Source organism: Equus przewalskii, chromosome 21 (genome assembly GCF_037783145.1).
Source record: "Equus przewalskii isolate Varuska chromosome 21, EquPr2, whole genome shotgun sequence".
NCBI lineage: Eukaryota > Metazoa > Chordata > Mammalia > Perissodactyla > Equidae > Equus > Equus przewalskii.
In genome coordinates this window covers 24,056,740-24,196,277 of record NC_091851.1, presented here as the reverse complement: position 1 = coordinate 24,196,277, position 139,538 = coordinate 24,056,740, and the positions used below count along the sequence as shown (strand labels likewise).

The following is a 139,538-nucleotide window of genomic DNA, read 5'->3' as shown; positions in this document are numbered from 1 at the left end:
CTCTTTTTTTTTCTTTCTTTCCCCCATTTCTTTTTTTTTTTATTGAGTTAATGATAGGTTACAATCTTGTGAAATTTCAGTTGTACATTAGTGTTTTTCATTCGTGTTGTAGGTGCACCACTTCACCCTTTGTGCCCACCCCCCACCCCACCTTTCCCCTGGTAGCCACTAAACTGTTCTTAGTCCACATTTTTAAATTCCTCATATGAGTGGAGTCATACACAGATTATCTTTCTCTTGCTGGCTTATTTCACTTAACATAATGCCCTCAAGGTCCATCCATGTTATTGCAAATGGAATGATTTTGTTCTGTTTTGCAACTGAGTAGTATTCCATTGTATATATGTACCACATCTTCTTTATCCATTCGTCTGCTGATGGGCACTTAGGTTGCTTCCATGTCTTGGCTATTGTAAATAATGCTGCAATGAACATTGGGGTACATAGGACTTTTGGGATTGCTGACTTCAAGCTCTTTGGATAAATACCCAGTAGTGGGATGGCTGGATCATATGGTAGTTCTATTTTTAATTTTTTGAGGAATCTCCATACTGTTTTCCATAGTGGCTGCACTGGTTTGCATTCCCACCAGCAGTGTATGAGGGTTCCTTTTTCTCCACAACCTCTCCAACATTTGTTACTATTAGTTTTAGATATTTTTGTCATTCTAACGGGTGTAAGGTGATATCTTAGTGTAGTTTTGATTTGCATTTCCCTGATGATCAGCAATGATGAGCATCTTTTCATGTGCCTATTGGCCATCAGTATATCTTCTCCGGAGAAATGTCTGTTCATGTGTCCAGCCCATTTTTTGATTGGGTTGTTTGATTTTTTGTTGTTGAGTTGCGAGAGTGCTTTATATATTATGGATATTAAGCCTTTGTCAGATATATGACTTGGAAATATTTTTTCCCAGTTAGTGGGTTGTTTTTTTGTTTCAATCCTGTGTTCATTTGCCTTGAAGAAGCTCTTAGTCTGATGAAGTCTCATTTGTTTATTCTTTCTATTGTTTCCCTTCTTTAAAAAGACATGGCGTCCGAAAAGATCCTTTTAATACTGATGTCAAAGAGTGTACTGCCTACATTTTCTTCCAGAAGCCTTATGGTTTCAGGTCTCACCTTTAGGTCTTTGATCCATTTTGAGTTTATTTTGGTGAATGGTGAAAAAGAATGGTCAATTTTCATTCTTTTCCATGTGGCTTTCCAGTTTTCCCAGCACCAATTGTTGAAAAGACTTTCTTTTCTCCATTGTAGGCCCTCAGCTCCTTTGTCGAAGATAAGCTGTCCATAGATGTGTGGTTTTATTTCTGGGCTTTCAGTTCTGTTCCATTGATCTGTGCACATGTTTTTGTACCAGTACTCTGTTTGGATTTCTTAACCAGACAAGTTGTATAAAACAGGGCTTGTCCATCTTTGCTCTTTCCGTTGGTAGGCATTGCCCAAATCAAACTGCCTGCCATTTGCCAACAACATAGGAAGAATTGTGATTGCGGAAATGTTGGGAAAGACCTAATGGGAAGCCAGTGACAATCCTTCACACTATATAAATTAGGTATTTGAAAAAACTCATTACATCTTTATTATTTTTTCATTTTACCCTCATCTGCAAGAAATTGGAATTTAGTGTTTCAGGAGACATGTAAGTGTCCTGTGAGGAAAAAATAATAAAATTCCATGCCTGTGACTGAATTGATAACAATATTGTGAGACATTGTCTTGAGTGGAACCAGTTGAGAATCTCAGTAATAAATTCCTCATTTTTAAAAGGAATTGTGTAACCACTAGCCCACTAGAGTCAGTTTGAACAGACCCTATGTCTTGTTAACAGAATGATTAAGAATTGTATTTCAGAAAATTTGAAAAGTTACATAGCCAGAGCATGCACAGAAGAAATCTTGACCTGAAATGACCAAGGGACTAAAGATTCTCCTTCCCACGGAACCCAAGGATTGGACATGACTGGAACTTGAAAGTCAGACTCTCATCAGAAGTGAGGGTTCCATTATCCAGGAAGAGCTGGTGTTAAAATGCCTTCCATGCCTTACTATAAATGTTTAGAACCTTACCATAAATGCTTAAAGCCCACCAATCAAAACCTGTCCTGCCAGTGTTTCTGCGTGCCAGCCTGTTCTGCCTAATCTCTTAAATTTCACCAAATCCTGAATCGGGGCGACAGATCTGAGGGCACATGACCCCTGCCTCCTTGCAGATTGATCTCACAAAATAAAGCTGTGTTTCTTTTCCCAAAGGCTGATGCTGTAATAAATTGGCTTGTTATGTACGTTGGGTGGAAAGCCCTTGCTCGGTAATAGTTGTATACCAGGCGGTTGTTAACACCGACCATGCTAGGCAGGGTGCTGTGCGTTCAGCAGGGAAGGAGCATTGCTAAAGAGATTCTAAATGCAAAACCCTTGTTATCCCACCTTTGATTAATTGTCCTTTGCTTGCTCCTGCCTCAGAGTTTTGAGTTTTTTTTGTTCGTTGATTCAGTGAGTTCTTACCTTGCGCAGTGTTGATGGGTCTTTGTTGATGGGTGAAAGTTTTGAAGCTGCCTCTCCTCCTGCTCTTGCCTCCAAACTGTCATAGGGAAAGCTGCATCCTGTTTTTATAGACCAATGTCTCTCAGAAAAGTTGTCAGATACGAAGGGTGATGATCCAAGTGTGCTGATAAGGGTGGCGTCATACAGGCTGACTTCCAAGATCAGCACCTGCTAATGGTTGTGACATTTGACATTTGTCTCAGTGTCCTTCTGAGAGATGTTCAGAGTGCTTGGACCTTTGCTGGAGGGGGCAACCAGGCCAATTATCGGTGCTTTCCTTATTTTAAACCTTCACAGGCCTGTCATTCGTGTTGTAGGTGCACCACTTCACCCTTTGTGCCCATCCCCCACCCCACCTTTCCCCTGGTAGCCACTAATCTGTTCTCTTTGTCCGCATTTTTAAATTCTTCATATGAGTGGAGTCATACAGAGATTATCCTTCTCTAACTGGCTTATTTCACTTAACATAATTCCCTCAAGGTCCATCCATGTTGTTGCAAATAGGATGATTCTGTTCTGTTTTGCAGCTGAGTAGTATCCCATTGTATATATATACCACAACTTCTTTATCCATTCATCTGTTGATGGGCACTTAGGTTGCTTCCATGTCTTGGCTATTGTAAATAATGCTGCAATGAACATTGGGGTGCATAGGACTTTTGGAATTGCTGACTTAAAGCTCTTTGGATAGATACCCAGTAGTGGGATGGCTGGATCATATGGTAATTCTATTTTTAATTTTTTTTTTTTTAAGATTTTATTTTTTCCTTTTTCTCCCCAAAGCCCCCCAGTACATAGTTGTGTATTCTTCGTTGTGGGTTCTTCTAGTTGTGGCATGTGGGACGCTGCCTCAGCGTGGTCTGATGAGCAGTGCCATGTCCGCGCCCAGGATTCGAACTGACGAAACACTGGGCCGCCTGCAGCGGAGCGCGCGAACTTAACCACTCGGCCACGGGGCCAGCCCCTCTATTTTTAATTTTTTGAGGAATCTCCGTACTGTTTTCCATAGTGGCTGCACCGGTTTGCATTCCCACCAGCAGTGTATCAGGGTTCCATTGTCTCCACAACCTCTCCAACATTTGTTACTATTAGATTTAGATATTTTTGTCATTCTAACGGGTGTAAGGTGATATCTTAGTGTAGTTTTGATTTGCATTCCCCTGATGATCAGTGATGATGAGCATCTTTTCATGTGCACAGTCCTGTTACCTTTGAGCCATGTGGGTGCTGGGTGAATGACAGAGCAGAGAGGTCTGTCAGTCAGGCAGGTGCCAATCTAATGAGAGCCCTCTGTGTTGCCAGCATTGTGTCCTGGGCATAGTCGGCACTCAGCACTGAGTGACAAACACTAGGGTGGTGATCTGAAGGAGAGGGCATGTGGTCCCTTTGGACGTGGTGTTTAAGGATGGTCTCCCTGTCAAGCGACATTTTATATCAGATGTGTGTGATATGAAGGATACAAACATGCAAAGATTTGGGACAGAAGTGATGGATGCAAGCGGATTGGAAAGTACACAGTGTCTGACATGGGTGAGAGCATGAATGCTGGCCTGGAGGATTTTAAGTGTCGTTGTTATATAATTTGCTCAGTCCCCTTTTCTTTCCCTTATTGCCCCTGGAATGAAACTTGAATAGTGTCAGTAGCCTGCTGTGGTCCTCATTGTATTCAAGAATTCCAGTCTGTAGGCCATTCTCCTTCTCATCAGTTATTTCATTTAATGGCTCTCAAAATTCTAGAGCATGTTCTCTGGGCCTCAGGTTTTTCCCTTCTTTTAGGAGAACGCCCTGTCATCTGTTAGGTTCCTGACACTCGAAGGTTTGAGATTTTGTATGTCCTGTCATCATCATGCTATGGGTTACCACAGCTTCACAATGCAGGAATCTGAGAGAGGGAGATGATTTTGACTAAGGGGATGGTTAATGCCTGAATTGGGGGAGGGGATTGGGCTGGGCCCCTGCATTCAAACAGGCTCAGCATATTTGCTGCAGGGCCCTCTCCAAGCCCAGGTGGTTTCATACTATGAATCTCAACTATAGTTCCATTTGCCAAAGGTCCCATTATGGGCTTTGCTGAGATGTCAGATGCATAGAACACATGACAGGTGACCTTTTCTCAGAGAGCAGAATCTAGAGTTTTATACATGATGATAAGTAGAAGACAAAACCCAACTGTCTTGGGTCTTATTTTTCTTGGACATTTGAGGGAAATGGAGTAATTTTTCAGGTGAAATTTGTGATGTCCGTTGGTGGGCGTGGCCCTTGATTTCCGTGCCTCTAATGGTTCTCTGGACCCAAAGAATGAACCCAACTCCAGAGGCTGAGAAGGGACACATCCGGATGCAGCCTCTGACGGCCCTCGTGGCCTCCTGGTTCTTTGTCTCTCTCTATCCTTTAACTTTAGGAGGTGGGGCATCTATTGAATTTGGATAATCCAGGATCCACGTGAAGCTGTTTCACACAGGGTGGTTTAGCAGGCTGGGCACAAAGACCTGCTTGTTCCCAAGCCCTAAGTGATTTGACCTGCTGATTCTTGAGACAGAGGGTCCTTTCAAGGCTGGCCAGGGCTTAGCTTGGATCACAATTGCGGGTGATAGCACAGGTACTGTTATTGCACAAAATTAGGGTTCTCTGCCCTATGCGTATAAAAAAAGCCAATTAATTATGACGTCAGCCTTTCAGGAAAGAGATCAGCTTTGTTCTGCGAGATTGATCTCCATGGAGAACAGTGGCCATGTGCCCTCAGATCTGTCTCCATGATTCATGATTTGGGGCAAAATTTATGAGGTTAGGGAGAACAGGCTGGCATGTGGAAATGCAGGTGGGACAAGTTTTGATTGGTGGGCTTCAAACATTTATGGTAAAGTTTTAGATGTTTATGACTAAATGGGTTCTAAACATTTATGATGAGGTGGGGAAGGAATTTTCACACCAGATTTTCCTGAATGAGGGAGGCCTCACTTCTGATAAGAGTCCAACTTTCAAGTTTTGATCCTGTCCCAGTCCTTGGGTTCCACAGGAAGGAGGATCTTTGGTTCTGCAGTCATTTCAGGTCAGGATTTTTTCTTTTGTGCATTCTCTGGCTATGTGACTTTGCATATTTTCTAAAGGCATTTCTTAATCACTCTGTTGATAAGAGAGGAGGTCAGTTGAACTGGTCCTGGAGGGCCCATGGTTACAAATCCTGCCTTTTTGTTCATCCCTCAGTCTTGAGGGACATAGGGCAATGACTGCTCTAGCTTATTCCTGCTGATGAGGGGCATAGGTTGTTCCATCTCACTGAGTCATTCTCTTAGTAATCCAGTGATGCAAGTGAGCTCCCAAAGTTAGGCCTCTATGTGTAAGCAAGTAACCAGGCATTTAATAAGAAGCATTTCTAGAGAAACAAAAAGAAAAACAAAATAAATGGTTGGAGCAAATTATAGATCAATTTCTGAGTCCAGGGGGCAGCCAGTCAAAAAGATTTCTAGATGTCAGAGTTGAAACATCTTTTGCAGTTTGAATGTCTCTGATGATGTGATCAGGTGTTCAGGTGTCTTTCTGAGTGGCTTACACAGCAACAGACATGAATCTCTGTTAAGTTTATATCAAGTTGTCCAGCTTCAGTTTGTGGGGCTTCATGAAAAAGGGCAGTTTCACTTCTCAGTGAGTCAAAATGAAAATGATGGAAAAATGGAAAACTGTAGTTTGGAGATTTATACCCAGATATTTCAGGAGACTAGAAGAATTTAGGATTCAGTCCAGTTTACAGATAGAAACCAGAAACCTCAAAGACAATTAACAGAACTAGAACCTAATACCACTGAATGTAGACTATAGTTTTTATTGAAACATAACTTTTCTCTCTAAAATCACCCTCATTTTTACCTCACTGTTTGGCAGAATAAGTCTAGTTTCAATAAAATTGGTCCAGTTACTTACATAAGCACAGGAAGAATTGATCACATAGGCTTTTTTTTTTTTTTAAGATTAGCACCTGAGCTAATATCTGTTGCCAATCTTCTTTTTTCTTCTCCCCAAAGCCCCCAGTACATAGTTGTATACTCTAGTTGCAGGTCCTTCTGCTTGTCATATAGGCTTTTAAAAATCTGCTTTGCGGGAACTTTTCATATGGAATCTCAGGTTGAACTTTAGAGGCCTCTCAAGGCCAGGAAAACCAAGCCAAGGACTCTGCATCAGGCTCCGTCTGCAAACCTATAGATTTTGGTGAATTCCTCCCTTCTTTTGAGGTTCCCTCAAATATCCTGAGGTTCTTTGCACCTGTCAGGGAAGTGACCTTCTTTACTCGCTTGGTAAGGTTGATGGGGATCCTATAAGCAAGGTACCAGGCCAGTATTTCCAAGCAGCTTTATTCCATAAAATCAAAAGCTGTCTTGTCATATCTGAGTCTGCATGTTTCTCTCAAATATGACATCCCAGTGAAAGCCTTGGTAATATAACCAATGTTTCCAATTGTGTCCTGTTAGAAGGAGAACAGATTATTATTGAACTTATGCAAATAACTGTATCGCCATGAAAACAATACTCACTCACTAAGAGTTTCCAAATTCTGGAGGAATCAGGTAGGGAGGAAAAGATACTTGTTTCAATTCTGCTTACAAAGCTATAATTTACTAAATTGCTGTAAGTCAGAGTTAGCTTAAGAGAAAAGAGAAAAAGCTTTCTTTAAATCTGGAAAAAAAAACATGAAAAAATCAGGAATATCTCAAATGAAAAGTCATAAAGATTATAATCATCCTCATGAGTTCATTTGGTCCTGTGTAATCGACTCTTGATCTGAATCTTCTGTTAGCAGTTTCATGAAGTCACCAATTTCTCTGTCAGACTTCTGTACTTTCTTACCCAGGTCAGTTTTATGATCTGAAGGTTTATCACAAACATGTATTCTGGAGTGTCAGAGTCCTTTCCATGAATCTCTCCGAAGATGAAACATATTTGCAAAAGCATCAGAGTAAAACAGCAACTATCTGCAAATGAGAACAGAGTCAAAAGGGCACTTGACAAAGAAACTTGTCTATTTCTGTGACATACAACACTTCAAGATAATCACTAGAATTATGGCTGACAACCAGGACAGATCAGAATTTTAGGAATGTTATATAATTTTTAAAACACTTACATCAATAAGATTTACCCACTGAAAATCACAGATGATCTATAATCTATCAAACAATGAAACAATGCTTAGTTATCCATTTAATCATGGTGACAAAGATTTTCAGGCCAATGCAGAAAATTAAATAGCTGTAAGAAAAACCTTAGCACTTGTGATTAAAGACTTGATAAAAACAGTACAGGAAATTTATTCTGATAAAACATAAAATCCCTACCCTTTTGGTAGGCTACTCACAAAAACACTTTTCATAATCTCTTTATCAAGAATAGACAAGGGGCTGTCTCTGTGGTCGAGTGGTTAAGTTCGTGCGCTCCGCTGTGGCGGCCCAGGGTTTAGATCCTGGGCGTGGACATGGCACCACTCATCAGGCCACATTGAGGTGGCGTCCCACATCCCACAACTAGGAGGACCTGCAACTAAGATATACAACTATGTATGGGGGGGTTTGGGGAGATAAAGCAGAAAAAAAAAAAGATTGGCAACAGTTGTTAGCCCAGGTGCCAATCTTTAAAAAAAAAAAAAAGGAAGATTGGCAACAGTTGTTAGCCCAGGTGCCAATCTTTAAAAAAAGAAAAAAAAAAAATGAATAGACAAAAAGTTCAAGTAAATTGAAGTCAGAGAGGGAAAACCAAATTCTACTTTTTTACCTGCTTACTTTTGACAGTATAATTCATTTACTTAATTAGATCTAATTAAATCATAGCCAACTTCACCATGCATAAGACTCTTTTTTAGGGTTCCTCTTCCACAAACCTGCTATAGCTCTCCTTTTACATTCAGAATTTGTCCCATGCCTTCTTTTTTCCCTCCTAGTACTTTAGGACAAATTTATCTTTCTTAAAAAAACAAACAAAAATTTTCCCATTCTTCATAACTTCCTTACTGAAAACATACATCTTACTTTCCTTCAATACGAAGATATTTTGCTGATTGATTCTGAGTAGCTTTAATCACATATATTAATTAGAATTTTTAACCCTTACAGACCTTAGTGAAAACTAAAAAGTAAGCAATTATGAACTGTCTTTTACGTTAGCATTCTAAATCCTCTTCATAATATCTAGAAACATGCTGCTTCATAATACAATTGTTAACAAAATACAAGACATGTTTACTAACAGACACAACCACCTTTTAGTTTCTCTGTAATAAGAAGCCAAAAGTGGATAAACTTAGACATGTTTAGTGATAATGTTTCAGCATTTTATCTCCTCTGAAAATAACCCAACAATTCCTGATTTTTTTACCACTTAATTTCACCTATCGAAACTCCAAAGTTTCAAGTTACCTGAAAGAGTTTGGAAGTCATCTGAAATATCCATGCCATAACATATAATTATTTTTTAAAAATTCACCCAACACTTTTATGTTTTTCACATTTAGTTCATTCCTTCCCAATAATTATTTAGATTGCCTATAAAAATTCATGAAGCACTAGGCAAAATTAGCCGTCATTTTGTTGTTATTTTTGCTAACCAGTTTTGTAATAGAGATAATATCAGCTTATTTGACAAATGAACATAGAATAAAGGTTCCATGTCAGCATCATATCCAATGCCAATAACTCTGAGGATGTGTCCATTTTAATCAAACCAATGATCTTAAATGAACTCTCATTTACCAAAGATTAATTTATATCCTATTAACTTGAAAGACATTTGGGTTAGTTGCTACTACATTTAGGAATAATTCATATAAGCACTTTTCCTATGCCAGTTGAATAGAGCTGTTTAGAAATTATATCATCTGGAGGTAAAATATCACACATATATAACGTACATATAGGCACACATACACAGAGACTCCACAGGTATTGTTTTAAAATTACTACCTTGAATCAGGTACAGTAACACAAGACTCCCTAGTTATGAATCCAAATTTTATCCAAAGCCTTTTTTCTAATTGTGGAGAAGACACTAAAGATGCTAGATTTTTGGCAAAGGTGCTCTTATGGCCACTTTTCTTCCCTCTTCCCCTTAACTTTTAGGAATTGATGATGGGCTATGCATTTCCCAGAGTTTACAAGCTCTTTGAGGTAAAAGAAATGGGTGGAATCTGAAATGCCTCTAGAGCTGCATTTCCAGTCTTGGAAGTATTTGAAAGACAAAGGTGGTTGTTTCCAGCTCCTCAAAGAACAGGAAAGATGTTAATCCATCCTTTCTGCTACATTTCTTTCAATTTAGAAGTTTTTCCAATTAAAGGAGCCATCTTCAGACCTATGATGAGTGGGATCTTAATAGTGACTCAAAACAATAAGCATTTATGTCTTAACTACAGACACAAGAGGTGTCCCCAAAAGAGAGTGGAAAAGAAGCAGCCCTCACAAGATCCAGAAAGTTCACTCCCAAAAATAGTCCAAAAAAACAAAGGCTTCCACTGCACAGGTGGTAGTGCACTAACAAGCCTTGAAGATTGAGACTACAAAGGGCTCTGATGGACTGGGACCCCCCCGATGAAAAACTCCCATGAGAGCTGATACAACCAGAAAAAAAGAGTACATCTTGGAACCCCGGTCTACCTGACTGGCCACCAACATGCATTCCAGAATGTGCATCTTCCGTATGGCGGGGACCAAAGAGGTCACAAAGCTAAGCTCTCAAGACGTAAAACAAGACAAAAGGATAAAACCTTTCATCTTCTACACACATTAACAGCTTTAGCTACAACTTGGATCTCTTGGAGCCAGATTAATATGTAGGAGGGAGGTGCCACAGGGTGGGGATTGTGTGTGCTTTACAGAGTACCTTGTTGCATGGACGTTTTCTTGACAGGAGACCTGCTGTCATCTACCCCATTCTGTGACCAACTTATCCTGTCACGGGAGTCTTTGTGAGGTAGCGAGTACCCTAATGGCTCTTAACTGCTTAACCTGTGCCCAACAATTTTGTGGCCTTTTTTGGCTTCCAAGAGGCCCCTTAGCAACGGGTTCCACCTTAAGCACAGACTCCATAGGTGGGCCCTACAGCAAAGTTTATTGAAGGCCCACCCAGGCAACAGGCTTATGGAGATGTTTTGTGTCTTGTCCTAAGGATTCACCTTTTTATGACAAATGACCTAAAAGACAGAGACAAGGAAAAATAGTGACCATCTTTGGGAGGAGAAGGATCAAAAAACCAATGAGTACTCAGTAGCTCGTACTACATACTTGTAGCTAAGATTCACACATTTTGGGAAAATGCAGCCTAAGGGGCTACAGGTGGGGATCAAACTAGTGTCTTCCATTGTTTCAGAATTTGGATACTTCCAGTCAAAAGTATATTTATGCTACAGCTAGAACCAGATCACAAAAATTTTGGCCACCCTTGAAACCAAGAAACTCACAATGAAGGCCAAACCAAAGCTTCCTTCTAATGATCAATGTAATTGCCCTCAGGTTGATGGCACTTTGGTAGAACTCTTAAAGACAAATGGGGGTGCAGCATGCATTTGTGCCCCACCATCTCTGACCAGAAAATGGAATGCAACTGCATTTCTGTCCCACCATAGTTTTGGGACCCCCTCAGTGTGATGATTATCAAGCCAGGTCCTAAGGACACAAAACCAGGTTGGTAAGATTCCACAGTTCTTTGTAAACATTTACAACTTCTGGAAGCTTTAGGTTGAAAGGTGGAGCCCTTGACTCTTAAAAGATTTCTGTGTTTCTTGGTCCAAAAACCAAACCCAAAGTGGCCACTGTAATTTTAAATTACTCCAGGTTATCTTGCCAGCTGTTTATACTTTATCGCCAATTTAGGGGGGCTTTTCCCAAGGTGGCTGCAACAAACAAGGTGATTTCTGAAGACAGCTTGTTATGATCACTGAGAAATTCAGTCTCCAAACAGCCAATTTTAACAAATACAACAGTCAGACATCATGAACAGATACAGAAACCCAATGCTCTGGGACTCCAACCCAGGGTACTCAGGGACCCTATCCCAGAGCTCAGGACTCTAACCCAATCCTTTGGAGTGCCCCAGCAACTGTAACCCTATAATATTATCTCCTTTGAACCCACAATCCTATCCTTGGGGATTTAACCCAGCAAACATCTCACTTCTGGGTCATCTAACCCATGATCCAGACAAGATATTAGACAATTTCAGGCACAAGCAGGTTTTAACGAGGTCACTCACCCAAAAGATGTCTGATCCTGGAACTGTCTTCTTCTCCCAAAGGAAAACAAAAACCTTAGGACCCGGGTGCTGCAGCAGGAAATGGGAATCCGATCAGTCAAGCCTCTAGACGAAATTGTCTAGACGGCTGCTTAGGGTGGATGAAATGTTTTAAAGATTTCAGCTCGCTACCATCTGGCACAACTCTTCAGAGCCTAAAGATTCCAGAAGCTGCAAATGTATACAAACAACTGCAGAATCTCAGCAGGCTTGTTTATTGTCCTGAAGGCTTTGGTTAATAATCATCAGGTTGGAGGTCCCAAAAGATGGTTGGGCAAAAATTTGGTTGCACCCTATTTTGCAGTCAGTGATAGTTGGGCAGAAATGCAGGGTGCATTCCTGTCAGTGGCAAAAGGTCCGACCAAACTGCCATCAGCCTCAGAGGAATTACATTCATTTCAGGGATGCTGAATAAAGAATAAAGCTGATCTCCTTCCCGAAGGGGATGCCGTAATTAATTGACTGTTTATGTGCATCAGGCCAGAGAATCCCAATTTTGTGTGGTAATTATTGGTGACCATGAAGGGACAAGTTCCTATGACTACCTGCCTGAAGCTCTGGAACCCCCAGTGGTGTGGATCTTTTCGTCTACCCTAAGCGGCCACCTAGACGATTTCATCTAGAGGCTTGACTGACCAGATTCCCACTTCCTGCTCCAGGCCCCAGGATGTTTTTTTTTTTTCCTTTGGGAGAAGAAAACAGTTCCAGGATCATATGTCTTTAGGGTGAGTGACCTCGTGAAAACTCGTCTGTGCCTAAAATTGTCTATATCTCGTCTGGATTGTGGGTTAGAGGCCCCAGTGGTGAGACTTTTGCTGGATTGAAGTCCCAAGGCTAGGACTGTGGATTCAAGGGAGGCAACATAAAAGGGTTACAGCCTCTGCGGCACTCCAAAGGATCAGGTAGAGTCCTGAGCTCTGGGGTAGGGTCCCAAAGTGCCCTGGGTTAGAGTCCCAGAATATTGGATTTCTGTGTCCCTTTATGTTTACATATGTCTTACTGTTTTATTTGTCAACATTGGCTGTTTGGGGACTGAGTTTCTCAGTGATCATAATAAACTCTCTTTAGAAATTACCTTGTTTATTGCGGTCACCTTGGGAAAAACCCCCTAAAATGGGGATAATTGTAAACAGCTGGCAAGATAACCCTGGATAATTTAGGCCACTTTGGGTCTCCTTTTTAAGAGCCAGGTAATAGAGGAATTTTTTAAAGAGTCAAACTTGCCACCTTCTGGCACCATTGTCCAAAGCCTAACGGTTCCAGAAGCTGTAACTGTTTACAGAGAATTGCAGAATCTGACCAAGCTTGTTTAGTGTCTTGAGGGCTTGGCTTAATAATCATCAGGTTGGAGATCCCAGAAGATGGTTGGGCCAAAATGCAGTTGCACTCCATTTAGTGGTCAGAGATGGTCAGAGAGAAATTCTTGGTGCACTCCTGTTTGTGGTTAAGGGTCCTACCAAACTGCCATCAGCCTCAGGGGAATCATATTGGTTTTGGAGACGCCTGAAATTTTTGCAATCTGGTTCTAGCTGCAGCATTAATATACTCTTGACTGGTCACGTCGAGATTCTGAAACAATGGGAGACACTAGTGCGATCCCTGCGTGTAGCCCCTTAGGCTACGTTTTCCCCAAATGGGGTGACTTTTAGCTATGAGTATGTCATACAAGCTACTGAGTATTCATTGGCTTGTTGATCCTGCCTCCCAGAGATGGTCACTATTTTCTCTTGCCTCTGTCTTTTGTGTCATTTGTCATAAAAAGGAAAAAGCACAGGGCAAGCTGCAGGAATCATCATAACTCTGTTGTCTGGACGGGCCCTCAGTAAACTTTTCTGTAGGTTAAGAGTGTGCATAAGGTGAAAGCTATTGCTAAGGGGCCTCTTGGAAGCCAAAAAAGGCGCAAAATTGGTGGGCACAGGTTGAGCAGTTGAGAGCCATTAGGGCACTCACCACCTTAAGAAGACTCCCTGTGATAGGATAAGTTGGTTACAGAAAGGGGTAGATGATGACAGGTCTCCTGCCAACCTCAAGAAAATTTGCAATGAGGTACTCAGTAAAGCACACACGATCCCCAACACTGTGGTACCTCTCCGCCTAGGTATGAGTCTGGTTCCAAGAGACCCAAAGCATAGCTGAAGGTCCTAATGTGCATAGAAGATGAATGGGTTTTTTTTTCTTTTGTCTTGTTCTATGTCTTAAGATCCTGGCTTTGTGACCTGTTTGGTCTCTGCCATCTGGAGGATGCACATACTGACATGCATGTTGGTGGGTAGTTGGCCAGGGGTTCCAAGATGTACTGTATTTTCCCAGCTATTTCATCTCTCAGGGAAGTTTGTCATGAGGAGTTCTAGTCCACTGGGGGCCTTTGTCATCTCAGCCTTCATTGCTTGTCAGTGCACTACACCTGTGCAGCAGAAGCCTTTACTTTCTTGGATTATTTTTGAGAGTGAACTGTCTGGATCTTGTGAGAGCTGCTTCTTTTTCACTCTCTTTTGGGGACACTATGGCATCTGTAGTTAAGACATAAATGCTTATTGGTTTGAGTCACTATTAAGGTCCTACTCATCAATGGTCAGAGGGTAGATCCTTAAATTGGAAAAATGTAACTGAAAAGGTGAGTCAACTTATCATTCAGACTGTACTCCAGTTCTTTGGGGACCAGTTCTTCGAAACAACCATCTTTGTCTTGCAAATCCCTGCAGGGCCAGAGTTAGGGCTCTAGAAGGTGGTTCAAAGTTGACTTGTCCTTTTCCAATCCCAAAGCCTCCCCTGTTCCTCTCAAAATGCTCCTGGATATTGGGGTGTTAGAAACCGATAAGGCAAATATGCCCCAGAAACTGCATCTTGGAGAAAACTTAAGTGGTTTCTCTCTGCCTTTGTGATGCATTTGGACAAGTACATCCATCTATAATGTCATTTAAGTTGCAAACTAATTTCTGAGGAATTAGAGTAACTGTCCTTAAAAAAATCCTTACAAGACTAGAAATGCACTTTTAGAGGCAGTTCAGATTCCACCCATTTCCCTTATCTCAAAGAACTTGCAAACTCTCCAGGGAATATCTAGCCCATCACTTATTCCTGGGACTGAGAAAAAAAGAAAAAGAAGGAATGATGTCAGCATCATGGAGTAGTGAACTTGTCCAGGACTCTCTCCCCTGCAACATACAACAAAAAGGGACATCCATACTCCAACAGAGGACACCCTAACACAATACAAAAACCTTGGAGAGACATGCAGCCACACGATGGAGGGTGGAGAGCCTGGAGCTCCCCTCAGAAGAGCTGGAATTGGGTAAGAGAGATCTTTGCTCCCTCCCCTAAAGACTGCGATTGGGACCACAGGAGGATCTGTGAGGGAAGGAGTAGGGGAGGGGATGCTCATTTGCAGGATCACGAAGGACTCCATAGGGCCCTTTCAGCCTACTGGGTAGCCCTCTAATGGGGCAAAACCTTTCACAGGGTGTGACCTCATCAAGACAACACCCCAGGAGACCACATAGAGAGCTGATTGAAAAATTCCAGAGTGCATGCAGGAGAAAGCGCCCCTCTCTCCACCTGCCCTGGTGCCCCTCCACTGCCTGGGACCTCGGCTGAAGGTGGAGGGCTCTCAACCCCCACCAGGTGGCAATAGGCGGTAACTGCAACCAAATAATATCAGAATGAGAAAGACCCAACCTCCCCACATCAGACACTAGATCAAATCTCCAGACCACAGAGAAAACGACAAGTGCTCAGAACTCAGTCCTGAGGACACAGAAATATAAAGCTAAATGACAATGAATTCAAAATAGCTATCATCAAAAAACTCAAAAAGGTAAAAGAGAATGTAGAGAAACAATTCCACGAGTTCAGGAGCTACTTCACAAAAGAGATTGAAACTATAAAGAAGAATCAGTCAGAAATATTAGAGATGGAAAACACAATGGAAGAGATAAAACAAAATATGGATCCCTTGGATGCTCTAATGGACATCATAGAGGAGTGTATCAGCATAATCGAAGATAGACATGCTGAAATGCTGCAGAAAGAGGAGAGAGAACTAAGACTAAAAAGAAATGAAGAAAGTCTCCCAGAAATATCCGACTCAATGAGGAAATGTAACATAAGAATTATAGGAATTCAAGAAGGTGAAGAGAAGGAGAATGGAGGAGAAAGCATGTTCAAAGAAATAATAGCAGAGAACTTCCCAAATATAGGGAAAGAGAGGGAAATATGTGTGGAAGAGGCTTCCAGATCTCCTAGATTTGTCAATGTACAAAGACCTACTGCAAGGCATATAGTAGTAAAACTGGCAAAAATGAATGAGAAAGAAAGAATACGAAGGGCGGCAAGGCAGAAGAAAATAACCTACAGAGGAACCCTTATCAGGTTTTCAGCAGATTTCTCTGCAGAAATGTTACAGGCTAGGAGAGAATGGAATGACATATTCAAATCTTTAAAAGACAAAAATCTTCAGCCAAGAATACTCTATCCAGCAAAAATACCCTTTAGATATGAGGGAGAAATTAAATCTTTCCTAGACAAACAAAAAGCTAAGGGACTTCATAGCCACAGAACCCCTCTACAAGAAATCTTCAAGAAAGCCCTCATATCTGAAAAAAGAAAAAAGGGAGAAAAGGGTCACAAAATGCAGAGTAAGGAGATAAACAGGTAGACAGAATCAGATTAGGATAGCAAATATTCAACTATAGCATCAGTCTAAAGGGAAGGAAAACACCAAAAACAAAGACGATCTTGCTGCTTTAACCACAAACTCACAACAAAGTTGGAATAAGATATGAGAAAAACAACTTAGGAGGGGAGGAGGAAAGGGACTGGATCGGTTTAGACTAAGAAAATAAGAGGCCATCAGAAAATGGACTATCTCAATACGCAAGATTCTGGATACAAATCTCATGGTCACCACTAAACAAAAAAGCAGAACAGAGACATAAATAATAAATAAGGAGGAAAAAAAGAAGAACAACATAAAAAAAACTACATAATTCAATGGGTAGACCAAAATACAGAGGATGAGAAACAAAGGAAATGCAGGAAAACCCAAAAACGATGATAAAATGACAGCATTAACCCCTCATACATCAATAATCACCCTAAATGTAAATGGATTGAATTCTCCAATAAAAAGACACAGTGTGATGAGATAGATTAAAGAACAAGACCCAACAATTTGCTGCCTCCAGGAAATGCATCTCAGCTCCAATGACAAACACAGGCTCAGAGTGAAGGGGTGGAAGATGATACTCCAAGCTAATGGCAAACAAAAGAAAGCAGGTGTTGTAGTACTCACATCAGACAAAGTAGACTTCAAGATAAGGCAGGTAAAGAGAGACAAAGAGGGGCAGTATATAATGATCAAAGGGACACTCCATCAAGAAGACATAATGTTTATAAATATCTAGGCATCCAACACAGAAGCACCAAAGTTCATAAAGCAACTATTAACAAACCTAAAAGAAGATAATAATAACAACACAATAATAGTAGGGGACTTCAACACCCCACTCACATCAATGGATAGATCATCCAGACAGAAAATCAACAAGGAAACAGTGGAATTAAATGAAAAGCTAAATCAGTTGAATTTAATAGACATATAAAGAACATTCCATCTGAAAACAGCAGAATACACATTCTTCTCAAGTGCACATGGAACATTCTCAAGGATAGACCATACGTTGGGAAACAAGGCAAGCCTCTATAAATTTTAAAAAATTGAAATAATAACAAAAATTTTCTCTGATCATAATTCTATAAAGCTAGAAATTAATTACAAGAAAAAAGCTGAGAAAGAGACAAAGATGTGGAGACTAAACAACATGCTATTGAACAAGCAATGGATCATTGAAGAAATTAAAGGAGAAATCAAAAAATATCTGGAGACAAATGAAAATGATAGCATGCCATACCAACTCATATGGAATGCAGCAAAAGCCATATTAAAAGGGAAATTCATCACAATACAGGCTCACCTTAACAAACAAGAAAAATGCCAAATAAGCAATCTCAAATTACACCTAACTGAATCAGAAAAGAAGAACAAACAAAGCCCAAAGTCAGCAGAAGGAGAAAAATAATAAAAATCAGAACAGAAATAAATGCTATTGAAACAAAAAAGGCAGTAGAAAGGATCAATGAAACAAAGAGCTGGTTCTTTGAGAAGATAAAAAAAATTGAGAAACTCCTAGCCAGACTTACAAAGAAAAAAAGAGAGAAAGCTCAGATAAAGAAAATTAGAAATGAAAGAGGAGAAATAACAACACATTTCACATAAATACAACAGATTATAAGAGAATACTATGAAAAACTATATGCCAACAAAATGGATAATCTACAAGAAATGGATAAGTTCTTAGACTCTTAGAACCTCTCAATCCTGAGTCAAGAAGAAACAGACAATCTGAATAGACCAATCACAAGGAAAGAGATTGAAACAATAATCAGAAGCATTGCAAAGAGTAAAACCCCAGGACCGGATGCTTTTCCTGGGGAATTCTACCAAACTTTCAGAGAGGATTTAATACCTGTCCCTCTCAAGCTATTCCAAAAAATTAGGGAAGATGGAACACTTCCTAACACATTCTATGAGGCCAACATCACGCTGATACCAAAGCCTGACAAGGACAGCACAAAAAAGGAAAACTACAGGCCAATATTGCTGATGAACATAGATGCAAAAATCCTCAACAAAATTTTGGCAACTCGAATTCAGGAATACATCGAAAGGATCATACATCATGATCAAGAGGGATTCATACCAAGGACACAGGGATGGTTCAACATCCGCAAATCAATCAACGTGATACATCACATCAACAAATTGAGGAGTAAAAACCACATGATGGGGGCTGGCCTGGTGACGCAGTGGTTAAGTGTGCACGTTCCGCTTTGGCGGCCTGGGGTTCACTGATTCTGATCCGGGGTGCAGACATGGCACCATTTGGCAAGCCATGCTGTGGTAGTAGGCGTCCCACATATAAAATAGAGGAAGATGGGCATGGCTGTTAGCTTAGGGCCAGTGTTCCTCAGCAAAAAGAGGAGAGTTGGCAGCAGATGTTAGCTCAGGGCTAATCTTCCTCAAAAAACAAAATTATTGGCAATGAGTGAACTCAATAGGTGTGAAAAAAATAAAAATGTTGGCTGAACTTTTTAACAATAATTATGTGTTACGGCATTGATATTTAAGATGACTTCCAAAATCTCTCAGGTACCTTGAAACTTTTGAGTTTTGCTAGGTGAAATTAAGTGATAAAAAGTTTGTTGAATATCTGCGTCATTTTCATATAGGAGAAAATACTGAAACATTGCCAAATATGTCTAAGTTTATCCACTTTTGGCTTCTTATTACAGAGAAACTAAAAGATGTTTGCATCTATTAGTAAATGTCTTGTATTTTGTTAACAATTGTACTATGAACCAGCATGTTTCTAGAAATTATGAAAAGCGTTTAGAATGCTAATGTAAAAGACAGTTCATAATTGCTTACGTTTTAGTTTTCACTAAGGTCTGTAAGGGCTAAAAATTCTAATTAATGTATGTGATTAAAGCTACTAAAAATCAATCAGGAAACATCTATGTGTGGAAGGAAAGTAAGAGTATGTTTTCAGTAAAGAAGTTATAAAGAATGGGACAACTTTTGTTTGTTTTGCTAAGAAAGATAAATTTGTCCTAAAGTACTAGGAGGGAAAAAAGAAGGCATGGGACAAATTCTGAATGTGAAAGCGGAATTATAGAAGGTTTGTGGAAGAGAAACCCTGAGAGAAGAGTGTTGTACCTGGTCAAATTGGCTAAGATTGGGTAAGCTGCTGCAAAATTAGTATTTGGTTTTATCTCTCTTAAAAGGATAATTTCCCTGGACTTTTAGTCTGCTCTTGATAATAAGATTATAAAGATTTTTCCTTACCTTTGAGTAAATCTACCTAAAAGATATAAATTTCCTGTTTTTTCAAAATAATTTCCTCTGTTCTAAAAGGCTAAACTCTCTCAATTAAGAGAACTAAGATTTCTTATTTTTATTTTTATTTTTCTTAACTGTTTGCACATCTGTTGTTACTTTTGTTACTGAAAGTTCAGGCTCTGATCCCAATGCCAGTCCAAATAACAAGAACAGAGTCTTGGATTAAAAAGGAAAGACTTTATTTTGCCAGGCAGAGGGAGCAAAGCAAGGGCTAGTGACTCCCAAATTACTTGCTCCCCGTTAAGAAATGAGTAGGGGTTTTTATTTGGGGTTTTAGGTAGGGGAGGGGGGCCATGGACTTCTTGGTCAGAGTTTTCCCATCGGCCTGTGTCTGGGGCTGCTTGGAGACGAAGGATTTCTCAGATGAGTGTCCTTGGCTGTTTATTTCCATAGTGGAGGTAGACCCCGATGTCGGGAAGCCAAGGAGTTCGGCCTGGGAAGCTTCGGTTTCTTGATATTTTTTGGACATTAGTTTCTCTGTAAAAGGATCTCAAGGTTCTGGGATCAGCCGCAACTTTGGTGGAAGCCCAGTTTGAGGCCATCTGGGCTTTAACAATTTGTAACTTCTATTTTGTTGTAAAGCTCAGGGAGTCAGAGGTTAAAGAAACAAATAATTTACATATGAGTGTAAATAAAGACGGGGGAACTGGGAATGCATACTTTTAGTTTTAACCAATATCAGCGCTGATATTAACTAAGAGCTGGTAACACTTTGGTTAAATGGATAACTAAGTGCTGTTTCACAGGGACCCATGGTATTATGTGGGTAAATGTCATTGATAGAAGTGTTGTAAAAATTATGACCTTGCTAAAATTCTGATCTATCCTGGTTGTCAGCCATGATTCTAGTGTTTATCTTGAAGTGTTGTATATCACAGAAATTGCCAAATTTCTTTGTTAAGTACCCTTTTGAGTCTGTTGTCATTTGCAGACAGTTGCTGTTTTACTCTGATGCTTTTGCAAATATGTTTCACCTTCAGAGAGATTCATGGAAAGGGTTCTGACACTTACTCTAGAATACATGTTTGTGATAAACCTCAGATCGTAAAGCGGACCTGGGTAAGAAATTACAGAAGCCTGCGGAGAAACTGTGACTTCATGAAACTGCTGACAGAGACTCAGATCAAGAATCAATCACACAGGGCTGAATGAACTGATGAGGATGATTATAATTTTTAAGGTCACTTATGGGCACCTGCACCGGTCCGGTTGATGAGTTGGTGGTCTCAACCAGCCTGATCTGGAAAAGGCTGATTGTCCTGAAAAACAGCTCAAACATCCATTACCATGGTGACCCAGGTGCCCGGGAGATGTTATCTATAGGGAGTCAGATAGCTTATTGCTAAGGCAGCACAGTTAATAGTGGGCGGGTGAACAAGTAAAACCTATAACTAGTAGTTGAAAAAGAAGCTTAGTCACTAGCTACCTAATCATCAATGTCTAACTGTTTACCCATTTCAGTTAGACACCCATCCATAAAGTAGGAGTAATTTTGTACCTATCAGAGGGTTGCCACGAGGATTAAATGAGATGAACTATGTCAGGTGATTAGCACCATGCTTGGCACAGGTGAGTTTTCCATAATTTACTATCATCACTGTCATCATCATCTACTATTGCATCAGCTATTTTCAGCTTTTTCCCCACCTTTATGTCAGATTTTATACCATTTCCCTAGATTTTACCTAGATTTTGGTGGCTATTTACACCTTGTTTGCAACAAGAAGGTATGATTGTTTGGCATCTTTCTTTACCCCCAAAATGGATCCTTTACACTGCTTTTACCAGAATGAAGGCAGGTATAGAGACATTTTAATGTCTTTCCGAAGTTTTTATTTTCAGTGGGAGGATAGAGCTATCTTGACACTTTTTACTACAACTACACATGTGAATACACCTTGTCACAAAAGCATAAGAGGTTTCAGAAGGCTAAACATTTACTTTAAGACATGTTTGTAGCTGTCTCTGTTTTGGCCCTGTTCCTTTCCACCCAACTGGCCCACAGATGTCAATGTCCAGTGTTAAAGCTGTGGGCTCTGCGTTGTAAGTCAAAGTTGAGTATGTCTATGCCAACAGGAGCTTTTCATTCAGTCTCAGGGCGGCAAGTGGCTGGGGCGCACTTTGTTTTTGCTGCTTTCCCTCTGAGCATTCTGCTACTTTGCCATCCACTGGCTACACATTGCTGATGCTGGAAGTGCAGTGGCTCCATATACAGCTGTAGGTGTCACTCTGGTAGCATATGCCTATGGATTCAGCCAGCTTGGGTTGTACGTGTGGGGGAACTAGCTTTGCCTGAGACGGAAAGAAGGATCATGTCATGGAAACCACACAGAAACTTGAGTCATAAGGCTGCAGCCACAACCACCAAAACCCTACTAATGAGTGCTCAGAAAATGCTCTCCACCCTTACAGCAACCTGTCATCATCGTCATCAGCAGCAGCATCACCATTGTCACCCACATTCCCACTTAGAGATGAAGAAACTGTAGCTCAGAGAGGTTGAGCTACTCCTCTACAGAAGTGGCAGGGCTGTGATTCAAGCCCAGATGTCCCTGAAAACAAAGCCTTGACCTAGGACATGCTGTTTGTCTTCTTGTTCCGCTAGTCCGCAAGATTCTCAGAGGCTGGGGCGTGGCTTATCTTGTACATCTCTGTCTCCACCTAGTGTTGCACAAATGAATAATTGGGCCAACTTCTCTGAGCCTCAGTTTCTCTGTCTGTCAAATAGGCTAACAATTTCATGGGGGTTATGGGAATCAGATAAGACAGTGGCTCTCAGTACGGAAAGAGACAGCCCTACATGAGGCAGGGAAGTCCCTCCATCTTCAGCCCTCCTTTCTCCTGTCTCCATCCTTTTCAGAATGGCATTGGATGGAGATATGGGCTCCCTCAGGTGGTCAGTTTGGACTTTGGATTTTCCCACAAAGCTCTGGGGGTCTGTAGCTTTGTATCTTTGGCTCAATCTCTTTTCTCTTAAAAATTTTTGACATAACTCAGATCCCATAACCCTTGCTTAACTCTCATCAATGATTCACCATTGCACCCAGAATAACACCTTTATTTTTGGCCCTGGCCGTGAGGCCCTGTGGTTTGACTCTGGCCTGCCTCTGACCTCATTCCCTAACATTTCTTGCTAATCTCCTTAGCTGCACTGGCTTTCTTTTAGTTTCGTGGATATACCTAGCTTGCTCCCACCTCAGGACCTTTGGTCTCAGCTCAAATATCATTTCCTCTGAGGGGCCTTCCCTGGCACCTCATCTAAATCAGGCTGCCCCTGCCTTACTCTCTCTCCCAGTATCCCCCTGCAGTTCTCCTTCTTGACCCTCACCGGCATTTGTAGTCGTGCGTCTTTTCGTTCACTAAGTTGTTGAATGTCTTCTCCCTCTCAAGCTTCATGAGAGCAGAAGCATTCTCGCTTTGTTCTGCTCACATGGCACAGAGTAGGTGCTTGAAACGTATTTATTGAATGAGTGAGAATGTCTTTCTCCCTAATGATAAAATTCAACGATGTTCACCATAAAAAGTTTGGAAAAAATATTAAGAAGAAAATAAAAATCATCTATAGCCCTACCACTAAAGACTTCTGACAATCACAGCCAGTACTTTGAGTTAATTTTATATATATATTCAAATCTGGGCTCCTGTTCTGAGTAATTTTGTATCCTGACCTTGTTGAGCATTTTCTTTTGATAGCAAATGCTCTTTAAAAGCATTTTAATACATTTAAAAGCATTGAAAGTGATTTTAATGGCTCTGCAACATTTCTTATTAAGAATTTGTCATTAAAAAAAATCCTCTATTGGGCTTCTGGGTTGTTGCCAAATTTTCAGCATGAAACTGATACTATGGCAACCAGTCTTGCCCTTAAATTTTTCCCCGATTCTCCGAGTGTTTCTTTAGGAAGTCCCCCAAAGGTGGGAATTTATCCTATGCATTTCAAAAAAATATGAATAATTTCAGGATTGCTGATCCGTGTGAAATCTGGTTTGCTCTTGCCAACCTCAAGCATTTGGATTTCTTCTGGGGGAAGGTGAAACCAGTGGAATATCTGATTTATAAATTTACTCTGGAAAGGAAAGAAGTTTGAGTCCACGTGACTCTCAAACTCGGTTCTGTTTGTTTTAAGGCATCACCTAGAAGAGCTCTTTGCTCTAGAAACAGAGAAGGCCTATTTCTCCTTAGAGTATATCTTTACGCAAATGGGAAATCTGAAGTCCTTGGCTCCCGCCTCTCCTCTTGTTTCCAGCAATGGTGTGTCTTCAGATGTGAGCAGGGCCTGGATTAGTGGTGATAAGTTCACCCATCCATCTCTTCACCCCTCACTCGTTCATGTATTCCTCAAGTATTCATTAAGCACTTACCATGTACCAGGCACCAGGAATGCATCAGTGAGCCATGGTCTCTCCCTTCATGACTTGTCAGAGAGACAGACACAGAACAAGCAAACAGACCATTCAATAAGGTAACGACAAGTTGTGCTAAGTGCTTTGAAAGAAATGAAGGTTAGATGGGAGTGGTGGAAGGCCTCTCAGATGTGGTAATTTCTAAGTGGACTTAAAGTATGAGCAGAAACTACTCCATGCAGGAATGATTTGTGCGAGCCTGCGGTAGGGTAGATTGTGGTGTGTTTGAGCAACTCGCGGCCAGTGTGACTGGGAGGGATAGAGAGAGAGGAGACTGGAGGGCCGGCCTGGGGCCAGGTCAGGTAGAGCCTGTGGGCTGGGATGAAGACCATGGATTTTCTTCTGAGTTGGATGAGAAGCCGTTGGAGGGTTTTAACCAGGAAGTGACATGATTCGGTTTATGTTTTGAAAAGCCTATTCTGGCTGCTCTGTAAAGTCCAGACGGGGGGCGGTAGAGGGAAGCAGAGAGACTGTTCCCCGCTTTTAGTTATTATCAGCCCTGATATTGGTTCCCCTACAGTGAGCCCAGTATATATGGGTTAAAACTAAAGGCACACATTCCCAGGTCCCTGGTTCTTTAGTGACACTCATATGTAAATGTTTGTTTCTTTAACCTCTGACTCCCTGAGCTGTAGAGCCAAATAGAAGTTATAAATTGTTAAAGTCCAGATGACCTCACGCTGGGCTCCCACTAAAGTTGTGTCTAATCCCAGGACCTTGAAGTTCTTTTACAGAGAAGCTAATGTCCAGAGAATATCAAGAAACCGAAGCTTCCCCACTCCTTGGCTTCCTGATGCCAGAGTCTACCTTCACACAGCCAAGGACACTCATCTGAGAAATCCTTTGTCTCTGCTGGAAGCAGCCCCAGACACAGGCCAATGGGAAAATGCTGACCAAGAAGACCACGGCCCCCCTCCCCTACTTAAAACTAGGGAGAAGGGAGTTGGGATAATCCATGGGAGAGAGGATGGAGGCCTTGTCCAATGTGGTATTGCTGGTGGATCTGAGAGCGATTTAGAAAGTGGGACAACAGGATCAGACCAGGTATTGGACTAGGCATGGAGGAATCAGAGACCTTAGCTCCAGGATGGTGGTGCCTTGTTGGCGGGGGGAAGAGTGAGAGCCTCCCATCTTCCTTCTAGGCCACTTTCTTTCTTCCAGTGAACTTCCCCCCATTCTTTAGGTTATTATCCCAGCTGTCAAAACACCTCTGTCCTGTGTGCACTTCCCTCAGGGATCTGCTCCTTGACTCTCAATGGCTCATGCACTGGGGCCTCCCCCCTGGGTAACTCAATGTTGTAACTCCCAGGAGCATAGAGGTTCCTCAGAGATGCCCACTTTGGGGGTTATAAGGTGGAACCACAGGGGACAGAGCTCCAGCCTCCAGCCTCATTTTAACCAGAGCAGCTCTCTTGTCATCTGTTTTATGTATCAGGTTTCTTTGAAAGTTTTTGTTTGAAGAAATGGGTCATTAGCCTTGAAAAAGTTGAAAACCACTTCTTAAAAGGTGTGTTTCCTTAAGAAGACCTCAGGAGTGATGCCACTGAGGAAGACTTCAGTTCACCAGAGCGGTTAAGTAGGAGAGGCATTTGGGGCTGTTTGCTCCCCAGCTGGGCTTAGAGGCTAGGGGTGAGGGTAGGGGCAGGGAGAGGCCACGTGGGGTGGAGGGGGGGGGGTGGGCTTGGGAGCTGGCGTCCTGACTTCCAGCCTCAGAAGTGGTGTGGTCTGCCCTGCCTGGCAAATGGGGGAAATCAGGGAAGGATGCCCTATGAGGCGCCACCCCCGTTACCGCGAGGATCTCATGGGATATCGGACGTGAGTGCCTGCAGACTGTACAGAGAGATGCATGTGTTAAAGTCATGGGAGGGGAAGGAGGCTTCCGTGGCTGGTGGGAGAGGCTCTCTCATGCCTGGACAGGTCATTCCTGCCCAGCTTTCTGCAAGGTCCTGAGGAAGTCTCCATTCGATCATTTTGTGATTTACCATGTGCCAGGCAACGTGCTCACATAAAGGTGGGAAAATTCTGGGTGTGGGGTAAGGATTTAACTCTCCTCCGGGAGAGTCCCTCCCAGACTCCACCTTATCTCAGTGTGTCTTACACACACCAAGGGTCGGAGACCTTGCAAGGCCAGAGTGCGGGGCCATCCTGCCCTCTTGCCCAAAGACCTCTTTGGAGGCTGCCTGTTGGGAACTTTCTTCCCTCAAGGCTGGGCATGTGGTCCTTATTTGTGAAACAGGTCGGGGAGGCAAGTAAAGAACTCACAGCACAGTTAGCTCTGAGCTCCAACCTTCTACGGGACAGGGACCCTGCACCAGACCCATGAGGCTCCCTCCATGGTTTGGGCTGCATGGTGGAGAGCTGGCCTCCAGGAGGGCCAGCCCGACAACTTCTCCAGCTTCCAGAGCTGGATGGGGTTACCAGGCTGCCGACCTCACCTTCATTCCCGGGACAGACAATTCTGAGCCTCCATCCTGCCCGTGGTGGGGATTTTATCACCAGCCACAGTCTCCTCAAGTGCCTTTTCCTGGGACAAGACCTCACTTGCTGTGGGCTTTGGCAGGTGCCCAGGTGTGTGTGTGTGTGTGGGGGGGCATCTGCCTGCTTTGTCATCTCCCCATCCCTGGCAACCACGGAGCTGTATACATCTCTGACTGCCAAGCCCTCTGGGGCCCAGCCTTTCTCTGCTCACTGCCCCGCCCCACCTGGGCCTCATGGGACTGGGGTGTTGCTGGGCAGGGGGCTCCTGGCTCTCTGCCTCGATGGCATTGCTCTTGGGCACAGAAAAATCACGCTGCTGCTTGCCACACCTTTAGGGGTCAGGGGAGGTCTGAGGGTGGCTGTCTCACAATCATCCACCAGGACCTGGGTCCCCTCTTGGGGGTCTGGCTGCTCCCTTGGCCCCTTTCCTCTGCATTCAGGTCCTCCCAAATATCTCTGGGGTCCTGAGCTCCCCCTTTCTTAGGGACCCCAAAACTGCTCTTTCCTGCTTCCTTCCTCTTCCTGCCTCTTGACCAGGGAAACTTTCGTAGGTGTGCAGGGTCCCCACGTCCTCCCGGCTCCCCGTCCTCTCGGGGCCTGGGCTTTCATCCGTGCGAGGGGTCCCTGCGTCTTCCCCGCTCCTCGTCCTCACGGGGTCCAGGCTTTCGTCCGTGTGCAGGGTCCCCGCATCCTCCCTGCTCCCCGTCCTCTTGGGACCCGGGCTTTTGAAGCTCAAGCCCTTTCTGCACTTTCTGAGGCGTCTCCTTCCCTGGGACACTCAATACCGAATTCAGAATTCCTCTCTGAGGGGCCGAGGGAGAACAGGGACTCCCGGGGAGAAAACTCTCCCTTTAGACACTCCCAGACGGCCCCGCCACCCCCAGAACCCCCCAGCAGACTCAGAACCAGACTCCCTCTCCAGCAAGAATCATCTTTATCGCAGCTGAGATTTTCCACTGTGGCTGCAGCCATTCCTGGACCCCGAGGGTCTGGAGCGCTTGGGGCTGAGGGGAGGGGCTGGCCCGCGGTGAGAAGCAGCTATTCCTCCGGGACGGTCAGCAGCATGTAATCCTGTGGATAGAAGCGCGCCCCATCCATCCGCGCTCACCAAACCGGCTCTCCCTGAGCTGCCTGGCCACACCTGAGAGGGACCGTGTGTCCTGAGGACACACCTTCCCCGTGGCAAGAAGGAAGGGTGGGGGACCCACTGGACAAGGGAATAGAATGGAGGGGGAGGGGGGCCTCGGGAATGTTTGTGAGGGAAGGAACAGACCAGTCTTTAGGGCCCTCCCCCAAAGCCTGTGTATCAAGGGGCTGCTAATGTTTCTGCCGCATTGGGGTTCCTCCTGCTGGGGTTGCTCCCACCCACGATGCCCCAACCTCTGCCAGACCCAGCTACACCCCTGGAATCCATCTGCTCCTGCACCTGTTTTCCCCACCAAAATGGGACCTCCTGGAGGGTTAGGGACTGGGTCTAACTCATCTCTGTCTCAGCATCACCCAGCACAGGGCCAGGCACAGAGCAGCCAGTGACATATACTGACTGAATGAATGAGTGATAGTGAGTGAGTGATCAGGGCAGGCATGTAAGGATGTGCAGACTGTGCACTGCCCAACTCTAGGAGGTGTCATTCATGTAAACTACAGTATAGTGGTGCACCTGGAGTGGTGTAAGATGTAACCGGCACAGCAGTCAGGCACCTAGAAGTGAGTCAGCCAGTGAGCCGGCGAGCCCACCCACCCTCCCTCCCCTTGCCACTGTAGGTCTAGTTATGAGACACTGCTGGGGCTGGGCCCTGACTTTGCTCTTTTTGGCATTCAGAGCTATGGGGGCCCCTGCCCTCCTGGGCCCTCCTTGCCAGGGTCTGTGGCATCATTTCTGGAGCAGCCCCAGCCCCTGTACCACCCACAGTGGCTCTCCCAGCCCTGACCTGCTGGGGTCACCCTGGGCTGAATCTAGGGGAGGCCTGAGGGTGGGGGTGGGGGAGGAGCACAGGCCAGACCTTCTGCACAGAAACTCCCGGTTCTTGGAAGCAGATTTCTAGTGTCTCCTGAATGTCAGGACTGGGAACTGGGAACTGGGAGTCCTGGGTCCAGGGCTGGGCGTAGGCTGAGGGTCCTGAAGTTCACACTTTGTGTCCGGGGTGACGGGTCACATTCTGTCAAATGCTGGCGTGGGGCTGGTGGAACCAGCGGTCCTAACAGTCCCTTGTGTTGGTGAGGGGAACCCTCACTTCCAGCTCGGGGGGAGAGCTGTTTTTACGTCCATTTTACAGACAGAGACAACAGGCTGAGAGAGGGGCAGTGGCTTGCCCGAGGTCACCCAGCCAGGAGCTTCTGTGTGATGCTCTCTCCCCGCCTCGCCCCTGAAGTCCCTTCTGAGCTGCTGCTTAGGAGTGGGGCTCTTTTAAAGGCAGGGCACGAAGAAATGAAGGGCCTCTCTCAGCTCCGCCCCTTCCCACCGACTCCCCTCCCGTCAGCCTCTTCTCAGGTCCACTCACAGAGGGGAGGGACAGCGCTGGAGGAGGCAGGGCGGCCCCGGGGACAAATGCAGAGCTGGCAGACTCCCCCGGCAGCCCCTCTGTGGTTCCTCTGCGAGTCTTCTCTGCTCTCTGGTCTCTGCTGCATCTTTCCTCCCTGGCTTTACCCAGCCTAGGGCTGGTCCTGGTTCCCACCCTCTGGTGGTTCACAGACAGCAGGCACCAGAGGCAACAGCCCTGTTCTGGGGATTGGGACACCAGAGTTCTAGAGTGTGGGTGGAAGTCAGATGAACCCCAGTTGGAATCCTGGCTCGGCTGCCCTGGGCAAGTTTCTCTGCCTCTCTGAGCCTTAGTTCTCTCTTGTATAAAATGAGAGAAATAATAGTATCCACTTCATGGGGCTAATTGTGAAGATCACCTGTGTAAGGCACCCACGCTCTGGGCGAGCCTCGGCTGTGGCGCCCTGAGGGATTCATGGAGCCCCTCAGAGCCTCAGTTTTCTCATTGTAAAGGGGCATCACGTCCAGGATGGCTGTGAGATAGGGGTGGTAACGGGCTTGCCACGTGGAGGGCCTCCTCTGCCCGAGCCTCAGCCTCTGCCCTGCAGGGTGGGGACAAGGCACCTTGGGCCCCAAGGCCCTCCCAGCTCTGCCCTCCCACGTGTGTCTCAGGAAGCTCCTTTCTCAGCGCTTACCTCGGAGGGCTCCATTCGGGCCTGGTCGAAGGAGATGCCCTTGATGCTGGGCAGCGGGAGGCCTTGCTCTCTGAGCAGCTCTGCGAGAGGGGCAGGTCGGGGAGCTCAGTGTCCGGGTGGGCGGAGGCGTCTGTGGTGCAGGGCAGGGGCAGCGAGGGCCAGGCCAGCTGAGCCCCGGCTGCTTCACTGCCCACATCAGGGAAGGGACCGGGGGTGCCCCCTCCCACCTCCCCTTCCTGGGGGGGCGCTATCTCCATCCCGCATTGGGCAGCCCCACTCCAGACAGCCGGGTCTCTGAACAGCTGCTCTGCCCATTTACTAAGAACCTATCTGAAGGGAATTTCAGTAACCATGGACACATTCTCATGGAGATGCTCTTCCTGGCAGCATTTTAAGGAATGTTCGATTTGTTGAAGGCTTCTTAGGAATCTATTAATGAATTTTATTCTTCTTGTTGAATTGAGGGAAATGACTGAAAACGCTATGCGTTCCTCAAAATACTAAAATGGTGGCAGAAACAGAAAATGTCTCAGCAAAGGATTAGACAGAAGTCAGCATAAACTGAAAATTACCCTTAAAACACTAGAAATTTGGTTATATTCATTAGAAAATATCCATTAAATATATCAAAGAAAAAATATTCATGAACATACTCATTTATCAAATATATGAAAAATAGTCCTTCAAGTAAGTTTTTGGTAAATTGGTAAATGTACTAAACTTGGAAAATTGGTAATTTTGCAAATTAGGTTTCAAAGAGTTAACCGTTTGACCAGTTGATTTTTGGCAAACTGAGTTTCTGAGATTCGACCTTGAGGCCTGGCCTGGGCCCTCCTGCTCCCTCCTCCGCACTGGCCGGCCCTCTCCCCATGCCCGTCATCGCTCTGGGCTCAGGGGGAGGTCTGCCACCCCTGCTGGTCTGATGCGTTGTCCCACCCAGTGAGGTGGGGGTGGACAGAGAAGAGGGACAGGTGTCTCTGGTCCTGTCTGTCCTCTGATCTTCAGAGGCCTCCTCACCAGCCTGCCAGCTCCCAGCCTCGGCACCCCCTCGTCTCACTCCTCTCTCTGTGTTGAACCCAGATGACCCTGCGTGTGGCACAGGCTTTCGTCAGTCTCTCCCCTGCCAATTCTCTCACCCTCAGGCCGCTTCTTGCAGGCAGTCCTCCCGCATTTCCTCAGTGGCTTCGGCCCTGCTCTTTTTCTCCTTGTGGGGGAGCTTTGGACAGGACTCTAGTGTGAACAGCACCGCTGGTGCTGTGCATCCCACTGGCCTGTGTTCACAACCTGCAGGACCATATAGGCTTCCCGGGTCAGGCCTAGCCCCTGGGTCATCTCTTGACCCTCGCCATGGCTCTCTGTGGTCCAGGATCTAAGATGCACTTGTTGTGTGAGCTGCCCATGGGAGGCACTGGCATGGGTGGGGCCCTTTCTCCCTGGTTCTTTGCCCCCTGCCAGGTCACTTTGCATCCTTGCCCACCTGGCCTCTCAATCTGGCTGCCTTGCTGGACCTTCCATCACCACTGTCCCCCACTGCCAACTGGTCCCCCTTCTCGAACACAAATCTGCTCACTTCGTGCCCAGAACCTTCCCTGGTTTCCATGAGCCAAACCCTTCAGCCTGGCCAGCATTTGAATCCCAGCCTGCCCTTCTGGCCTCACTCTGCACTCCTAACGTGAGTCCTTGAGTTGGAGAACAGAGAAAAGCCCCTTTTGAGGAAGCAAGAAACCAGAGTTCTGGACTCAGCTCTGCCAGAGACTTGCTGTGTGACTCTGGGTAAGTCACTTAACTTCTCTGGGCCCATCGGAAAGACAAGGAGGCCGAGCCAGATGATTTCTCAGAGGTGAGTAAGGTCTGAGCTGTTTATCCTACATGTACTTCCTGAGTGTCTGCTGGGTGAAGGGAACATGAGGGAAAACAAAGAGAGAGGTACCCGTCCTCAGGTAGTTCACCTTCTGGTTGGGGAGACAGGTGCTGACCCAGTAATCACGTGGGTGGGTGGGCAGTTGTCACTCAGCCCACCTCAGCGGAGGTGTGAGGCCAGGAGGCGGTGAGTTCTGGGGGAGAGGAGCCTGTCCAGGCTCCTCACTCCCGTGGAGCTCACGTCGACGCCCCTCCAGCTTTCTGGGACCACCTCCCCAAACCCCTGCACCCCCTTGTTTCAGGTCTGCTTCTGAGGGAGCCCAACTAGGACGGTGGTGTCCGGAAAAGTTTGATTTGTTGCTGATGTCTAAAGATGGAGGTGGCGCCTCAAAACGTTCAGCGTCCTGCATCCCTCACAGAGGAAACATAGCTGCCCCGCTGGCGACATCGACTGAGCTGAGTGTGGCACCCACTGCAGGTGGGCGCGCTGGCCAGGCCCCCCCGGGCCGCTTCCTTTGGGCTGTGCCCTGCCCGGTCCTGCAAGCCTGGAGTTGCAGCGGTGGCTCCACCACTCCAGGGGCCCTTCCTGTCCTCACTTTCCACGCTGCTCCCTGCCTCCCCCCAGAAGCCCTGCGTGCCCACTGGCCCCGCCTCCGAGCTCCCATCACCACTAGCTGCCTGGGCGAAGGACAGGAGGGCCCCCGTGGCCCCTTCCCCACCCCCTCACACCTCAGACTTCAGCCTCCACCCTGCCTCCTCCTGCCTTGCCCGTGGGCCATCCCTAACCAACCCCGGGGGACAAGGCAGAAGCCAGCCGTCTGTGCAAAGCCCCGGACATGGACGATGCTGCTCCAAGCTGCACGGAAAGTGGCATGAGGAGAAACAGCTCACCGTTGTGATGGGGCAGAAACGTCCTCTTCAGAAGCTCCAAGACCAAGGCCTCCAGACGTTCTTCCTACAACAATGAAAGAGGAACAGGAAGGTTGCCCCAGCTGGGTTGGCAGATTCTGACCACGGGAATGGGGGGCTCCAGTGTATAGGTACCCACAGGAAGTCAGGAGTGTCCTGGGGACTCCACTTTTAAAGGGCAGTGGAGCTGGATGACCAGTTAGTGAGGGGCCTGGGGAAAGTTGAGGGGCCTGAGAAAGAGCCACCCTCACCCCGGGTCTCTGACTATCTTCATGTCTCTGCAGGGCAGCCCAGAGGGGAAATAGGTGGGCACGAGGAACCTGGGGCCAGAGCCTCACAGCACCAACTTTGGGTCAGTCCAGGGAGGAGCTTCCAATGCTGAGAGTTGCCTGCTAATGGGGCAGGAATCTTCTCATTGCCATAGCAAGCCTCCTGTCACTGAGGGTGTTCAAGAGGTCTTGATCGGGGCTGCTCCAACCCATTTGGACAGACTGGAAAAGGACTCCCTTTCCTCAAGACACTGTTTTCCCATCTGTTTGCAGACTGTCATAAGCACATTCGTATCTGTATTGTCTGTGATGTGGGTGGCTTGTACAGTGCACGACCTCTCCAACCATACACGATAGCCCTGGTCTGGATGACGGCCCTCTGATGAATGTCACAGAAAGGATCCCTGACCTGCGAAGATGATCTTTAGGACCTCTTGACCCTGACATTCTATGCAAGTAAGGCTGGAGCAAGGCCTGAGGTAACAGGGAGGATAATTTTGAAGCGTTTCCCAGTACATGTTCTCATCTGACCCTTTTGTTCTGTGGTTTTTCCATCTTGCAGCCTTCCCCCATTAGGGCTGAGGCATGAGGCTCACAGTCCTGTGGATGTGGAGGATTGTGGGATGTCCCAGGGTGGGGACAAAGGGCAGTTACTTTATGGGGCTCCCTCAGTCAAGCAGGCACAGTGAAAGCTCTTCCGGGGTAGGAGTGAGATCAGCCCCTGGGGAAGAGACCTCGTGCTGGTCTGGTGACTTGTTCACAGGGAGCAGGGAGGGCCAGACCAGTCACACCGCAGCAGAGTCCCCGCACCGCCACACGCGGCGCAGGGGCCACAGGTGGCTCAGGACACCATGCTGGGAAGCTGAGGGGGGAGGAAACCCAGAGTGGGGATGCAGGGCCCTGCAGGGGGTGCACACTGGGCGCTCTCCCGGAAGAGGCCGACGAGGCCCTTTCCAGCCTGCAGAGGGGGAGGCGCCTTCCAAAGCCTGGCATCTTCCTGGACGTCTCTCACTGCTCTGCATGTCTAGGAGATCCTGCCAGCTCCACTTCCAGAACACATCCAATCCTCACGGCCACTCCCCCCGGGGCCACTCCCCCCTTGGCCGCCTGCCACCACCTGTCAAGCCTCATGACCCTCTGCATCACTCTGCCAGCTGCCCAGTGGCTCCCTGCCCCCAACACCGTGCCTCTGGTCCTCTGCTCCTCTGCTCGGAACCCGTCATCACTTCTGTCTCACTCGGAAAAGCCAGCCCCCTCTAGGAGGCTCTGCCTCGGCCCCTCTGCCCCAGCCCCCGGTCCTGAACCTCCTGCGCTCCCCTGCCTTGGGGCCCTGGGTCCCCTCTTCCCCACACCCCACAGCTCCCTCCCGCCCCCTCCAGTCTTTGCTCAATTGCCCTGTTTCTCTGAGGCCTTCCTCCACCTTCCTTTATTAATATTTCCCCCTCCCTCCCTCCCCATCCCCCAGCCCCTCCTCTGCTTTTTCCGTAGCCTTATCCCCTGCCTGCTTACTGTGTGATTAACCTTTCTGTGCTTATGTTTATTATCTGGCCTCACCAAGCTAGACCGTGGGTTCCCTAATGGCAGAGACCTTTGTTTTGTTCACTGACACATCCCAGTACCTAAGACGAGGCTAAGTGAACAAAAGAATGACATGCATGTGTTTAAGTGCTGGGGGCTCGTGGGGGGGCACGGGGCTCCAGGGCAGGATGAGATCCGTGATAGAAAGCGAGGGAGTCTTTCAACCCCTACAGCAATGACCCAGGGCCTGCTGGGGGTCCTTCAGGACCGGGGGGCGAGGCTAACGAAACAGACTCACCTGACCTGCAAGGCCAGCGGGGTGGGGACCCAGGGCGACCGTGCTGCTGCCAGAGAAAAGAGGTCACCCTTTCAGGTCGTGGACGCTGCTTGCGGGGTGCAGTGCTCAGGGGCTGCCAGTCACGACACCCTTCCCTCCCTCCTTCCCTCCCTCCTTCCCTCTCCCCCCTCCTTCCTGTAACCACTCCGTGCAGCTGACAGCAGGCATGGAAACCTGCGCCCCTGAACCACACTCTCTCCCCCCATCTCTTTCTCTGTGAGCCGCCTTGTTTTGCTGAACATCCAAAACCAAAAGAAATCACCTGTTTGGAGTGAACTGGAGTTCTAATTCCTGATTTTTTGAGGAAAACATGGCCTTTGAAAGGAGTTTCTATGAGGAATTGAAATTAGGTCAGAAGAGGAGAGGAATTGGCGTTCCAGCAGAGGGACTCCCTTCGCCCCAGCCCCCTGAGTCCTTGTCCAGCGCGGCACCCCCACTGGTCCTCTCCCCGCCCCAGCTGCTGGTCCACGGGTGCTCAGACCATGAAAGTGTGCTGTTGCCACAGGAGAGGGCACGGTGGGTGCTGGAGCTCCTGGGGGCAGGGGAGGCCGGGGCTGGGCACGAGGGGAGGGGGCGCAGCTTGGGGGTGGAAAGGCCTTCTGCATCGAGTCACTTGGCTGTGGAATCACTGTTGTGGAAGCCAGAGGACCCCTTGGTTTTGAGGGATTTGTCTATGGGCCTCCATGTTTCACGCTGTCACCTTATAGACCAGAAACAGGACCTTCACCTGCAGCCAGAGATGACCGCCTTCTTGGCTGCAGACTCATGCCAACGAAGACCCCAGGATCCTGTTGTGCACACTCGATGCTCTTGGACTCACCTAGTCTAGGACGACCCTCCCGCCTCCTCAACTGAGGCCCCTTCAAGGGGGCCAATTTCAAGGTTCGTGGAATGGGAAATAGGAATCCCAAGGGGCTCCGGACAGAGAAGTTGAGACTTTGGGGGCCTGTATGTCCCCAGAATTCCTCCCAGGTCCAGCCAGGTCACCTCTCTCGGGGAAGAGAGAACACACACCCCTGCAGCCCCTCGTGAGCTTCGTTTCTCTGACTTTTCTCCTGGGTTTGTGGACAAGGGCTTTCGATGCAGCCCAGTGCAGGGGGACGGCTGAAAGCCTTAACAGCCCCCCTGCAGGGCCACTGAGAGAGGGTCTCAGACGCAAAGCCCCCTAGTCGCTGAGGCCACCCTTGGGGAGGGCTGGGGCTGCACCTGGGGGAGCGGGTGTCTGAGTAGACGGTTTGAAGCCTGGCGCGCCTCTTTGGGTGTGGACTGATGGAGTGTTAGCGCGGCGTGGTGGGAGGGTTGCTGCTGCCCTGTGCAGCCCGCCCTCAGTCCGCCTGCCCTGGATGGGCCTCAAGTGGACCCAGGACCCCTGGGAACAAAGGACTGCGAGCTTTACTCACCCAGGAAACGGAGACAGAGGAGGTGTTGCTGGGCCCCCGCAGCACCAATGAGCCCGGCTGGAGGGCCATGGCCGTGTGGCCATCCAGGCAGACAGTGGGAGGGTCAGGGGTGCTGACGGTCAGTCCCACGCTCCCTCTGGACTGGCCAGAAGTCTGCATAGGGTTAAAGCAGAAAAGGTGCAGGCAGGGACAATAGAGGTGTTCCTTAGCCCTCAGCTTGGAGGATTGGGAACAAGACCACCTTAGGAGTCAGGCTGTCTGAGTTTCATTCTAGCTCTGCAGCAACTTGCTGTGTGACCTTGGGAAAGTCACTCACCTTCCCTTGGCTGCACTGAGGTGAGATGACATCCTCCTTCTGGGCATGCATACCAGGTAAGAGCATAGATTTTGGAGCCACAGTTCCAGCTCTGCCACTTGCAAGCTGTGTGGCCTGAGACAAGTTTCCCAATCTCTCTGTGTCTCAATTTTCATCTTGTAAAATAGGGATGATAATCATACCTACCCCATAAGGTTGTTATGGAGACTAAATGAGTTAATTTGTGTAAAGTGCTTAGAACAGAACGCGGCACCTAGTGACGCTGTACGCCTGTTAGCTGTTGTGGTTATGGTTATTATTGTTGTTCGTCCATCAGGGGCCATATTCTAAGAGCCTTTGCAGAAAGGCCATTGAGCATGGATTTCAGAGTCCGGGACCGTGTTCAGATCCTGGTTCTGCCGCATACTGAGCAGTGTGAGTGTGGGCCAGTGGAGTCAGCCTGCGGAGCCTTGGCTTGCTCCTGTGTGAGAAGCGGGGAGCGCCCAGGATTGGATCGACCCAGGGGAGGGGCCTGGCACAGCCACTGCTCGCTGTTATCCACCGTGTGCACATCCGTCTGCCTCGGCAGGCTCGGGGTCTCGTTCAGCCGTGGACAATAACGACAGCCAGCGCTGTGGTCGCCCGGGCGGGGCCGTGGGCTGAGCGCCTTACTCGAATCGCCTCCTTCAACCTCACATCATGCGAAGCACCAGCAGGGATCTTTGGATCCAGCAGGAAACCCTGGCCGACTGAGCATGCGCTGTGGCCCACCCCACCCTGCCCCGCTCCCAGAGTCCCTCCCGAGATCCTGGCCAGGGTGCTGGGGGAGCAGCTGCAACACACCCACCTCGGGCCCGGGCTCCAGCTCTCTCGGTGACAGCAGCTGAATGAGGGCGGCCGCCTGGACAAAGGGCAAAGTGCGTGTTGGCCTTTAGAATCCTGCAGGTCCGTCCTGAGCAGGTCCAGGGGGGCGTCAATGGGTTCAACGAGATGTAATTGTCCCCAGCTGGAGACACCACCTGCACACCTGCCAGTCTCAGTGTGGGAGGACCATTCGCCAGACTTCCCATCATGACCTCTCTGGAAAGTTCTTTTTCTTTGTTTCACTGATTTTCCCCCAACATTTTATTGTGAAAGCTTCCACACTTACAGCAAAGTTGAAAGACTTTTATAGAGAACATTTGTATACTTATCACCTAGATTCTTCTGTTAACCTTTTCCCATCCTTGCTTTATCACATTTCTATCCACCTATCTGTGCTCCATTGATATTTGAAAACCGAAAATCATTATAGAAAGCAAAGCAAAAATATATAAAGCAAAAGTAAATGTAAAAGTCCACCCCAACAGCTCTTCCCCTTTTCCCCTAAATCCTATTCTCAGGGTAACCACAGTTGCCATTTTGGAGCATACTCTGACAGGCTTTTTCTACACACGTATAAACATGGATAGATGGGAACATTCTAAACACACGGTCCCGCACCTTGTTTGCTCCTCTCAACGTCAGCAGGCAGAGAACAACCCCATTCTTTTTAACAGCTGCATAGTATTGTGCATTGTATGAACATAAGCTGACTTATTTTTCCTTATCGATGACACCTAGATTTTTATTTTTCACTCTATAACAAGTGAGGCTGCAAAGACCCCTTGCACGTACATCCTTGCCCACTGCTGTAAGAATCTCCACAGACGTAGAATTGCAGGGTTTACTTCCAGCTGTCTCAGAGCTGCCAACCTGTGTGGGATGGAGGGAAGGGCAGGGGGAGGCAGGAGACCTGGCTCCAGTCCTGATCCCGCCTGCTGGGGGACCTTGGGAAAGTCACTTTCCCTGTCTGGGCCTTGGTTTCCTCATGTAAAAAATGGAACAACTACATTAGATCTCTTCCAGGTATGGATCTTAGGGTTTCACACTTCACCATTTACTGAGCACCACTGTGTGCCCTTCACAGAGTATACCATCCTTAGTCCCTGCCCTTGAAATGGGGGGATGGGGAACACGCAAAGTTAAATAAATAAACACACACAGTATACATACAGGTGTGTGTATGTGTATATATAACTTTACTCACACACATACGCACAGTGTGCTCAGTGTTCAGAAGGAAAAGAACAGAGAGAGAGGGAAGGCGGGGGTTGGGGGAGAGCTTTCTTTAGACATTTAGATGCGGTGGTCAAGGAGGGGCTCTCTCAGGAGGCAACATTTGCACTGAGACCAACAGAGGAGGGACAGCGTTTCAGGCAGAGAGACCTGCATGTGCAAAGGCCCTGTGGTGGGGACCAGCCCCGCCTGTGAGGCTGGCGTGTAGTGGGTGAGGACGTGCGGCTGGAGAGGCGGCCAGGGCCAGATCACACAGGGCCCTGGGAGCTGCAGAGGAGACTGGACTTTGTTCCGAGTGCGGTGAGGAGCTGCTGGGGGCTTCTGAGCAGTGATGGGTCTGGGTCCCTCCCTCATCTGATCCCCTCGTCCACCCTGGGACTTCCTCTTCTTGCAGACCTCAGTGTGTGCCTCCTTGTCACCAGTCAGGCCACCTCCTCAGAGATGTCTTGACTGACTGCAGCGTCCAGGGTAGCCCTCTCATCTCTGCCAGCCACTTACTGATCCATTGCTCTGCTTATTATAAGATGAATTACCTTATTTATCTGACTGTTTTCTTGTTCAGTTTCTATTCCCCCACTAGACTCTGAGCTCTGCAAGGGCAGGGACCCTGTGTGCACAGGGCCTGGCACACAGTGGGCCTTCAGTAAATACTTGCAGCATAAATGAATGCCAGAATGAATGAAGGAAGACAGGAATAACTGAGGAGACTGGGTGTTCAGGGAAGTCCTCCCAGAGAAGGGAACTTCTACACTGGGTTCTGAAGGCTGACTAGGAGTGCTCCAGGGGAGGGGAAGTGACTTACCTAGGCCCACTCAGAAAGCATGTCTGCCAGCTAGGCCTTGGTTTCTTCATGTGGAAAATAGAACAATAATGTTATGTGTCCCCTCCCGGCATCGCTCCCCTTCCTTGAGCACTCACTGTGGAGTCCTGGAGGTCCACGAGGAGCTCCTTGCTGGTGTAGAGGCAGGACAGGATGTCATTGTACGCTTCCAGCCAAAAGGCCAGGTCCGCCATGCTGCCCTGGGCTAATTTTGGGAGGGGCTGGGGGGCCAGGTGGTCAGGCCTTGGAGCTCTCTGGCCTGGGCCGCAGCGGGTCACGAGCTTCAGAGGAATGAAGGAGAAAGGAGAAAGGCAGTGTGGCCAGCCTCCCTGGCCAGCAGCTGCTTACGGCTGGTACCCCGAGGGTCCACTGTGTGCTAGCACAGTGCTGCCCGATTACGTGCACAGTCTCCTGTCGACCTCACAGCAGCACCAGGAGATGGGAACTGTCGCTGAGGCAACTGAAGCCTGAGGGGTGAAGCGACTTACTCAGGACCCTGCCCGTGGCAGAGGTGGAGCTGCTGTGGAATCCAGAGCCCCGTCTTCTTGCTTCTCCCTCCTTTGACCCCATTCCCCTCTCTGCGCCCTTGTTAATTGCGCCTCCTTCCTACCCGCTCAGAGGCTTCCTGTCCACCATTCCATGGGGACGGGAGTCGGGCAGCCAGCCTCGTCCCTTCTCTGGGCCTCGGTTTCCCCATCTGAGGGGTCCCTGCCCTTTTGTTGGAGCCCCATCTTTGCTCACGGGACACACAGCCCTGTGGCCTCTCCTGCTCTCCAGGGCGGAGGCAGGACTCCTCGGCTCAGCAGGAGCTCCCGAGGGCGGGGCCTGCCGGGTCTCCCCTTTCTTCTCCCTCCTTCTCTCTCCCCTAACACCTCCTCTGCCTGCTCCTCCTCCTCCCCTTTTGGCCTCCTATCCCGAGGAGCTCCCCTCTCAGTCCCCTCTCAGTCTCCTCTTTGCCCGTCCTCCCCCAGACCAGTGGATGTCCCGGGAGGGTCTGTCCCGGCAGGGGGCCGGCTCACCTGGACCTGCATCAGGATGGCCTCCTCCGTGAGCTCTGTGGTGGTGACATGGTACTGGAAGTCTTCTGGGCCCGAGATGGTCGGGGCTACAGTGAGGAAATGAAACTGGGGCTCAGCCTTTCTGGGGGGCGGATGGGGAGGCAGCAAAAGCGGGAGAAAGTCGTTCTCCCTCTCTGCTTAGCTTTAAGCTCCTCGTGGGCTGGGCCTGTGCTTCTTGTAATGATGAACATTTATTGATAATAACTTTTTGCCGGGTTCTATGTATTATCACCGCAGCCCACGTGCAGGCCGACGGCGAATCCCATTCTACAGACTGGGAAACCCAGGCCGAGGGGGGCGGAAATGACTCACCAAGGTCAGAGGGCATATGCCCTTTTCTCCCCCACTAGAAGGCAGGCTCCCTGTGGGCAGGCCCTGTCGGTGTTGTTTCCCGTTGGTCTCCCAGAGCCTAGGAGAGTTCCTGGCTCACAGTCGGGGGACAGCAGCTAAGCTCCCTCCTCAGCCAGGAGCTACGTACCCAGAGTTATGCGCAACACGTCCTCCAGCAGCGAGTTGAGCAGGGTCGTGGCCAGGGGGCACACCTGGAGGGAAGGCATGGGGGTCCTCGTTGGGGTCGGGGTGAGGTCGAGGGGCTCTCCCTCAGGATCACACCCCTCTCCCAGGGGGCGGGGGAGCATGAGCTACTCACCATCTTCTGCAGGAAGAAAGGCAGCGTCTTGTCCAGGACGCCAGTTATCACCTTTAGAGCTTCGTTCACCAGGAAGGGGTTCATCCTAGGGCAGGGGAGCCGTGGAGTCTGAGATGCCACCGAAGGGGAGACTGAGGCCAGAGGAGGGGGTCTCGGGCAGGGCTGAGGAAGGCCCAGACAGGCCTGTGTAACTTGGAAGCTCAGAGGGCCTGCTTCCTTCTCACCTGGTGTCTCTCTCTTCTCTCTCCTCACTTTCCTTTTCTGTTTTTCCCTCCTCCTTGCTTTCTCTCTCCCTGACTTTCTCCTACAATTCTTTATTCCTTCTTGATTCTCCATCTCTGCCTCTCTCCCTTTATTTCTCTCTCTGATAAAGATCTCTGGGATTTTCAAGGAAGGAGAGATCACACCTGGCAGTGGAAGTCATGGCAGGCTTCCTGGAGGAGGTAGCTTTTGTGCTGGGTAAATATAAGCATCATAGATAGTGGCCACCTTGTGCAGCAGGTTCTGTGCTAAGTGGGTCACATGGGTTGGCTCATGTCTTCCCCACAACCACCCCATGTTGGCTGGGTTCTGTGAACAATCCCATTTTACTGGTAAGGAAACGGAGGCTCCTAGACGTCAAATAGCTTGGCCAGGGCCCCAGTGTTGGGAAGCAGTCAAACTGAGATTTGACCTGGGTGGACGCATCATGCTCTTGGCCATGACATTCAGCATGGAGGAAGGAGATGCTGGTGCGTGGTGTGTGCAGCTGTGGCCTGAGCCTGTCCCTGATGCCCTTGGTGACTGTAGACAGCGAGGCTGGGAGAGGCAGCCCCAGCCCTGCATCTCAGCGAGGGGCTGAGCAGCCGCTGTGGGGCAGGAAGGCTGGGCACCTTCCTCTGCCCGGTGGGTGCGCAGGAGTGGGCAGGTACTCACTGCTCCAGGACCTCGATGCTCAGGTTCCCTGGTGGGGTGTGGCAGTCGTCGAGGGCCACGCGGGTCTTGTTCCCTGTCTGTTCCAGCCGTACCCCGATGCGAATGTTCTTGATGATGCTGAACCGCAGGATCCTGCAGGGGCAGCGTGTCTAGGCCGCTCCAAGCCACAGCCCAAGGTCGAGGCCAGAAGCCACAGGCTGGTGGCCTGCGGTGGCACAGAGGGCTCAAGTGAGAAACTAGGGGAGTTCATTAAAAGTAGAGTTCACACTGTGGAAAACCTGAAAAATCTGACAGCACCGGGCCAGTGTCCTCGCAGGTGGCCGTCACCTGGCGCTGACGGTGACCTCGAGATGGGCCACAGGCTCCTCAGTTTGCCACCGTCCTCAACAGGCCAGGAGTCAAGTTGTGTTTTTACTGCACACCATTACAAGGGCGATGGTGTGTTTACCATCCAGCAGAGAAATAGTTCTCTGGGCCCACGTCTCTATCCCAGAGACATTTTCCTGCACTCACTTCTCTGTTAAAAAGGGAAGCTAAACGAAGAAAGCCATACTTTACAAGAAAAACAGGAGTGGACACATTCCTAAAGGGCATTTAAGAATATTTCTGTTTCAGGGGCCGGCTCTGTGGCCGAGTGGTTAAGTTCACGCGCTCTGCTGTGGCGGCCCAGGGTTTCAGCGGTTCGGATCCTGGGCGCGGACATGGCAGCACTCGTCAGGCCACGCTGAGGCGGTGTCCCACATGCCACAACTAGAAGGACCCACAACTAAAAATATACAACTATGTACCGAGGGGCTCTGGGGAGAAAAAGGAAAAATAAAATCTTCAAAAAAAAAAAAAAGAATATTCCCGTTTCACATGCAAACACCACCTGAATCGCTCCCTCTGTTGGCTGTCGAGTTTGCAACCCCGGGTCGGTGTCCTCGTGCTTTGTCTAGTGTCCCGTCTGAACTCTCAGACAGGCAGTGAGCTCCTCTCACAGCAGCCGCGTGTACTTGGGGACTCGATCACACCCATTTTATAGATGAGGAAACTGAGGCCCAGGGAAGAGAGGCCCTTGCTCAAGTCGCCTGGATGGTCAGTGGGATTGGAGTCCAGGTGCGCTGCACTCCAAGGTGAGCCTGGACCAGACCCTCCAGAGATATTCCTGTTAACACGTCTGCCTTTTACTCAGATGGGGCACACGTCCCCAACAGGGAGGTCAGGGGGGTTTATCTCAGCCTCTGCCACTGACTCACTGTGTGATCCTGGGCAGGTCCCTCTCTCACTCTGTGCCGCAGTTTTCCTTCCCTGTCAGTAAAATTGGCTTTGAAACATGCCCAAGTAGAAAGGACTTTTGCGACCCGTATGGTGACCTGGGCAGGAGGCTTTGCCAGCCCTGCATGGCTGTTCTTGAGTTACGGCAATGAAGGCTGGGCTGCCTGGCACTGAGGGGGTGGGGAGGAGGTGCCCAGTGTACCCACCTCTGGAGGGACAGGTACAGTTTAGTCTGCAGTGTGACCTGGAACAGGCTGTCGCTTAGGATTTGCAGGGTGACCTCAGGTCCTTTGGCATCTTCTATGATCAACCTGTGAGAGGTACAGGAGGTGCTGGTGTGGCCTGATGAGGCCGCTATGACTCTGTGGAGTGTGTGTGTCTGGGTTAATGAGAATGGAGGTGACCCCAGGATGGGTGGGGGGCAGCGTTGGAACAACGCCTTCCCTGACTCCTGGCCCAGCTGCAGAACGCTGGGCTCCAGTTCCAGCCCCCAAGCCTTGAAGATCTGTGTGGGTCTCCTCCCTTCTCTAGGCCTCCGGGTCACCTTCTACAGAATGGGGAGAAAACACGGGAGGAGCTGTCTAAGGCCATTTAACCAGTCTGAATTCAAGTACAAGTGCTTTGCAAAAGAGAAGCAAGCAGGCGAGAGCCAGAGAAGGCAAGAAGGTTGGTGATCCCATAGTCATCTGCTCAGGGCCGCCTGCCCTGCTGAGCATCCGGAAGGAGGACGTGAGCCTTCTGCTCCCTCTGGGGGCCTCAGGTCCAGTGTCTCCCTGAGCTGGGAGGAGCCCAGAGTTTTCTGTACTTTTGAACGTTAGCTACGAGCTGGTGACTCATCTGGTACCCACCGGAAGGGGCAGCAGACCACCCAGAGCTAGGGGAGAGGCATCGAGAAGATGCTTTCTCACAGTGCTTAGAAGGAAACAAGCCTGCCGACACCTCCACCTTGGACTTCCAGCCTCCGGAACTGCGACACAAGGCGTTTCTGTGGTTTGGGCCGTCAGTTTGTGGCACTTTGTTATGGCAGTTCTAGCAAACCAATGCAGTCAGAAAACCTAGATTTTGATGGAAACCTTCTTAACTTTAAAATGTCGTCAGTTCGTTTAAAACACTGTGCCAGTTTGCAGTGCCAGGTGCAGGCTGAATGTGGTGGCTGGAGGGCTGCCACGCCGAGGGCCTTTTTAGACTCTGCTTTGTTCCTTGGAAGATTCCAAGTGGCTTAGAGAGGCTGAGGACAATGCAAATGCCCTTGCTGAGCACTTTCTGGGCTGTAGAGAACCTCCAGGGACACCCAGGGCTCCCACCCACAGGGGTTCACCTGCCAGGGAACCCCATGGCTCAGGGACACAGCCGGGCCTGGGGGAGGAAAGGCCGGAGGCGGCACCCGCAGCTCACCCGCCCGCCTGGAACAGCTCCTCCAGCAGTGGGAGGCTCTTTCCGGAGAGCAGGTCCCCGACCAGCGACAGGTCAAGCCTGCTGCTCTTCCTGGAGAGGCCTTCTCGCACGAAGGGCAGGTGGTCCAGGATGGGGACGCCTTCGCCTGCGGCCTCCGTCACAGGAATCCTGGTCACGTGGTCCAGGATGCGCTGTTCCGAGAACAGGTCTGAAATATCTGAGGACACAAGCCCCTCCTCAGTGAGGGGCTCGCCCTTCATTCAGTCACTCAATACACACCCAATAGCATTTGAGTGGCTCTGAGTCAGCAATCTACATGGTCATTTAGCAGCAAGTACTTATTACGTGCTTACTCTCTTCCTGGCCCAGGGAACAGGAGCAGTGTGGCTCCGCCCCCATGGAGGGCACTTCTAGAAAGGGAGATGGGCAACAACCGAACACTCAGATAAGCAAAAGCAAACAAGGCAATATTCAAAGTGATAAGGGCTACAAAGAAAGTAAAATGGGGTTGAGTTGGAGCATGACTGGGGGGGGGGGTCTACTTTAGATAGGGTGGTCAGAGAGAGCCTTTCTGAGGAGGAGGCATTTGAGCAGAGACCCGAACAAAGTGAAGGAATCCACTATTACAAGGTCTGGGAGGAGAGGCAGTGGGAACAGCATGTGCAAAATCCCTGAGGTGGTAATGAACCTGGTGAGTTTAGGAAACTGAAAGATCAGTGAGGTTGGGCTGTGGTGAATGGGGTGGGAGGTGGATGGACAACAAGAAACTTGTGGTCAAGAGGGAGAGAGACAAACAGACAGACAGAGGGATAGACAGGAGAAGAACAATACACTTGGATAACGCCATAGATGAGGCTTCACCAAAGGGCTATGGGAGCCTGGAGGAAGGAGACTCCTTCTGGCTGGGGAAGTTGGGAGGGATTCCCACCACAGGGACTGTTAGAGCTTTACCTGAAAGGGTGAGTCAGAATTCACCATGCTGGGAAGGAGGGAGGGAGGGAGAATTGTAGGCGGAAAGGAAGGAGGCTGGGAAGTCCATGGGCGAAGTCAGGGCAGGTGGTGGTGGAAGAGGCTGGAGGTGCAGGGTCTGGAATGCCAGGATGAGGCACTTATGGTAGTGGGGAGCCACAGCAAGTGTTAGAGCAGGGGAAGGGGAGTCAGCACTAGCAAATTCTGCCGCTGGTGAGGGGGAGGCCAGAAGAGGAGCAGTCTTGGGGAGGTGGTGCCGTCTCCCACCCCTGCCCCTCCCTGAGTTCCTGCCTCTCGCATTCCACTCCTTAAATTTTACCTGTCTCCAGCTGATCCTTGCTGACCCGCAGGAAGAGCAGGTGCCGGGCCTGCCCTTGAGCCTGGGGCAGCAGCCCCCAGCATAGCAGTGACCCCCAGAACAGCAGCATCCTCCCTGCCAGGACCTGCAAACACAGAGCTGGGAATCTTGGTGGCCACCTCCGTGTCCCCAGGGGGGACCCACTGCCCAGCATCTCCAGTTCTGCCTCTCCTAGAACCGTCTCCCCAGCCCTCCTTCCCTCTCTTCTCCCCCTGGCTCCAGGTCGCTCATCCTTAAACACAGCCTCCACTTCCCACCACCTCACATGAGTGCTTTCAATTCCCTCTGCCTGGAGTGCCCTCCCCCTTATGTGGGCTGGCTTCAAATCCGGGATCTGCCACTTCCTGACTGCGCGATCCTGAGCAAGTTCCTTGACCTCTCTGTGCCTCAATTTTCTCAGCTTAAAATGGGAGTAAACATAGGTTGTTGTGAGGAATACATTCAACAATAGGCACAAAGCACTTAGCAAGCAGTGTGCCCAACAGCTGCTACTGTGGCTAGTAATGCTGTGAGCTGTTAAAAGATGGAGCACTCCTTTTTAACCGTGGGGGTTTCTGGATCTTGAGGAAGACAGGAGACAGGGGTCCTTGGGGAGGTGCCATAGTATTTCAACCAGTACATTTGTACTGACTCCTACTAGCTGAACTTCAGCCCTGCCCAGCTGGCCAAAAGGGCATAGTTGGGACCCCAGAGCCTGCAAGCAGGGGGCTCTCCGGGTGGGCAAGGGTGTGCCACCAGGACACGTGGCCTCCGGAACTGCAAGGCGGGGACCAGCCGGGATGCAGACCTCTCCAGGCAGACACCAGCATAAGCAGGGCCATCAAGGAGCCACCACGGCACCCCGTCCCCTCAATGCCACATCCATGAAGAAGCCCCCAAGGGCAAATGCTGCCCCTGAGCGAGAAGACCCCTGAGGTGGCTGAGCCCACCCTGGAGGGCCTGAGCCGATCCTGGCATTGCCTCGAATCGGCGACATCTGGTGTTTTGCCGCTTGGTGGCGCAGGAGCTCAGAACAGCGATTCACTAGGTCATAGAAAAAGGAAAGTTTTTGTTTGTTTGCCGATATGAATTTTGGACTGGGAAATCTGGACTCAGGGCCTTAGCGGTTCATATCTTGCTTCCAGGCTATTCTTAAATTCACCCGCTGTTCGTCTCACCAGCGTGTCGTCAGCCCTGGACCAGGGTCTGTTGTCAATCCTTCACCAAAGTCAGGCCTCTCCTCCCTTCCTGCCCTGGGCCCTCACTCTGCCCTCCAGCCCGCTCCATCTCTTGCCTTGAATCATCCACACCAGCCCCACTGCTACTTGAGTCCTCGCTGTGTGAGTCTCAGGCACCACGCTGAGAGCTGTACAAGCTTCGTCACGTCATCGAGTCCTCACAACAACGGTCTGGGATCATTGACAGCAGGCCCGTTTTACGGATGACAAAACTGAAGCTCAGAGAGGAGAAATGAATTGCCCACGGTCACACAGGTAGTAGGTGGCAGAGCCTTGATTGGAACCCAGGTGAGCCTGGTGCTAAGAATCTAGGCACCACTTCACCACGTTATCATGGGTGCTCAAGAGACATTTGGGAGGTGCCCATGTCAGCCTCCTGCTCTCACCTCTCCAAGAATAGGGCTGTCCTGATCGCTCTCTGGCCTCTGTCTCCAGCTTCCCAGAAAGACATGACTTTTATAACCTGAGCTTGAAGCCTGTGTGGGTGGACATGTGGGCAGGAAGCCCAGCCCCGTGGCTGGGGCTTGTGCTCAGGGGAGCTCTTCAGGAGAGGGGAGGTCCTCTTGGCCCTGGGTGGCAAGGAGCTTCTGGCCAAAACTGATCGGGCCCATCACTAAGGCCTGAGGGCTAGGCTCTGGGACCGGGCCAACAGAACCCACAGAGGAAGTGGGTGAGGGCCCTGCGGTTTTGGGGTGGGCCCTTTCCCTTGGGAACAGCAAAGCTGCAGGGCCTGGGGCAGGGCTCCAGCTCTCGGGAGGGGCCTGAGAAGGCTCCTAATACAGGATGTGGCAGTCACAGAACCCAAGGGATAAAGGTGTGTATGGGGGCAGGGGGGAGGTGAGCAGTTGAGGGGGAGAGGCACGGCTGGGAGGGGCCTAGTGACCAGGGACCAGGAAGGTGGTGGAGTCTTGGAGTTCCCCCCCGGGGCTCCTGCCTTAGGGGTGCATGGGTGGCAGTTGTGTTTCAAGGCCCAAATGCAAGGAGGCCAGCACAGAAGACAACCCCTTTCCTTTATGGGACATGGAGACCCAAGGGGGAGTGATGAAGGAGCAGAGTAGAGGGAGGCAGTGTAGGGTAGTGGTTAGGGGCTGCTTGGTAGTCGTGTTGAGTTGTCAGAGCCTCGGTTTCTTCATTTGCGCAGTGGGGGTCCAGGGGCTGTGGGGAAGGATGGGTGAGTGAACTCTCAGCCCGGCACCTGCACAGAGCAGATGCTTGTCTTGGTTTGGGTCCCCAGAAGCAGACCCTGAGACCAGGATTTGAGATCAGGGAGCTGATTTGGGCACTGAACCTGGGAGATGCTGGTAAGGGAGGGAAAGTGAGGCGGTGAAGGAGGAACCCATAAAGGTGTGTCATCAAGCAAGTGGTCCCGCGGGCATCTTGGGCTCAGGCCCGCTGGGGCGCTGTGGGAGCCAGTGTGGTGCTGTTCCCTGCCCCCGAGGGGGGAGGAGGCGGGGTTGTTTATTCAGCAACCTCCAGGAAGCCCCAGGACTTGGAAGCCATGACCGTAGCTGTTTTGGAGAAGAGCCCAGCTTGGCTGGTGTCGGAGCCACTTGCCTCTGACAGCATTGTGTGGGCTGGGACAGAGATCCCTTCACTGGGGCAGGTGGGACCCAAGACCAGAGCCCCTGCCCCATCCTCCAGGCTCCTCGGAAGACCCCCAGCCCCCAGCAGACCCTATATGACACTAGGGAGCCAGAAGAGACCTCCCCAGACAAGATGGAGCTCGACGTTCTCATCTCCCTTGTGAGTGGGGGTCAAACCCAGGTTTAATATGATTTAGAAAAGAAAAGGACTGCGATGTGTGGGACGCAGCCCACAGAGTGCGGCTGGGAGTCGAGGATACGTGGCCTGCACTGAGCAACTGCCCAGCAAGTGTTCGCAGGCCCTGGTGTAGGTGCCTCGCACAGGCTCCTGTCCTGGACCCTCCGCGTCCCTCTTGGCCCAGCCCGTGTCCTGTAGATTGGAGAAGCTCATCCCACTGCCTTCCCAGGCCGCCAGCCGTTCTGATGCCTGTTTTTGCCCTGAAGTTGGGGAATGCCTTTTCCTGAAATGCCCACCCACCCCTTCCTGCAGGGCCCCTCGTGTAACTGAAGGGCTCTGTGTGCTGGGGCCGGCCCAGAGGCTGGAGAACAGGGGCCCTGTAGTCTGTCCTGAACCTGCTGGCATCAGAGAGGCCAGGGAGACAATGGCAGTCACGCACTGTCCAAGTGGGAAGGGCCTTCAGTGATAAGGCCCAGCATCCCGGAGGCCAGGTAACAGCAGTGATGATGACGTCACCCACAGAGGACGTTGTTTGAGCACCTTCCATGTGCCGGGAGCCCTTCTCTCTCATTTCATCTTCACTGCAGCTGTCCAAGGTGGGGACATGATTCTCTCCATTTATAGAGAAGGAAACTGAGGCCCACAGAGGGGAAGCCACATCTCAGGGTCAACCAGCCATTGAGGGGCCAGGCCAGAACTCCAAGCCTGCCTCCAGAGTCACGCTGTTCAGAGCCCTCGACCCCCGACACCGCCAAGATGAACACAACGTGCATCCCCGCCAACGAGGTTGTCCCACCATACGTGGTCTTGAGGCCAACAGGGAGGGCACTACAGGCTTTCTTATTCCTGAAGCCCAGGGAGGTGGCCGAGACCCTGGACATTATCCACATGTGGTCTGATGTGGCCCACACAGAGCTCAGACATGGCCCCGACTGGCTCAGAGGGGCCTGAATGACACAGATGTGGCTTGGATGTCCAGCCCCCAAGGCTGCTGGGGCAAAAAGACTCCTGAGCTGGGACAAGGATGCACTCCAGACTACAGGAGTCACAGGCAAGTGTTTATTTTCCGCAGAGGGGCAGTCTACAGAGTTGGCTCCCACGCTCCCACTGGGACCCAGCCCGCCCTGGATGGCCACCGTCCAAGTCTTCACTGGGAGAGAGGAGAGTGGTCCGGGGTTCTACGAGGAGGCCGGGGTGACCACGAGGGCATCCTGGAATCGGAGGAGAGAAGTCATTTGGGGATTTTCCCTCCTGCCTTGTGGTTTATGCCCGTTGGTCTTCCACAAGGTGACCGCCGGCACTGGGGGTCATGATCCTGAACTCCCGCACACAGAACTCTGGGAAGGGTCAGAGGAGCAGGGTCTGCGTGTGAGCAGTGACGCTCTGCCTGGGTAGGGGCACAGGCAGAGCGCCTGCACGCAGAGAGCGGGATTGTGCAGGGCTGTTGTCCCCAAGCCCGGCTGACCCCCAAACTCCTCGAGAAGTTGTGTAGAATGCAGACTCCTGGGGGTCCCCTGGGACCCAGCAGCTAAAATGTTGACAACGGTCTGCCTTTTTTTTTTGAAACTGAGTGTTATACAAGGAACTTAATCTATTAGATTTCCCCCAAAGTTTTATTATAATTTCCAAACATACAGTACAGCTGAAAGAATTTACAGTGAACACTTGCATACCCACAGCCTAGATTCCGTTAACTTTTTAAACCACGCTTGCCTTATCTCCTGTCTATCCATTTATTCAGCCCTTTGACTCAATTTTAAAATATCATATTATAAAACTATAGAAAGGAAATCAATATGCTGATAGCCCAAAACAAATGAAGAGAGCAAAACAGGAAATTTGGAAACAGATCCAAAGAGTGAAATGATACCTTCCCAACACAAACTGCACGTGATGGATTTTGTTACGCAAGTTGATTTTAAAAAGAGGAAAGTTGCGAAATGCCCCCCAAGGAGAGCTACAAGAAATGAACCAAGCTCCAGCCATCCAGTTTTGTGGACGCCACTTGTCCATCCAACAGGAATCCAGTGCAGTACGAGTCTGAGATAAACTGCTTACGTTATAATGGGACTATTGTAATGTCGTCCATTAGTGCATGACTGTGTTTTCGGACATCTGCTGGGTCTTATGGATGAGGAAACTGGGCTCAGAGAGGCCAAAGGACCAGCCTGAGGTCCATGGCTAGAGAGAGGCAAGGCTGGGATTTGAACCAGCCCTCTGGTCCCTGAGTCTAGACTCTCAGCCTGTGTACCATCCACAGTACCGTTCTCATTATTCTCCATCACACCCAGCTGAATGGTGGACACAGTTTTTGAGGGTGGGCAGCTGATAATAAGTCAAATGTCAAGTTGCCTTTGAAGTTAGTTAACAAAACTTCCTACCCTCCCCCCAAATGTGACCCCATTGGGGGCATTTTTGAGACTTCCTTTCCTCTGTGGATTTCTCCAGAACTAAACAGCTCAGGGATTCAGTGGTACCAATCCACAGCTTTGGGGAAATCAGGAGTAATAAGAGTCAAAGGTTTGGTCCCAAGTCCTCCTTGGCCTTGGGTTGGACACCTTGACCATGGAAGGGTGGGCAGTCACCTGTGGATTTTCGTAATTGTTGACGAATACAAACTCCAAGAGGGCCGGGGTTTCGTCTGTTTTGTTCGCTGCTGTGATCACTGCCTGGCACACAGTAGGTGCTTAGTAAATGTCTGCTGGCTGGCTGACTGAGATGGCCTATCTCACCGTCATTGGCTCTTGCAGAGGTTGGGGCTCAAAGCAGGGGGTTCTCAGGACAGGTGCTGGGTGCCTGTCCCACTCTGCCACCTACTGGGAGTGTGACCTTGGAGATGGACTTGCCATCCTTGAGCCCCGGTTTGCCCATCTGTAAAATGGGGATTGTAACGGGATCTACCGCATAGGGCGGGTGTGAAGACTGTGCGAGATGCTGCCTATACCCCAGTGCCTGGTACAAAGTTACGGGCTGCTAATATTATTCTTGATAATACCCGGGGGTCGGGGTGATGCTGCTACAGCTCCCCTCTCAGCAGCTGCCACGGAGAGTCATTTGCTCAGTAAGCATTTATTGAGCATCTACTGCATGCCAGGCCTTACTGAATGAATGAATGAATGAATGACAGGTAGGGTGGAAACAGCTGGAGGTGTATTGACCCCAGGCCAGGACAGTCGCACCCTTACACTTCCAGATGAGGAAGTGAGGCCCTGAGAGGAGAAAGGGACTTGCCCAAGGTCCCCCAGGAGTGACTTGCAGGGCCAGGATTGCAACGCAGGCCCCACCTCCCAGCCCAGGGCTCTCCCAGCGACTGTGCCCTTCCTGGGGCAGGACATGGCTCTACTCACATTGGTCAGAGAACATGAGGCTGCCTCGAATCCCAAGGCCTTCACCATTGACACTGGGATCCCAGAACTTAATTTGCCTGAAATAACAAATGTGGTCAGACACTGGTGGCCGGCGGTGGCATTGGGCAGCCACGGGCAGGCTCACAGTTCCGAGAGGAGGTTTGGGACCTGGCACGCCTGATTCAGACCATGCCTTCTGCCTCTGCTCACACATTCTCTGGCCCCAGCATCCCCCAGCCTCATCTCCCCACCCTTTGCCTCCAGCACGGCTTCTGGCTGACTCCTCACATCCTCTCACACTTCTGCTCCAGAGCCGTCAGGAGCTCCCATTATCCACAGCAGAGGGATCTATGTTTGACATTTCCCACTCAAATCAAATAAAGAAATGAAAAAGGCAGGGTTGGCCTAGGTTCCCAGTTCTCCCCACCCCCATGACCGGGGGCTTAATGAGAGTAATCCCACCTTTTCTCTTGGCTTCCACCCTAGTGACACAGATAACAATGCCAACATCAGCTGTGGCTAAGAAACGTTTAGCACCGACTGCCTGGCACCCCTTTCTGCTCCCTGAAAAGTCATCTTCTTTATGCCTCTGAGGAAGATACTCTTATTTCCCATTTTACAGATGGAGCAAGCAAGGCTCAGGATGACAGGGCCACTTGTCCAAGGCCAGGCAGCCAGCAGGAGGGGCGTCAGGACTTGAACCCAGGCCTACCTGAGGCACACAGAGTGTGCCGTGGTTGGCTCTTGATACTCTGTCTTCTCCTACTGTTGGCCTGTGAGGCCAGGCATTGCCTGATGATCGTGGCATGCCTGGGCTCCACCATGAGTAAAGGAGTGGGGCTGGGGTGTTGGAGATGGGAGAGGTCATTTCCAGTTGGGTGACTGGGAAGGCTTCCTGGACGAGATGGGATTTGAACTAGGCTCTGAGGCTGGATAGAAATTAATGCAAGGGGCCCCACATGGAGAGGAGGGCAGCAGAAGGAAAGCATTGCCCGCGAAGCCCTGGGGAGCATGGGGTCGGACGGTAAAGGACGCACCGTTTTCATTCGGCAGCAGGGCGGAGGTGAGCATCTCAGCGGTGATGTCTTTCAGAAGTTCAGGCTGTGAGAGAAAGAGCACCATCACCCTGACTGAATCTGGCGTCCTCCCAGCCATTCCATCTCGAGGGCACTTGGGGGAAGATGCTGGGTCCCAGGTCCCCTGCTGGTCAGAGCTGCGAGGGCTTCCAGGGGACTGGACAGGCTGAGGGCGGCACAAATTCAGCGGGCCCTGGGCCTGGGGGTGGGAGCTTGGGGTGCATTACAGGGTTGCCCCCACTGCCCCACACTCAGTGGCTCCACTGCTCTGCTCTGTTCTGTTCCAGTGCTCTGTTAGGCGCTCAGTGAACGCCTGAGCCAGGAGGCTGGACTTTTTGGCTGATAATGGGGAAGCCAGCAAACCCACCACGGGGCTGCCTGTGGGGGCCTCGTTCAAAGCAGGTCCTGAGCAATATATCTTTTCGAAATGGCCCATCCTGGGCTATCCTCCGTGTCTCCAGGGACCATCTGTTTATACTCACGTCGAACAGGCCAATGCCGGAGTTCATTAGGTGGATTCGATTGGCGCTGCAACAGAAGACGCCCATGAGAATGGCCCCTCAGAGCCCATTTGTTTATTCAGTCCACAACTATGATTTGGGCACCTACTGCCCCAGGCACGGTGCAGGCTCTGGAAATATGGCCGTGGACCAAATAAAATCTTTGCCTCATGGAGGTTACAATGTAGTGGGGTGGCAGGGCAGAGAGAGGAAACAAATAGTGGCTAAAAGAGCAGAAAAATCACCCCCAGGAGTGAGGACCAAGGTGAACTGGGGAGCTCAGGCTCCTTCTAAGGGGGCACCTTGTTCCCAGCTCAACTATTTGCTGCCAGGTAGGAATGCAGGCCCACGGTGGCTAGATATTCTGATTTTCATAAGTTGTCTACTAGCTTATATTAAAAAAACCTAACCCTATGCGGGCTGATCAAAACATATCTGCAGGCTCGATTGGTCCCAGGAGGCTCCAGTTTGCAGCCCCTGAACTCCCTCTGGGGCGGCAGGGGGAGAGTGGGGCAGGGGAGAAGGTGGGCAGGCAGCTGGAGCCCTGCGCTGCTGGCCTGGGCTCCATGGGGCCTCAGTGTCCGGGCATGACTGTAGCTGCCTCTATCTTGGAGGCATCCAGAATGGGCGCCCAAGTCCAAGAAGATGGTGCTGGGCAGGCCGTTCCCATGGTCGGGGTCAGCCTGCCCCATGGCTGCTGCAAGGCCGCCTCCCTTTCCTTCCCTTTCTCTCATTCAGTGCCCGACAGCGGGACAGTCCAGGAGGGGCCGCCTCCCTGCCCGTCCTGGAGCAGCCTTCACTGGAGGCCCACAGCCCAGAGGCTCGAAGCACCGGGCGTTTAAAGAAAAGCAACGGTCGTGAGGTGAGACTCGTTTTCATCCCCAGAATCTTCATAATGATTCACATGTTTACCTGATTTCATTAAGGTTGAGCACAAGTTGGTCACCTTTGGTGTAAAACTGCGCTTCCGAGCTGGCTTCCTGCAACAAGAGAAGCCCAGGCCCCTTTCTTTTAAGAATATGCTGCAAGAGTGGGGTGCAGGGTTCTGCAAGGAGGCTCTGGGGTCAAGTTGACACGTCTGAATCTCAGCTACTGGCTCTGTGCCCTTGGGAAAGGGCTGGACCTCTCTGGGCCTCACTCTCCTCATCTGTTAAATGGGACAGTACCTCCACCCTCTCCCCATTGACAGATGACCGCATAGGACTGTTGTGAGGAACGAGGATGAAGATGATGACGACAGCAGGCAATATGCATGGAGCCCTCACTGTGTGTCGGGCAGGGTTTTAAGAGCTTTATATGGTCATCTCCTTTGATCCTCACAACCTATGCAGTGGCTCCTATTATTACCCCATTGTAGAGGTGGGGAAACTGAGGGACAAAGATCAGTAAGCCTCTAGTAAATGTTAACCATTATTATCATGGGAAAGGTCAGAAGCTAAGCCAGGTCTCAAATGCGGGTGCCAAAGATAGACATCAACTTGGCCTGGGGCTGCAGTGAGCCTGAGGGCAGAGGGCCAGGCTCCAGCTCCAGGCCAGCTGCACGCAGAGAACAAAATTGTTGTGCAGGCTGCCCTGGGTGGCCTTTTGAAAAGAGCCTGCCGGTGGCCACAGAAGGGCCAGGTCACCAGGGAGTGGGGCTGGCCTAGCAGTCCACTCCCACTGCTGGTCCGGCGATAGGAGTATCCTTCAAAGCAGGAAGCCAGGGCATCGAGCATCCTGTAGTCTTGGGAGTGGCACCCCTGAAATTGTGTGTGGACAACCCGCACAGCTGTACACGGTAACCCTGCTGTAAGGAGAGTGTCAACATGAGCCTCCTTCTGCCCACCAGGTGCCACCCAGACTCCTTGGTTAGGCACAGTTCTGGCACCCAGCCATGAACCCTGCCTCGTCTCTCTCTCCCCTTCGCTCTCAGTAGTGGATACAGTGGGTGCCCCGCTCAGACCCCCTCCATAGGATGGGGCATCCATTGCTCAGCTGCTGAGTGCTGCTGCTAACAGCTCACTGCTGTCCCTTCCCTGGAGAGCGGCCCTCACTACATGGAGCTGCCCTGCTGGGAGGTCAAGTTCCTCCTACCCCGGGGCTGTTGGTGGCCAATGACTGACTCAGAAGGTGGGTACACAAGGCCCAGCTAATAAGTCACAGGGTCAGAGTCGGGCCCCCAAAGCTCCTGATTCTTGGTTGAGAGCTCCCCCACTCCCTCTCTGCTGGGTGACAAGAGTGCTGGAAACGTTTAGCAAAGCAAGAGGGCTGGAGAGGAGTAGTGGACAGGAGGCTCCCCAGGATGCTCCTGGCATCTCAGACAACTGAACTCACGATGCCCAGGGTGAAGAAGGGGCGGCGGACTTCACTGGTGGCAAACACTTCCAGCACAATCAACTGGGCCACCTTGGCTCTGCCCTGGTCCAGAAGGAGCTCTGGGGTCTCCTGAGTTACGATCTTCACGATCTGTGTGGGTCCAAGCTGATCTGCAGCCTGGAAGGACATCACACCCATCTGTGGCCTCCCACATGCCTCACCATGGTTCACAGGCCCCGGGGGGCCCGACCTGCGCCCACCTTCCTGGGCTTCCTGCTACTTCTCTGCTCTCCAGCCAGACTGTCCTTCTCTCAGATCCTGGAAGGGATTGTTGCTGCCCTCTCTGTCTGGAATACCCTTCCCTCCAGGGAGGCCCTCTCTAGTCTTCCAGACTGTGTCCGGCGCCCCAGTAACACTCTCATAACCCCTAGAAGCTGCCCTGTTTTCACTACACTTGCAACCGAATTATTATCTGTGTGATTATTTGATACGGGTCAAACTGTTCTGTTAGACTGAAATCTCTGTGAGGACAGGGACCTGGTCTGTCAAAGTCACCAGTACTGGAAGGAAGGAGAGTGGGCCTACATGTATTTTATTCCCTAGAGGCCAGTGGAGAGACCCCAGCAAACGCCCATCAAGCTGCAGATGGGAACAGACCTACCTTTTCATTGATCACCTTAATGCTCGACTTTAGCCGGAGGGCCAGCTCAGGAAGCTGCGGATGAGAGGAGGCCAGAGCAGGTCAGCGGGCAGAGAGGCGAGACACACCTCCAGCAGCCCCACTGCTGGGAGCCCTGGAAAAGCTGGGTGGGCCTGGTGGTCCAGGCCACCTGTCTGTCACTGGTGGAAAACAGCCCTGTGTCAGCTGCTGTGGGGCATGGGGTCCCCGCTGGCCTGGACTTTCACTGTGGGTTGGTGGTGGTTGGGGTCTGTGGGCAGCTCTCTGCTCACAGAGGACATAGAGAAGTGACCCAGATCTTACTGTGCTCATGAAGGTGGTTGCTGGTGACCACTCCTCCTTTCTCATCACCCCGGCCCCCTACCCTGAGTTCTAATCCTCAAGAGCTTGGTCACCTGTTGTCTATCAGTTGACCTGAAGTCCTGATGCCCTCACATAACTTTGGGCCAACCCTTCCCTCTCTGTGCCTCAGTTTCCTCATCAGTCACCCTGGAGGAGTGGCACACTCTGGTTGACATGAGGTACTGCTTGCTGTGCTGTGTTGATAAGGATTCTAAGGCTGTGCTGGCATCTAGGCTCCGTGGAAAGGAGGGCCCTGATCAATTAGCGATGTCTGCCGTGGGCCCCATAGTGAAGGGCAGGGGCACAACTGCCATGCCTGGACCACTCAGTATCTGACGCCTTTGGCTTGACAGGACTGTACTTGATAGAGAAAGCAGGTGTATCAGGTTCCAGGGGGCAGAACTGGGACTGGGGATGGATGTCCCCAGGGAAATTTTCAGCTTTAGATGTCTATGTCAGAGGCAAGGTCTGTTAGAGGAGGGGGTGAGCTCTCCATTACTGGAGGTATTTAAACTGAGCCTGACAGGGGATTCCTGCTCAGGGGCTTAGGGGGTTCCTGTGCCCTGACTGATTCAGGATATTCCCATGATACAGCAGAGGTGGCCCCATCCTCTGTCCACGCTGAGGCTTACCACATAGTCCAACAGGACCATGAGTTCTTCCGGAGGGACCAAGGCAGCGACTGCAGCATTCACCACATCCTGCCTTATGGTGAGGCTGAAAGGTTCGCCTTCCAGGGTGGGCATCGTCAGGGAGACTGCAGACTCATTGAACCACTTGGTCACTTTTCCCTGTGAGTCCGACAACTTGGCCTAAGGAGACACAGAGCAGAGAGTTGGCTGGGAACTTTAACTCCACAACTTACCCAGTAACAACCTAGAAGGAAAAGACACCATTCAGTCTGTTTCCCTTTTTGCGTTTGCTGCCAGGAAGCTTAGCCTGGAATTCAACGCCTTGCCATAGGTGATGAGTTATCTCAGGTGCCAAGCAACATCTACTCCACCTGACCCCTCAGATAACCTCTGACTTTTTTAAGCCTAGATGTCTTATTTGGCATTTAGATTTCAACTTAGATACCACACAAACCCTTTGGATGAAGGGAAAACTCAAACTTGCAACAAAATGGATGGAAGTGTTTGATGCTGCAGTTTTCCAAGGGGTCCACGGAAGCTGGTCTGGGATTCTCGCTGCCCAGGTTGGCCTGGTCCCTCAGGGAGGCCAGCTCCAGTGAGGGTGCAGCCCCACAGTTTGCAGGGAGCTGAGTTACCAGGCTCCCGTGCAGTCTCATTTCATCCTCTCCTTGGTCACTATTATTATCTACATTCTACAGATGAGGAAACTGAGGCTCAGAAAGGTGACGAAAGTTGCCCAAAGCCACACAGCCAGGGAGCTGTGGAGCTGGGAGAGAACTTAGGTCTGCGTGATCCATAATGTCTTGAGTGATCTGTCTCGATCCTGGGCTCTTGGTTCAAGGTGACCAGATATTTGGGGATTGGCAAGGGGCTCGCCCAGGAGAAAGACCAAGAGCCCAGAGCACACACTCCGGCCCCTGCCTGGGAAAATCAGGGTGGCGGACAGATCATCGGGGTTGAGATCTGTGTGTGGCCCTTGGATTCCACCTGCCGCTTCCTCTGTCAGAATGGTTTACACGGCACACGTTCAGCCTGTGAGATTTTCTAAATCAGCCTGTGTGTCCTTACTGTGAGTGGCGTTTTCGCCCCTGAAACAGACCCATGGCGTCTGACCCTTGGCGCTCAGAGAAGGGCAGTGAGGTCCCCACTTTACCCTCGAGGTCCCATGACACTCACCTGCAGGTGGAGCTGGATGACATCATGCTTGATGGCAGGAGACAGAAGGTCAAACTGCAGGTGGTCAGAGCTGAGGGAAACGGGCACTGCTTGGGACAGGAGAAAGTTCTGTTAGGGCGGAGGGCAGTATCAGACAGGGCTGTTTGGGGGCTGCTTTCGACTGGGCTGCATCATTGCCCCGGGGGTGGGGGGTAAGTAGGGAGACGCAGGGGGAATGATGACACTGATGATGATCACGATGACATTCATGGAGCAGACGTGGAGTGCCAGGTACCGGGCTGAAGCTCTACATGTGTTAGCTCGTAACCCTCACAGTAACCTCAGGAGGTGGGTCTCATCATTACCCCAATTTCACAGATGCGGAAACCGAGGCTCAGGAAAGTGAAATGACTTGCTCCACGTCACACTGTGAAAGGATCTTAACCTCGTCAGTCCTACGCCGAAGTCATGGTTTGGAACAAACTGACCTGTTGCTTATAACTCTCCGCCTCCCCCATCAGACTGATTTGCAGCCCCACCTGGGCGGGGTCTGGGTCTGTCCATCACATCCCTTGCGGTGGCCTTGGCATTCCCTCCTCAGGCTCCAGGTGGCGGCAGCATCTCATCTGCCCGGCTGTTCTGCGGGGAACCCAGAAGTCCACTGAGGGGCCCATGGCCCCCAACACCTCCTCTCCCTCCCCAGAACTCCAGCCCTGCCCCTGGGGGACAGAGGAGCCAGATAGCCTTCCGTTTGACCCCAGTGGCCTTGGCTAGTCTCTTCTCGCCCCTGAAACTGTTTCCTCATCTTACAATGGGGGTAAAATAATAAAACCCGCCTCAGGTTGTGCAGGACTGGTGCCCAGTAAAGCGGCTCAGATCGGAATGACACCAGACTTGGAACTTGAAGAGTTGAGTTTAAGCTTTCTCCTGTCACTAATTTCCTCTGTGAACCTGGACAAATGACTTAATTTCCCTGAGCCTCCATTTCCTTCTCTGTGAAGTGGGTCGTGATCACGAGCTCTTGGAGCTGTCTGCAGAGTCAGCCAGTGTCCATGAGATACCCAGCCCAGCGGGGCTCCGCGGGGGCTCCATGCATATCGATTCCGTCTCCTCTGCCCCTCCTCTCCGTCGCCCTTTACATGAGCTTCTTCAGATCCCAAGAGGAGACGGTAGAATTGTCTTCTTCCCACCAATTCTCTCTGAGGAGTCCGAGCGCGGCAGAATTCCGAGGTGGGGGCAGAAGCCTGCGTCGTCCCATCTCTGCTACTCTTGGGGAGGGAGAAGTGACCTCCTTCCTGAGCACACATCTTGTCTCCTCCCTGGTTCCTTCTACAGTGCTGGCTGTATCATTCACTCATTCATTCATTCATTCATTCATCCACTCAGCACACACTTGTAAGCACTTCTCCATGCCCGGCAGAGCACCTGCTGTGTGCCTGGAACTTTCCCGTAATCTTTTCATCCTCGCTAACAATCTTGTGAGGTAGGGAGTTTAGGCCCATTTTACGGATGAGGGAACTGAGGATAAGGAAGTGGAGCTGGCTTTCCCAAAGTCACGGAGCGCGTCCATGGCAGAGTTTGCATTTGAGCTTGGGTTCAGCTGCTGCCCCCGCTGGCTCACATAGAAACCTGCACATAGTAGGCGCTCATGAAGCCACAGTCGTGAATTCCCGTCTGCTCCTCCAACCTGCTGCTCAGGACTGCCTGGGGAGGCCCGCCCTGGGCAGAGGCAGGGCCGGGGGGCCGGCTCAGCAGCAACGTAAAAGAGACGGGAGAGAGTGGTGCACTCACCCCTCACCAGGTGCAGGAGGTCCTCACGCATGTCCTCAAAGGCTGCCTCGATCACGGGACACAGCTGCAACAGCACAAACGCAGGGCCTCCATCAGCGAGGGGCCAGAACACAGCCCCACAGTGACCCGTGCCCAGCCCACCAGGCCTGAGTCCTGCCATTGTGCCCATGGCCAGCCAAGTTTTCATCCTTGGGGTTGAGGAGTCAGTGGTTCATCCCCCAGAGCCATCCCTACTGCTCAGAGCCCACCCTGGCCCCCAGTGTCACCTGGGACTTTTTGCAATGGTTTGTCCCTTGCCCTATGTCCAGGGTGTGCCCGGCTTGCCAGCTGCCCTTGACATCAGACTCCTTGTCTTGTTCATGAGATCCCGTGTTTTCCGTGAGAGGAAAATGGAGAATTCATTCCTTCATTCACTTACTCATTCAACAAATCGTTGCTGAGTTCTTTCTGCATGTTAGACTCTAGCACAGAAGCCAGCAAGACACACCCGGCCAGACTCACGGACTACCTCTTTGTGCCCATTGAGGGTTTCGAGCCCCAACACGTCCCTTTGCCCACTGAACTCTTCTCCCCTCAAAACTGCCAGCAGTTCTCAGCAGGGGAGGGTTTTGCTCCCCAGGAGACAGTTGGAAGTTTCTGGAGACAGAACTAAAAGTTGTCACAACTGGAGGGAGAGGGTGTGTTACTGGCATCTGGTGGGGAGAGGCCAGGGATGCTGCTAAACATCCCACAACGCACAGGACAGCACCCCCCAACAAAGAATTATCCCGCCCAAATGTCAGCAGTGCCGAGGGTGAGAAACGCTGGCCTAACCTAACTCTGGTCGCACCTGTTCTGCTTAAGGAGGGGCTTGCGCATTTGACTCACTTGCCCTTGGGGCCCAAGGGCCTCGTCCTCTGGTCTAGGCAGCCCATTTTCCAGGGTAGTGCTCTGAGACTTTGTCATTTTGTCTTGGGTACAATTTCCCTAGTGGAAGAACTTACTCTCAGGAAAGGACAATGCCCTTTGAGAAATGTTAACTTTTTCTCTGAGAACCCGTTCCCTGCTCCAGGCTGCTCTGCCACCCAGAACCCAGGGAGGGTGGAGGAGTTGGGCTCAGAGGCTCCCCGCATCCACTGCTGAGGGACCGCCTGCTCCCCGGGGGCAATTCGTCCCTGGCCACCTCAGCACCTTCTCCCACAATTCCCCGTCCCTCTCTTGCACCAGCGGGTCTCAGCTCTCCTGCACATCAGGATCTCCAGGGAGCTAGAACCCTGCGGGACACTAGGGCCTCACCCAGACCACTTACATAGGCGTCTCTGGGGTGTAGCCCAGATATCTGCGTTTTTAAAAGACTTCCCAGGAGGTTCTGATGCGCAGCTGGAGTTGGGACCCACATAATTGCACTGAAAGGGGCTTCAGCATTTTCTAGATGGGCTCCTGCCAGATTTAAACATGGGGCGCCTGTTCCCTTCATGCCAGATGAAATATTCATATGACCGTCATATCAAATCCAGTGAATCATGCTGGGAAACCATGATCATTAACGGAATGCCAGTTTTCTCATGTTGTTCAATATATTCGGCTTTTCACCCTTGAAAACAGATATTAGGCAAAGAACATTTTATAATCCCAAGTTCTTGCCATCTTTTCTAGTAGGAAATACATTTTTAGCTATTAAAGTATGATGCCAGTTAAACTATAATTTTGCTGGAGGCTGGGAAAAAATTTCCTGCTGGGCCCTACTTTAAGAATCTCCCACCATTAAATAGAAAAAGTGATTTGTTAAAAGGAAAAATACCTCACATAACAGAAGTCCAATTTTACAAAGTTACTTACTTTCAGATGCTATTATAAAGGCTCTCTAGAATGGCTTAGTAACGTATTAAACATGCTACAGTTATGACAATATTATGACTGTCGTACAATGGCATAGAAACTAGATATGACTTAAGGAATACCCAATAGTATTGATCCCAAGTGCAGCCACGTAAAAGTTTGCGTGCTTGTGGATGAGGATTGGAAGGCAAAATGCAAAAGGGAAAATAGCAGCCAAGTTACAGTGGAAGAATTCCACGTACTTTCCCCCCAAAGTTGTTTTAGTTATCACATTGTCTTTTCAATTCAAAATAGTCTTAGTGTAATAAACTTATCAATTATCTGAGAAGGTGTTTTGAACCCCAGGAGGCCCACTGCTGTGACTGCATCTTGGAATTTACAGTGGGAATCAATGGTCAAAGTGGGTGAATCCAACTTAAAGAGTTTTAGTTCACCTGTGACATAGAAGGGCCTTGTGAAGTGAGACTGACTTGTGTTTACTGACTCAGAAAAATAAACCCAGCAGGACTTGGTGGGCGACAGACCCCTGAAGACCACAGATTGGTGCGAGACACTGACTGGTATGCTCAAACCAGCTTGTACCAGTTTGCAAGGGCCAATGGCTACCTTTTGGGGAATTTCTGAGCTGGGTGCTAAATCCAGACATTACTAAAAATTAAATTATGTAAACTTACAACTAAATTAGTTATGCTAAAAGTAGAGTTAATGAAAACTCAAAACTTATTCGTTCCTAATTTTTGTTACATTTTCCTATTATCTATTGCTCTTGAGGATATTTATGTCTATCGCATCTGTATGGTGGAAATACCATAAAGTAGCGTGCTGCTACGCACTTCTTCCCAACTCTGCTCAATGGCATCATGCTAGTAGCTTGAACTGGCCGTGGAGGTTTATACCAGAGAAATCCTCAAATGCTACCAGCAGGGCTCCCTGCCCTCCAGAGTCAGCTGTTAACAATTTGTCAGCACATCGCTGATCAAGGTCTCCTGGTGGACTTCTGGCAGCTCCGTTACCTGGACCTCAATGATCCATTGCTGAAAGAATGATCCAGGCGCAGAAGTCCCCCCTCCAGGAGACACAGGTCCCTAAGCACCAGCTTGCAGTTCCACCCCAGGCCCGCGGGGGGAGCAATCTTTGCGGGCCAGAGGGGCCCTGACTCCACTCACCTGGCTTTTCACCAGCGTGGGCAGGGTTGGCAGCAGGAAGCTCATGACCTTGTCGGCTAAGGAGTTGACCAGGAAGGAGAAGCTTCCGGAGGGGAGAAGGGGAGAGAGATTAGGAAGGGTCAGAGATGGTCACCTCTCCCCCGTTTCACGGAAGGGGAGACAGAGTCCAGGGCAGGAAGGAACCTGCCCAAGGTCACACAACCTGTCAGAGACGGGCTGGGAGTAGAGTCTACACCCTGGGCCAGGTGTAGACGGTGGCAGCGTTCTCAGGGAGCAGGGGCTGGGCGTTGTCTCTAGAAGTTTGTGCCGCACACTGGGATGCTGGCAGCGGTGTTCTCCCCATGCTCCTGCTAAGGAGGAGGGGAAAGCACCTGCCGTGTGCCCCGCCTGTGCTGAGTGCTTCACGGCTGTGGCCTGATCTGATCCTCTGCCTCTGCTCTGGACGGGGAGGCACAGGGAGGCGGCTTGCCCAGCGTCAACCAGACAGGACATGAAGGAGATGCGTCTGCCTGACCCCTAGGCATGTTTTTTCCCGTGGCCCCACCCAAGCTGCCCTGCGGTGCTTTGAGGGGCCCTAGGAAGCCCCTCTCCACGTCCTCTCCACGTTTAAATGTTTGCCCCACTTCCCCGCATGATGCCTGAAGTCCCACCATTATGACTTTCATCCTTGATGTCTTGAACTTTCTTTGGCATCACACATTCCCTGGAAGGAGCCCCAGATCAAGAGTCGAGAGGCCCTTTCTTTCTCTAGGCCTCAGTGTTCTCCATCTGTAAAATGGGTATGACCACCACCTGGCTTCCCTCCCAGGTGTGGAGGGAGCCCGGCAGGAGGTGCCGGCACTCACCGACGGAGCAGGCTGAGGCGCAGGCTCCCCGGACTGTTGGAGCAGTTGCGGAGGACGAGAGTGCCGCCCCTCTCGCTGGTCTCCACTCGGATGATGGCCTGGGCCTCCGTCTCCATGTGCATCTCCACAATACTCTTGACCAGGGGCCTGGGGGTGGAGGTGCCCGATGCCGTGAGCACCATCCCAGCGCCAGGCTGGAGCAAAGCTGGTGTCCGTCTCTGTCTTCCGGCTCTCTCACCGCCCTTCTCAAGCTCCTTTGCTGGGTTCTCCTCATCTCCCCAATTTTTTTTATCCCAGGCTGTTTTTCACTCTTCTCCTGGTTTAAATCCTCTGCATTTTCCAACAGATTCCAAACTTATACCCTACTCCTTACTCAGGCGTCTCAAATTTAACGTGTACAAAACGGAACCGCGATCCTTCCCAAACGGCTCCTCTCACGGCCTTCCCCATCTCGGTAGCTGGCCACTCCGTCCTGCCAGCTGCACAGGCAAAAGCCTTGGCGTCAGCCTTGGCTCCCCAGTCTTTCTCTCTCTCCCCCCTCATTCAATCATCTTGAATCCTGTTGTCTTTACCTACCTCCAAACCAGAATCTGACCACTTCTCACCGCCTTCCTGCCCCTAAACCCTGGGCCGACCTGTCACTGTCTCCCCCTGAATTATTGCGGTGGTCTCTGGATGGCCTCCCTGCCTCCACTCTTGCCCCGTACACAGCAGCCAGATGGATTCTTTAAAAATGTTACATCATGTCATGTCCTTCCTCTACTGAAAACCCTCCATGGCTCCCACCCTACTTGGTAAAACCACTCCTCACCTTGGCCCACAAGGCCCTGTAAGATCTGGCCCTGGCTGCCTGCTGGCTTCACCTCCCACTTCTCTCCCCCTCCCCCCTGCTTTGCCATTCTTTGAACAAGGCAAGCTGACTCATGCCTCAGGGCCTTTGCACTTGCTATTCCCTCTGCTTGGAACTCTCTTTTCCAGATACCTCCATGGAGGAAAGGGAGGAATGAGTGGATGAACCTACCAGGCCCACTGTGCCTGACCAAGGGGACACTCACATGTTGAATCCAGCTGCCATGTCTAGGGGGACCTTGACCACCAGCTCCTGGCCGTCGGCTGAAGGTTGTATCTGCAGCTGGAGGATGTTGGCTGAGGTGACTTTCAGCCTGGATGGGATGCAGAGAGATGAGATTCACGCCTCATGCTCAATTATCACCCCCAAACCTGCTCTCCTCCATCTTTCCTGTCTCCCTGGTGCCCAGTCAGCAGCTGGACCCAAGTCCTGTCCACTGACTCCTCCCCAGCATGGTCTTTCCATCCCTCCCCTCCACTCCTGCTCACAGCACCCCTTGGCTCCCTCCACCCTACTTAGGAGAGGAATCCCTGCTCCTTGGGCTGACCTGTAAGACCCTCTGGGATCTGGCCCTGCTGACCTCTCAGTCCTCACCTTGGGGTTGGAGCTCCAGCCATCTGGCCAACTCTCCCCCTCTCCCTTTGCCCAGGCTGGTCCCTCTGCCTGGAGCGCCATTGTCTTGTTGTCTCCTGGTGAGCATGGAGTCATTGGCTCACCTGTGACCTCCATCCACTAGGAAGTGTCACCTTATCTCTTCACCCTCCCACCCCAGGCGACCCTCATCTGGGGTCCCCCGTTAGGGTTCCTGTGTCAGTCTCTAATGGTTTGTTAACTCCTCTGGGAGCTTCTCAGGGAGGGACTTCGTTGCTCCGTTCCTCCCGGTCAGGCGCAGGGCTGACACTAGTTGATGCTTGTGGACTGATCGATTGAGCAGGCAAAGCGTGTCCTGGGCAGGGGTGTGGGGAAGGAGCCAGCTCCCAACGTGGTTCCGCTCCACCTACCAGATGATATACTTCATGAGGAAGGTCACCAGGCTGCCTAGAATGGGGTTGCCCCCGGCCGGCTTCTCCCGCATGATGCTGAGCAGCGGCAGCCGCCAGAGGATGTCGACAGCATCGTGGTCCTTCAGCTTCTGTGTCAGCTCTGGAGGCAGAGCCCAGGGATTAGGGCCCAGCAGGTGGGGCAGGAAGGATGGCTTGGCAGGGGCTCAGGCTGGGAGGGGGCATCACTCAGGGCTACTCAGACTTGGGCAGAAGGCGAGGGTATGGATGGCTCCATCCTGACCATCCCCACTGTGTACCTGTGGCCTCTAGGATGATGGCCCAGATGGGTCATTTTCACGTGAGGACTGAGGCTGGGGCACTGGGGGGACCGTTCATGCCCCTGAGCATTGCGAGCATCGGGCTGGCTCATTGGCCAGTACACCCAGGACACGGACCTGCATCCCTCCCACCTGCCAGCGGCAAACACTTCCGGAGTCAAGAGGTGGAGGATCCATGAAGCCCTTTTGGGGACCGTTTTGCCACCAAAACACGCTTGCTAACAATATTCTGCATCCACATCCTATGGGCCCGTTGGCCAAAGAGCCTCAGGTGCTGAGCAGAGAGAGGTCGAAATAGGAGCCCTGGGGTCTGATCCCTTCGGGGCTTTTCCCCTGGCAGCCAGACCCCATTTGGCTTGTGTGCAAAGCAGGTCAGAAGCCTGGAGAGGTGATGCTCCGAAACAGCCTTCAGCCACTGACTGATGGGAACTGGTCATAAACACCCAGCTCTCCGAGCTCTCGGGCAGGATGACTCAGATGTGTGTGCCCCGCTGTGCCCAGAGTCCCTGTGTGTTTTTACTTCTCAGCAACAAAGCCACACTTTTTGCCTGCCTCTTGACAATGACACTGGGCCCTGTCAATAGTCCTCCTTGGCCAGCTGGCACAGTGTTAAGCTGTGTCACTAGAGGCTCTGGAAGGACAGGAAGGAGGAAGGAGCTTGCCCTCCTGGCCCTGGGGTGCTCCTGTCCCCAGGCTGCTGTGGTGTCACTGCCCAGGGCTGCGTGCTCTGCAGCTCTCCTGAGGGCAGCTTGTGACTCCTGCGGGCACCCAGCTCCCCCAGGCAGCTTCACAGAGAGCTTCCCAGGGAGCCGACGGCAGCCCCTTTCCTCGGGGCAGCTTCCCAGAGAAGCCGGTCAGCGCCCTGGCAGGCAGTTCTCCCGCTAGCCTCAGCCCGCCCCCTGTGGGCCAGCTCTGACCTGGGACGGCTCAGGGCGTTTCTCCACCATCAGTGGGCTTCAACCACACTCTCCCCCTGAGGCTGGGGAGGGTTCTGCCCTCCAGCTTTCTTCTGTCCTTGGATTAGACCCCATCCCCCATCCCTAGGGTATCCTTTGGACCCTTTTTCCCTTCTCAGCCAATTCCCCATTACTCCATCTCCTGCTCATAATTCTTTGTACAAACTTATCTGTTGGGCTTACTGTGTGGGTCCTGCCTCCTGACGACCCCAACTCACTCATCGCCCAGACTTCCAGCTCCCGGTGGCACGTGGCTTGCTCTCACCTGCCTTGCTTCCCACTCTCCTGCAGGGTTTCCTGGAGTCACTTCCTAAGCCACCCCCTTGTCCACAGCTCCTCAACGCAGATTCTGCTGCTGGGGAAACCTAACCCACGGCTGCTCATCTCCAGGCTGCTTCTGCCTGAAGTTCCCTGTGCTTGTGATTCGCAGCATGGGCCCAGGGCACCCCTGCCTCTTTGCTCCCCGTCCCTGCTCAGGGATCCCTCCTCTGGGGGCAGCGCCTGTGTGGCCCTACAGGACCGGGCCCTGCCCCTGCCCATCCAGCCCAGGCCTGGCCCACTGCATGCAGAGGACTGGTCTCTGAGTGCTTTACATGGACCTCCAGGGCCGACTGATTGTCATCCTCCCGGGGGACAACGTTCTGGAGCAGAGGTTCTCAACTGAGGCGATTCCATGCCCTAGGAGACATTTGACAACGTCTGGAGACATTTCTGGTTCTCAAGACTGGGCAAAAGGATGGTGCTAAACATCCTAGAAGGCACAGGACAGCCCCTGCCCACTGCAGAGCTATTTGACCCACAGGGTCAGAACCGCTGGGGTAGAGAAGCCCAGCCTTAGAGTTCACAAAAGCTTTTGTCACTTCCTATCCTATTGGATGATCCCAACAACTGGTGATGCAGCCCCTCTTATTTGTTTCCAGAGGAGGAAACCGAGGTTCGGGGAGTTGCCCAGGGCCACAGAGCTGGAGGGCGGCAGAGCTGCGCCTGGGCTGCAGGCCACCAGAGTCCTAGCTGAGGGTATGCGCTCCGGGACTGCTTGCACACTGGGTCCCCCTCTGAGGGGGTGTGCTGGCGGTGGGCTTAGACAACAGCAGTAGAGGGACAGCTGCACCGTCGCACGCAGCGCCACACATCCCTTCTGCAGGCCACGGAAGCTCACAGTGGCTGGGTTTGGAATCATGGAATTTAAGAAGGGATCTTGGAATTGTGGACTCTTGAGACCATAGACACCCCCAACCTTTATAACTCCTCCACTCGAGTCTCACTGTGGACCTGGGAACCCAGCTGTGCCTTGCATACCCCCAGCGATGGGGAACTCCCTCCTTCCTTTGGAGGGCTGCTCCACCTGCCTCTTGCCTTATGGTGCTGAGGACTGGGTGACCAAGACTTACTTCCTTCAATGACTTCTGGGCTGAGGCTGAGAACCGCAGCGGGGCTGAGGGTGGCTCGGACCAAGGTGGCTGCCAGCAAACCACAGAGGGCGAAGGTCCACGGACCGGCCATCTTCCTGGGGTCAGTAGTAGCAGGTGGCAGGCATCGGAACCTGGGGTGAGCACAGAGGGCCCTGTTGGACAGCACAGAGGCCAAGGGCAGGCCCACCATGCCTGGTGACGTGGGGCACGGAGTCCAGGAGAGGCTGTCTGTTGAAGTGGTTAGGAGAGTGGGCTCTGGAGCCCAACTCTTTGGGTCTGTGTCCTGCCTCTCCTACCAGGTGCTCTTTGTGTGGCCTTAGACAATCAGCTTAACCTCTCTGTGCCTCAGTTTTCTCATCTGGCAAGTGGGCATAATGAAGTAGTGCCCTTCGTCATGGCGTTTGGACGTAAACCCTCCCTGGCCCAACCTCGGCCAACCTCACCTCCTGCTTATTCCCCTCTTGCTCTCTGAAGTCCCCATCATTCCGACCTGCCTGAGGTTTCCAGAACCCACCTGTTCCCTCCTGTGTCTGTGCCTTTGTGCCTGCTCTTCCTGCTTCCTGTAATGCTTTTCCCCTTTCTTATCTGCCTGCTGAACTCCTATTCGCCCTCAGGACTCTGCCCATGTGTCCCTTGTCTGAAAGCTCTCCCTCTCCTTCCGCCTGAGACCCTGGACGGCACTTGGAGAGATGTTGCCCTGGGCCGGGGGTGTGCCCAGGACAGGAAGTTTGGTGGCAGGAGGGAAATTAGAATTCAGGTGTAGGATGGCTGTTTGCTTAATCTGCAATCCTAAGAGGCCTGAAGAGGGAGCAGGTGTCTGGCTGGAGGCAGGGAGAGAAAGGCAGAGAGAGGGAGAGGCCTGGGCATCTGCTGGGAGGGGAGCTGGGCTGTTCTGGCCCCTGGCTGCTCTGTCCTCTACCACTTGCTGTGTGATCTCAGACAAGTGACTTACTCTCTCTGAGTCTCAGTTTCTCAGCTTTAAAATAAGGAGTAGTAACAATACTTAATCACAGGGCTCTTGGGAGGATTAAGTGAGACAGTCCGTTTGTGGCCCCGCGAGCCACAAGCGCTCAATGACTATCAGCTGTTATTACAATTATGGCAGCTCTTACTGCTGATGCTGGGCCAGAAGGAACTACCTTGCAGTCAAAGCCGGAGACAGAGCTGACGCCGGGCACTTGGCTCTTTTGTCCAGGGAGCCCCCGCCCCCACTCCATAGTCTTTTTCTTTCAAACACCTTGACCCTGTTTTCCCTCCGTCATCTTCACCCACCACTCTGTCCTCTGCTCAGAGGTGCTCAGGGAACCAGGAGGACGGTGGCGTCCCCTCCTGTGGGAAGGCGTCTCCTCCCCGAGTCCAAGCACCGTGCACACACCCACCACATGGGATCTCACCTCCTGGCCTTTGCTTATGCTGTTCCCTATGCATGGGATGCCTTTCTCTCTTCCTTTGTCCAGCCAACTCTTACTCAGCTTCTCAAAAGATATGTCGCTTCCTCCAGGAAGCCTCCTCTGACTGCCCTCCACCACCATGACCCTGGGCTTTCCTTGAGCACAGCATGTGCCACATTCGTCCACATGGGGAGCTCCTCCAGGGCCACGACTGTCTGATGCTTGTCCCCAGAGTCACCTGAGCACAGGGCTGGCGCAGGGCAGTTGGCGAGTGCAGAGTGGGATCTTCTCATCGAGATGAGGTCAGAGAAAGACTCAACTGGTCCGAGTCCTTCATTACCACCCTTTGGTCTTGTGGGCGAGGGAGCTGGGCACCTCTCTACCCGCCGGCTCTGACCCTCAAGAGGGTCCTACTGGACCCAGGGACCTCACCCTGGGGCCAAGCCTCCCTCCTGCTCCTGACGGGGCCCCAGTTGGTGTCTCCAGCCCAGAACCTCCCTGGAGACTAGGCCTTAGCCCCTTCCCCGCGCTTTCACCTGGACACGCTGGAGTCCTCGGCCGCTCCTCTCCCACCTGGACAGCGGGTCTGGAAGTCGTCTTATGTCCTGCACACGCTGACCGGGCAGCCACCCTCTGCACTTGGGCCGAGGTCTCCAAGGTAAATATTTGTGGCTTCCAGTGAACCACAGCCCTGTCCGGAGGCAGCCTTGGGGCTCCAGCTTCCTGAGGTTGGAGAAAGGAGGGTCTGGCTGACTTGAGAGGTGGGCGGGGTGCAGGGCATGTGTCAGGGGAGCTGGACCAGACACGGTGAGGCCTGTACAAGGGGCTCCCTGCCTTCTGGACAGTCACTCCCAAGGGGTCAACGATGAGAACAGTAGCAGTGACGATGCGTTAACGCCTAGGATGTGGCAGGTGCTACCCCAGGCTTTACATCAGTCCTGTCGGTGGAGCCTCGTTCTCACCAGGGTCAGCGCTGTTATCCCAGCTTTCCGGGAGGAACTAGCCTCACACAGTCAGCCAGCGGCAGAGCCAGGATTCAAACAAGACCTCTGACTTCAAAACCCATCTAGGGGTGACTCCACAGCTTGCTGGACACAGGGGGCTTCTGGGGACAGACTGGGTTCAAGTCCTTGCTCCACCATGTCCATGTTGTGTGACCTGGGGCACGTTCCCTAACCTCTCTGAGTCTCAGTTTTTCATCTGTGAAATGGGAATGATGGTTGCACCTACCTCCTATGGTGCTGAGAGGAACATAGTGGATATGGCTTAGAGCATGGGTCTTGGCACAAAGTAAGTACTGGAAAACGTGAGTAGTTGTTGCTGTTACTGCATATAATAGGACAAGCCTTTGTTGAGAGGTTATCATCATAGGTTAGTCCAAATGATTAACTTGGAGGAAGGCAGGAATTGCCTGCTCACCCCTTATTCCTAAATACATCCAAGGACTTAGGAATGCACATTTCCAGGAATTAATTCACTGAAGAGAATAGGTTTGAATCTCATTTTTGCCACTTTGCTGTGTAACTGTGGCCAAGGTACTTCACCTCTCTGGGCCGTCAGTGTCCTCATCTGTAAAATGGGGATAATAGTGACCCCCGCAGGCTGAAGAGGTGCTCACAGCACTTAGCACGAGCTTTTCTCCATTCTTTCGGCAGCGACTAGCACCTGCTTTGTCTTTCCTGCATCTTCAGGAATCCCGGTGACGATTTGTGGAGTGGATGAATAAGGAGGCAGGACCGTGATCAAGGGGACAAATGAACAGCCCCACAGGGTCCCTGTCACCCACTACCTGGTGCAGGACTGGGCTCACTTAATCCGCACCCTCCCCAGAGGCTGGTCTGCAGCCCTGGGTTTACTGAGGGCACCTGAGGCTCAGAGAGGTGAGTGACTCGCTCCAGGTCCTGCAGCCAGAGGTGCCAGAGCTGGACTTGAGCCCAACTGCCTAGTCCTGACCACGTGCTCTTTACCACCACGCTGTCCTTCCCCTGCGACTCTGGGTTACTGTTGACGGTGGGATCCAAATGTGGCCTTTCGGCACAGTCTGGGGAATCGTCCTTGTAGCCCCACTCAGTCTAGAAGCCGGGACTGTGGTTCAGACCTGGGAGGGCCACTGCTGAATCCTGTCTCCATGTGCAGGGGGACAAGTGGGGGCGGTGAGTGCCACGAGGCCGCACAGTGTGTGGCGGGGCCCTGGCTGGTCTCTCCTTCCTGGAGTTGTCAAGGGACTAAGGCAAGAGCATCTGCCACTCTGCCGCGTTTGTGAATGCGCCAAAGGCCCGGAACACCGAAACACCGATGCTTCGGGGGCCAGGGAGGCCTCCAGGAGGTACCCGGCCGGTCCTCTGGGCACCTCTCCAGAGAGACGAACGTCCCCTCCTGGGCTCTCCAGCTGGCCGCGCCTGCCACCCGTGGACAATGCCTCTCTGTACGATGCCTCCGCCCAGCGCCAGGGCCTGGACCCGCATCAGCTCCTGCTTCCTCCCTCTCGGCCCCGGCACACTCGCCAGGGCAGCAAGCGTGACTGCGCCTCTGTGGCCCAGCAGGCCGTGGAGCCGTGTCTCACAGGAGCCCTGCCCTCAATGCCGCTCGGCCCCTCAGGCTGCTCAGGGCCTCTGTGTCCTGGCCTCACCCCTCCGGCTCCCAGGCCTTTGCCTTCGCTCTGTCCTCCTCCTGGAGCACCTCATCTGCCCCCTGCAAACTCCATCTTCCTGTGAGGGCAGCAGGAGTGGGGAGGCGGCTGGAGTCCAGCAGACGTGGCACAGTCCCTGCTCTCATCTTGTCAGGTCTGCGGCTGTGGGACACCGCCTTCTCTCTGGAAGCTTCTCTGTCCTCAGTGGTAAAACGGGGCTGTTTTGAGCATCACATAAGATGATATGAAATGCTTGGAGCATCAGACAATTTAGTAAATGATAAATGCTACTATTATTATTGGAATAGTAGCATCCCTGACCTTCAAGGCCCAGTTCGGAGGAGCATCTGCAGAAAGCTGCCTGATTGCTGGCCCCCGGCCCTCCTATCTTCTTGCCCTCCTGGGAGCCCCCAAAGCGCTAACCACTTACTCTTTTGGGGCTCAGATCCCCTCTGTCTTGAGAGATATCCATTTTCTCCATCCATCCATCCATGCATGCATGCAATTATTGTTCATTCATTCATTACTCATTCTAGTCTCCCTTCCATGCTGAGTCCCTTCTACCAAAATCCAATTTCCACCCAATAGCCTGAGTCAACTTTTAAAAACGTTGCTCAGATCTTGTCATTCTTCTGCTTATTAAAACCCTCCAAAGGCCTCTGCAGCTCTTGCATGAAAATCCAGGCCCTACAAGGCCCTGCGTTGTTGGCTGCTGTCCACCTCTCAGCCCTCATCTCTCACCATTGTGCCCCACTGTCTTCTCATTCCTACCTCGGGGCCTTTGCATGTGCTGAGCCTTCCCCCAGGATTGCTCTTCTCCCTGCTCTTCCCCCGGCTGGCTCCACATTCACCAAGTCTCAGCTCCGTGTCCCTTCTCTGGAGAGGCCTTCCCTGGCCGCTCTGTCTAAAGCAGGGCTCTTCTTGCTCTTCTCTCACTGCCCCCTGGTGCTGTCCTCACCAGCACTTACTCGAATCTGAATACTCAAGTGTCGTCCGAGGCACCACAATTCCACAGATGCTGTACACCAAGAAGAGGGGCCAGACACGGTGCGAGCAGGTGGTCAAGAACTGATTGCAGAGCTCGTGGGTCCCTCATGTGGGGGCTCCTGACCCAGATCCAGGCAATGAAAGGGTCAAGGGGGCAAAGGAAGAAGACCTGTGAAGACAGGAGGCAGCTGCGGTCCCCTCTCCACTCTCCCGGTGAGGAGAGCAGCGAGCGTCCGCACCCAGTGCAGGCCCAGACGGAGGGGGCTTTCCAGGGACAATTTAGAGGCTTCACAGGTGTGTCCCCTGGAGTTGGGATGCGTAATGGACTGGATTCTGTCTCCTGCCTGAGAGAAGCAGGCTGACGAGCTGAAGTCACGGTGGGCAGAGTGGCTCTGTGCGTGGAAAATCATTGCTCTCTGCTCCCTTTGGACGGGGTCGAAGCTCGTGTGTGTGTGTTTTCCAAGGGCCTAGTGTGGACCTTGCAGGAGAGAGATCGGTCTGGGGCTAGTGTAAGTCCTTCCTAGTACCATCCCCTGGGCAGATGGGCGGATGAGGAAAGGGTGCCCGAGAACGAGGGGTGGCATGCAGGGCGCTCAGCCGCTGGAGAAGCTCTGCCGGCGTCTGGGGTTGCAGCTTGAGAGGCCAGGCAGGAGGTTTGAAAATACCCCCATGAAGGTGCCCACAAGACTCAGCTCTAAATACTTTTTGGCTCCCCAGGGAGTAGGGAGCCGTCTTGCAATAGTATCAGTCAAGGGAAACCTCGCTGGCCGCTTTCCTCTCCTTCCTGCCTGTGCTCCATCCCTGGATGGAGTCAGAGAGAGGGAAAAGGGGTGTGTGTGTGTGGGAGAGAGAGAGAGCGCCTCCTCTCCTCTGCTCCTCTTAAGCTGGTCTGTAGAAGCCTCGGTTAGGGGTGGGGAGAGAGTCTGATGTTAAATCAAAGCTGGGCGCTCCAACACCGCAAAGTGGCAGAGTGGAAAAGACCATCTTCATTTTACAGATCACTAAAATGAGGCTCAGAGAGGAGAAAATAGGGTGTCATCACCCCCATTTTCCAGATGAAAATGGTTCCTGAAGAAGGGAAGTGACTTGTCCAAGGTCCCATTAGCTGTAAAATGTGGAGCAAGGATGTGGACTCGGATCTGTCTGAGTCTGGAGCCCACACTCTGTCCCCTCTGTCCCATCGCCTCCAGCTGGGAAGAGGGACATCCTCTCCTGGGAAGTCTGTGATCCTGCGGAAAACCAGGAAGGGTCTCTGAGGACACGGCAGGGTCAGACAGATAGAAATCAGGAGGACTCGCCAACTGTTACTGTTTCAGACGGCAAGAAGGAAGCCACTCTTGGGTGGGCTCAAGTCTTCAATTTAAAAAGGCTCTTTGTTGGTATCAAAGATGCCACCAGAATGGCAGAAACACTTCACCTCTTGTGCCAATTCCAGTTGCTTGGTAATGGCTGTTGGAGAAGTGCTCAAGCGTCTGGACTCAGCAGAAGAGCATGTGATGATCGATTAGCAATGTCTGTCGTGAGCAGTATAGATGCTGCCTTCTGGCTGCACCCACCCCCGCATCCTTGTTGAAGATTTGGATTCCCTTGCAAAATATCAAAGAGATAACAGAGTGGGGAGGAAATCTCTAGACCACGTGGAATTTGCCAATGCCTTTGGATAAGTCAGTTCTTCTCTCTGGGCCTCAGTTTCCCCAGCTGTAAGATAAGCATGTTGGGCTCCGTGATGCTGTGGGTCAGGCTGAGTCTGATAACCTCTGCTTCTAGCAGAGGGAGCTTGGTAAATATGCAGCGAGGACTGCCCTGTTCCTGAGGACAGATTTGCTCTTGGGGATGCTCATACCCATTGACCTGGGGTGTGCATAGATTCTGTCCAAGGGGATTGCCCAGAGGTGCAGGCAAAATGAACTGTTAGGATCCCCACTGCAGCCTTATCTGTAACAGCCCTGAAGAGGGACCAGCTCAAATGTCCAGTAACAGGGGAGTTATTAAATAAATTGTGGGCCACCAGGTAGACATCACAAAACAACATAGAGAAGCCAATGGAAGGTTCTTAGCAGTGAAACAAACAGATTCTTCTATTTTTCATTAATTTTTTAAATCTAGAAAAAACATTGCAAGAAAATGTAGCAGAATGGTAACAATGCTTATTTCTTGGTGACGTCATCACAGATGACTTTTGCCATTTTCTTTGTATTTTCAGAATAGAAAAATTTTGCCCTGAATACAATCTTTTGATCAGCAAACAACCCCATGAAATGGCTTGAGAATGAGTAAATAAAGGTTGGGCTGGAGACAAGGGGGTGGAGGAAGCCTCATTCCTCTCACAGAGCTGGACCACAGCCCCCACCAGCTCAGGATTCCAGGGAGCCGCTGTGATGACAGCTGACAGCCGCAACAAAAGCCCAGTCATGCAGTCCCAGAACCACCCAGAACCACCGGGAAAGAGAGAAAGAAATGCGTGCTGGAAGCTTGTGGGCGTAATCCCTCATGTGGAACAGGAACAGATAAGATTCAGTGCCAACCAACCTTGGCTAAGCCAGACTCATGGCTCTGCCAGGAGACAAAGACCAGATATGCTCAGTGAAGTGTATGGGGCTCTACAGGGACAGAAAGAACAGACTTGGGTCACGATCAGGGTCAACACAGGCAGAGGGCTAAGCGCTGTGATTCCCATCGACTTGGGCAGCGCGTGATCAGGTGGAGGTCAGCTGGCGGTCAGTTGGCATCAGTAAGTGCTCTAGGAATGGGAGACGCAGCCCAAGTGCTGGCGCCGTACCTGCCCCACGTGGGAAGTGCTTGATGGAGGTCGCACAGGGATTTTTACCAGGGCTGGATCAGTGAGACAAATGCTGGAGGAGCGTGGGACATGGGAAAAGGTGTGAAATGATAGAGCAGGTGGTGTGACCATGCTGTGATGGAGGTCACACCCGCCTAGTGTGTGACAGTTGCCAACAGCCCAGAGGCCCTGCAGCACCTGACTGGGGAGGGGGATAGTTCAGAGCAGGCCTCATGGCAGAGGAGACATTTGCGCTGGGTTTCGGGGGTGATGATAAGAGGCAGACAGGGAGGGTTAGGAGAGGGGGGCTTTCCAGGTGGAGGGGCAAAGGAAGGAGGGTGGGAAAGAGTGAGTCTGGGGGCTCATCTGAGCCTGTGATGGAACAGAGCTGGTGGCAGTGAAGTTTGCTGGGGCCATTTCCAGCAGAAGTCAGACCCAGGGTTGGAGGTGAGATGGGGGCAGGGGATGGGAACTGAGCGCCTACAGGGCTGGGGTCCTCGTGGCCCCTTGCATGCCCCAGAATGCCACAGGCTGCAGTGGAGCCTCCCTCGGGCAGGGGACCAGCAAGTCTGAGCCCCAAAACTAGGCCTCCAGGACCCTGCTTGTCTCAACACTCTCGCCTCAGCTCTCTTGGGGGCCTCTCTCTCTCTCACACAAGCTGGTTTCTCCATGTCTTTGTCTCTTTCTTCCTGTCCCCTTCCCTCTGTGTCTCTCTGTGTCCCCATCTCTGTCCATCTCTTGGGTGCCCCCTCAGAGGCCCAGGAGGGAGCTGGGGAGCCCTATGGAGACCATAGGTGTTGGCACTTTGAGAGGTGACCCCCCTCCTGTGTGACCTTGGGCAAACAACGTCCTGCCAGAAGGGGCTCAGACCCCGTCACTGAACAGCGGCTGACTTTGGCTCAGCTGTGGATGTTGGAAGAGAACCACCCAACCATCTGAGCACTTACTCCTTTCCCAGGCCCTGTTCTAAGCACCCCTTAACTCATTTCACCCTCAACACAGTCGTGCTGCTGGGAGGTGAGCTGGGACGGTGCTCGAAAAGTGCTTATTAAAGCAGGGCCTGGGACCAAGTAAGGGAGCTCCTAATGTTAGGATTTCTATTATGATTATCGCAGGTGTTATTATTGATAGTGTGTAGCTGTGACTGGGTGAAGGAGAATTAAGAGGTTTTACAACCCAGGGGATGTGATGATAACTGTCCTTTAGGAGTTTCTGCCTGTCCTTAGAAACAGGGTCTGGCTGTGTGTGTGTGTGAGCTGAAACATGGGGAGGTCCCCTAGGAGATGGGGGTCCCTGAATCGGGTCTTTGGGAGTAGCTGAGTCCCCAAATGGGGAGCCTCAGTTTGGGGGGCTCAGAGGTTCAGCCTTGTCTCCCCGCAAAGGGCCATCTGCGGAGACAGACTCTCAGGAGCAGCACCCACCGCAGCCCAGCCAAGCTCGGCTGTCTCCAGGTCAGGAGGGTGGGGACGTCCTCACCAGCAGCCCAGGGCAGGGTGAAGAGGTGCCTACATCTGAGCTGAGATGGCTTTGTGGGGGCTTGCGCAGTTTTAGGGGTCTGTCCCCAGTATTTCTCCCTGACTCCCTCATTGTCTTTAGTAACCCAGGACTGGTGGGACAGACAGACACAGTCAGCCAGCAGGTCCGTTGGTCAGTCAGCTGATTGTATTACATAGCCTCTGTGTGTGCACACAGTTCTGGGTGATTGAGACGTAGCAAGGAGCAAACAGATTGCCCCTTGCCCTCCTGGGGCTCCCATTCTCCTGGGAGACAGAGAATGAGCCAGAAATAGACAAACAAATATAAAAACACAGGGCTTCATGGCCTCAGTTGTGAGGGCAGAGAATAAAAATAAACAACATGTATGGAATGCCAGAACTATGCCGCCAGAGCATCAGGAGGGTTTAAATGGTTTCATGAGAGTGGTTAAGTGGATTTATGTGTTAAAGGAGGGGCTGCCTGAAGGGAACTAGATGCCCCCCCAACACCCAATATCCCCTACCTCACACACAATACACACACACACCCCACACACCCACACATTCCCCCACATGCACATCCAACACACACCCTCACCCAAGACACACACACGCCCATCTCCCCACACCCAACACACACACCTACACTCACACACCCCACACCCAACACACATACCCCCAACACCCTCCCACCCAACACACACACCCCCAACACACACACACTCCTCACATGCCCATACATACTCATCCGCCACATCCAACACCACCCCCCACACACATACGCAACACACATGTACTCCCCCACCCTTCCCCACGTAAATCTCTCTTCATTTGACTTTTATATTTCACCTGTTTGACTTTGGAACGCAGTGTTGGGGGTTAATGATGTGTGAAGGAGGAGCTGCCTCAAGTACAGTCTAGGAATGGCTCTACCGTTTCCGAGTCTCACCACCTGCCAGACCAAGCCTTCAGCCTGCGAGTTCACTGCTGTCACGAACATTATCCAGATAAGGAAAGGGAGGTGCAGAAGGGCAGGGTGACCTGCCCAAGGTCACACAGGATATGAACTCTGGTCCATCTCGCTCTGAAACTTGCGCTCTTCGTCTTTCAGCCATCGTCTCCCAGATGTGTTTTTGTCTCACCTTCACCTGCCACGTCTGCCTTAGCGTTTTGCAATGTCTGCCAACCCCTGGGATTACTATTTACTCAACATGCGTTTTGGCAAATGGAATCATGTTTGAAAACTTAAATACATTTGATTTTCTATTTCTAGCAAGAAATGGTATAACACTACCAAAAGTGAGAAACAACATCACTTCCCATAAGCAGGAGGTGACCTCACGACTATAGTGATGATAACGATGGCTCTAATCAAACTTAATGAGCACTTAAGCACCCTTGGCTTCTATTGACCCATTTCACCCCACACTGATGCCTGGAGGTGGGCGATGTTCTATCCTCATCTGGACAATGATGTTTGGATAAGCCCCTTCACAGAGGCAAAAGACTTTTCCTAAAGTCACAGTGGAAACAACAGAAGCACGTTGCTGGACTCTGGCTAGCAATGTTGCCTGCTTGAGGTGCCTGGCGAGAAGGGCCCCAGTGGTTGGAGAGGTGTGGATGACATGCCAGCATTCCAGCGAGCCTTTCACACTGGAAGAAAGAGTAGGAAGGCCAATCACTTTCTCATATCCACCCATGGTGTGGGAGCAGCCCTGCTTCTGGAAAACCCGGCACCAAGCTATCTATCCTGCACCAAGAAATGCTTTGGAGCTCTTTCTGAGTGTGTGTGAGCCAGATGTCAAATCTCTTACTGTGTGGGCGTTACTACCACCTAAGTAGCTGAGATAAATACAGCCCATGGTTAACATAGGTTAGCATAAGGGAAGCCATCTTGTAGAAAGAGGCTATGTTGGAACTGTAAATGACCCTGATCCACCAGACACCTCCCTGACTTGTCAGTAATGCTCTAGTTTGCACATAGCCTAGATGAGTAAACACCTGCTTGTGAGAAATATGCATGCTCTGCTATGTCCATAGCCCTGGCTTACACATTAACCTCCCTATTGTGACAAGGCGATAACTTTGTTCTTGAAGTTTTCTCAGGAATTTAACCACCTCCGGGAAAGAGCCCTATGCTGAGATCCATCACTGGTGACAGGAGAAAGAGATGATCTGGTGTCTCAAGGTCTACTATACCAGCTGGTCAGTATTCCAAGACCTCCTTTTTCAGCCCATTTACCCTATATAATTGCTTCAAAATTTTGTAGTTTTAAGATGGTTCTTTAAGACACTAGTCCGCTATCTTCCCCCTTGCTGGCAAGCTGTAATAGAAAACCCTTTCTCTCCTACCACCTTGCCTCTTGACTGTTGGCTTGTCTTTGCAGTGAGTAGAAGACCCCTTTTGGTGGTAACAAATTTGGCAGCTCAGATGGCACTATAAGTCCTGCTCGTGGGCCAGTCAACCTCAAACAGGCAGCCTGATGGGTAAGTCTCTAGCAGCTGCCGAGGCCCTTTTGTCTCAGAGATTTGGCTTTCCTGCTTTCCAATACCGATGCCTGCTGCCTCCTATGCTGACTGTGGTAAAGAGAGAAACAGCTACGTCTGGCAAGTCCAGAGGCTCAATCAGGAATAAGGTAAGTCACTCGGGGATGCTCCAGGACTCCCTTCCCCTCCATCTGGGGTCTTGCTGTTTATGGTAGGGCCATCTGGGCAGGCATTTGAAGTAGAAACAGTTGTAGGACTTTACCTGAAATCTGGGAACTAGTTCACTTTTGTCTGGTTTACCTGGTGCTTACTGTGTAGGTGTGGGATACGTCCGATTTTGTGTAATAACAATGGGAAGTTCACCATTGGTTCCCTGAGAAAGCCCCTTGGTGCAAATTTTGAACAAATGGTCTGGTTATAGCTATGAGCCAATGACTAAGAAAAAGATGATTTTTTATTGCAATACTACCCGGACACAGTATTCCCTAGGGTCAGGAGAGAACTGGCCAATTGATGGCTCACTGAGCTGTTACACCATCTTACAGCTGGAATTGTCCTGTAAGCAAGCTGGTAAAGATGATGAGGTCCCATATGTCCCGGCCTTTATGCTGTTATATCAAGATAAGAAAAGGCAGGGAAAGATTTCCTTATGGTACAAAGAACAAAAGGAGAGAAGGGACCAGTTTTACAGGAAACTCAGGAAGATACGACAATCATTCAAACCCTCAACCCTCCCCCAGCAGGATGAGCACAAGCTCCCGCTGCCGCCCCCTCCTGCACTCAGCCCCAGATGGCGGAAAGGGGTGTTTGTTCTGACGAAGATTGAAGGGGCCTGGGGCTCCTTTGAACCTAAAACAACCTATTCATGTTTCCCCACAGGTACTCCAGGTACAATTGACAGTGGGGAACAAGCAAACTGATTTTCTAGTGGGTGCTGGCACCACCTAGTCTTTTTTAAACAGAAAACTGATAAAAAAAATCAACCAGGTCAACTCCAGTAACTGGGGTTTCTGGCGAAGTCCAAGACCCGTCATTTCTTTGGTTTTGTTTTGTATGTTTTGGTGAGGAAGATTGGCTCTGAGCTAACATCTGTTGCCAGTCTCCCTCTTTTTGCTTAAGGAAGATTGTTGCTGAACTAACATCTGTGCCAGTCTTCCACTATTTTATATGGGACACTGCCACAGTGTGGCTTGATGAGTGGTGCTAGGTCTGCGCCCAGGATCTGAAGCTGCGAACCCCAGGACACCTAAGCAGAGCACACAAACTTAACCACTACGCCGCCACGCTGGCCCCAGATTGGTCGTTTTTATAGCCATTAGAATGCCAAGTGGGAGACCAGATTCTGAAACATAGTTTCCTGTACATGCCCAGAATTCCGCATCCCACTTTTGGGCCGGCTCCTTTTTGCAAACTAAACACACAGGTGACTTTTGCTCCAGGATGGCTAGACATGCAAGTCCCTCTGGAACAATCTCTAAGATTACAGATGGCCTTGCTGGGAATCTCTGAATCGGAGCCAGAACTATTACCACCTGAAATCTTCAAGGAGGTAAGGCCTAAGGTAAGTGGGACCCCAGGCAAGGCAAAGAATGCCCAGCCAATACAAATACCATTAAAGGAAAAGACAGCCAAGCCTAATTTAAAACAGTACCTGCTGAAACAAGAAGCCCAAAGAGGCATACGACCCATTTTTAGAAATTCCTGGAGACAAGACTGATTAGGCCCCATCAGTCTCCATATAATACACCTATTCTCCCAGTGAAAAAACCTAACGCCAATGAGTACTGCTTTGTCCAGGACCTACACGTCATAAATGAAGTGGTTCAGGACTTACACCCTGTGGTACCTAGTCCCTATACTATATTGACAAATATACCTGGAGAATATGGTTGGTTTTCAGTTTTAGACTTAAAGGATGCATTCTTCTGTGTACCATTGGCTAAGAAAGCCCAATAACTGTTTGCTTTTGAATGGCATGATCCTGACAGTAAGACAACACAGCAATATCGTCAGACTGTCCTTCCCCAGGGCTTCAAAAATTCCCCCACTTTATTCAGGGAAACCTGGCTAAAGATTCAAGTCATTTAAAACTGAAGGATGGACTACTGTTACAACGTGTGGATGACCTGCTAGTAGCGAGCCCCTCTTAGGAACTATGTTTAACAAATACCATCAAAACTCTAAGTCACCTGGCTGAATGCAGATATAAAGTCTCCCAAAGGAAAGCTCAAATCTGTAAACAAAAGGTCCTTATTTGGGGTTCATTATTTCTAAGGGAAAAAGAGAATTATTGCCTGATCGGAAACAGATAATCACCTGCCTGGGCCCTCCCAAAACCCACTGACAATTGTGAGGGTTTCTGCGAATGGCCGGCTTCTGTCAGATATGGATCCCTAATTATGGACTTACAGCAAAACCTCTATACGAGGCCTAAAAAGGCTTAGACTCAGAACCTCTGGACTGGACTAAAGAATGTTGATTGACATTTGACACCATCAAAACTAAACTGGTAACAGCTCCAGCTTTGGGTCTCCCAAACCTGGAGAAGCCTCTTTTTTTTCTTTTTTTGAGGAGGATTAGCCCTGAGCTAACATCTGCTGCCAACCCTCCTCTTTTTGCTGAGGAAGGCTGGCCCTAAGCTAACAGCTGTGCCCATCTCCCTCCACTTTATATGTGGGATGCCTACCACAGCATGGTGTGCCAAGCAGTGCCATGTCCACACCCGGGATCGGAACTGGTGAACCCCAGGCCACTGAAAGAGGAACATGCGCACTTAATCGCTGCACCACCAGGCCGGCCCCTAGATAAACCTTTTAATCTTTACGTGCATGAGAGGCTGGGCATAAGCCTAGTGGTGCTAACCCAACAGCTAGGGACCCTTCCGAGACCTGTGGCCTATTTCTCCAAACAATTAGATCAAACGGTAAAAGGCTGGCCTCCCTGTCTCAGAGCCGTCGCTGCTACTTGTGACATCCTGCAAGAGGCTGAGAAAGTCACTCCAGGCCAACCCACCACTGTCTATGTACCCCACCCTGTCCTCACCTTACTGGAACAGAAGGGAGGAAATTGGCTCACGTCAGGCAGAATGGGCAAACATCAGGCCATCGTGCTAGATAACCCAAATGTCAGGTTGCAAGTCTCTTCAATCGTGAATCCGGCCACCTTACTCCCCAACGAAACTTCACAAGCAACAGGCCATAACTGTTTACAAGTCATAGAAATGGTTTATTCCAGCCAACCAGACCTAAAAGATCGACCATTTGAGGACCCTGAACTGGAGCTGTTCACAGACAGCAGCAGCTTCCTGGATCGGGGTAAGAGATGCGCCAGATGTGCAGCTGTGACTTTACGAGAGACTTTAGAAGCTGCAGCCCCGCCTCCAGGAGCCTCAACTCAAAAGGCAGAAATCATAGCCCTAGCCCGAGCCTTACAACTATCTTGGGGAAAAAGGTGACTGCTTATACAGATTCCGGTTATGCATCTTCAGTGGTCCATGCCCACAGGGTGATCTGGAAAGAAAGGGGACTCTTAGCTGCTGACAAAAAGAAATTAAACATGCTACAGAAATATTACAGTTATTAGAGACCTTTAATGAGCCTTCACAAGTGGCCATAATACACTGCCCACGTCACCAAAAGCGTAAAGCCTCTATCGCTAAAGGAAATGGGCTGGCCGCTCAAGCAGCCAAGAAAATAGCAAGAACAAAAGGCTATGCCATAACTGGCCCTTTGCTTCCTCAAATAAACTTGTCTGAGTATCAGCCAACTTACTCAGAAAGGGACTCAGAATGTGCAAGAGACTGAGGTTTCCTCTCAGACCCGCAGACAGGCTGGAAGATGAACGACCAAGGAAGAATTCTTGTGCCTGAGGCTCTCCTCTACCCGCTCCTAAAACGGGTGCATGAGAGCACTCATTATGGGAGAGACGATACTTTACACTGGGCTCAAAAATGTATTGTGGGACCTAATTTTAAAAAGACTGTGCAACAAGTAACTAAGAGTTGCATGATTTGTGCAAAAAATTACCCCAAAACTGCTCCAGGGCCTCCACAATGAGGAGTCTGACACACAGGGGAATGGCTGACGGAAGACTGGCAGACGGGCTTCACCCGAATGCCCCGCGCTGCTGGAGATTACCGATACTTCCTGGTACTGGTGGATACGTTTTCTGGGTGGGTGGAGGCTTTCCCCACCTGGTCGGAGAAGGCTGCTGAAGTCGTCCAGGTTCTGTTAAAGGAGATCATTCCCAGATTTGGCCTGCCTAATACCACACAGGGTGACAATGGACCTGCTTTCGTGTTTCAAGTCACTCAGCAGGTTTCCAAGACATTAAATATTAGATGGACGCTACATTCTGCCTGGAGACCCCAGCCTACAGGAAAAACAGAAAAGATGAACTCTAAAAAAGAACATTGCTAAAATCCGTCAAGAACCTCATCTCACCTGGGACAGAGCATGGCTGTTGCCCTGCTGCGGATTAGGGTGGCTCCCTGAAGTGGGCTTAAATTGAGTTCTTTTGAAATTTTATACACTCTCAGGATTTTCTTTTTCAGGTGAATCACCTGAAGCTCTAACAGATGTTGCAGTCACAGCTTCTGTCAAATCCTTAAGTGCTGTACTGACTTCTATTCATGAGTTTGCCTCTAACAGGGCAGCTTACCCATCTGATGTGCCCCTCCATCCTTTCCATCCTGGTGGCCAAGTACTGCTGAAGACCTGGAAGGAACAAGGACCTGAAAACCAGCTAGCTGGAAAGATAAAAGTCTCATAAGAGAAATGGAACCTTAAAAAAGAACTGAGTGGAAATCTTAGAATGTAAAGATAAAAATAAATTCAGTGGATAGGCTCAACAACACAATGGAGTTGGAAGAGGAAGTGGTCAATTAACTTGCAGATAAATCGACAGAAATGATCAAAAATGATAGAAAAGAAAAAAAGGCTGAAAGAAATGAGCACAGACTCAGAGTTTGTGGGACTATAACAAAAGGTCTACATTCATATGATCAAAGTCCCAAAAATAAGAGGAGAGAGAAGGTGCAGAAAGTAAATTTGAAGAAATGATGGTAACAATCTCCAAAGGAGTCTCACTTTCAGGATGGCAGCATGAGGGGCTCAGGGGGCCCATTCTCCAGTGAAACAAATGTAACTGGTGAAAACTACAAAAAGCCCAGACTTCCACTTTCAGCTTTGACATGTAAAGAGCTTGGAAGCTGTCACTCCTATCCTCACAGCAAGAAAAGAGCTCGACAAACTGAAAATCAACCACTCTCTCAGTTTGTCAGAGAAGTGAGGTCCTAGGGCAAGCTGCCATCCTGAAATCTGGAGAGATAGATGAACACATAGAATTACAGGCAAGATCAGCTTACCTGAAGGTGAGGCTGCTGAAGCCAGTAACTGAGAGGGACCCTTCAAAGGTCATTATGACAAATGTCTGAAAACTGAATGTGGACTAGCTTGAGAATTAAAAACTCCTGGAGACCCTGTCTTAAGGTCTGTCTACCATTTTGTCAGAAATCCTCAGGGAAAAGGCTATTCATACTGACTGGGTGAGATCTGAGTCAGGTCAAGTAAAGACAGTCTTGAGAATGGGGTCTTCCAGGGAACTAACAGGCAGGTCAAATAATGACCATTCTCTGGGAATGAGGCTTTGAATTTGTGCTGTCCCCCTTCTGCCTCCCCCCAGTGGCTGCCAGGCTACTGATTTTCACCAAGATTGTGGGCTTTAGGTTTTCAAGTCTACTGTGGAGCTGCAGAGTGGGAGATGGGACTAGGGTAAGCTAAATGCCACAAAGCTCACTGTTCTCACCAAGATTCAGCAACTTTATTGGATAAACACCCCCTAGATTGCTGCAAGCCTCTGGTTAATTTCAAGAGTTCTGAAAAATTTGGTTCTGACATTTTTTTTTCCGCACCAGTTTTCTCATTGCTTTTATGTAGGAGAGGATTTCTGAGGTCTTTCGTCTACCATTGTCACTGATACCCTACGAGAGTTTTTAGAATGTGAAAGTATTGTCACTATTGAAGAGCCAAAAATGTGTTATGATCAACCTGGCCACCTGCCAGACTGTTTTACATCCAGGGGAGTCTTAGACTAGTTAGTTAGGAGTTGAAGTTGTTAGGGGAGGGGAAAGAAGTCCAGGGGAACAGTAGGAATATACTATCCAGAGATCTGCAGTAGCTGTGTGTCCAGACGGGAATGAAGTTTGATGTCACCATCAGAGGCCAGCGGTACCAGTGCTGATGGTCCCAGGTGTATGTGCCTGTTTTTATCCACTTTGCTTCTTGGGACCTCAGTCATGGGGGCCTCTCAGTAGTCCTGACCTAATGCCTGCCCAGAAAGGACATGAAGGTAAATAGTTCCTGAATCCTCCCTATGCCCAATCAGTCCTGATTGTTGGTTTCCAGTCTGGAAATTCCTTCTGTGCTTCAGGTCACTGCTGAGGTGGCATTCACAATGATCATTCATCTGCTTATGGGATTTTACTGCTCATCCTCAGCTCAAAGATCTTCTGCTTCTGTGGGCCTGGATGATGCTTCCTCTCTTAGGTCCTCACCTGAAGACACAAGCTTGTTTCCTACGACAAGCCTTCTGGCAGTTCTGAACTATGGGACTGTCTTCCTTTGGTGCCATGTTGGTTGGTGGCAACAGTAGGTAGAGAGTGATGGCTCTGGGCCTGATGACAGATGTTTGGCAGTGGTTGAGAAACACCAACCTGAATCTGCTTTCTCGAAAGGTCATTGTAGTCTCCCAAAGGGCAAGGGACACAGTTTTCTGTGAGTTCTGGGATGTTTCGGTCCTTGATTGGCCTTTTTGTCACTCTGACCTTGTGCAAGTCATTCTCATACCCCAAGGCCTCAGTCTCCTCATCTGTCGAGTGAAAGGGTTGGGCTGGTCCTCTAAGGACCTCAAACAATGATAGTGTATTTATTTTTTCTTCGAGGGGACAACCTTCCCCAGCCCTGTTCTTCTTCTTTCTTGCATCCAATTTTTCATATATCTTATCTGCATTCACAATCTCAACTTCCTTACATCCATTCCTCTTCTCAGTTCCTTAAAATAAGACCTTCCAAAAATATGACTCTCATCCAGGGCATCGATAATCTTTTTATTTACAACTCCAATGACCCTTGTCTATGCCTATGTGTCTCAAGCCTTTAGCAATGAACACTTTGGACCACTTTGTCCTTCCTTCTACACTTCCGTGTTGTCATCTTTATCATCCTCTTGCTGAGAACAGAAAAGAGGTCAGTACAACTGGATGCTTGTAAGCGAAAGCAGAGCAGTAGATGACTTGTGTATCCATCAGCTTCCTGGACGTCTTCCTCGGGGTCTCCCAGGCAATTCCACGCAGAGTGGCCACAGCTAAAGGTGTAAACTTTCTGCTGCAACCAAGTCCTCCTTCTACATTTCCAGTTACCTTTGGGGTCACCAACCTGAGACATGGATAGGAGCCTCAGCTGCTCCTTCACTCTTCCAGGTTCATCTCCTGAACCTCTCTCAAATCTGCCATTTTCACTTCTTGTGCAGTATGTCATCATCTCTGCCTTGAGTGTTACTTCTGCCCCCAACCCTCTGTCCACCATTCCTATGGACACCAGAACAGTCAGCCTGAAATCCACACTCATCTGGACATCTCCCTGTCCTGCTTAAGACCATTAAGGTCTCCAGTGTAAGGTCCAAACTCTGTTCTATGGCTTGAACCACCCAGGCCAGGGCTTTTTCCAACCTATTAGCCCTCAAGTGATGGTTAAGAATGACAGGGCTCCCTGTGCAGGGGAAGAGCAATTTTATTTGGTGAGGAACACAGAATATAACACATACCTAGTGGGAAAGGAGGGGGAGCAGTTTCCTGGGAGAGAACGCTGCTCTGGTCCTCAAACAGCAGCCATGTCATTGTGCTGAACATGGGACAACCTTTTGTGAGCCCTCAGAATTGGGCACGGAAGGGTTGAACAGCAAGAAATGGTTCCATTGGGAGAAGACCCCAATCAGAACGGAGACCAAAGGTCACTGACTCTTGTTGGTAGTGGCCCATCATCAAACCCGCCCTCCAGATGGAGGGGAGGAGGCTAAGACTCTGGGGATAAGGGTCTTGTCTCAGCTACAAGGGTAGCCCCGACCTGGGATCAGGGGCCTCCTTGTACATGTATTTCAGTGAATGTGTGTCTGTGTATCCACATGTACTTGTGTGTGGTGATGAGTCTGAGAGTGCTGGTGTGAGAGTGTGCCTCTATATGTCTGTCTGAGTGACAACATGTTTGTCTGGGCATGTGTGTATATCCGTGACCATCTGTGTTTCTCTTTGTAGCTATGACGCAGTGCAACCTGTGTCTCTCCATCTCTGTCAGCATTTCTGTGGACGTCTCTGTGCATCTCTGTGTGTGTCTATGTGGCTCTTTGTTTCTCTCTTGAGATGTCACTCTCCCAAACCCCGTAATGCCCCCAACTGGGAGCAGCTCCAAAATCCTGGGGAGTGGGCAGCAGCACTCACCAGCTCAGCAGAGGCCGGTCCCTTCCTGGAAAGCCTAGACTTTGATGGGAAAATCCAGCCCACAGACCATCTTGTCTGGAAAATGGAAAAACAACAACAACCACAGACCAGAGTGATGGTGTCAGTGTGAAGGAGTCCAGGGATACCTCATGGTCCCCTGAGGCCTGGGGCCAGGGAATGGGAACTCTGGAGATCCGTCCAAGCCCATGCAGGGGGCCTTGCATCCTCCACCAACCAGCCCAGCTGTTCTCAGGGTCAGGGATGAGGGAGGAGACAGGGTCTATACCTCAACATTATCTGGATAATTCAAGTCATAAAAGAAACTCAAACTGAGGAGAGTTGAGGCTGGAGGGAGCTAGCATCCTATGGTGTGCAGGGGCAGAGCTCCTCAGGGGAAATCACTGCTCCTGTGGAGGGGAAGCCAGGGCTTACCCACAGTGGCCTCGACCAGCCTGGTGTCCAAGATTCTGGGAACCTCTGTGAGCAGAGGGCACCTGACCCAGGGGCGGAGAGGGGAGTTAGGCAAAGTGGCACTGTAGGGGGACCCTGGGAGCAGCAGCATCCCCAGGATGGATTATCTGGGGAGATTTTCTATCATTTCTCTGTGTCTGAGAGTGTTTGATTCTCAGAAACGCCACATCCACACTGGGCAGAGGAGAAACTGAAGGCTTGTGTGTGAAGTGCCATCACACAAGGAGCCATTGTTCGCTCTGTGACGTGACATCTGTTTCTATAGGGTGGGCTGCTCTGGGAGGGGTGAGTTTCTGGTTATAGGAGGCACTCAAGTATGGGCTGGAAGAGTGCTCGTCTGTGCCATAGGTGGCTGGACTTGGAGCTTCTCAGGGCAGGGGTCAGTCCTTTTCAGCTGCAGTGTGGACAAGCAGTGGGCCTGGTCCAGAGCAGGAACAAAGCAATGCATTTTGAAAGATGGAAAGAAGAAACACGCACAGATGGGTGAATGGAGAGATAGACTGATGGAAGGAATTTACTTATCAAGCTGAGGAGCTCAGAAAAGCTCACCCCAGGGGCCTCTTTCAGCCTGATAAGCTCTAAGAGCCAAGGATCAGGAGCCCCCACTTCTACCCACTTACCTTGTCCTGCACCAGCCCAGGAAGGATCTTGCTGAGTCTTTCGGAGAGGCAACGAAAGGGGACGGGGACCCATCTGAAAGGGAAAAGCCATGGGGAGATGCAGAGGCCTGGGGCTGGTATGGAGAAGGCTTCAGAGGGGCCACTGTGCCCATGGCAGTCTCAGCACCAAGTAACTGAGAATGGGCCTTGTCCATCCACACCCGCATGCCAGCAAACACCAAGGGGCCTATCCAAAGGGAGTCACACCCTACCCAGCAGTGCACACAGTAGGTGTGTGTAGAATAAACACATAGTTCCAGTACACAGTAGGTGTTCAATGAGACTTGTAGAATCCATAAATGGATGCACAGTGCATAGTATGTAGTTGTCATGAAGATTCAATGAGATGATGCATGTGAAGCACAGTATATGTGTTCAGTAAGTGTGAGCCACGATGATGATGACTCCTGCATATTATACAGGAGTCAGTCTCCCTTGAGACAATAACTGGAATCAGTAACCAGTTAATTCCAGAGTAATTTTACCCCTTACTGGGACAAAGCACATTCACACCGATTATCTTAGTGCATTCTGTCAACAACCCCGATGTGGCTCCATATTACAGTTATCTGAGGAAGCTGAGACTCAAGTTGGGAAGCAGTGTCCAAGTTCACACAGGAAGCCCTCCACCTCTCTCCATGCCCCTCTGGTAGGTGGAACTTGAACTCAGATTTCTTGTTGCCTAATCTAGCATAAAATTGGTCAGTCCAGCCTCAGAAGGGATAAGTGACTATTTACCCATCCACTTACCTTCTCATCTACCCCTCTATCCTCCCATCCATCCATCTTCCCTCCCTCCTATCCATCTTCCCACTCTTCCACCCTCCCACTCATCCATTCTCCCATTGTTCCATCTTCCCAACCATCCAAAGTCCCATCCTATTTTGTCTGGGCAGGAGAAGCCACCTCTCTGGCCTCAACTATCAGGCAGGGAGATTTGCGGGCTGCCAGCGGAGTGAGTGCAGCTGCCAAGGACCAGTTGGACGTTATGCTGTTTGTCTGTCAAAGGTAAGAGTTCTGCAGTGATGTTTAGCTTCACAAACAGTTTTAACAGACTTCCGACCAGGGGCCTGCAGAGGAGACAGTCTGCTACCACGTTCCAAGGCAGAGGAGGCTTTTCTCCTTGCCAGGAATGCCAGCCTCATCTCACTCCATATAGCCCACACCTGTGCTCACCTCATTTCCCAGTAGGGGAAACCAAGGCTCAAAGAGGTCAAGAGAGTTTCTCAAGTGACCCAAGGTCACTCAGCATAGGAGCAAAAGAGCTGAAGTTGGAGGCTCATGTCTGTTAAACTATATGCCCCCTTTTTGGCTCCCCTTGGTCATCAGTCTCCTTTGGTGAATCATCTTCTCAGCCTCCCTTGGAGCCACTCACACATTCACATTGAGGGTCATGCCCAGAGGGATGGTGACATAGAGATGACGGCCACGAGGGCTCCGCGCAAGGCCAAGATCCAGCATCTGGGGGTTAGTGATCTTCGCACTGCCCAGGGAGCAACACTGGAGGGAGAAACATTCGGTCCTCTAGCCCCAAGCCTAGAAATCACGTTTAACCCAACTTTACCTATCCCAGAGGTGGAGATACCCATGGGGGACTGTTTTGCAGCAAAAGCCTGATGGGTTTTGAGTTGCACAGCAGTCTTTCCCAACCTCCGCACTGGGTCAGATCCTGACACGCACATGACCCTCTCCAGATCTCAAGTCCACGAGCTATTCCAGGATAGAGGTTGTGTCTGGGGTATATTTGTATCCTGTATGCCAACTTAGAGACTTACAAAGAAAGGGTCTACTCCACATTGGTTGACTTTGTGGATTGACGAACAGGTGGGTAGATGGATATGTGGGTGGGTGCATGGAAAAGTAAGCAGTTAGATGGAAGGAATGATGGGTGAATGGATGGACAGATGGGTAAGTGGATGAGTGGATGATATATGGGCAACTGGAGTAGGTCTTTCATAAACATTCACAGTTAGGAGTCACTCATCCTGCCATGACCTTCAATGGCAGGTCAATCAGCCATGTTTCTCATGGAGATTGAGGAGCAGGAAGTCAGAGAGAATGGAGAGAGGATGGAAGTAAGCCTCTTCTCTGGGCCAGCCACTGCGCCATGAGATTTACATTCCCTCCAGTCCCCCCAACAGTTTCTCTCTGTGGGCACCATAATCTTCTTTTTACAGATGGAGAAACCAAGCACAGAGAGACTGAGTGCCTTGTCCCAGGTCACCCAGCAAGTACATGGTGAATTTAGAAATCAAACTCAAGGCTATCTGTCTCTCTTCAAGTCAGGAGCAAGCACCTGAGTGGGAAGGAATCTTGGAAATGGCTTTGATCCAGCCCTCTGAAGGACTCAGATTTCTCCAGCTCCCTGGCATCAAGCTTTCCATTATTGCTCCTCGCTTGGAGACCTCTCAGGTGTCTCGTGGGAAACACTGTGTTAGATTATTGCATGGACATCACATTGACGATATAATTGAGGAGAGAAGCTTACACTTTCTTGCTTATATCGAAGGCCACGTATGTTCTAAGGGATTCCACAGGCGAGGAGCACAAGATTATCATGTGTGATGGAAAAAGCCTTGACCTGGACTTGAGTAAATTGGAGTCAGGTCCCTTACTCCACATCAGTCAAGTTGTGTGAGCACAGGCTCCTTTCTGTGCCTCAGTTTTTCCATCTGTAAACTGGGGTTTATCAAATCAACCTCAAAGGGCTGTTGGGAGGATTATAGATGATACTGGGGACTCAGGACATGCTTCAGGACTGGGGGCAATTACTGGTTCAAGAGGGCTGTTATTCCCTACCAGACTGTGAGAAGGGTCTCAGACTGAGTCCTGGGCTCATGTTCAGACCACCCCCGTCCTCCTTCAGGGCCACTGGGTGGGCTGTCAGATCTCCACCGGGGGTTTTCTGCTGGGGACAAGGCCCTATTTCAGGGCTACTCACTCAATGATGTTCAGGAAAGGCATTGCTGAAACCATTTTCCCAAGCAGGCCCCTAAACAGGCTTCTGGAAGTGACTCCTTCAGCCTTCAGAGCATCCGAGAGTGGAAGATTTTCGAGACTGCCCAACAGACCCTCAGAGAGCAAGCCATGGCTGAGAGCTGGAAAGTGGTATAGGGGTCCTCTGGGGTCAGATCGGACAATTCCAAATCCTTAGCCCCACTCCCCCATTCATCCCTGCCCCCCTCCCTCCACTGGACAGCTGAGCACACACACGGCTGAAACAGGAAGTCACAGACTCTCACTTACCACTGCTCAAGCTTCCGGGAACATCTGGGATACTCACTTCCACGTCCGGAATCATAGACGAGGGCAGAGTTGGGTCCAGGGGCGAGGGCACGGCTTCCAGCAGGGCTGTGGTCTGGGCCAGCAGCCCACAGAAGACAATGAGGGCCCCAATTTGAAACATCTTCTCTCTTCCTATCTGAAACCAGAGCAACCAGTCCAGCATGACACAGATACCAGAGAGGAATTGATCCACCTGCGCCCTCCCCCAGAACACCAGGGAGAGAAGATCCATAGCTAACACCGCTCCCCATTTCCTCTGAGCCAGGCCTCAGGGTGAGCACTGCACACTCAGTAACTGACAGCATCCCAACCACACCCTAAGACGTGGGCACTCATCACTCGCATTGCACAGGTGAAAAAATGGGGGCCTAGTGAGCTTAGGTAACCTTCCCCAAGGTCACAAGTACACAATGGAGATGGGATTTAGAGCCAGATCTGTTTGACCCAGAAGGCTCTGTTTAAACTAAGTGACCATCAGATTGACTCTCTAACTGGGCTTGCTCACAATGGCTTGAATCAGACAAAGCATTTGAAAAAGCTAAACATGCTAGTGGCTGAGGGACTGAACTGCTTTGCCACTATCCCCATTATGTCCTTTGGTCTGGGTCCAGCCCTCAATGGTTTGTGGAAGTCCTTGCAAGTCACGAAATATCAGAGCTCACACCTCATAGCCACCATTTCACCCAGACCAGTGCTCGGGAAATCCTGGGGCCATCCAAGTCCTCCTTGCACAAGGAGAACCAGGGGACCAGAGAGGGGTAGTGACTTTCCCAAGGTCACACAGCAAATCGATGGCAGACTTGTGGTTGGAGGTACGTCTCTGAACCCTCCTATCACCCCCTTCACACACACACACACACGCTATCTTTTCTTCACCTTTCTCCTTTCTCTTCTCCCAAAAGTGAACGTGGACAAACTTCTGGGGCAACCCCTGACGTCTGGCTGCCTTTTGCACCATCCTATCCTAGATGCCATCAACCCTCTCAAGGGCCTATTCTGCAGGCAGCACAGGTGTCCAAAGCTGGGACTTGTACCTACACTTTGGAGACACCTGGCTGCTTTGGGCAAAAGTCCATCAACAGGCTGATTCGGCCAAAATACCATCATTGTTGTGTCTGGCTGGGATCGAAAGGGCTTTTTGGTCCAAAGAGCCTGTTGTGGCTTCCCGGGGGAGGTGAACTCGGATCAAGGCCTCTGAATCCCTTTTGGGAAACAGATCTTTTATGGGTCTAATGAAAGCTAAGGAGCCTAGTCCCAGAAAAATGCATCAAAGTGTACAAAATTGGGTGATTTTAGGAGGTTTGTGGATCATGGTCTGAATCAAGTTAAAACTCCTACTGTAGAGATTCTGATTTAGGGCATGAAGAGCAGACACATGAGAGAACCCGAACGTGGAATTTCTGCAGTGTCCCCTGTAACCATGTGCTCCCCATCACCATCAAATTCCCTGCTGCTGAACATTTCTACTTTGAGGTTTCCGGTCTCTTAGGGAAGCAGAGTGAATGACGATCCCACACCCCCCAAAATGCCCAGCTCTGTTTCTCTTGAAAGACCCCCAGTGAGTGATCCTAACTGCAGTCAGCCAAGGCCCGGCCCACAGTGAGGAGCCTGGGACCCCTGCCGCCCTGGGCAGCGGAGCAGAAGCAGATCAGGCAGGTCTCACCTGGGCTTCTCAGAGGTCCTGGCGGCTGTCCTGGTCTCCTCTCCCCTCCCCTGTTCGCTTCTGCTGAGGAGGCAGCCTCTTTTATACTGTGGGAATCAGGAAATGTGCGATCAGATGACGGGTTTCTAGATAATTCAGAATTTTGCCGTCTGGTGGTGTCCTTCAGGGCTCTCCAAAGTAAATAATTGCCAATCACATAAGTAGGTGGGACAGTTAAGACATTTGATCAACAAGATAAACAGAGAACAACTTGAGATGGTGATGCTGCTCAAGACATCACGGTTTCATGAGTGGGGCTCAGGCTGGGGACCCACGTTCGCAGGTGGCCTGGAAGATCAAATTTGGAACACCAGGAGAGGCAGGAACTGGAGCCAGGAAGGGACCTCAGGCTCCTATCTAGGCCCTTTTCCATTTCTGGTTCAATTCTTTCTCTCCAAACTGTCGAAGTGTCAAAAAGAGAATCTGTCCCTGATTTCCCTACTTCTGGGACATCTGAGTCCCTCTTGCATGACAGTTCCATGCTGGGGACGATACACCCTCACCAGAACTCTGAGAGGGAGCGGCTGCTGGTCCTCCTCCACAAATGAGGAAACTGAGGCCCAGTGGGACAAGTGCCCAAAGACACAGGGAGGATGTGACAGAGTCAGAACTCAACTCACTGGATGATAATAACCATACAAACAGTGTCAACAGCTGACACTTGCTGAGCTCTTGCTGTATGCCAGGCCCAGCATTGCTTTTCACACGCGGCATCTCATGAATCCTTGTGAGTTTGTGTGACGTGGGAATGAACACCCACATTGACAAGGGGAAACTGAGGCTCAGGGTGTGAGTTGACACATCCAGAGTTGCACAGTGGGATGGGACCGAGGCATCTACACTCCGGTCCTTTCTCTGAGTCACTGAGCTGATGGACAAAGATGCCTTCCAAACACTCACTGACCATTTTGCTTTGCTGCATCCTTGAATTTCACACTTTTCTGAAATTTCACTTTTATATCCTGGAAAAGTCTTTCCAGCTTCCCAGGCCTGAGGGATGCTGTGCATCCTGGTCTCTACCTTTACCCTTTCTTCCTCCCTTCCCCAAAGGAAGTAGCAGCATTTGTCCACACCAGTTGGGCCTTTAGAGTCTGTTTTACAGATGAAAGTACTGAGGCATGGAGAGATCAAGGTCTTACAGTGGCGAGAGCATGTCTTGCCCTGTGGAACCTAACACCTTATGAGCAAAAGCAGAGAGAGAAGGAGGAAACACACATTTACTGAGGATCCTTTATGTGCGGGGGGGTCTCCATATTTGAACCTCGTCTTTTTAGGAGTAGTTCGTATTGTTTTCTCTCAATTGTCAGATAAGATGACTGAGGTTCAGAGAGGGTGACTACCTCACAAGGACACACAGCAAGTGAGTGGTGGAGTCAGAATTCACTCTTGTGTCTGATTCTCCCGTAATCAGTGAGCCACACTGCACTCCCTCCCTCCAGGCCTTCACTGGAACCACTCCCACTTCCTGAGAGAGTCTGGCCAACTACTCTGAGGGGCCAGGGCGTTGGCTTTGAACTCCATTATCCATTCAAGCACTTGCTAGAGTCTTCCCACAGCTTGTATGCTGTCAGTCATCCTCAAAGGGGTCCTAGTTTTTGTTATCTTGGTGCAATTCTGACACGTCCCAGTTTTTATCTTGGCGCAACTCTCATGGGTGGGGTCAAGTTACTACTGTCTTTTGGGGAAACAGAGGCAGATAAGTCAAGGGACTGATTAAGTCTGTGCAGCCAGTTACTGGGCTCTTACAGCCTCTGATTTGAAGCCAGGAGGCGGCTTCTGTTATTCTGGCAGAAAAGGGACGGATTTGGGCACAGATGGCCCTGCTTCAAATGCTGTGACCCAGTCAAGTCTCTCCAAGTCTTGAGCTCCAGTTTCCGCATCTGTGAAAGGGGAGGGTGATATCTACCTCACAGGGCTGTGGGGGATAACGTCGGGGGAGCTGGTGGGAATCCTGTCCATAAACTCACGTGTCTAGACATTTTTCTAATATATCTATACTTTTGTTACCATATCAAATGACATTTTGCTGGGCAACAGAAACTTCCCCATTTCCCCCTGGGATTTTCTTTCTCTTCTAGAGACTTCATTTGTGCGGAGGCATCTGAAGGAGGCTGCCCTGTCCCTGTTCTGACTGGAAATACAGAGACATCCACATGCCATCTGGTCCCCGATGGAGGAGACCCTGTGCTTCCCTCCTGTCCAGATGCCTCTCTGATTTAGCATTTACTTCTCATTCCCTTGTTAGACACCCGGAGTTTCTGCTGTTTCTTGATTTGTTGGGCAGGACCAGGGGGAGCCAGCCCAGCCCATCTACCTGGACCCCTCTGGACCCTCCAGTTACCCTTCTCTCCCTGGGGTCTCGTCATCTCGTTCGGCTCTGGAGGGGAACAGGGGCAGATTCACCCTCTGTTCTTCAATCCACCGACTTAGGTTTTCTGTGTTCCTCCTCCCACGCCAGGTTTTGCCTGGGGAGTCGCAAGGGCATGAGACACTTTCCAGAACTCACCAGAACTATGTTCTCTTAATTTCTCTTGGATTCTCACACTCCACCAACACAACATGCGGAGTGTTTTAGTCTTGGGGGCAGGGACCCTTGCTTCAATTCATTGTATATGTGCTATTCTTGATGTCACCTATGCTCTGAGATTTGAAATTGAAAAACCAAGACTTAAAAAACTCTTTCAAAAAAATTAACGTGCAGTCAAATTAGTTTTTTTCTCTTGGTGCACATTTCTATGAATATTAACTCTTGTGTGGGTTTATGTAGCTGCCATAATGATCAGGATATAGAACAGCTCCATCACCCCCAAAACCCCCTCTTCCCGCCCTTTTATAGTCACACCCTCCCCCACCCACTGATCTGCTCTCTGTCACTACTGTTTGTCAAAGACCCGGGCTGTGGAAACTCAAAAGATTTCTCTCTGCTTCTGCCAAAGTTGCCCTTCCTTGAAGCCACAGGGCTGCATGTTCCACTGCCCCGAGCAGGGCAGGAGTCGTGGGGCGTGAGGAAACGTGGAAGGCCATGCCGCTCACATTTGGAGACAGTGTTTTCCGTGTTGGTGATGTCAGTGCCTTCCCTATGTGTTCCTCAGAAACTGCAGGGGGTGCTCCTTTCTTCCTGCATATCAGATTGTGGCTGTGGTTGAGAGCCTTTACTGGTATCGTTTTTTGAATCAAGAGATCCATTTATAAAGGGAGGAGTTAATTTTATTTTTCAAGCGGCTCTGACCTGTGCAAGGTCTGTTCTCTAGAACGTGGGAGTGGGTTGCTGGTTCTGTTTCCTGGGAGGAAGGTCAGGAGGGGGCTGAGTTGGAGGGGGGTCTTCCGACGGCTTTAGAAACCCCAGTGGTTTTCTTGAGGGGTAGAGGGAAAAAAGCGTTCACTGAGAGCTACGTGCTCCAATTTTGATGAGAAAATAATAAATTTTCTTAAGCAGAGTTTGCTTAAGTCAAGTTCCACTTACCTTGGAGATTAATCTTCCTCCCTACATTTACAGCTAATAATTATAATAGCTTTCTATGACACACTAGCACTTTATCCCATCTCTAAGAACCCTGTGGGGGCACTGAGGCTCAGGGAGGACAGTGATCTGCCCAAGGTCACCTCAGAGGGAAGAGGTGATGTCAGACTGTCCTTGGGGCTGTCTGGTTTTCGTGTTCTTTACTTCAGGAGCAAGTTTGCATCTGAGAGTCTTCAGTTCAGAAAGTGCCCGCTCATGTTCTCTGGAGCCTCCCCACCCAAGAAATCAGGCAGTCGGGATTCCAAGTCCAGCTCAGCCAGGGACGTGGGCATGAGGATTTCCTTCATTGAGCCATGGTTTCCTCATCTATCATCTGTCCTCATCTATCGTCTATGTGGAGCTGACGGCACCCACATCCAGGGCTGGGAGAGGGTTACGTGGAGCTACATGCAGCACGCAGCCCAATCCCTGGCACAGAATCCGAGCTCTGCAGTGGAAGGGCCTGGAAGTTACAGGCACAGACAGGGAGCGCTCGGGCATGAATCTGAGCACTCAGGGCTGAATTTCTGCTTAAATTACACCCCAACCCAGTATCATAATAGAGGTCCACTATGCAACAAGCTTTTTCAGGAGAAGACACGTTGAGGTCATGGCTCCAGGAACCTTAAAATGAAAGCAAAGAGAATGGGAGAAACCCAAGGAGGCCCCTTGATGAAGGAGACCCCCAATCTGTCCAGGATGGGTCAGGAGGAAGGCAGACAAAAGCAGACTTCACTGAGGGACCAGGCAAGCTCGCTGGAGGATGGGACCCACCCTCCCATGTTTGCTCTTTGAATCACGAGCAGGAAAATCCCCATAAACTCAAGGCTGTCAAGGGGAAGCATCTGAGTGAACTTGGGTGTTTAGGCTTCCAAATCCCCAGCGAAGCATTTCTGATTAGGGAGTCAGAATTGAAAGAGCTCTCTCCATATTTTCATCTCTGACCTCTGGACACTTCCTTCTCTGAGCTTGTCAATCCAGCTGAGCACGTATTTCATCGTTTCCCCTCAGCGTGTGGGGAGGTGTCAGAAGGAAGGGAGGGAAGGCTGCAGGGGGCATTCACAGTGGTCAGAAGTGTAGGCTCTAGAGTGTGGCTGGCTGAGTGCAGTCAACTTGGTCTTTCCTGGCTGTGTGACCTTGGGCGAGGGACTTTCTCTCTCTGAGCCCAGTGTCCTCATGCATAAAATAGGATAGCAGGTTTGTACTTCATGGGGTTGCTGTGAGGATTTGCTGAGATGCTGAATGAAGCTCTGAGCACCCAGCTTGGCACACGCCAAGTCTTAACATGTGTGTGCTCCTATTATTAATACGTCCATGTTATCTCCCCTTGATTTCTCAGTATACTTTCCCTCCCCTTGGGTGGAGGAGGGAATCAATACTTAAGAATTGAAGAGTCATTAATCAAATAATTAACAATGAATCAAATGACGTTTAATAAGCATTTCCCATGGAACTAGCACACAATAAACATTGCAAATTTTTCCACATACTCCTACAAACATCCCGCATGGTAAATATTTTTTATTTTAAAAATTTTTGTTAGAGCCTGGCCCTGTGCTGTGGAGGTTAAGTCCTGTGTGGTCTGCGCCATTTGGTTCTATAAAGTGGTCGTACGACTCACCTCCCACCCAAAGTGTGAGGGCCCCTGTTGCTCCACATCCTGTGAGATTTCTGTTCCCATTTTGCAGGTGAGGAAGAGCAAAAGGGAAAGTGCCTTGTCCCAAACCTAGCTAGTGAGTCATAGGACCAGCATTCATCCATCATTTAAGCTCAGGTATTTGCTGAGCTCACACGCTGTGCCAGCCCTGCACTGGGGCGGGGGTCATTGGTCTCCCCAGCGCACACGGTCCACACCCTCATGGAACTGCTCTTTGGGCTGGATTGAATTTGAACTCAGTGCCAAATTTATGCTTTTCCACTCCGTCACCCTTTCTCTACACTCCCTTGGAGCCCAAAAAGTGCTTGGCATGTAGGAGGTGCTCAATAAGTGTGGGTGGACTGAATGAGGGAATGGGAAATCTCCACAGGGCCTTCCCTGCATTGATGAGTAAACCCATAGATGGGTTTCTGGCTCCAAATTACTGGAAAAGAGTATGTTCTCAGATACTTCTGGGCTGATGAGCAAATGCAGGCATATTTAGTATCAAGATGGACCTTCATCAAGTTTACTTCTGGAACCTAAACCTCAGGGCCCAGGCTGGGGGACCCCTGCACCTTCAGAGCTAGAATTTATTATGGGAGAGGACGGGATGTCCACAGGGCCTGTGGTCAACGTTTTCGGGTCAGTGGAAGCCACAATCTAAGGAAGGCGTAAGGTCCCAAGGTGTGGAATCTCCCTCTAATAATCATCAGTGCATCGCTGGAGGACACTAAGTCTGACATGTAGGGGGTTGGCTGTTTCACAGCTGGTTGAGTTCCTGAGCAGCAGCCTGTTCTGTAAGGAGAAGAGGCAGTGTCACTCACCAGCATGTCTGTCCCTCCAAATCCTAGATCCCCACTGAAGGGGACTCTCATCCATCCATGCTGACCAAGGGCCAGTGCCAGGAGCATTTGTGTTAGAACTCTTTCCAAGTGATAGCTAGTGATGCGCTTCTTGTTGTCTTCCATTCTCGAGACTGTGAGCCCCGTGAGGGCGGGGACCGTATCTGTTTATCTGCAGCTCAAGGGGGGTGGTCTCAGTCTGGGGTGGGGCCAGTGCTCCCTGAAGGATTGAGTGGAAATCTTGGGAGAAGCCACAAGCTCTGGTGAGTGGTAGGTGTGAGTGACTTGGTGGGGCACAGCCGGCTTGGTAGGGATCCCCTCTGCTGTCCCAGCTTTCTCACAGGACAGTAATGGTCATCATGATATGGTCACCTCTAAGAGATCTCAGAGCACATGCAGACCCCCCTGAGCAGGCCTCGCTGGGAGCTCCGTGGGGGCACCTCCTCCAGCCGTCTTCCAGTCCTGAGTCCGCCTCCCTGGATGGACACACAGACTCACCCATGAGGCTTTTCAACAGTTTCACATCCAGCTGCCTGAGGACTTCACCGGTCAGAGGACACACCTGGGCCAGCAGCACAGACAGAAGGGTCAGACCAGAGACCGGGAAAAGAAGGCTAGAGGCCTGTGGCTAGAAGCTTAGACTCCACTGGATTTCCACAAGGAATCATGGCAAGAGTGTTGCCTTGTATTAATCGCCAACCACATGCCATGCACAGCACTTTCTTGCTTTGTCTCTCTCAATCCCTGTGACATCTCTATCAGCTAGGGACCATACTGGTTCCCATGCTACAGATGAGAAAACTGAGGCTCTGCAAGGCTAAGTCACTTGCTCAAGGACACCCAGCCAGTAGATGGCAAAACTGAAATTTTTAAGAGGTCTTTCAGGTTCTGTTACCTAGGGTTTGAAACTCTTTGCTGGGCTGCCATTAGATATGCCCCGACCCTCACACTCAAGGATACCCACGGAAAAAATATTTTTCTCAGGCTTACCTGACTTTCTACCTGGTGTGGGATAACTTTTTTCAGATTGTGTCTGAGGTTGCGGAGAAAATGTTTCATCTTTGGTGGGCAATCTCTAGAAAGAGAGGCAGATGTACAGAATGGACAGATAAACATGGGCAGTATAAATGCCAGGTGCTAAGTGTTGAGTACACCTCAGACAGTCGTTGCATCCTCTGCCAGCCCTGTCCAGGAGGCATCACCATCAGCAAAAAAGGGCGATTCAGAGGGATGATGCCACTTGTCTGAGGTCACATGGCCTGTAAGTGTTGAATAGACTAGAACAAGGTCAGCAGAGCTCCAGGGTCCACAGTCTGCCCCCTGCACTGTCCTGTCCATGAGCAACTGGTATGATCTAGGCATTCAGTGAAAGTCAGATGAATAAATGAATGGACATCTACCTAAGACTTCGTTGTTTCCAGCATCCTGGAATTCCAGAGAGAAACCTGATGTAAATCTTGCCCTTGAGGGACTCAGTGTGCTGAGGTTGGCAGACTTGGTCAGCCGGGGTAGGGATCTTCATTTACCTGTTTTTTCTGTCTTGTTCACCACTGTATCTCTGGCATCAAGCACGCCGTGCCTGGCACACGGTAGGCTCTCAGTAAATATTTGTTGAATGAATGAGGGATGAGGAGGAGCTTTAGAGAAGAAGGGAAGGGTATTCCAGGCAAAGGATCAGCACGTGCAAAGGCACAGTGGTCTGCAAATGCATGGCATGTTGAAGGAGGGATGGTTCCTTCTGAGACATTAGAGGGCAGAGGCCTGCAGAGTAGGGCAGGGGAGAGCACAGTAGGGCCTTGAGTGACATCATCAGTTTGCTGTTCATCCAGAGGGCTCTGGAGAACCACTGGAGGGTTAGGAGCAGGGGCCACAGTCATGACCAGTTTTCTGTGTTAGAAAGTTACTGCTGCTGCAGGAGAGAATGCACTGGAGGAGGCGAAGTCTGAGTCAGAGGAAGGTGGAGGAGGCTCCCACAACTGTCCAGGAAGTGGACTATGAGCCGGGGGCTGTGGCTGTGGGATGGAGAGAAAGGGAGCAAGTGGGGGCGGCCAGGAGGTCACTGATGGGAGCGGGTGAAGAGGGGCTGTGGGGAGTGAGGAGGGAGAGTCTGGCTTCTGGGAGGCGGCAGGGCCGACACTGAGGTGGGGACGTGGGAGGAGAGCAGATCCTGGGGAAAGGGTGAGATCCATTTGGGGCTCATCCGGGAGGTGGTGGAGCTGTGTGGCCGCAGCTAGGAATGGTCACCCTGGGGAGGGGCAGCTGGGACCTTACTGAGTCAGGACTGTCGTCTGGACGCTGCCGGGCTCCACGCCGCAATCGCCTATCACCAGATCCCTCCGGCCAAACTCGTCTTTCTCCAGCCAGAACTCCACAACGAGGTTCGTGTGCACATGCGCCTTTATGATCTTGTCGTTGAAGGGCCTGGGGACAAGAGAGAGGAGGAGGGGAAAGGGCAGGAGACGGAGGAAGAGCAGGGGTGGAAGCAGCTGAGGAGAAGAGTGGCTCTTTAGACAAAAGGACAAACCGGCCCCCTGGGCTCCTCCTGGCCTGCATGTTGAATCCTGCAGTCGGTGATTATGAGAAAACTGCTATGAGCCAGAGCGGCTTCTGAAAGTCCTTTAAATAGACCAGATTAGGGGCCTTTGGAAATTCAGAAGCTGAGAGTTAATCTTATTTTTAAAATCCTCACCGCTTAGCTGCAGCCTCCCTTTCCTTGGGAGCAATGGATGTTATAGGATGGTTTGAACAGGAGGAGGAAAGGATGATAAGATAATTAGAATTTCCCTTTTTTTAAGTCCGTTAGTGATCTCACGTAGGTTTAAATGAACAAATGACCTGCCCCCACTGACCACTGATGGCCATCCACATGCCAGCTGAAGAAACCAAGGAACAGAGACATGCAGTGACTTGTCCAAGATCACACAGCCAGTGAGTTCAGAATCCAAGATTTGAAACCAGGTTGGTGTCAGATAGATCTGGGTCCCCAGGTTTCCAAATTCCCCTCCCCCGCAGATGCCAGGTTCCCATCAGGAGGAGCAGCACCCCTCAGACCCCACTTCTGTGTGACTCACAGTCTCATGTCAGTGTCGAATTCAAGGGAGAAGTTTGCAGAGAACCACTCCTTCTGGAAAGACATCCAGATCTCGCCACAGTCCAGCTGAATGTTGGTGATGTTGGCGCTGCACAAGGAGAGAGCAGAGGCCCCGCAAGAGGGAGGGACCACAGACGTGAAGGTCTTGGACTGAGAAACAAGCCTGGACCGTCTGTAGAAAGGGCCCGGCAGTGGGATTTGGAGTCAGATCCTTTTACAGCTGCTCTGAGGGCAGGAACCCCGGGCTGCACGCTGTCCCAGGGTCTCCTGATAGATACAGCTGATCTGTGCAACCCACAGCCAACTGCAGACCCAGACCCTGGGCTTGTTCTCAGACCAAGCCTCCCCTCTCACAAGACGGCCCCACCATCAACCAGGTGCCCAGAGCCACACCCCAGGAGCTATCTGTGACTTCTCTCCAGCCCTCACTTCCACATGCAACCTGCCAGAGAATCAAGTTGTCTCTGCCTGCAAAATATATCCTGAACTTGGCCTCTTCCCACCACCTCTGTCACTTTCACCTGGTCCAGGTCACCATCACTTCTTGCCTGGAGATGCTCTAGTTTCTGGCTCCTTGTCATGAACTTGGTCTCTCTGCAAACTTTTCTCCATGTGGCAGCCACAGGGGCCCTAACACTCCGTCACTCAACATTCTCCACTGGTTTCTCACTGCCCTTGGAATAAAACCCAAACGCCACACCATAGCTCTTAAGACTTGCAGGTCTGGCCCATCTGCCTCTGCGACCCCATCTCCTACCATCCTCCCCCTTCTCACCCAGCCACATAGGACTTTTTCTCTTCCTCAAACACACCAGTCTCTTCCCTGCCTCAGGGCCTTTGCATTCTCCACTCCCCATTTCCTTCAAGTCTCTCACTTCCTTCCCTTCATTCAAGTTTCTACTTAAGGGTTACTTCTTTAGAAAGGCCTCCTGATCAGCCCCTCACTCTCTCACCCCTTACCTTGCTAACTTTCTCTTGGATACATCCCTCCATCTGAAATTAGTTGTTTACTTCCAGGGCCTATCTCGCTAACGAGGATGCGAGATCCAAAAACGCAGTGACCCTGTGTCTGGTCTATAGCTATATTCCTCACACCCAGCCCAGGTCCTGGTATGCAGTAGGCGCTCAACAAATAATTATGACAACTGTTAAAGGAATGAATGAAGAGAGGTGATTGCAACTGCACACGTCAAGGAGAACCCTGTTGGTGAGCACTGGTGCTCATGAAATGGAGAGAGTGAGGGATTTGAATCAGAGAGATGGGAGCTCGAGGCTGCAGATGCAATTGAGCAGCTTGGAGAGTGGGAAGCTGAGGGACAGGGGAGGTGAGCAGGACAGGCCCAGTTCTGCATAGTTAATGGAGTAACCAGTGGCCTTGTGCAGCAGAGAAAGCTCCCAACCCCTCCTGTGGGCGGGGACAGTTCTCATGCCCATTTCACTGATGAGGATCAGAGGCCCAAGCTCAGGTTGCTCAAATGCCTTGCCAGGAGTCCCACAGCTGTCAAGCAAGAGAGTGGGGTTCAAATGTCTGACTCTAGTCCTGAGGTCCTTTGGCACCCCAGATGTTTATCCAGGCTATGTTCTCTGTGTACCGTTGTTATAGATGAGGCCAGAGTGGTCCAGCAACTTCTCTAAGGCTGGTGGCAGAGCCAGGATTTAAATGCAGAAACTTTTATTTCCAAGCCTTCACTTTTAATTACCCTGATAAGCTGCCTCCCCAAATGACCCCTTGTTTTGGGGTACTTACTCGTCTTGTATTGGGCCTTACATCTCCTCCTTCTAATCTTCCTTTTCCTTCCCTCTTCACAGGCCTTGTACCTCCATCCCCTCAGCTCTGAGTTCTGACCCAGAGCTTTACAAAGAGTTCCTGGGCCAGGGCTGGGGTTCAGGGTCTCACCTGCCTTCTTGACGCTGCTGAAGCTTCATGCTGCTAATTAGCCAGCCCACCACCCCTGGGGCCATCTGGCCTGAGACATTCAGACTGTCTAGGAGACAGATATTCCGGATTCGGCCTTCTGCGTTGTGCTTCATGAGGCCCTGGGAAATAACTGGCAATGGACAAAGGACATGGCACAATGTCATGGAAAACATGGGGAGTTTGGAGTCAGGAGACCTAGGTTGCAGGCTGGTGCACCCATTTCTTGCTGAGTGATTGGTGCCTGTCATTCCCCCACCCCCAACCCTGAGACCCACATTCTTGATTTGCGAAATTTACTTTGCAGAGTTGATGTGATGCACCTGCAGAGGGTCTGGCAGGCCACGCTCCTCAAAGAAGAGGTTATGGTTGAAAGTTCCCCCAATGCCATATTGCTGAATCTGGGACACAGAGCCTGGCATACAGGATGTAGATCACAATAAATGTTGAAGAGAAACATAGGTGGGCAAACACTCAGCTGCAGTCCTGAGACAGCTGATAAGAGCCTTGCAGACTGGAGGCCTACACCAACTGTAAGCCCCTGAGCCTAGAAATCAGCCATCCTGGGGGCCTGATCACTTAACAGGAAAATTGCCACAGGAATGTGCTATTAGCTGTTGCAACTGACTGTTCTGGGGCTCCCCATCTCTGATAAAGTGACTGAAGGGACCATACCAGCCACCTGCAGCTGAACACTACAACCAGCTGGCCAGGGGGACAGCCTAGCCTCCTTGGGCACCAGCAGCAAGAGCAACCCTGCCACAACAGAAGGACACAAATAGCCCATAAAGAGGACACTCCTGGAACATTTGGAACTGGTGACGAGTGGGAAGCACAGGGCTGGGCCTCATAAGGCATTGATTACATAAGGCCACCTCTCCAAGGCCCAGAGATGTAGCTGACCTAGCTAATGCACATATATAAGCAAAGAGAATGAGGCAAAATGAGGAGGCAAAGGAATATGTTCCAAGTAAGGGAATAGGACAAAATCCCAGGAAAAGAACTAAACAAAACAGAGATAAACAATCTACCTGAGAAAGAGTTCAAACAAACAGTCATGAGGATGCTCACTCATTGTGGGAGAAGAATGGATGAACTCAGTGAGAACTTCAACAAAGAATTGGAAAAGATAAAAAAGAAACCTATAATAAGTACACAAAAAATTAAGAGAAAGAAACCCAAACATAATACTAAAGAAAGCCATCAAACCACAAGGGAAGAGAGCAAGAGAAGAAGAAGGAAACAGAGAAGAACTAATAAAAGACCCAGAAAAAAAGCAACAAGATGGCAATAAGTACATATTTATCAATAGCGACTTGAAATGTCAATGAACTAAATCCTCCAATCGAAAGGCATAGGGTGATCGATTGGATAAAGAAATGAGACCCATGTATATGCTGCATACAAAAGACACTCACAAACTGAAAGTGAAGGGATGGAAAAAGATACTCCATGCAAATGGCAATGAGAAGAAAGCTGAGGTAGCAATACTTATATCAGACAAAATAGACTTTAAAACAAAAACTCTAACATGAGACAAGGAAGACTACTACATAATGATAAAGGGAACAATCCAACAAGAGGATATAACACTTGTAAATATCTATGAACCCAACATAGGAGCACCTAAATATAAAAAGGAATTATTAAAAGACCTAAAAGGAGAATTAGTAATACAATAATAGTAGGGGACTTTAACAGTCGACTTACACCAATGGATAGATCATTGAAACAGAAGATCAATACGGAAATATTAGCCTTAAATGACACATTAGTCCAGACGGACTTAATAGATTAATACAGAACATCCCATCCAAAAAGTGCAGAATACACATTCTTTTCAAATGCATATGGAACATTCTTCAGGATACATCACATATTAGGCACAAAACAAGTCTCAGTAAATTAAGAAGATTGAAACAATACCAAGCACCTTTCTGAGCACAATGGCATGAAACGAGAAATCAGCCACAGGAAGAAAATCAGAAAAGCCACAAATATGTGGAGATTAAACAAAATGCTACTGAACAACAATTGGGTCAATGGAGAAATCAAAGGAGAAATAAAAAAATACCTGGAGACAATTGAAAAGGAAAATAAAACATGCCAAAATTTATGGGATACAGCAAAAACGGTTCTTAGAGGGAAGTTTATAGCAATACAAGCCTACCTCAACAAACAAGAAAAATCTCAATTAAACAATCCAATAATGCACCTAAAGGAACTGGAGAAAGAAGAACAAATAAAGCCTAAAATCAGTAAAAGGAAGGAAATAATAAAAATCAGAGAGGAAATAAATGAAATAGAGACTAAGAATACAATAGAAAAAGTCAATGAAACCAAAAGCTCGTTCTTTGAAAAGATAAACAAAATTGACAAATCTTTAGCTAGACTCACCAAGGAAAAAAGAGTGAAGGCTCAAATAAATAAAATCAGAAATGAAAGAGGAGAAATGAGAGAAGACAGCTCAGAAATACAAAAGAATATAAGAGAATACTATGAAAAACTATATGCCAACAAATTGGATAATCTAGAAGAAACGGATAAATTCTTAGAATCATACAACCTTCCAAAACTGAATCAAGAGGAAATAGAGAATTTGAATAGACAAATCACCAGTAAGGAGATTGCAACAGTAATCAAAAACCTCCCAGAAAATAAGAGTCCAGGACCAGATGGCTTCCCTCGTGAATTCTACCCAACATCCAAAGAATACTTAATACCTATCCTTCTCAAACTCTTCCAAGACGTTGAAGAGGAGGGGAGGCTTCCTAACTCATTCTATGAAGCCAACATTACCCTGAAACCTAAACTAGACAAGGAGAACATGAAACAAGAAAATTCCAGGCCAATATCACTGATGTACATTGGTGCAAAAATCCCCAACAAAACACTGGCAAATCGAGTACAACAATACATTAAAACAACCATACACCATGATCAAGTGGGATTTACTCCAGGGATGCAGGGATGGTTCAACATCCACAAACCAATCAATGTGATACACCAATTAACAAAATGAAGAATAAAAATCACATGATCATCTCAATAGATGCAGAGAAAGCATTTGACAAGATACAGCATCCATTTATGATAAAAACTCTGACTAAAATGGATGTAGAAGGAAAGTACCTCAACATAATAAAGGCCGTATATGGCAAACCCACAGCTAACATCAATCTCAATGGAGAAAAACTGAAATCTATCCCTCTAAGAACAGGAGCCAGACAAGGATGCCCACTTTCACCACTCTTATTTAACATAGTATTGGAAGTCCTAGCTGGAGCAATCAGGCAAGAAAAAGAAGTAAAAGGGATCCAAATTGGAAAGGAAGAAGTGAAACTTTCACTATTTGCAGACGGCATGATTTTATATATAGAAAAGCCAAGGAATCCACTAAAAATTTTAGAAATAATAAATGAATATGGTAAAATTGCAGGATACAAACTCAACATACAAAAACCAGTTGTGTTTCTATACACTAACGTCAAAGTATCAGAAAGAGAAATTAAGAGTACAATTACGTTTACAATTGCAACAAAAAGAATAAAACACCTAGGAATAAACTTAACCACAGAGGTGAAAGATCTGTACATTGAAAACTATAAAACGTTGTGGAAAGAAATTTAAGAAGACACAAAGAATGGAAAGATATTCCATGCTCTTGGATTGGGAGAATTAACATAGTTAAAATGTCCATACTTCCTAAAGCAATCTACAGATTCAATGCAATCCCTATTAAACTTCCAACAGCAGTTTTCACAGGAATAGAACAAAGATTCTTAAAACTTACATGGAAGAACAAAAGACCCCAAATAACCAAAGGAATTCTGAGTAAAAAGAACAAAGTGGGAGGTATCACACACCCTGATTTCAAAATATACTACAAAGCTATAGTAACCCAAACAGTGTGGTACTGGCACAAAAACAGACACATGGATCAATGAAACAGAATGGAGAGCCCAGAAATAAACGCACACATCTATGGACAGCAAATTTTCAACAAGGGAGCCAAGAACATACAATGGAGAAAGGAAAGTCTCTTCAATAAATAGTGGTGGGAAAACTGGACAGCCAAATGCAAAAGAATGAAAGTAGACCATTATCTTACACCATACACAAGAAGTAACTCAAAATGGATTAAAGACTTGAATGTAGGACCCAAAACCATGAAACTTCTAGAAGAAAACATAGGCAATACACTCTTCAATGTCAGTCTTAGCAGCATATTTTCAAGTATCATGTCTGACCGAGGGAGGGAGGCAATAGGAAAAACAAACAAATGGATCTACATTAAACTAAAAACCTTCTACATGGTAAAAGAAACCATCAGCAAAACAAAAAGACAACCTAACAATTGGGAGAAGATTTTTGCAAACCATATATCTGATAAGGGGTTAATATCCAAAATATGCAAAGAACCTACACATCACAACAGCAAAAAAACCAAGAACCCAATTAAAAAATGAGCAAAAGATCTGAACAGACATTTCTCCAAAGAAGATATACAGATGGCCAACAGGCGCATCAGAAGATGTTCAACATCCTTAATTAACAGGGAAATGCAAATCCAAACTACAATGAGATATCACCTCACTCTTGTCAGAATGGCTATAATTAATAAGGCAGGAAATAGTGCTGGAGAGGACGTGGAAAGAGGGGAACTCTCATACACTGCTGGTGTGAGCGCTAACTGCTGCAGCCACTATGGAAAACAGTATGGAGATTTCTCAAAAAATTAAGAATAGAACTACCATACGATTCAGCTATTCCACTGCTGGATATTTATCCAAAGAACATGAAAATAGGGATGCGTCAAGACACATGCATCCCTTTGTTCACTGCGGCATTATTCACAATAGCCAAGACTTCGAGGTGACCTAGGTGCCCATCAAGGGATGAATGGGTAAAGAAGATGTGGTATATACACACAATGGAATACTACTCAGCCATAAGAAATGATGAAATCTGGCCATTTGTGACAACACGGATGGACCTTGAGGGTATAATGCTAAGTGAAATAAGTCAGAAGGAGAAAGCCAAATACCGTATGATCTCACTCATAAGTAGAAGACAAAAACAACAACAATCACATAGAGACAGAGATTGGATTGGTGGTTACCAGAGGGGAAGTGGGGAGGGAGGAGGGTGAAAGGGGTGATTAGGCACATGTGTATCATTATGGATGGTAATTAGTCCTTTGCTGGTGAACATGATGTAATCTACACAGGAATTGAAATACATAATGATGTAGACCTGAAATTTATATAATGTTATAAACCAGTTACCACAATAAAAAACAAAGAAACAAACAAACAAATAAATAAAAAGTAGGTGGGCAAATAAGGAGAGAAGAAATGCAAATCCTCCCACCCCAGGCCTGGAATAAACTGCAGGACTGAGTGGAGCTACCAGCAGAAAAGAACGAATCCCAAAAGGAAGAGAATTTTAAAAGCTATGGACATACTTAGGTCCTGCATGTCTTGGCTCTAGACTCTCCTGCCCAGGATGCGGGCCCAGCTCTGACGGACCTTGGAGCTCACCACTGGACACATTGATTTCACTGACTTGACCCTCCCTGTGATCAGGTCCCACACTGAGACCTATGGGTTACTGCAGAAAGCACTGTTATAGCTCAACCCCCGCATCCCCAGGGCCAGCTCCCTGACCCACTTTCAGCACCTTATGTTTACAAGAAAGTATGTCTGGAGTCACAGATCTGGGTTCAAATCCAAGTTCTGTCAGCAACCAGAGTGATGATTTCCTCATCTGTATAATAGGGGCAGTGAGAATACCAATTTCATAGGATTCTTGTGAAGAACATTGAGACCATTCATGCAAAGAATATTTATTGGGCATCTACTGGGTGTCAGGCCCTGTGCTGGGCACTAAAGACACAAATCAGTTTTCTGTTTAGTAGGAGAGACATTCATTAACCTAACACTTTCAAGGGTAGAGTGGAACTGTTGGTACGCCTAGAACTCTTAGTAGTCCTTGGTTAATGATGATACTAGCTCAGGGGAATTTGTGAGCACCCTTCACTAGTAGTTGCCAATGCAGTATCCTTTGATATATCCATCTATCCTTTACCTACTCATCTATCCAATATCCACCCATCAATTCATCCTTCCATCCACCCTCCCATCCATCCATCCTCACATCCATCCATCCTCACATCCATCCTCCATCTATCCACATATCCAATATCCATTCATCCTCCCATCCATTCTCCCATCCATGCACTCTCCAATCCATCCTTCCTATCATTCCATCCATCCTATATTCCCATCTTAACTCTGTTTTGACTCAGGCACTCTCTCCAATTCCTGGTCCAGATGAGCCTGTTGATTATCTGAGCCATTACTACACGGTGACTCTTTCAGGTTTAAAGTTGGCATGTGACCCAGGTTGGCCTTATTAGCCTAAGCAGAAGATCTTCTGTTTCATGTTTGAGAAAAATGTGTCTTCTCTTTCTCCTACTGATAAGGAACAGGACAGCCTGTAGCTGCAAAGGCCACTGGCCTCCATTTTCCTACCACACGGGGGACCAGCAGCCTGAGGATGAAACCAGGATGATAGTGGAGCTAAAAAATGGACAAAATCCAGTTCTGGATCGCAGCTTTGAGCTGCTGATTGAACCCAACCTGGATTTTGCCATGCCATTGACTTTCAGTTACATGGTATAGCTCTTTTTATTGTTTCAGTCAGGTTGAGTTGGGTTTTCTGTCACTTGCACCTAAGCATCCTAACTGATACATGAGAGGTGGTTGTAGCGATAAATATATTCACAGGTGGAAAAGCACTTTGCATGTACTTTCCTTCATTTAGGTCTCAAAAGCAGCCCCATTCTAACTTCACCCATTGTACAGATGGGGATACCGAGGCCCACAACAACACAGGAATGTATTTGATAACCTAATTGAAATGGATACATTGATGACAAACCATAAAATGCCAAGTTATGATGAGGGAAAATGGGAAACATTCATAATCTAAAACCATTAAGAAATAGAAATAGCAACTGAGGATCTCATTCTCAAAAAGCTTTTGATCTAGATGGTTTTATGGAAGGGTTACAGCAAACTTTTAAGAAGAGGTAATTGTGAGAGAAATTAGAAAAATAAGAAAGTGCCAAATTTGTTTTATGAGCCTGGTACAAATTGCCTAGCCTCAAGGACAGTACAAGGAAAGAAAGTCACACATCAAGTTTAGGTATGAAAAATGTGCTAAAATCCTAAATAAATCGTTAGCTAAGAAATCTAACAGCTAATAGTATATTGAAAAATATCCTATTACCCTGTAAAATATCATATTTTAGTATGCTACATTATAGATACATTATAAAAATAGTACATTATAAATATTTCATTATAGTACATTAGAAAAATATCATATTTATTCCAGAAATGCTAGAATGGGTTCAACATCAGAAAATCTATTAATATGTTTTATCACATTAATGGATTAGAGGAAACAACGGATTAAATCTTGTATGCAGAAAAATATTTGTTAAAGGCCAATACTGATTTATGATTCAGAAAAATTCAGAAAACTAGGAATGTAAGGGGACTTTCTTAACATGCTGAAAACTATATTCCAAAAGTCTACAGGAAATATCATACTTAGTGGAGAATTCTAGACACATTCCCACCCCATAGGAGTCTTAGCTATACCGCAAGGTATGAAAGAGTCACAGAAAGTATAAGGTTTAGAAGAGAAGAGAGAAAACTGTCACTATTTGCAGATGACATAACCCTTTAGCTAGAAAATCCAACAGAATAAATAAGACAAACCATTAGAACTAAGAAGAGGTCAGCAAGGCTTTTGGACAGCAGATTAATTTTCAAAAATCATCAGCTTTCCTCTCGTGTACCAACTAGAAAATATAATAGAAAGTCAGGGAATATTTACCGTAGCAACAAAACTATAAGTTCTCTAGGAATCAATTTAACAAAACGTGCTTAAGATGTTTATAGGGCTTTAAAATTCTATTAAGGGTCATACGGTAAAATCTGAATAAACTGAGAGCTATACTAAGGTTGTGATTGTGTGACAATATTGCGAAAATGTTAATTCTCTCTAAATTAACAAACAAATTCAATGTAACCCCAATCAAATTTCCAGATGATTTTTTTTTCTCTTTTAAGGAATTCAACACATCCCAAAATTCATTTGGAGGAAGAAAGGTCCATCAGATAAAACCGCATTTTACAAAGATGTAGTATTTAAAATATTATGTTATTGGTGTTGAAACAGTTACAGAGACACAGAGTACAGAGCTCAGAAGGGAATCTGTGTGTTTGGAAACTTGATGATGAAGCAGACGGGCTGAGAAAATGGACTCGTTACATGGAGACGGGGGAAGCTGGCCCTCTAACTCATGCACATAAACATACATAAAGATGGCCTCCAGATGGACTAAAAACCGACATGTGAAAGGTAAACTGGAAAGCTATTAGGAATAACAAAGCAGAATGTGTCTGGGATAGGGACAAGGGCTTAGGACTCATCAAACAGAAACCATAAGATGAAATTTTGATGAGTTTGAAAATATTCTTGTTCAATGTAGGACCTACAAATAAAGTGAATAGATGACATTTTGGGAGAAATGTTAGCAGTGCTTAGACCTGCCAAGAGACTAATGTTAAGAATAAATTAACATCTCCTTAAGTGAAGGGGAATAAAAGAAAAAGAAAGGAAAGTAAACAGAAAAATGGTCAAAAGATAAGAATAGAGAATTCAAAGAAATCAAAATGGCTAACAAAATTTCAAGAAGATGCTCAAACTAATTAGGTCAAGTCAAGTTAAAACAATTAGACATCACTCAACTATACATCAGACTGGCAACAATTTGAGAGATGGAGTTATGGACTGAATTGTGCCCCTCCACCCTTTACATATTGAGCCCAGCCCTCCAGTGTGACTATACTGGAGCCAGGGCCTTCAAGGAGGTGATCAGGGTTAAATGAGGTCATAACGGTGGGGCCTAATCTGATAGGACTGGTGTTCTTCTAAGAAGAGGAAGAGACACCAAGATGCACTCTCTCTCTCTGTGCACACACATAGGTGAGGACACAGCAAGAAGGTAGCCATCTGCAGCCAAGAAGAGAGGCTTCCTCAGAAACCAATGCTGTGGGCACCTCCATCTTGGACTTCCAGCTCGAACTGTGGGAAAATAAATGTCTCTTGTTTTAGCCACTTGGTCTGTGGTATCTTGTTATGGCAGCCTAAGTAGACTGGTTAAGATGGATACTCCCCAGAGTTGGGAAAGACGGAGAGACAGTTATGCTTGTTTATTACTGGAGCCAGTGTAGACAGGCACAGCCATTCTAGAGAGCAATCTGGCAGTCTTTAGTTAAATTGAGTTAGCACCTGCCCAAGTGCCCAGCCATCCCCTTTCTGGGTATATTGCAGAGAAATTCTCCCCCAGATCCTAACAGGGACCCGTGCAGGGATGTTCATCTCAATGTAGTTTGTAATAGTGGGGAACGAGAGACAACTCAAGAGTCCATCCCAAGGGGAACGGCCAAGTGGTGGTGAAAAGGAGGAATCTCATGGACTTCTCTGCACCAGTCTGAAGCCAGAGACGTCAACAGCAGAGTGTCCAATGAAAATAATAAAAAACAATGATATCTATATGGCAGTACCATTTATGTAAATCAAAACACTGCATGTTTCATTTTCATAAGGATGTGGACATACTTAAACACATATATTAAACACGGTGCGGTGCCTGCCGGGGAGTGGCAAATGGGAGTGAGGATGAGAGGGAAAGTTGAAAATACATAAGATAAAACAAAAAGGGACTTTGTGGTGATTCGTGACGATGATGACGTGCTATGAATTGGCATATGATCAGCTCAACCTCAATTTTCTGTACTTGAGGTGAGGTCTAAGGAAAAAAAGAAGAAAGGAGGGGACGTGACTGACCCGAGGTCACCCAGCAAGTCAGTGGTGGGCCCAGACGATGCTTCCCCTCCCACCCTGTGACAATGGGCAGAGTGCGGGCTCAGCTTACGTCTCGCCAGGGCAGACTTGCTGTCCATGTGGGCCTTGGCCAGGCCAGGCCAGGGCTGCTCGTGTAGGGCCGAGGGCAAGGCCAGCAAGCTGAGGAGGACCAGGAGCCTCCAGAGTGGATGCATCTTCGATTCTGGGACCTGCAGGTGTCAAGAAGGGTCAGATGGTACCCAGGCTGATGGCTGTGTGGGTGGCCACCCGGAGGGATGGACTCATGGTTTTCCGTGGGAAGATGACACCAGAGTCAACCCCAGCATGCTGTGGGGAGGTGTTGTGACGGGCTCTGGCAGCTGTCCCTGGGGCTTGCTCACATGGTAAGGGCAGCAGGTGGAACCCTGTGGGGAGGCCAGGGCTGCAGAGGGAGGCCTTGTTGCTTGGAGACGCCCAGCAGAGCCCACTGTTGGGTCATCTAGCAGGAGTCCTCTCCCAGACCCTGCACAGGCTGGATGTTGGTGACTCTCAGTGAATAAATAAAGGAATGAATGAACGGGTGAGGATGGCTAATCCCAGGCTCTCCAATGGGACTAGGACTTTCTTAAGGGCAAGATTATCCTCAATGCCTGCCATGATGCTTGCTTGCCAGAAATTACGTGCTAGTGAATGTTTGTTGAGTGACTAAATGACTGAATACATGAATGAGTAAGGATGGCTGATCTGTGAATCCCCTACCAAATTATCAGTTTCTTATGGGCAAGGTGTGAGTCTAATTAATCCTCATGTGCCCCGTACCTCCCTTGTTTACCATCCAGTAGATACTAATGAATGTTTGTTAAATGATGCAAATGAACGAATGAATGAAGGAATGATTGGGTGGATTGATTCATGGTTTGTCGATAAGACTTACAGGAGGGGCACAGAGAGCCTTGAAGCCAAAGCATTAGGTATACCTCATTGCTCTGGGGTTGGGTGTAGGAGAGAATTCAGTGCAAATCTCCCTGTCCTCCCCATGTCAAGAAATGGCACCACAGCCCATCCAGTTGCTCTGGCCCCAGCCCTGGAGTCCCCCTGACTCCTCTTTCCTCATCTCCCACAACCATCTGTCAGGAAATCCTATCAACACTTCTGGACTCTGACCACGCCTAACGAATCCTCCTCAGCCACCATTTTGGCCTGAATTACTGCAGGGGTGTCCTACCTGGTTCTTCCCTGGGGCTTGGTCCTACCCAGCTTCTTCCCCTGCCCACCTACAACCTCTTTTGCACACAGCAGCCTGAGCAATTGTTTTAAGACCTATTCAGACCATACGCTCCTCTGCTTAAAACCCGCCGAAGTTTTCTGTCACACACAGGTAGGGTCCTGCCCGAATTCCACAGAAGCCCTGGGATGGTCAGGGCACTTCACTCGGGTTTCCTAAGAGATTCTACTGAAAGCATCAGTTCAGGGTGACTCTCTTGGGGTTCATGTCCCCTTGGGGCTGCTTGTAGAATATCGGTTACTTTGACATGTACTTTTCTAGTCTCCCTGGACTTGTGTAACCAGTTGGGATTCTGTTACTTTTTGTCAAGAAAATTGGAGAAGAGTGGGCACTGTTGGGAGGAGCAAACCTACTGTCCTTGGCTCTTTATTGGTCTGAACATGGGGGTGTGGGGAGTTGTCAGTCCTGCCCCACTATGGGTTGTGGTTCTCAAGGCCGAGTCTAAAGAAATGACAACATGGAGGGTGTTGACATTCTGAGCCTGGTGCATGACAAGGGGGCAGGCTGGCACTGCTCAGGGGTGGGCCTGGGATTTGGAGCCAGCTTGAAACATCATCGCGCGGTGGTTAAGAGAGTGGGTTTCCGAGTCACACAGACCAGGGTGAAGCCTGGCTCTCCCTCTTGGCAGACTCAGTTTCCAGTTCTGTAAAAGGAGGGTGATCATAGGCCTAGCCCTCTGGACAATATCACAGCCTCTCTGTCCCAAGGCCCAGTCCACACTTCCTCTTCCAGACAGCCTTCCCTGACTGCACCCAACCCCTTGGCCTCTTTCCCATCTGTGCTCCTGCAGCATTGACTGCCAAGGTCCGATTCCCGCCTGTCTTGAGAAACTCTACCTCATGCCAGGAAACTCGAGGTGGCACTGGGGTGAGAATCTGGGCTCATCTCCTTGCCAACTGTGTGGTCCTGGGCAAGCTCCTTCCCTTCCCTGAGCCTCCGTTTCCTCCTTTGCAGGGAGGGGTGTGTCTCCCGGGGCTGCAGTGAGGATTAGAGGGGATGTTGCTATGGTTGCTGTCATCCTCATCCTCATCCTCACTTCTCTGAGCCTCAGCTTTCGCACCTGTAAACCAGGGAGGCTGGCAGAGTGAATGCCACCAAGTACAAAGGACCCAGACAGGGTGCCTGGGACAGTGCACAGCGTGTCAAGGAGCCACCTCTCTCGAGCATGTTTGCATATGAGAGCACGGCTGTTTTGGTAACTCCAGCAGGCAGGAATCACACTTGGGGCTGAATGGCAGCCGAGGCCGTGATGGTCCCGAGCCTGGAGGGAACTCGCAGACATTGGATCAGATGATGGGCTTTGCTCTCGTTCATTCAACAAACAAATAAAGCCGCTGAAGTCATGGAGTGCTGACTAAGTGCCAAGCACCATGGGCCCTTTGGATCCAAGGGAGAGCAGCCAGGCAGGTTCCCCATCCTCAGGGAGCTCACACACCCGTGGGAGACTGACGGTCTTCAACTATCCCTGCCGTGGGCATAGGATTGTGCAGGGTGGCCCTGCCCATGAAGGGGAGGTGGGGGTGCCAGGCAAGGGCACAGAGAAGGGAGCCCTGGCCAATGGGGAGAGGTCACCAGAGAAAAGATTTCCCTGGGGAGGTGGAGTTAGAGCTGACATTTAAGGGAAAAGCTACAAGGGAGCTGGACATCCATCCTCGCACTCCTCCTGCTGGTGCTTCCACAGAGGGTGCTGGAGGAATGGGGGACGCTCCTCCATAAGCAGCCACCTACAAGGATGGTGGGGCTGACATTTATTTGGGGCCCTAATTCACAGTCTGCTCTGTGCCTGATCTCCTTCAGTCCTCGTGCCACACACGAGGGGATGGGAACCCAGATGAACCCAGTGGCCGGCCTGTGGAGTCCCAGCTGGGATGAGGCCAAGCTGCCCTCCCAGCCAGCTCTCCTGAGTGGAGAGACGTGGCTTCCTTTGGAAGATGGAGCAGCTGCACGCCCCAAACCTCATCCCTTCGCAACCTCCTTTACTAGTTCAGATAACTTTCCTTAGAACAAGCTTCTTTACCTTTTGGGGGGCCTTTTGAGAATGTGATGAAAACTGTGGCATGCCTGTTTAGAAAAAAAAAGTACCTAGCTAAGAAATGTTGCTCACAGTAGCAGGATTCACATGGTCCTCCCTTGGTGTGCTCTCCTGGGTAATTGCTTTCAAGCAGTTTGACTTGCATAAAAATATATTTATCCGTGCAATCATTATTTACTGTGGGCCTACTATGTGTCAGGCACTGCACTTGGCTCCAGGCAATAAGAGACCCCTGCTTCTCCAGCAGCTTATCATCTGGTGAGAGAATCAGAACAAGATGAAATAAACAATACATGAAATAATTACAAATTGACCTAAGGGGGAAAAGTGGGCGAGACTGGGACTAGCAGGGGGCCCACTTTAGACCAGGGGTGGGGAAGGCGTCTCGCGAGAAGGTGGCATCTGAGCTGAGTCCAGGAGGAGGAGACAGAGTCGGCCTTGGGTGTAGCCAGGGGATGGCGTGTCTGGCAGATGGAACCACAAGGGCCAAGGCCCTGAGGTGGGAAAGGCTCAGGTTGGAGGAACAGAGGAGGGCGGGTGTGGCTGGATCTGCTGGGTGAGAAGCTGGCGTCCGTGTGCCCGGTAGAGGCCCCCTCACATCCACGGCTGCAGGGAGGGGCCGTCCCGCAAGAAGGAGGCAGGAGGCTCCCCTGGCAGATCCCAGGGCCAGGCAGGCTTCTGCGCACCTGCGCCCTCTGGTGGTTGTAAGGGTGGCCGCTTCCCCGACTCCTCGGGCTCTAAGGCAGCTCAGGTCCCCAGCTGCAGGCAGAGGTCCTCACGCTCCAGGGGGCAGCAGAACGGCTGGAGGCATAAAATGTGAATTCCTGCATGTGACTCAGGAGGGTCTGGGGCGGGCGGTTTAGTCCGTTCTTTGAGAATCACTCTTTTTAGGAAGGGGATTCATTATGAAACTGAGGATGAAGGAGGTAACATTTCCCTGGATCAGGGTGAAACTGTGCCATGTACCCACAGGTGAACGCAGGGAACAAAATAACCAAAGTTTCTGAGCTCACCTTGCAGAACAGCAGGGGCATGGCTAAGAGAGGAGCTTGCTGACAGCCCCCTGCCTGACTAAGCATCTTGCAGGAACACTGAGAAGCTACGATGACTGATTGTGACCTTTAGATGTCAAAGGCTAAAAATCCACCACGCACAACACAGAGAATGGACAGTCACCCTGTGCGGAGGCCTCAGTACTTCGGCCCCTAAAGCCACATGCTCCCCCTCCTCTACCTAAAACCCCAATAAAGTCTCCTGCTTGTAGCTTTTTGGGGAGCTCAGGATTACAGCGTTAGCTGCCCATTCTCCTTGCTCAGCCCTTTGCAATAAAATTCCTACTTTCTTCCACTACACCTGGTGTCAGAGACTGGCTTGCTGAGCATCGGGTGAGCAAAGTCACTTCAGGTTCAGTATCGATTGTTCATTTAGGCATCCATTTATCCCATTCTTAATAGAAATATACATATGTTTAACAGTCATGGAGGACTAAAGACTGGAACTTTAGCCCAAAGATGAATTTCCCTAAAAATGGGAGTGGGATGGGAGGGGAGTAGGGTCCTTTCCTGAATGGAATATTGGGTTTAATAAAGGATGATGACACGCCTCTTCTAGGATCTGCGATGGCCTGGAGAGGGGGAAGGGAAAGTGGAAAAGCTGGAGTTTCTGGGGACATTGCAGTGTTTTTTTTGGGATGAGTGGTGCTTGTAAAAATGCAGATTCCTGGGCCACCCCTGAGCAATTGAATCAGAGTCTTTGTAGGTGGAACCTGAGAATAAGCTTCTGGGCAATTCTGCTGCATATGGAGCATGGGGATCCTTTAGCTGAAATAAGAATGATGATACATTTGGGCACTGACTGTGCTCGAGGGGCAGTCTAAGTACTTTACTGTAATGCCTTATTTAACCCTCCACACAACCTTTTGAGGTAGGTACTGTTATCATTGGCCTCCCTTTGTAGAGGCACAGAGAGGTTGAGTAATATCCTTAAAGTCACCCAGCTGGGGCAGAGTGAGGCTAGAGCAAGAGCCAGGCAGCCAGACCTGCAGGTGGGAGATCAGAGGACCTGTCGCTCATCCTCCATCAACTTCCCCATCCCACACCTTACTTTACTCCCCAACATCATCCCACACTCCTACAGGAGCTGCAATGAGAGGCAGGAGGAAAACGGCAGACTCGTATGGAGCCCCAACTCTGTGCCAGGCTCTCCTTCAATTGTTCCTTGAGATTAATTTGGTTAATCCTCCCTATAACCCTTGAGAATTGCCTTGTTGTTGCCCCATTTCACAGATGCAACTTCTGAGACTTGGTGAAATGGAATCATTGCCCCAGGACACACAGCTGGTAAGTGTGGAGCCGGGATTCTAACCCAGGCTATCTGGCTCTTTGGGCTCTGTCGTGTTTCTGGATAAATCTGCTCACAGCCATTGTCTTTCATCCAAGGCTCTGTGAGCCTGCCTTGTCCAGTGGCATTTCCTCTCGTATTCTACAGAGGCCACTGAAGCCTCTGTGGGACACCCATGGCAAATATCAAAGATATTCCATGAGCTGGAATTGATCCACCAGGGGAGTGAGGCCTATAGGGTGCATCATAGCCATGAATGCTCTGGACCACTAGGGTCCAGGTGCTGGCCCCCCAAACCAAGAGTCTGACCCAGCAGAGGTGTTCTTAAGAGGAAAGGAGGAAGGCAGGTCACTCACAGTGACCAGCCATTCAGACTCACTCTTCCCTCAAATGTCATCCATAAGGAGGAGGAAATGTGCTTGAGTCTGATACCGGCTCAACACAAGGTTGACATAAGGGATGCTATATTGTAGAAAACAAACCATAGTATAAATTTGAATGACCTCTGACTAACTAACCCAGCTGGAGATGCACCCTCCAGGAGATCTTTCTGTTCTGTAGGTTTTATGACCCCTGCTTGTGTATGTACCTCCCAGCTGTGAAAAGATGATACCTTTGTTCTTTTGAGTTCCTTAGGGAGGTGATGACCCCTAGACATAGAGTCTATGCCGATAGCCATCATCAAATGACAACTGAAAGATCTGGTGTGATGATTCCAAGTCTGTAATACCAGAGGGTCAACATTCCTAACCCTCCCACCTATATTCCAGTGGCCTATATAACTGATTCAAGATTCTGTGCCCACACTAAGATGGTTCTGTAGGACATTGGTCTCCCCATCTTCTGGTTTGCTTTCTTATTACTTCATAAAATGCCCTTTCTCTGCCACAATCTTGCTTCTTGCCAATTGGCTTTTGTCTTGCTGCAAACAGTTCATGCCCTTTGTGAAGTCCCATCTTGGTCACCAATTCCCCCCTTTTGTTGTTTAGTCCTCAATCTTGAGAAATTTCCTGCTGATGATGGGCATAGGGTGTTCCATCTCATGGAACCAGTCTCTTAGTAAGATGGTGATGCAGGTGGGCTCCCAAAGTTAGGCCTATATTGTGTAAGCAAGTAACTGGGTATTTAATAAGAAGAATTTCTACAGAAATGAAAAGAAAAGCAAGGTTAATTGTGGGAGCCACTCTGTCCCACAGAGGCTTCAGTGGCCTCTGTAGAATATGAGAGAGGAACGAGTTTCTGAGCCTGGGAGCAGCTGGTCAAAAGTTTTCTAGATGTCAGAGTCAAAGCATTTTTTGCAGTTTGAAATGTCTCTGATGATTTCATTGGGTGTTCAGACATCTTTCTGAGTGGCTTACACAGCAACAGGCATGAATGTGTCTTAAGTTTATACCAAGCTGTCCAGCTTCAGTCTGCAGGGCTTCAGGAAAAAGGGAAGCTTCAGTTCTCAATGATTTCAAATGAAAATGATGAAAAAAATTGCAAACATTCGTTTAGAGATTTGTAGCCAGTTACTGCAGGATACTAGAGGTATTCAGGATCCAGTCCAATTTACAGATACATAGCAAAATCTCAAAGACAATGATCAGAACTAAAGCCTAATATCCATGAATGTGTACTATAGTTTCTATTGAAACGTAATTTTTCTGTCTAAAATCACCCTTGTTTTTACCAAAGATGGTGAATTAAGACTCATTGACTTGTAAAATAAATCATTTCAATAATGTTTGCCCAGTTATTTACGTAAGTTCGGCAAGAATAGCCATTGATCATGTAGGATCTTTCAAGTCTGTTTTGCTGGAACTTTTTATAAGGATTCTCAGGTACAACTTTGAAGGCCTCTCAAGACCAGAGATATCAAGCCAAAGACTTGTCATAAGAACTTGCCTGTAATACCTACAGATTTGGGTGGATTCCTTTCTGCTTGAGGTCCCCAAAATGTTCTGAAGTTCCAGGCACCTGCCAGATAAGTGACCTTCTTTACTCGCCTGGTAAGTTTGCTGGAAACCCTGTAAGAGCAAGGTGCCAGGCCAATATTTCCAGGTGGCTTTGTTCCATAAAGTCAACCTTTATTCCTCAAAGCTGTCTTGTTACATCTGAGTCTGCATGTTTTGCTCAAATATGACATTTCAGTCAAAGCCTTGATAATATAACCAATGTTTCTAATTGTGTCCTGTTAGAAGGAGAACAGATTTCTTTTTGAACTCCTGCAAATAACTATATTCCCTGAAAACAATACTCACTCACTAAGAGTTTCCAAATCTGGTGCGATCTGGTAGGGAGAAAAAAAATAAATGTTTCGATTTTACTTACAAAGCTATAATTTTACTAAATTGCTGTAAGTCAGAGTTAGCTTAAGAGAAAGAGAAAAAGTTTTCCTTAAATCTGGACAAACCAAAACATAGAGAATCAGCAGGGTCTGGCCCTGTGGCTGAGTGGTTAAGTTTATATACTCTGCTTCGGTGGCCCAGGGTTTCACTGGCTCGGATCCTGGGCGTGGACCTAGCGCCATTCATGAAGTCATGCTGAGGCAGTGTCCTACATAGCAGAGCAAGAAGGGCCTACCACTAGAATATACAACTATGTAATGGGGGGCTTTGGGGAGAAGAAGAAGAAAAAGAAGATTGGCAACAGATTTTAGCTCAGGTGCCAATCTTTAAAAAAACCCAGCAATATCTCAAACAAGAAGTCATAAAAGTTATAATTATCCTCATTCCTTCATTCAGTCCTGTGTAGTTGGTTCTTGATCTTCTGTTCGCAGTTTTATGATGCCATCAATTTCTCTGTTAGGGTTCTGTAATTTCTTACCCAGTTCAGTTTTATGATCTGAAAGTTTATCAGAAACTTGTATTTTAGAGTGTCAGATTCCTTTCCATGAATCTTTCTGAATGTGAAACATATTTGCAAAAGCATCAGAGTAAAGCAACTGTCTGCAAATAACAAGAGATTCAAAAAGGGCCATTGACAAAAACATTTGGCTATTTCTGAGACATAAAATACTTGAACATAATAACTAGAATTATGACTGACAACCAGGATAGAACAGAATTTTGGGAATATTTCATAACTTTAAAAGTTTTTTATCAATAACATCTACTCATAGAATACCATCTAAGAAGGTTTATCATCACTTATTTGACAGTGCTTCCCATGTAATTTAACGTACCAAATAAAGCTAATTAGTTTAGTATCTTCTTCTCTATAGATGGAGAGAGAACAAATTTCTTTGAGTAGTCCCAGTGGTCCTCTGAAAATTCTAGAAGAAACATTTTTTCTTCAGGTCAAAGGAAAGACTTCATTTAGGATTTGAATTTTGGGGGAATCTTGTCAAATATATCAAAAGGTTTTAAAACACTTGGTTAAATAGGAACCAACACTCACTGTGAAACTAGACTCAGTTACCCATTTAATCAAGATGACAACAGAAACAGTCAAGGGCAAACAGAAAGTTAAAACAGTTTTAAAAAAACCTTAATAGAGAGACTCAGTCGTTTTGAACATCAGAAATTACTTCAACAAAACATAGATCTTCTGTCTTTTAGGTAAACTTACTCAAAGGAGAAGAAAAACCTTTTATAACCTTTTCACCAAGAGCAGACTAAAAGTCCAGGAAAATTATCCTTTTAAGAGAGAAAGAACCAAATTTTAACTTTTGCACCAGCTTATTTTTGATGTTAAAACTCACTTACATAATTAGATTTACTTCAATCTTAGCCATCTTGACCATGCATAAAACTCTTTTTAGAGTTCCAATTCCATAAGCCTGCTATAACTTTCTTTTTACATTCAGAATTAGCCTCATGTCTTGCTTTTTCCTTTCTAGTCCTTTAGGACAAATTTGTCTTTCTTAACAAAACAAACAAAAAAATTTCCATTCTTTATATTTTCTTTACTGAAAACATACATCTTACTTTCTTTGAAAGCAAATGTTTTCCTCATTAATTTTTAGTAGCTTTAATCACATATATTAATTAGAATTCTTATCCCTTGCATGCCTTTATTTTTAGTAAAAACAAAAAAGTAAGCAATTGTGAATGGTCTTTTATATTAGCATTCTGTGGCTTGGCAAATTTATAAATACTTTTCATAATTTCTAGGAACATGTTACTTTATAGTACAATCTTTTAATAGGGTATATGTTTACTCATAGACTCAAATATCTTTTAGTTTCTGTATAATAAGAAGCCAAAAGTAGATAAACAGACATATTTAGTGATGATTCAATATGTTATCTTATGTGAAAATGACCCGAATAGTCAATGAACATTTTATCAATTAATTTTACCCAGAAAAACTTTAAAGTTTCAAGGTGCCAGAGAGATTTTGGAAGTTATCTTAAATATACATGCCATGACATAAAATTTTCACCCAACACTTTTTTCTTTTTCCTATCTCTAATTTGCTCTTTCCAAGTAATTATTTAGATTGCATATAAAACCATGTGATATTAGACAAAATTAGCGATCATTTGAAGTTATTATTTTTGCTAACCTATTTTGTAATAGAGATAACATCAGCTTATTTGTCCTATAAACATAGAATAAAGGCTGCATGTCTGTATCATAGTCAAAGCTGCTAAGTCTGAGGACGTGTCTATTTTAATCAAGGCAACAATGTTAAATAAGCTTTCAGTTACCAAAGATTGACATATATGATGTTAACTTAAAAGAAATTTGTGTTAGTTTCTATTACATTTAGAAATAGTTTATATAAGTGCTTACTGTAAGCCACTTGAATGGCCTTTAGAAATTATACCATCCAAAGGTAAAATATTACACATGTAGCATACATATAGACACACTTACACAGAGACCCTACAGCCATTGTTTTAAAATTACTGTCATGAGTCAGGTGCAGTGTTGCAAAGCTCCCTAGTCATGGACCCAAATTTTGTTTGAAGCCTTTTTACTAATATTTGTGGAGAACACACTCAAGATGCTAGATTTTTTGTGAGTGTGTGCTTACGGCCATTTTTCTTTTTCTTTTTTCCCCCTCAGTCCTAGGAATAATTGATGAGCTAGATATTCCCTGGAGGGTTTGCAAGCTCTTTGAGATAAAGGAAATGGGTGGAACTTCAACTGCTTCTAAGGCTGCATTTCCAGTCTTGTAAGGATTTTTTAAAGGACAATTGCCCCTGAGTTCTGAGACACTGGGTTATAACTCAAATAACACTATAGGTTGATCTACCTGTCCAACTACATCACAAAGGCACAGAGAAACTACTCAAGTTTTCTCCAAGATGGCATTTCTGGGGTATATTTGCCTTATCAGTTTTTAACGTCCCAATATCTAGGAGCATTTTGAGAGGAACAGGGAAGATTTTTGGATTGGGAAAGGACAAGTGAGCTTTGAACTGCCTTCTAGAGCCATATCTCTGGTCCTGCAGGGATTTTCAAGACAAAGGTGGTTGTGTCCAAGTCCCCAAAGAACTGGAAAGAAGTTGACCCACCTTTCAGCTACATTTTTCCATTTTAGAAGTTTTTCAAATTTGAGGATCCATTCTTTGACCTTTGACTAGTAGCATCTTAATAACAATGGGTGGGTTAAACAGCTAAAAGCTATAATCAGCAATTGAAAAAAGGAAAAAACTTTAGTTCCTAGCTACTTAATCATCAATGGCTAACAGTTTGCTGGTTTCAATCCCTCGTATTCTTTTGTATTCCTCATTCTTGAGGGATTTGGGGCACCAGCCAATCTAGCTGCTTTCTGCTGAATTGGGGCATAGATCTGGATTAGAGGAATGAAACTGTTTAGCACTCATTTGGAAATGTTCTCTTGTTCCCAGCTTCATGTTGACATTTTCTATTATTAGAATTTTGTACCTTGCTCAACAGTTTTGGAACAACATCTACAGGCACATTTCATAATCAAACATTGGACCAGAAAGTAAGAAATATAGACAACCCAAATTTTAACAGTCCCTGAAAAATAGGCCTAATCCCATGGGGCCTCCATCTAATCTCCAGGTGGGGGCAGACATCTGTTCTTAGTTCCTGATAAGTCTTTTTTTTTTTTTTTATTGGATATGCATCAGAGACCAGAGCGGTGCCCTATACTGATCTTTCAGTTGTCATTGATGATGGCTATCAGCATAGGCTCTCTGCCTGGGGGCCATCACATTCCTAAGGATCTCAAAGGAACAAGGTTATCAACTTATAGCAGCTGGCAGGGGCCATAAAATCTACAAAGCATATGTGGGTTAGTTAATCAGAGGTCATTCAAAGGTACAATATGGTTTCTTTTCTACAATATGGCTTCCCTTACATCAACCTGTGTTGAGCTGGTATCAATTCCCCCTTTTGTTGCTCATCCTCAATCTTGAGTGATATCCTGTTGTTGAGGGGAATAGGTTGTTCCATCTCATGGAATCAGTCTCTTAGTAAGATGGTGATGCAGAGGAACTCCTAAAGTTAGGCCTATATAGTGCAAGCAAGTAACCAGGTATTTAATATGTATTTCTAGAGGAATAAAAACAAAAACGAGGTTAATGGTGGGAGCGAATTATAAACTAGTAAATTATAAACCTTTCTGAGCCCAGATGGCAGCCAGTCAAAAAGATTTCTAGGTGTCAGAGTTGGAGCATCTTTTTCAGTTTTAAATGTCTCTGATGATGTCGTCACCTGCTCAGGTATCTTACACAGCAATAGACATGAATCTCTCTTAAGTTTATATCAAGTTGTCGAGCTTCAGTTTGCAAGGCTTCAGGAAAAAGGGCAGGTTCAGTTCTCAATGATTCCAAATGAAAATGATGGGAAGAAAATAGAAAATGTTAATTTGGAGATTTGTAGCCAGATATTTCAAGAGACTAGAAGAATTCAGGATCTGGTCCAGTTAACAGATATAAAGCAAAAACCTCAAAGACAATTATCAGAACTAGAACCTAACGTCCATGAATGTGTGCTATAGTTTTCATTGAAACATAATTTTTCTCTCTAAAATCGCCTTTATTTTTATAAAAGATAGCCAAATTAAGACTAACTAGTTTGCAAAATAAGTTTAATTTCAATAAGCTTGGCACAATTATTTACATAAGTACACCAAGAATAGCCATTCGTCATATATGTTCTTTTAAATCTATTTTGCTGGATCTTTATATGAGGAATCTTAGATTGAACTTTAAAGACTTGAAGCTAAGAAAGCCAAACCAAGAATATGTCATCAGATTTTGCCTGCAATACCTACAGATTTGGGTGGATTCCTCTCTTCTTGAAGTCCCTCAAAATATTTCAAGGTGCCAGGTGCCTGCCAGATAAGTGACCTTCCTTACTTACCAGATAATATTGCTGGAATCCTTGGAAAGAAGGTACCAGGCCAATATTTCCAAGTGGCTTTATTCCAGAAAGTCAACCTTTATTCCTCAAAAGCTGTCTTGTCATATCTGAGTGTGTATGTTTCTCTCAAATATGACATTTCAGTCAAAACCTTGGTAATATAACCAATGTTTCCAATTGTGTCCTGTTATAAGGAGAACAGATTCTTATTGAACTCATGCAAATAACTATATTGCCATGAAAATAATACTCAGTCACTAGTGTTTCTAAATTCTGGAGGGACCAGGTAGGGAGAAAAAATAAATAAACGTTTCAATTCTGCAACCATATTTTTTTCCGACAGTATTTTGGAACCCCTGCCAACCTGGCAATTATCAAGCTGAGCCCTCAGGACACAAAACAATCTTGGTAAGACTCTGCCGTTCTCAATAAACATTTACAGATTCTGGAAACTTTTGGTCAAAAGGTGTAGCCCTTGACTCTTTAAAAATTAAAGATTTTTCCCTGTTCCTTGGTTTGGAGGTTCAAAACGAGCTAAAAAATGGCCACTGTAATTTAAAATTATCCTGGGTTATCTTGCCAACTGTTTACAATTATCTCCATTTTAGGGTTTTTCTCCCAAGGTGGCTGCAACAAACGAAGTAATTTCTAGAGAGAGTTTGTTATGATCACTGAGAAACTCAGTCCCCAAACGGCCAATTTTAACAAGTAAAACAGTCAGACATAGACAAACTTGAACAGACATGCAATTCCAATACTCTGGGACTCTAACTCAGAGCTCAGGACTCTACCTCATCCTTTTGGGTGCCCCAGAGACTGTAATCTTTTTGTATTCTCTCCCACGATCCTACCCTGGGGAATTTAACCCAGTAAAAGTTTCACCAGTAGGGCCTCTAACCCACTATCTTGAGGAGAATTAGACAATTTTAGGCACAGGCACAATTTAATGAGGTCACTCACCCAAAAGAAGTCTGATCCTGGAGCTCTTTACAGACACAGGCACAGACACAGACACATAAAACCCAGACACCAGTGAACCAGTTTCCAGATTCTTGGTGAAGTTCTATAACTTTTCCCACTCCAGTAGGGTGCCCTATTAACCAGATGGCCTCTCCTCTCAAAGAGGAGGACCCCAGATGGAGTGGAAGAAAGTTTTCAGTGGTACACTCCTGAGGCGACTTACCCTATTTCACATGTGAGCCCAATGCCCCACCAGAAGTAGCTGTTTCTCTTTCTTCCATAGGGAGTATTAGGAGGCAGCAAGCATCACCATGGAGAGCAGGAAGGGAAGATTCCCAAGACAAAGGGAGCCTTGGCAGCTGCTAGGGACTTAACCTGACAGGTTGCCCATCCAAGGTATACTGGCCATGAGAAAGACTTAAAGGCAAACCAGAGTCACCAAATTTCTGTTGCCACACAAAGGGCACCTCAAGTCAAAAGCCAATCATCAAGAGGCAAGATGGTGGCAGAAAAAGAGCATTTTATTATGAAACAAGCTAGCAAATTGGAAGATGGGGGGACTAGTGTCCTAAAGAACCGTCTCAAGGGGGGTACAGAATCTTGAAGCAGTTATATAAGCCAGTGGGTTATAGGGGAAGGGGGTTAGGAATGTTGACCCTCTGGTGTTACAGACTAAGAGTCGTCACCCCAGATCTTTCAGTTGTCATTTGATGATGGCTATCAGCATAGACTATTGGGGTGTCATCACCTTCCTAAGGAACTCAAAAGAACAAAGTTATCTTATCACAGCTGGGAGGTACATACACAAGCAGGGGTCATAAAACCTACAGAGGAGGAAGATCTCCTGGAGGGTGCATCTCCAGTTGGATTAGTTAGTCAGAGGTCATTCAAAGTTACAGTATAGTTTGTTTTCTACACCATGGCTTCCCTTATGTCAACCTTGTGTTGAGCCTGTATGAAGTCTTTCTCCTTACAATTCACATCAAACCTCAGCATCCACTGTAAGACAACAGAGAAAGAAGAGTCAGCTGAACCAACAGCAAGCAGAAACAAGGAAGTAACAAGGATCAGAGCAAAAATTAATGAAATAAAAACAGAAATGATAGAGAAAATCAACAAAATCAAAAGCTGGTTCTTTTAGAAGATTTAGAGATTAATAAATGTAGTTTTTCAACATCCAGTCATATCCATCATAATGTGCAGAACCATGTGTAACACAAGCCCAAGATTTTTTTCTCAGTCAACTGTCATAAGGAATAGCGACATGAAGCCAAATTATGTGTTTAGAGATAAGAAGCCATGCAGCACAAGAAGGAGGTGATATTATGATTTATAAGAAATATATATTTGTCCTTTGACTACTGTTCCTGGCACAGAGCTCCTAACACTCCCGTAATTTCCTATAAGAGCCATAGGGGCATCTTTTGTTATAATATTTGGTCTTGTGTCAGCGGTTCCTGAAATAACTCGAGAGCCATAAAGGTGAAAGGGGTGTCTTGTAAATCCTATCAAGCCCCTTTCAACCACACTTGAGTTTATGTTAAGGAGATGACTTTTGGAAAGCCCCTAAGGATGAGGGCTGGTTGCTGGTGGAACCAACAATGTGATTAGAGAGTTGGAACTTTCAGTCTCATCCCCCTGACCTCTGGGGATTGAGAGATGCTAGAGGTCGAGTCAATCATCAATGGCCAATGATTTAATCAACCATCCCTATGTAGTGGAGCCTCCATAGAACTCCAAAAGGACAGGGTTTGGAGAGCTTCCTAGTTGGTGGATACGTGAAGGTGCGGGGAGAGTGATGCACCAGGAGAGGGCATGGAAGCTCTGCACGCCTTCACACATATCTTGCCCTATGCATCTCTTATAACAAATAATAACTGGTAATCCAGTTGTAAGAAACTGGTAATCTACTGAGTAAACTGTTTCCCTGAGTTCTATCAGCTGCTCTTACTTGAACCAATTACTTGATTACTTGAACCAATGGAAGGGGCAGGGGAATCTCTGATATATAGCCTGCTGGTCAGAAGCATGGGTAACAAACTGGATTTGTGATTGGCATTCTAATCAGGAGTGAGGGGGCGGTCTTGTGGGACTAAGCCCTTAACCTCTGGGATCTAATTCCATCTCCAGGGAGATAATGTCAGAATTGAGTTGAATTATAGGATACCCAGCTTGTATTGCAGGTTGCTTGATGTGTGGATAAACTCTACACATCTGCTGTCAGCGATGTCAGAGTTGTAGTATTCAGAGAGTATTGTGTGTAATGGAAATGCAAACAGTAGTGTGTTTTTTCTTTACAAAGAGTCAAATACATCTGAGTTACCTACTCATACAAGTTACTTGTGACTTCAGGACCTGCTCAGGCCCAATCTCTTACATACTGTTTCCAACTGATGAGGGATTGCTGCTGTGCGTGCCCAATGTCAAGACTTAATAGATCAGATTAAACATAGTCCATGAGGGACATCTCAGGCTGCATGATGCTTTGATGTCCCATGGTTAGATATTCATCTCTACTAGGAGTCAGTAGCAAGATGGGAGCTGTTTTACAAAATCCTAACAGTTATTTGGAGAATAGGATAGAGCTTTTCTTCAAAGCTCTAGAGGTCTGTGCTGTGTTTCTCTTATTAAAGTTTTCCAGAGCATCCATAAAACAGCCTCATTGGCCATAGATTCTTTAAAAGTATAACTGCTTCTGCACAGCTTATGCGGAGCCAGCCTTGGTGGTCTAGTGGTTAAGATTTGGCGCTCTCACTGCTGTGGTCTGCGTTCGTTTCTCAGTCAGGGAACCACACTGCCCTGTCTGTTGGTTGTCATACTGTGGTGATTGCATGTTCCTGTGATGCTGAAAGTTATGCCACTGGTATTTCAATGCCAGCAGTGTCACCACGATGGACAACTTTCAGCAGGGCTTCTAGATTAAGACAGGCTAAGAACAAGGACTGGCCACCAACTTCCAAAAACCTGGCCATGAAAACCTATGAATAGCAGTGGAGCATCTGATATAGCGCCAGAAGGTGAGAGGATGCGGCAAAAAGACCGAGCAGGGTTCTGCTCTGCTGTACACAGGGTCTCTAGGAGTCAGAATTGACTCAACAGCACTAACAACAAGGTCATAAAGACAAAGTGGCAGAGAAGCTAGCACTGCTTGCTAGAGAGCCTTTTCTTGCTCTGATTCCTACTCAAAACTGGTGCCTTAAGAGTTACTGAAAAATACATCAGAATGGCACTTTTTTTTTTTATTAATGTTATGATAGATTACAACCTTGTGAGATTTCAGTTGTACATTTTTGTTAGTCATGTTGTGGGTACACCACTTCCCCCTCTGTGCCCTCCCCCCACCCCCCCTTTTCCCTGGTAACCACCGATCAGATCTCCTTATCAATATACTAACTTCCACCTATGAGTGGAGTCATATAGAGTTTGTCTTTCTCTGACTGGCTTATTTCGCTTAACATAATACCCTCGAGGTCCATCCACCTTGTTGTGAATGGGCCAATTTTGTCTTTTTCTTATGGCTGAGTAGTATTCCATTGTGTATATATACCACATCTTCTTTATCCAATCATCAGTTTCTGGGCATGTAGGTTGGTTTCACATCTTGGCTATTGTAAATAATGCTGCGATGAACATAGGGGTGCAACGGACTCTTGAGATTTCTGATTTCAGGTTCTTAGGATAGATACCCAGTAATGGGATGGCTGGGTCATAGGGTATTTCTATTTTTAACTTTTTGAGAAATCTCCATACTGTTTTCCATAGTGGCTGTACCAGTTTGCATTCCCACCAACAGTGTATGAGGGTTCTTTTTCTCCACAACCTCTCCAACATTTGTCGCTCTTGATTTTGGATGTTTTTGCCAATCTAACAGGTGTAAGGTGATATCTTAGTGTAGTTTTGATTTGCATTTCCCTGATGATTAGCGATGATGAACATCTTTTCATGTGTCTATTGGCCATATTCATATCTTCTTTTGAGAAATGTCTGTTCATGTCCTCTGCCCATTTTTTGATCGGGTTGTTTGTTTTTTTTGTTGTTAAGCAGTGTGAGTTCTTTGTATATTATGGAGATTAACCCTTTGTCAGATAAGTGGCTTGTAAATATTTTTTCCCAATTAGTGAGCTGTTTTTTTGTTTCAATCCTGTTTTCCCTTGCCTTGAAGAAGCTCTTTAGTCTGATGAAGTCCCATTTGTTTATTCTTTCTATTGTTTCCCTCAACTGAGGAGTTATAGTGTCCGAAAAGATTCTTTTGAAACTGATGTCAAAGAGTGTACTGCCTATATTCTCTTCCAAAAGACTTATTGTCTCAGATCTAATCTTTAGGTCTTTGATCCATTTTGAGTTTATTTTGGTGTGTGGTGAGAAAGAATGGTCAATTTTCATTCTTTTACATGTGGCTGTCCAGTTTTCCCAGCACCATTTGTTGAAGAGACTTTCTTTTCTCCATTGTAGGCCCTCTGCTCCTTTGTCGAAGATTAGCTGTCCATAGATGTGTGGTTTTATCTCTGGGCTTTCAATTCTGTTCCATTGATCTGTGGACCTGTTTTTGTACCAGTACCATGCTGTTTTGATCACTGTAGCTTTGTAGTATGTTTTGAAATCGGGGATTGTGATTCCGCCGGCTTTGTTTTTCTTGCTCAGGATTGCTTTAGCAATTCGCGGTCTTTTGTTGCCCCATATGAATTTTAGGATTGTTTGTTCAATTTCTGTGAAGAATGTTCTTGGGATTCTGATTGGGATAGCATTGAATCTGTAGATTGCTTTAGGTAGTATGGACATTTTAACTATGTTTATTCTTCCAATCCATGTGCATGGAATGTCTTTCCATCTCTTTATGTCATCGTCAATTTCTTTCAAGAAAGTCTTGTAGTTTTCATTGTATAGATCCTTCACTTCCTTGGTTAAGTTTATCCCAAGGTATTTTATTCTTTTCGTTGCGATTGTGAATGGGATTGAGTTCTTGAGTTCTTTTTCTGTTAGTTCATTGTTAGTGTATAGAAGTGCTACTGATTTATGCACGTTAATTTTATACCCTGCTACTTTGCTGTAGTTGTTGATTATTTCTAATAGTTTTTCTATGGATTCTTTGGGGTTTTCTATATATAAGATCATGTCGTCTGCAAACAGCGAGAGTTTTACTTCTTCGTTACCTATTTGGATTCCTTTTATTTCTTTTTCCTGCTGAATTGCTCTGGCCAGCACCTCCAGTACTATGTTGAATAGGAGTGGTGAAAGTGGGCACCCTTGTCTTGTTCCTGTCCTCAGAGGGATGGCTTTCAGTTTTTGTCCATTGAGTATGATGTTGGCTGTGGGTCTGTCATATATGGCCTTTATTATGTTGAGGTACTTTCCTTCTATACCCATTTTATTGAGGGTTTTTATCATAAATGGGTGTTGGATCTTGTCGAATGCTTTCTCTGCATCTATTGAGATGATCATGTGGTTTTTGTTTTTCATTTTGTTGATGTAGTGTATCACGTTGATTGACTTGCGGATGTTGAACCATCCCTGTGTCCCTGATATAAATCCCACTTGATCATGGTGTATAATCTTTTTGATGTATTTCTGTATTCGGTTTGCCAAAATTTTGTTGAGGATTTTTGCATCTATGTTCATCAGTGATATCGGCCTGTAGTTCTCCTTCTTTGTGTTGTCCCTGTCAGGTTTGGGGATCAGAGTGATGTTGGCTTCATAGAATGTGTTAGGGAGTACTCCATCTTTCTCAATTTTCTGGAACAGTTTGAGAAGAATAGGTATTAAGTCTTCTTTGAATGTTTGGTAGAATTCTCCAGAGAAGGCGTCTGGTCCTGGACTCTTATTTTTGGGGAGGTTTTTGATTACCGTTTCTATTTCCTTACTTGTGATTGGCCTATTCAGATTCTCCATTTCTTCCTGATTCAGTTTGGGGAGATTGTAGGAGTCTAGGAATTTGTCCATTTCTTCCAGGTTGTTCAATTTGTTGGCATATAGCTTTTCATAGTATTCTCTTATGATCTCTTGTATTTCATTGGTATCTGTTGTGATTTCTCCTCTCTCATTCCTAATTTTATTTATTTGCGATTTCTCTCTTCTTTTCTTGGTGAGTCTGGCTAAGGCTTTGTCAATTTTGTTAATTCTTTCGAAGAACCAACTCTTTGTTTCATTGATCCATTCTATTGTCTTTTTTGTTTCAATATCGTTTATTTCTGCTCTTATTTTTATTATTTCCCTCCTTCTACTGACTCTGGGCTTTGTTTGTTCTTCTTTTTCTAGTTCTGTTAGGTGTTGTTTGAGGTTGCTTATGTGAGCTTTTTCTTGTTTAGTGAGGTGAGCCTGTATTGCGATGAATTTCCCTCTTAGGACTGCTTTTGCTGCATCCCAAATGATTTGGTATGTCGTGTTCTCATTTTCATTTGTCTCCAGATAATATTTGATTTCTTCTTTAATTTCTTCAATGATCCATTGTTTGTTGAGAAGCGTGTTGTTTAGTCTCCACATTTTTGCACCTTTCTCTGCTTTTTTCTTGTAGTTGATTTCTAGTTTCATAGCATTATGATCAGAAAAGATGCTTGATATTATTTCAACTCTCTTGTATTTATTGATGTTTGCTTTGTTTCCCAAAATATGGTCAATCCTTGAGAATGTTCCATGTGCACTTGAGAAGAATGTGTAACCTGCTGTTTTTGGATGAAGTGTTCTATATATATCTATTAAGTCCATCTGGTCTAATTTTTCATTTAATTCTATTATTTCCTTGTTGATTTTCTGTCTGGATGTTCTGTCCATTGGTGTTAATGGTGTGTTGAGGTCCCCTACTATTATTGTATTGTTGTTGATGTATTCTTTTAGTTCTATTAAGAGTTGCTTTACAAATTTTGGTGCTCCTGTGTTGGGTGTGTATATATTTATAAGTGTTATGTCTTCTTGGTGGAGAGTCCCTTTTATCATTATATACTGTCCCTCTTTGTCTTTCTTTATCTGTTTTGCTTTGAAATCTACCTTATCTGATATTAGTATAGCAACACCTGCTTTCTTTTGTTCATTATTAGCTTGGAGTATTGTTCTCCATCCCTTCACTCTGAGTCTGTGTTTGTCTTTGGGGCTGAGGTGTGTTTCCTGGAGGCAGCATATTGTTGGATCTTGTTCTTTGATCCATCCTGCCACTCTGTGTCTTTTGATTGGGGAGTTCAATCCATTTACATTTAGAGTGATTATTGAGATGTGGGGGGCCTACCACTACCATTTTGTGTCTTGTTTTCCAGTTTTCTTCAATTTCCTTTGTTTCTCGTCCCATGGTTCAATCTGTTCTGATGAAGAGCTGCTACTCTCTGTTGTTGTCCTTCTACTTATCTCCTCTGCTCTTGGTTTTGTAGCCCCTTTCCTTTTTTGGATTTTTCAGGAATGAGGGTTTTCCTGAGGATTTCCTGAAGAGGAGGTTTTGTGGCAATGAACTCCCTTAATTTTTGTTTATCTGGGAAAGTTTTTATTTCTCCATCGTATTTGAAGGATATTTTCGCTGGGTAGAGAATTCTCGGCTGTAGATTTTTGTCCTTCAGATTTTTGAATATATCATTCCACTCTCTTCTAGCCTGTAAAGTTTCTGCTGAGAAATCTGCTGATAGCCTGATGGGGGTTCCTTTGTAGGTTAGTTTCTTTTGCCTGGCTGTCCTTAGTATTTTCTCCTTGTCGTTGACTTTTGCTAGCTTCACTACTATATGCCGTGGAGTTGGTCTTCTTGCATTGATAAAGTTTGGAGATCTATTGGCTTCTGTCACCTGAAGATCCATCTCTCTCACCAGATTTGGGAAGTTCTCAGCCATTATTTCTTTGAATAGGCTTTCTGACCCTTTCTCCTTCTCTTCTCCCTCTGGTATACCTATAATCCTTATGTTGCATCTCCTAATTGTGTCTGATAATTCTCGGAGAGTTTCTTCATTTCTTTTTAGTCTTACTTCTCTCTCCTCCTCTGCCTGCAGCAATTCTATATTGCCATCTTCCAAATTGCTAATTCTTTCCTCCATATTATTGGCCCTACTGTTCAGAGCATCTAGATTTTTCTTAATCTCCTCTATTGTGTTCTTCATTTCCAATATTTCTGTTTGGTTCTTCTTTATCAAATCAAACTCTTTTGTGACATAGCTCCTGAACTCGTTGAGTTGTCGGTCAGAATTCTCTCTTAACTCATTGAGTATTTTAATGATGGCTGTTTTGAAGTCATCATCATTTAGGTTATATATCTCATTTTCTTTGGGGTTGTTTTCTGTGTATTTGTTATTTTCTTTCTGTTCTGGAGATTTAATGTATTTTTTCATATTGCTTGATGTTGTTGATTTGTGCCTCCGCATAGAGATAGAGTTTAGTTGCTCCTTTCACTTGTTTCAGCTGCTGCAGTGGGGGAGCAGCTGTTTATACTGCACCAACCAGGAACCCTGTCCGCAGTTGCTAACTGGGCCTGGGCCCCTCCTCGTAGTCACAGTGGTCCTTTGGATTCCCTCCTCTGCTGTGGGGGCCGTCACAGGGGGGCTTCAGGCTGCTGGTGCCTATTTTTGCAGCCCACCTAGACGTGCTCCCTCCTTGGGGTCTGCAACGGTGTTATGGGCTTTTCCAGTGGCCAGGGGTGGGATCACTTATATTTGTCGCTCCATCGCTGTCGGCACCCACAAAATCTCACTTGTCCACTATGGGTCGCAGGAGAGCTATTGGCATCTTCTACAGTCTGTGGTTAGTTCACCTAGCTACGCTACTTTTGTCCCGGGGTCTTCCAGCCTTGTGGCTGCCGGTTGGGTGCTTTCTACTAGTGCTGTGCAGAGGCTTTCCCTGAGACTGCTGTGAGCCTGTAGGGTTTCCCCCTAGGCTACGGAGCTGGGTCACTGGAACTCCCCCCAGCCCCAGTCCTGTTTCCCAGGAACCCGGGGAGCCCTTTGCCCTGTCTTGGGGGATAGCCAGAGATCCTGATTTCAGTGGTAGCTGGTCAGCTGCTGCCCTGCCTGATATTCTCCTCTCCGGGACCCTCCCAGTATTGTGGATGCTGGGTATGGCCCCTCCACTAATAGCAGACAGAGAGTTTTGTCTGCTGCCCAGGCAGAACTCTGGAGCTTCCCCTCCGGGGCGCAGAGCCGGCCTCTGGAGCTTCCCCCAACCCCAGTCCTCTCTGAGATCTCCGGCAATCCCTAGCCCCACGGGGCGGGCAATGGCAGCTGGGGGTCGCCCCGCCCTCTGGGATTCTCTCCGGGACTTTCCCGGAGCCGTGAATGCTGGGCGTGGCCCCTCTGCTAATGGCAGACAGAGAGCTTTGTCTGCTGCCCGGGCGGAACTCTG

At 48.5% G+C, this 139,538-nt stretch overlaps 3 protein-coding genes and 1 long non-coding RNA gene across 17 annotated transcripts; 1 reads left to right on the top strand and 3 right to left on the bottom strand.

The window, feature by feature from the left end:
* Window positions 1-27,558: 27,558 nt before the first annotated feature.
* LOC103544528 (BPI fold-containing family B member 1-like) lies at window positions 27,559-47,668 on the bottom strand. Of its 13 annotated transcripts, none has more exons than XM_070589135.1 (17): window positions 47,525-47,645; window positions 47,195-47,350; window positions 45,883-46,006; window positions 44,595-44,811; window positions 43,406-43,510; window positions 41,943-42,074; window positions 41,028-41,112; window positions 40,857-40,920; window positions 40,340-40,425; window positions 39,419-39,601; window positions 37,251-37,304; window positions 36,109-36,261; window positions 34,971-35,038; window positions 34,670-34,715; window positions 32,567-32,630; window positions 29,816-29,945; window positions 27,559-27,712 (listed from the first exon to the last, which is right to left on the bottom strand). In XM_070589135.1, the coding sequence occupies exons 3-17, from the start codon at window positions 45,989-45,991 to the stop codon at window positions 27,697-27,699; spliced, it is 1,512 nt and encodes a 503-aa protein (XP_070445236.1). In that variant the 5' UTR covers window positions 45,992-46,006; window positions 47,195-47,350; window positions 47,525-47,645; the 3' UTR covers window positions 27,559-27,696. The 13 variants fall into 13 exon arrangements, with proteins under 13 accessions (XP_070445236.1, XP_070445241.1, XP_070445244.1 ...); XM_070589140.1 differs by having other exon boundaries at window positions 29,816-29,895; window positions 47,525-47,643; XM_070589143.1 differs by having other exon boundaries at window positions 29,816-29,895; window positions 34,670-34,712; window positions 47,525-47,643.
* Window positions 35,059-36,857, top strand: LOC139078214 (uncharacterized). The gene is made up of 3 exons (XR_011531071.1): window positions 35,059-35,224; window positions 35,416-35,590; window positions 36,741-36,857. It is a non-coding gene; the product is annotated as an uncharacterized lncRNA (long non-coding RNA).
* A 2,276-nt stretch (window positions 47,669-49,944) lies between the features above and the next one.
* Window positions 49,945-71,354, bottom strand: LOC139078213 (BPI fold-containing family B member 1-like). Of its 2 annotated transcripts, none has more exons than XM_070589130.1 (16): window positions 71,012-71,354; window positions 69,064-69,215; window positions 66,397-66,538; window positions 65,601-65,708; window positions 64,546-64,692; window positions 63,701-63,782; window positions 60,717-60,780; window positions 58,947-59,032; window positions 57,771-57,950; window positions 56,779-56,832; window positions 56,136-56,294; window positions 54,735-54,802; window positions 53,805-53,850; window positions 53,284-53,347; window positions 52,247-52,323; window positions 49,945-50,110 (listed from the first exon to the last, which is right to left on the bottom strand). In XM_070589130.1, the coding sequence occupies exons 2-16, from the start codon at window positions 69,173-69,175 to the stop codon at window positions 50,078-50,080; spliced, it is 1,422 nt and encodes a 473-aa protein (XP_070445231.1). In that variant the 5' UTR covers window positions 69,176-69,215; window positions 71,012-71,354; the 3' UTR covers window positions 49,945-50,077. The 2 variants fall into 2 exon arrangements, with proteins under 2 accessions (XP_070445231.1, XP_070445230.1); XM_070589129.1 differs by having other exon boundaries at window positions 58,947-59,035; window positions 71,012-71,200.
* A 29,091-nt stretch (window positions 71,355-100,445) lies between these two features.
* On the bottom strand, window positions 100,446-116,791 carry BPIFA3 (BPI fold containing family A member 3). The gene is made up of 8 exons (XM_070589128.1): window positions 116,755-116,791; window positions 116,445-116,583; window positions 106,409-106,559; window positions 104,492-104,599; window positions 103,692-103,841; window positions 102,411-102,495; window positions 101,919-101,982; window positions 100,446-101,373 (listed from the first exon to the last, which is right to left on the bottom strand). The coding sequence occupies exons 2-8, from the start codon at window positions 116,566-116,568 to the stop codon at window positions 101,339-101,341; spliced, it is 717 nt and encodes a 238-aa protein (XP_070445229.1). The 5' UTR covers window positions 116,569-116,583; window positions 116,755-116,791; the 3' UTR covers window positions 100,446-101,338.
* Window positions 116,792-139,538: the final 22,747 nt, after the last annotated feature.

Excerpts from the sequence above, each read along its gene's own strand:
- LOC103544528 (XM_070589144.1), bottom strand. The coding sequence starts at position 45,991 with ATGCTGCTGTTCTGGGGGTCACTGCTATGCTGGGGGCTGCTGCCCCAG. Across the intron at positions 40,426-40,856 it reads CGTGTTGCGCATAACTCTGG|CCCCGACCATCTCGGGCCCA; the intron begins GTACGTAGCTCC and ends TCCTCACTGTAG. Across the intron at positions 37,305-39,418 it reads TGGACCTCCAGGACTCCACA|GCGGCCGCCCTCATTCAGCT; the intron begins GTGAGTGCTCAA and ends CCCTTTGTCCAG.
- LOC139078213 (XM_070589129.1), bottom strand. The coding sequence starts at position 69,175 with ATGGCCGGTCCGTGGACCTTCGCCCTCTGTGGTTTGCTGGCAGCCACC. Across the intron at positions 56,833-57,770 it reads TGGTCCTGTTGGACTATGTG|CTTCCTGAGCTGGCCCTCCG; the intron begins GTAAGCCTCAGC and ends TCTCATCCGCAG. Across the intron at positions 54,803-56,135 it reads CCTTCTTCACCCTGGGCATC|GAAGCCAGCTCGGAAGCGCA; the intron begins GTGAGTTCAGTT and ends CTCTTGTTGCAG.
- BPIFA3 (XM_070589128.1), bottom strand. The coding sequence starts at position 116,568 with ATGCATCCACTCTGGAGGCTCCTGGTCCTCCTCAGCTTGCTGGCCTTG. Across the intron at positions 104,600-106,408 it reads CAGCAGCGTCAAGAAGGCAG|CGCCAACATCACCAACATTC; the intron begins GTGAGACCCTGA and ends CTCCTTGTGCAG. Across the intron at positions 102,496-103,691 it reads CAGACGACAGTCCTGACTCA|AGATTGCCCACCAAAGATGA; the intron begins GTAAGGTCCCAG and ends CTCTCTTTCTAG.